We start from the raw sequence: 144,179 nt of genomic DNA on the forward strand, positions 1-144,179 counted from the left end.
TACACTTCACATGCCGCGGGAGATTTCAGAAATCATTTTGGTAGCAATGTACATCCATCCACAGGCCAATGACAAGCAGGCTCTAACCAAACTGTGTGATGAGATCAACAGTGCACCCCCATGCTTTCCCCATCATTTTGGGGGATTTTAACAAAGCCAGCTTGAAAAAGTCTCTAAATAATTATCCACCTTCATGCCATAATAGAGTACCTGGCATGGTTGTGAAAACTTGTGCCAACCACCTGGTGGGAGTGTTCAAAGACATAGTCAATCCCTCATTTCTACAATACAAATACCAATGTCAGAACGTTGGTTATTGACTATAGCTCAGTGTTTAACACCAACATTTCTACAGTCCTGATCAAAAAGCTCCAGAACCTGGGCCTCTGTACCTCCCTCTACACCTGGACCCTCGACTTCCTAACCAGAAGACCACAATCTGTGCGGATTGGAAATAACATCTCCACCTTGCTGACAATCAACACTGGCGCACCACAAGGATATATGCTTAGCCCACTGCTCTACTCTCTACACCCATGACTGTGTGGATAGGTATAGCTCAAATGCCATCTGTAACTTTGCTGATGATACAAACATTGTTGGCTGAATCTTAGATCGCAACGAGAGGACGTACAGGAACGAGATATACCAGCTAGTGGAGCAGTGTCACAGCAACAACCTTGCACTCAACATTAGTAAGACCAAAGAGCTGATTGTGGACTTCAGAAAGGGTAAGACGAGGAAACACACACCAGTCCTCAGAAAGGGATCAGAAGTGGATAGAGTGGGCAATTTCAAGTTCTTGCATGTTAATATCTCTGAGGACCTAACCTAGACCCAACATGTCGATGCAGATGTAAAGAAGACGTGACAGCAGTTATATTCCATTAAGAGTTTAAGAAGATGTGGGATGTCACCTAAAACACTCACAAATTTCTACAGAAATTCGTAAATTTCTGACTGGCTGCATCACCGTCTGGTTTGGGGGGTGGGGGGGGCTACTTCACAGGATCGAAGTAAGCTGCAGAGAGTTGTAAAACTAGTCAGCTCCATCATGGGTACTGGCCTCCGTAGTATCCAAAACATCTTCAAGGAGTAGTGATTCAAAAAGGTGGTGTCCATCATTAAGGACACCCACCACCCAGGAAAAGCCCTCTTCTCATTTTTACTATGAGGAAGGAATTACAGAAGCCTGAAAGCACACATTTATATATATATATACGGTGTGCATGTGTATTTTCCCTCAATCTTGGGTCCTCTATCGGAGACCTGTGAGCTTGAGGGTTGGGTGCGGTATCCTTGCTGTTCCTAGTAGTCCGCTCTTCCATAATGTGATCTCAGATGTTGTTCTCAGGACTTGTTGGAGCCACTCTCTCAGTCCAGGTGTCACAGCTCCAAGTGCTCCTATCAACACCGGGATTACTCTGGCTTTAACCTTCCACATCCTTTCTATCTGCTTTTTCAAGCCCTAGTATTTCTCCAGCTTCTCGTATTCTTTCTTCCTGATGTTACTGTCATTCAGGATTGCCACATCTTTTACTATTGCTTTCTTCTGTTCCTTGTCCAGTATTACTACATCTGGTTGGTTGGCCAGTACCTGCTTATCAGTCTGTATTTGGAAGTCCCACAAGATTAAAGCTCTGCCATTCTCCCAATTGTTTCCATTTGGACTTGGGAGTGTCCAATCCATACTCAGTGCAGATGTTCCTGTACACAATTCTTGCACCGCTGTTGTGCCGTTCAGTGTACGCTGTCCCTGCCTGTAACTTGCACCCTGCTTCTACGTGCTGGATGGTTTCAGTGGACTCCCTGCACAGTCTGCACCTTGGGTCCGTGTCTGGTGTGATAGATTCCTGCTTCTATTGCCCTTGTGCTCAGCGTCTGTTCTTGTGCAGCCATGAGCAGCACCTCTGTGCTGTCCCCAGCCCTGCCATTTCCAGCCATTGGTAGGACTTTCTTATGTCAGTCACCTCTGATATCTGGTGATGGTACATCCGGTACCGTGGCTTGTCCTGCCACGCCCTCTGGTCCTCTGGCTCTGCTTCACCCACTCCCATTTCCATATCCCCTGTCTGCTGTCTGAGATATTCTCCAGCTGGTCGTCCTTAGGGGCCATCCTCCTGACATACTCAAAGATGTTTTGCATTTCTTCCAGGACTGTGGCCTTGACACTTCCAAGTCCCCGCCCTCTTTATTCCAGCAAGTATACAGTCACTCAATATTGGACTTTGATAGAATCTTCCATGTATTGTTAGTAGTTTCCAGGTCTTGTAGCTTCCAGTTCGTTCCTCGGCCATCACACTATTGTGGTTGGGTATCTGATGTCTAGTAGAGTGAATGTATTGATGGTTCTGATCTTGTTCTTCCAATTCAGCTAGCTTTTTAGGACCTGTCTCACTCTTTGGAGGTACTTGGGTGTTGCAGCCTTCCTTGTGTCCTCATGCACCTGCAGGATCCCCAGGTATTTGTTCCTGTCCTGTACATCAGGTAACTTTATTCCTTAGGTCTTGATGAGTTTGCATCTTTTCATTGGAACCTGGCTGCACTTTTCCAGTCCAAATGACATCCCGATGTCTCTACTGCACACCCTTGTCAGGTGGATTAGTGAGTCAATGTCTCTTTCATTTCCGGCATACAGCTTGATGTCATCCACATACAGGAGGTAGCTGATAGTCACTCCACTCTTGAACCTGTACCCATATCCACTCTCTGAGATGATCTGGCTGAGGGGGTCAAGCCTATGTAGAACAGCAGTGGGGACAGTGCATCACCCTGGTATATTCCTCATCTGATGGACGCTCGTGCTATTGGCTTTGAGTTAACGTCTAGCATTGTCCTCCAATGACCCTTTGTGTTCCTGATGAAGGTCCTAAGTATCTTGTTGACCTTGTACAGAGACATGCATTCCAGAATCCATGGGTGGAGCATTGAGTCATATGCTTCATGGTAGTTGATCCAGGTTGTGCTTAGAATTCTTTGCCTGGTCTGGAGTCGCACATGACTGCTTTGTCTACCTGGTGCTTGGAGCCTCTGGTTCCATTACCAATCCCCCTCTGAGCAGGGCTCACAAATTTACATACAAGCCTTCAGCTTGGTAGCTATTATGCCTGATAGGAGCTTCCATGTCATTGACAGGGAGGTTATCGGCCAGCAGTGTATATATATATATATATATATATATATATATATCCAGTATATACTGACTGTAATTCAGTTTATTTTTGTATTATCATGTATCGCATTGTACTGCTGCTGGAAAGTTAACAAGTTCCATGACATATGTTGGTAATATTAAATCTGACTCTGATTCTGATTATGCTTTGGCTCTTGGCAGGGTCACCCATGCCAAAGAGGTCAAAGGGTAGAGGCATGACTTATTGGATGGTCCTCCAGGTTCGGGGGTTCAGCTCAGGGCTAACAACCTTGACTGACTGCAGTGAAAACCGAGAAAAGGCTACTGAGACAATGAAGGAAGGCCTGAACACCACCAGAGAGGGAGGACCTTCACTGCTGCCCTAAACACACAGCTACTTTTAACATGCTATCAAAATGTTAAAGTTTCTCATTGGTTTTAATATGGTGGGGACACATGAAAGAAGCTTTATTGCAATTTATTGAGCAGTGTAGTGTGATTCCCCAGTTTTCAAGGCAAAACTATAGTACAGAGTAGATAACCTATATAGCTCTCTTGGAAAATACAGGAATATAAGGGTGATCTAGGTGCAGGCAGATAAGGACATAAAGCCAGACCGTTGAAGCTTGAATTGCTCATTTTTGCTCATTTGCTCTCAAGAGGTAAAGGGCTTTATTACTGGCATTTAGAAAATGAGATCTATGTGAGAATGGTGAAAATTCAGCCTGATGTGTCATCTCTGAATGGGCTATTTCAATCCCTTCCTGTGATTTTATAGAACATTTGAGACCTCATTGGTAAATGCTGCGTTCTTGATTTCCTTTCAGCAGCACTGCATTATCTGAAAGACGAAGTAATAAAGGAGTCTAATTCAATTTTCAAAATATACAATCCTACCCAAAAGAAACGGAATGAATGAAGCTTCTGCTGAGTCATAAAGCTAAAAAATATCTTGGTTACTACTCGGACTTCTATCTCATACCCGAGTCAGAAGGCTGTGAATTTGAGTTCTAATCTAGAAACCTCAGTGTGTAACATCTTATAGTACATAATGTGGCATCAACAAATGAGTTGTGCTTTGGGTGTGGTGTTTAAACTGAGACCTTGTCTGTTGTTTGTTTTGGATTGAAAAGCTTCTATTGTACTTAATGCTTAAGATGTACCTTCCCCAGTGGAATAGGTAGTATTTATTCCTTAATTATTTTTCCTAGAAAACTCAGATCAACTCTATTTTCCACTCTGACCTTTAATCTCTTCTCACCTACCTATCACCTCTCCCTGGGTCCCCTCCTTCTTCCTTTTCTCCTGTCATCCACTCTCCTCTCCTATCAGATTCTTTCTTCTCCAGTCCTTGCCCTTTCCCATCCACCTGGCTTTATCACCTGCCAGCTAGCCTCTTTCCTCTCCCCCCACCTTTTTATTCAGACATCTTCCCCCTTCCTCCAGAGTCCTGAAGAAGTGACTCGGACTGAAACATCGACTGTTTATTTATTTCCATTGTTAGTGCCTAACCTGCTGAGTTCCTCCAACATTTTGTGTGTGATGATTAACTTATTGTTGTTGACTAGAGCTTATTGCCACAGGAGTTTTCTTCATTAACATGATGAATGCACAAGAACAAACAATGTGTCAATCAGCCTAAAGCCATGGATAAATGAACTGATACAGTCAGTTCTCTTTCCTTCTCACCTTCAGTGGTTCAATGGTTCCATTTAATATAACAATGTATACTCTTACACTTCGCAGACAACCACAAAACAGAAGAAAACTCCAAAGAATGAATGACAGAACATGTCAGAACCCCAAAGCCCCCCTCCCCCCCCACACAAGCAGCAGCAAAGCATCAACCCCCTCTCCCCCCACCTGCCTCAGCAAAAGCATTATCCCCTCACCACTGGCCATGCAAGGGACAGCAAAGCCCCCAAAGAGACCACGACCCAGACTCCATCAAAAAACCACTGTCCATCCCTGACACTTCAACATCTCACAGGCTCTCTCTCTCTCACTAACAAGGGACATTTTTCCAGGTGATAGTAACACAGGAGATGTTCATCTATGTAATTAAAAAACAACATAGTTTATCATGTTCTGAAACTCTTTGTTTTCTGTTAGGTGTTTTTGTTTGAAAGGAAGAACAGCCTGTGGCAGAATGGTTTCAGTGGGCAGTACCTTTTCATCCAAGGGGACTGATCTGATTCCCAGGACAGGTAGTATATCTTCATTGTTCTCTCTGTTCTGTGATTTAGTTCGTTTTCAAAGGAGATTTTTTTTTAGAGACACTTCCTGCTTCTCATAATAAAATGGGGATAAGTCACTTGTTTAATGAAATATTGCCGTGTGAGAGTGCCTTCTTTGCAGTATTATATTGGTATCACATTAATTGAGAGACAGAACTGAATGGATGGATGAAAAGTTCCTTTTTATAAGTCATTTGATCAGTGTGACAGTTACACCCTCAAGAAGCTGTACTGTTTCAACCAGTGTTTACTGCTGTTGCTATGTTTCTTAATCTTACGTACATACTAAAGCAGAAGAAGATATGGTCAGACGTCATTCTTTTATACAGTGTCCACTCAACTTGAAAAACTGTGCACGCATGATTATTTGGCTAACCCTGTATAATGGTAATGAAGGCATCATACTTCACAACATCTGCCTTTGAATCTGGACAACAAATCAGTGTAAAGAAACTGAACAGGCAGCACTTAGACTTTGAAAAGGTTTTGGATACTCCATTGTGCCCACACCATGAGTACTGACATTTGAATTGTTACTTTGATAAAATTGATCATCAATAAATAAATCCTTATCCTTTGTACTGCTGAAGATACAGCTCTTCAAGTTACTCCATTTCAACTCTCTGGGGAGGATGTGGCCACACCCAGGTTGAATGAGCAACAGCTTATATTCTGTCTGGTTACTCTCCAACCTGATGGCATGAATATCCATTTCTGGAACATACAGTAATGCCCTCCCCTTCACCTTCACCATTCCCATTTCTCTCTCACCTTATCTCCTTACCTGTCCATCACCTCCCTCTGGTGCTCCTCCCTCTTCCCTTCCTTCCATGGCCTTCTGTTCTCTCCTACCAGATTCCCCCTTCTCCAGCCCTTTATCTCTTCCACCAATTGACTTCCCAGCTCTTTACTTCACCAATCTCCCTCTCCCGGTTTCACCAATCACCTACTACCCTGTATATCTTCCTCCCCTCCACACACCACCTTACTCTGACTTCTCATCTTTTTTCGCCAGTCCTGATGAAGGTCTCAGCTTGAAAAGTTGACCTTTTGCTCTTATCCATAGATGCTGCCTGGCCTGCTGAGTTCCAGGCTTCTAGGGCCAACATAGCACGTCCATAACTTACCTACCCGAACCCGTGCGTGTTTGGAAAGTGGGAGAAAACCAAAGCACCTGGAAGAAGCCCACTCAGTCACGTGGTGATGTACAAATCCTTTACAGAGTGCGGTGGGAATTGAATCCGGATCCCGTATCTGGCGCAGCAAAGCATTTTGTCAACCGCTATGCTACCTTACCACCCTATGTCGAATACCACAGTCTGCAAACAGCAACACAAACCTCATGTTCATGCCATCAGGTTGGAGGCTAACCAGAACCCAGTGGTTTATGAGTCCCAGCTGACGAAAATGGATCCTCTTCTAAAGGCAGGGAATTCAGTACAAAAAACATTTCAGAATCAGGTTTATTATCACTGGCCTATGTCATGAGATTTGCTGTTTTGTGGCAGCAGTACATTGCAATACATTATGATAAAAACTATAAATTACAATCAGAAATATATATTAAAATTTAAATTAAATTAATAGTGCAAAAAGAGAGCAAACTAAGAAAAAAATAGTGAGGTAGTGTATATGGGTTCATTGTCCATTCAGAAATCTAATGGTGGTGGAGAAGGAACTGTTCCCGGTACATTGAGTGTGCATCTTCAGGCTCCTGTACCTCCTCCTTCAAGGTAGCAATGGGAAGAGGGCATGTCCTGGGTGGTACATTCATCAATCAAAATTTGACATGTCCATAAATATGTTTTACCAAACCTTCTGCTACATAGCACTTCAAGCACAGTCTAGAGTCCTGTGTGGTTTAGAATGTTTGAAAAATGGTAGGCAAGAACGACTTAGTTCAAGAGCAGTCCTGTAGAGGAGATGGCAGTCAGAAGACACCTGGCAATAGAACAAGACAGGAGACAGAGGGTCCCTGACATTGAAGAGAATGATAGACAGAGGCCCCCTGATAACAAAAGAAAATGGGAGACATACACACCTTGTGGAGGACAGGAGACAGGGCCAACTAACTACAGAGAAGAATAGGGAACAGGAGCCACCTGACGTAGAAGAGGAGAGGAGAGAGATGGTATCGAGGAGAGATATGGCCCTCACTATAAATGAGAATGATAGATGGAGGTTCCCTGCCTTTAGAAGAGAATGGGAGACTCTGGCCCCTTTTCTGTAGAGGAGATGAGAGACAAGAGCTTGCTGACTGCAAAAGCTGGGGAACAGTCCCCATCATACAGAGATGAATGGGAAACAGGAGCTACTTGATTTTTGAGAATGAGAGACATAAGCACCAGGTTTGTCAGAGACAGAGGTCCACAAGGTTTACGGTTATTGTATATGCATAGCGATGATATTCCTGAAAGAATGAATCCATTTTCATCAGCTAGGATTCATAAACCACTGGGTGAGCAGACAGGTGAAAACTCTCCCAAAGTTTTCCGCAAGAGGTTTGGGATTCTGTTTGCAACAGGTTTTGGAGCTACAGCTTTTGGGTGGGGGTGGCGAAGGCAAGCAGCAGTGGTCTCCATATGTCACTTCTGCCTCATCGCTGAGGGAGATGATCAGAGAGAGCGAGCAGCTGGGAAGTTGTGGGGAGGCATTCAGTGGAAGAATTGAATGGAAGCAGACAGGGAAAAGGCCTAAGTGAAGGAGTGACAGGTGAATGAGGTGAGTGAAATGACAGGGGGGAAGGGGAATTGAGGGTTGTGGTTGGGAATTCCAGTTTGTAAAAGCTAAGCTTTGGATTGTGCAGAGTGATAATAATAATGAGTATGTGATTAATTCTTGTATAACTTCTTTCTCAAGGTGACTCAAGGATGGGTGTAGGAAGGATAGAATAATTGAGGTTTGGATTTGCCGTCACAGTCATCATCAGCTGACGCAGCCACTGTGATGCCTCACTAAAGCCATTCTCCTCCCCTTCACAATTAAAAGGATGGAGCTATTTTCCTATGTAAGTCTAATGTTGACTTTTATTTTTAGTATTGTGATCAATCAGAGACCAAAATGGTCAGCAACAAAGGAAAGTTAAAGAGAGCTGCTCGATCATTCAGCCTGATGAATTGTTCATTGACAGCTTGGACAGAGGATGGCTCCCTATGTTACTTCCTCCTTGTCTTTCTTCAGGCCTCGGCCCTTATGATTGAGAGATTAGCAGACAACAGCATATTGTGAGATCCACTCTATTGACCTCTGCAGAGTTTCTCCAGATCGCTGCAGGCAATAGAGCTGACGTCTGAGCAAGCCAATTTCTTACTCTTTCAGACTGCCATAACAGCATGGTATTATATTCACACGGCCATATCCACATGTTCTGTCTTCCAGAGACAAGAGCAAAGCTCTCAGTGGGTAACCACTCTTGGCCTTTTAACTTGGCTAATAGCAGACAGCTTTCAAGTGAAAGCACATTGACTTGCTGCCGCGGTACAGGGTGACACTAAATTATCCAGAGAATATGGTCACATGTTAAATTTCACAGAGACAGCATTGGTAATATTTCCTTAGTGTCTTCAGATGCATGTCATAAATAGTCCACATCTCTGAAACATATACGAGGACAAGGATTGTTCCTGCCCAGAGTTCTTAAGTGCTGTGCCAAGTTTGAGATCTTGACCTTTCTGCAACCCTTTTTCCCTAACAAAGGGTGGAATAGTGAATTTAATCATGGATTTCTTTGTTGAGAGACTGTTCATAAGGTATGGGGTGTGGTCCATGTTCCTCAGGGGTCTGTCAAAGAACTCTACAGTCTTATGCTTCAGTGAGTGAATCACGTTGGCTTTAATTACACACTGAGAGTAGGTGAGGTAGATTCAATAGTTTCACAATGTTTTGAAAACTAGTTCTACTGCTATAGCACATTTGTTGGGCAGAAGGGGCAGGTTTGTGGCGAGAGGGATGTCAGAGTGATGATATAAATTTGCCTGACACCTGTCTGCACTAAAGTCAGCTCTGTATGGACTCATTATGATTTGCATGCCAATAGGAATTAAAATTGCATGGAGATTAATTTCTGTAGGCTGGCAAATTTGCAAAGGGTGTTTCGCTGTCTCTCCCAAATCATCCATATCCTTAATAGTGACAAACAAACGTGTGTGGTTGATTTCCACATCAGAGCGTAAAAGCAAACAACTCTGGAAGATGTTATCAACATGGGGGAAATAGGGAATGGACGCTCCATTTGGGTCCTATTCCTGACAAAATGCTTGGAACATGGTCTTGTCACATCCAACAGTTTTAACAGAAATTCACTCACAAGATTCTATGGTTACATTACAGGCCAGGAACTGGCACCAGTTAGATTACATCATCGTCTGAACAAGAGACTTCATGCTAAGTACTGTTAGTAAGATCTTTGAATCGTTCACATTGTTTCCTCCATTAACGCATCCTCAAAGCAATGACAGTAAAAACATTGTTTCAGAAAAGTAATTTTGATCCTGTGAAGCTGTTGCTACTTTCCTGAGATGCATCACTTTACAACAATGGTGTAATTCTGTCAGGCCATGTGGAGAATGGTGATGTGTGTCTGAATGCATTTGCATCAAGGTCCCCCACTAAGACAGCACAACATTAATCACAACTAGGCTCAGAATACTTGCTTATTAACGAAGGAGTGACAAACTTCCCCAAGTAAGTCTGGAACATTTTAAGGATAAGAGTCTGTCTGGAGGAACACAATAGATTGAGCAGCAGCTGAGTGGGGAAAGGAACTATCGACATTTCAGGTTGAAATCCTGTAAGAGGACTGATAATGGAGAGGCAAGGTGGCCAGTATAAAGAGGAGAAGTGGAGTGGTGACACTGGAGTCTGAGGTGATTGGTGGACTGAGAAGGGTGTGAAATGAACATAGAACAGTACGGCAGAGTACAGGTCCTTCAGCCTATGGTGTTGTGCCAACCTTTTAACCTACACAAGATCAATCTAACCACATAACCCTCCATTTATCTTTCATCCATTTATCTATCCAAGAAAAATATTCCTAATGTATCTGCCTCTACCAACACTTCTGGCAGGTGTTCCATTCACCCACAACTTTCTGCCTCGAACATCCTTCCAGTCACCTTAAAGTTAGGCCCTCTTGTATGAGCCATGCCTGCTCTGGGAAAAAGGCCTTGTCTGTCCATTCTATCGATATCTCCTGTCATCTTATACAACAATAACATGTCAGCTCTCATCCTCATTTACTCCAAGGAGAAAATCCCCAGCTCACTCAGTTTCTCATAACATATGATCCAGCAGCTTTCCTGTGAATCTCCCCTGCACCCTCTGTAAAACTTCCACGTGTAGAAAAGGCTATGCCAGGTAGAGGAGAGGAATGGAGAATTCGGAGTTGGTGGCTGGTGGATGATGGATGGAGACAGAAAAGAAAGTGAAAATAAAAAGGGAGGTGGGAGAGCATAGTATGGTTTGGAGATAGTTGTTGGAGAGTTCTTGGAACAGAAAAGGTGAACAGTGTTTCCAAGTATCTGCAGAGTATTTTTGGTGAATATAAGCAGGTATGACTTGTGGCTTTACTGAGAGGGTAAAGTTCAAATTTCAAAATAAAATTTATTATCAGGGTACATATATGTCACCACATACAACCCTGAGATTCTTTTTACTGCGGGCATGCTCCCCAAATCCACACAACAGTAACTCTAAACAGGATCAATAAACAACAAGCTGCCAAATGCAAAATATAAATAAATAGCAATACATAACGAGAGCATGAAGTAACAAGATAAAGAGTCCTTGAAGTGAGATCATTCATTGTGGGAACACCAGAAATAAAATGAGTGTAGTTATCCTCTTTTATTCAAGAGCCTCATGTTTGAGGGGTAGTAACTGTTCTTGAACCTGGTGGTGCGAGTCCTGAGGATCTTGTACCTTCTACCTGATGGCAGCAAGGAGAAAAGAACATGGCCTGGGTGGTGAGGATCTTTGATGTTGGATGCTGCTTTTCTCCAACAAGGTTTCATGTAGATGTGCTTAATGTTTGGGAGGGTTTTCCCCGTGATTTACTGGGTCAAACCCACAACCTTTTATAGGATTTTCCACTCAAAGGCCGGAATGCAGCTGGTCAGCATGTCTTTGTGGCTTTACTGAGAGTGTAGAGTTGGGTATTGACACTGTCTGCATGTAATTAGAATTTGTAAGATTATGAACAGTACAGTTGTTGAAACTCCATGTTAGGTGAGGTTATACCAACACCAGAATAAATGGACAATACACAATTCACAGCCAAGGCTTGATGAGCAGTGACCCTACCATTCCACTTGCCATCCAACTGGATATGTGAAGATGATGTATTATTAATAAGTTGTAGGTGGTTCTTTGAGGATCTAGTAAAAGAATGTCATGAAAATAATGATGATTGCAATAGCTGCATACTCCAAGTGGACAGAAATGTTTCTCGTGGGTACTTCTTCTGGTCAAGTAAATAAGTCAACTTTGAGAATGGCCTTTCCTCCACTTGGCCTTCCAGATTTACTCATGCAAGTTTTCTTTTACTGAGTTTGCCAAATTCATTAGCAGGAAAGGAGTTGCGCTTGTGTCTTGGCTCCATAACACCCAGTTTTGAATGGTTTGGTGGATTATGCAGTGTGAAAGATGGACCACAAGCAAGCATATTTATAATGAAATAAAACACATTTGAAGAGTTATTGGTGAGAAAACATATTTGGATTTGGTGACACCAGATCTCAGTATGCTCTTACAGGAGTTTCATTATAACACAGAGCTCATGGATGCCACCTTGAAGTTAATGATCTTTCACTTGTATTCAATGTCATGCAAGTAATCTGGTTTCCACAAGAATTGGACTGGAATGTTATCATTATGGTTCAACTGCTTAAGGTCACCAGATTAAGTGTCATTAATGCCAGATAATTCATTGCACATCACATTTATTAGCTCAACCATATGACTATGTGCTGGAACCACAATTATCCTTGGCTTCTACTGAAGCTAGCGTGGCAAATGTCATGAATGAAGGTGGAATTTTACTTTTCGATGCCGTTCCAGGACAATCTGAGCTGTGCTGTTCTAAATGGCTGAGAAATAACCAGGAACACTGAATATGTAAATAGAAAAGTATTAGTTTTAAAATGTTATTTTTCATAACTGACATTTCCTGTCCATATTTTATATTTGTCTTCATCCAAACTAAAGGGAAGGAGAGGTGTTAAAATTGGAATACACAGGACTCTGTCGCTGCATCTTTCTTGGTGGCTGGAGAAGATGGCAGCAGCGAACAATGGAACCAAAGGTGAAGTCCTTCAGACAGTTCATGAAATTACTTCTTTTATTTCCTTTACATTTTCTTTCAAATATGATTCAGCTATTGTTGGAGCCTGTGATCTGCAGTTTGATGTGTGTCTTTGGGTTGACTGAGCGTTTTGGCACTTATTTGTATCTTGGTGAGGTTTCGAGTGAAGTGTGTGGCCCAGAGGCCAAGAAGCCTGGAGACAGGGAATGAGCCCATTATTGACTCCATTTCTCGGTGATCTCACTGATTGAAACATCGAAGAATATTGAAATCCATGAGGATGAGAGCAGAAGGTGAGCAGGTGTTCAGCACCATCTGCCTGCAAGTGACTGGTCTCTCTCCCAGTCTCGCTTGCTACTGCCGGACAAAGGTGCTCGCATTTGACCAGTCTATCTCTTACCTTTGCATACTGCTCCTGGAGGAAGGTGTCTGCGTTGACTGGTCTCTCTCTCCCTCTTGCTCGATGTTGCCGGAGTCTTGGGTCTTGGGCTAGGTTTAATCTGCACAGTTTGTGGATTGGATTCTGTACTTCATGTTATGATGTGTCTCTGTTGCTATTTTGTGCGATCTTGATTGGGACAGGCTGGCTCTGCTGCCTGTGGTCAACGAACAACACAGCCCTGGGTTGAACTGAATTGAGTTGAAACTGAACATTTCTGGACTGCTTCCTTGACTTTGTGTTTTGATATTTTATATTTTGTGCTTTTCACTCTTTTTTTGTCCATTTGCGCAATTTGTTCTATTTTTTTGCATGTTGGGGGTTTGATGATTTCTTTGAATGGATTTCATGTTGTTTCTTCGTTTCATGGCTGTCTTTGGGGAGACAAATCTTAAGGTTAGATACTTCAATAATAAATGTACTTTGATACTTTGAATCTTGAATCTTTGAAATAGGGAGAGGTAACTTGCAGCTGAAGGCTTCTTTTTTTGCTAAGCTCGATGAAAGGAAGACAGAAACTCACAGAGTGTTGTCCTCAAAAATCAATCTATTAAATCAAATATGGAAGTGATTTTGTGTTAAAGGGTAACCGTAGTTAAATCAGCAAGTTTCTGCAGCTAGTTTCAGATGTGATACCATAAATATGGGTCTGGAATTGCTCATGGTTTCCATTCCTGTTTGTGGAAAACACACAGGTTTAGACAGGCTCTGCCAGTCAAAAGAGATTGCCATTTCCAGCTGACATTCTTACAAAAAAATTAAAGCAGATATTAAAGAGATGTCAATCAGAAAATCTTTCCAAGATAAAGGACCAAGCTGTGGATAAGATCCTTTGTCGATAAGAAAAAAAATATGAAAGTTCAAAAATACTAATTACAGATCCTGAATTAGGTATTGCATTATAATCTCTAACCACAAGACCAGCACCGTCAAACCTTCCCTTTCATATTGCACAAAACCTAGAAGCTGAGTAATAACATCAGGTCCAGAATTATAGCTGATGTCTAAAGCAAACACGAGAAGCCAACTCTGCCAGTGAAGTGGAGGGGGAAAGTCTCCATCAGCAGTTAGGATTTAGTTTAACAGCATCAGGAGAGTGCACTGACAAACAAGCCCAAGCTGCTTAAAAAAAACAGATTGGAACCTTGAATGATTCATTTGCTCACACCTTAGAAAAGCAATAGAGTAACAGAAACAGCAGTATCTGTATTGCACAACTTGAAAACAGTCTATTGTATAGGTTAACGTAATACTTTCAAAACTGCACAAAGTGGGAGGTGTTTAAGGGGGACAACAATTTGACAAAGGATATTTGCATCACATTTTCTTCAGAAACTGTGAGAGAATATAAAGCACTCCTCATGTTACCCCACCCTGTCTTCTAACAGGCTCGAGCAAGTAAACACTGAGCTCTCAGCAATTGCAGAAGAGAGAGCGTTGAACCTGCTCTGAAATTTCATTTTAACTACAGCCACACGGAAGGTAAGGGACACTGCAGTCTTTGTTCAATATAAAAGCAGACTTTTGTTTTAAAGTTAAGATATATTACATATACTGTAAGTAGACCATAAGGCCATAACATATAGGAGCAGAATTAGGCTATTTGTCTCATCGAGTCTACTCTATTTCACCATGGCTGATCCAATTTTCCTCTCAGCCCCAATCTCCTGCCTTTTGCCTGTATCCCTTCATGCCCAGACCAATTAAGGATGTATCAACCTCTGCCTTAAATATACATCAAGACTTGGCCTCCGGAGCTGCCTGTGGAAAAGAATTCCACAGATTCACCACTCTCTGTCTAAAGAAATTCCTCCTCATCTCCGTTCTAAAAGGAGATTCCTCCTCATCTCCTCTATTCTGAGGCTGTGTCCTCCGGACTTAAACTCTCCCACCACAGGAAACATCCTCTCGACTCTATGAAGGCCTTTCACCATTCGGTCGGTTTCAATGAGGTCACCCCTCATTTTTCTGAATTCCAGTGAATACAAGCCCAGAGTCATCAAACGCTTTTCATATGACAAGCCATTTAAACCTGGAATAATTTTTGTGTACCTCCTTAAAATGCTCAATAATTATCGAGGTGCAAGTATGCTTTATTGCATATGTTGCTGTTTACCGAGTTAAGGAGAAAATGACGAATTGGTGAATACTTTAAAGAATTGCTGTTATTATATCATTATATAATACATAATTTTTATTTGAATGTATATTTCTGCACCAGATAAGCAATATTTTTTAAAAATAAACTTATAAAACAACATTAAGGGAAATGCTTAAACTCTTTTTTGTTTCTTACCTTGGCTTTAGGAAAACAAAAGGGCTTGTCTTGTCTTTGTTGTTAAGATGAGTTTGACATTCCCACTGAAATATAGGGTGGGGAGGAGGTGAGGAAATCTTGAGCGGCATGAGTCATTAACTTAAAACATTGTTCAGTACTTCATTCTGTTGCAAGAGTTGCTTTCTAATTTATGTTGATCAGTGACCAACAAAAAGCTGAAGTTTCCCATATCAGCAATTTAAATTTTATAATTCAAAATAGGCCAATGTGCCTCACAACTTAAGAAGTAGAGTATACATTGAACAGCTGATAATGCACAGAACTTTATAGAATACTTTTTTGCTGAAAAATCGAATTGCTATCCACTGTATTTTTTCTGCTTTCTCATGATATGGGAGGCCTTTCAGCCCATGAGATTTTGCCAGCTCTGTGGGTAATCCCATCAATCTCATTCCCCCATTAGTTTTGCTATAATTTGTTCTCTTACTTACCCATCAACTCCACTGTGTTTCTCTTGACACCTACCAACAATAGGTGCAAGAACCAGCACATTCTTGGGGTGACGAGGACACTGATCATGGGGAAGATGCAAATTCCACAAAGATAGTTTAAGGTCAGGATTGAACTTGATTTGCTGGAACTATGAGATAGCAATTCTATCTCCAGAGCTACTGTGTCACACAAAAGTAATACAATCCAAAATCATTGCAAAGCTCCTTTGTGTCCACTTCTGGGTGAAATCATATCAAGTGTGAAACCGGCTCAGGAACTATCAGAATCCACGCTATTTTGCCCGATGCTTTTCCCACATCAGATGCACACAGTGATGAACTTGGAGCTTCCCGATCCAGAAAGTGACTCAGTCACAAGTAGTACAAAGAGCCCATCCCACTGAGTTCTACTTTAAGCAGACATTCAATTCAGAACGGCATCTCACCAGCTAGATCCTAATCTCACTGGGCACTGCAATCTCATCACCCAATTTACATAAACTTTCTTCACATTTGCTCAGAGTATTACTGAAGGATCAGTGAGTGGGTAGTTTCGTGGTCTCTCCACTCTGGTCTCGTTCCAACCTTCCATCCTGGCTGTTTCTGCATTAATGGAGGACACGTAGCAATGAATGTCCTGAAGAAGGGTCTTGGCCCAAAATGTTGACTGTTTACTCTTTTCCATAAATGTTTCCTGGCCTGCTGAGTTCTTCCAGCATTTTGTGTGTGTGTGTGTTGCTCTGGATTGCCAGCATCTGCAGATTTTCTTGTGTTTGCAGCAATGAATGAATTTTTTTTTTAATTGACCTGCTTTATGTGAGTCAACAATCTGTGGAGGTGGGAGGTTGGGGACTTGGACTGCGTGTAGGAGGCGATGAATATTTGTCTATGTAAGATTTTATTTATGTTGTATCCTTATTGTAGGGAGTAGAATTAAAGACAATCCCAAGGCATTTTACAAATTATACATTAAACACAAGAAGATAACTAGGGAGAGGGGAGGACTACTCAAGATTGAAAGAGGATATCGATACTTGCAACTAGAGGAGGTGAATGAGGTAATGTCACATTGACATTCACCAAGGATAAGAATGTGGAGGGTAGTGGGATCAATGTGAGGTATGTTGATATCAAGAAGGAGGAACGGTTGGGGCTCTTAAAGAACACTAAGTTGTGATAAGACCTCAGGGCCTGATGGGATCTATCCTAGGATACTGAGAAAGGCAAGAGAGGAGATTGCTGGAGCCTTGACAAATAATTTGTGTATCTTCTTTAGTCTCATGCAAGGTCCCAGAGGATTGGGGAATTGTCCACGTTGCTCCTTTTCTAATGAAGAACAGAGGAAGCGAAGCACAAAATTATAGGCCAGTGAGCTTCACAGCAGTGGGAGGGAAATTATTGAAGAAGATTCTCAGGTACAGGATCGATTTGCAAATGAAAAACATGGGCTCATTAGGACTAGTCAGCATGACTTTGAGGGGATGGAAATGATTAATGAAGATTGGGTCGTGATACACAGATTTCGGTAAAGATTTCACCAGGGACACTCATGGTAGTCTCATCCATAAAATTAAGGTATATGGGATCCTGTGGGGAGTTGAACTGGTGTTGCAGGGCCAGTTATACTTCACCCTGAGTGGAACATTTCTGGTTGTACTCTCTTTGCCCTTTATCATGCTCACCTGGACGCCTACCCCTACGCTCTCACAAGTAATTGGGCAAGGAGGTGCTCTAACGAGGCTTGGTAGATTGGACTCAAAACTGGCTTGGCCATAAAAGACAGATGTAGTGGTGGCATGGTTGTTCCTCTGACTGGAGGTCTGTGGCCAGTGGTGTTCTGCAAGGATCAGTGCTGGGACATTTGTTTGTGATCATTTTGACAAAAATGTAGATGGGTTGATTAGTAAATTTGCAGATTACATAAAGCTTGCCAGTGGTGTGGATAGTGAGGAAGGTTGCCATTGGGATAGTGAGGAAGGATCAGTTGGAAATGAGGGTGGAGGAATGGCAGATGCAGTTTAATCCTAAGAACATCACGTACAAGAGGAAAGTATACAGTGAAAGGCAGGACCCTTTTGGAGAATTAGCACAGAAAGGGATCTTGAAGTGCAAGTCCCCAGCTCCATAAAACTAACAACACAACTAAAATGGGGAGTGGGGTAGTGAGAAGGTAAATTAGGTGAACAGCATATTGGTTCACATTTTGAGCATAAAAGCCAGGAAGTCATGCCACTGCTCTGTAAAATTTTGTTGTACTGTGGTCCCATTTGGAGTACTGTGTGCAGTTCTGGTTGCCACATTACAGAAATGATATGGAGGGGATGCAGAAGGCATTCACCATGATGTTGCCTGGATTAGAGAGCTTTAGTTCGATGCAGAAGTTGGATAAATTTGTATTGTTTTCTCTGGAGCATTGAGGGCTAAGGGGTGACCTGATAGAGGTATTATACAAAAGTGAGAGGCATAGATTGGATGGATAAAATACAGAACAGTGCAGCATAGGAACAGATCCTTCACCCACAACGTTGTGCCAAACCAAATTATTAGTAATCAAATGACCAGCTAAACTAATTCTTCTGCCTACACAACATTCAGATCCTTCCATTTCTCTCACATTCACATGCCTATATAAACATCTCTTAAAAAGTCCCTAATTTATTTGCCTGTACCACCATTACAGGCATTCACCAGTCTCTGGGTAAAAAAAAGTGTCCCACACATCTCCTTTGAACTTACCCCTCTCACCTTAAATGCATGCCCTCTGGTATTTGTCATTTCAACTCAAGTCACTTTTTATTGTCATTTCGACCATAACTGCTGGTACAGTACACAGTAAAAATGAGACAATGTTTTTCAGGACAATGGTACTGCATGAAACAGTACAAAAACTACACTGAACTACGTAAAACAACACAAAAACTACACTAGACTACAGACCTACCCAGGACTGCATAAAGTGCACAGAACAGTGCAGGCATTACAATAAATAATAAACAAGACAATAGGCACAGTAGAGGGCAGTAAGTTGGTGTCAGTCCAGACTCTGGGTGTTGAGGAGTCCGATGGCTTGGGGGAAGAAAATGTTACATAGTCTGGTCGTGAGAGCTCGAATGCTTTGGTGCCTTTTCCCAGATGGCAGGAGGGAGAAGAGTTTGTATGAGGGGTGCGTGGGGTCCTTCATAATGCTGTTTGCTTTGTGGATGCAGCGTGTAGTGTAAATGTCCGTAATGGCGGGAAGAGAGACCCCGATGATCTTCTCAGCTGACCTCACTATCTGCTGCAGGGTCTTGCGATCCGAGATGGTGTAATTTCCAAACCAGGCAGTGATGCAGCTGCTCAGGATGCTCTCAATACAACTCCTGTAGAATGTGATGAGGATGGGGGTGGGGGGGGTGGGAGATGGACTTTCCTCAGCCTTCTCAGAAAGTAAAGACACTGCTGGGCTTCCTTTGCTATGGAGCTGGTGTTGATGGACCAGGTGAGATTCTCCGCCAGGTGAACACCAAGAAATTTGGTGCTCTTAACGATCTCTACCGAGGAGCCGTCGATGTTCAGCAGAGAGTGGTTGCTCTGTGCCCTCCTGAAGTCAACGACCATCTCTTTTGTTTTGTTCACATTCAGAGACAGGTTGTTGGCTCTGTACTAGTCCATTAGCCGCTGCACCTCTCTGTATGGTGACTGGTGGTTCTTGCTGATGAGACCCACCAAGGTTGTGTCATCGGCGAACTTGATGATGTGGTTCGAGCTGTGTGTTGCAGCACAGTCGTGTGTCAGCAGAGTGAAAAGCAGTGGACTGAGCACGCAGCCCTGGGGAGCCCCCGTGCTCAGTGTGATACTGTTGGAGATGCTGCTTCCGATCCAGACTGACTGAGGTCTCCCAGTCGGGAAGTCTAGGATCCAGTTGCAGAGGGAGGTGTTCAGGGTCAGTAGGCTCAGCTTTCCAATTAGTGTCTGAGGGATGATTGTGTTGAATGCTGAACTGAAGGCTATGAACAGCATTCAAACGTACGTGTCTTTTTTGTCCAGGTGGGTTAGGGCCAGGTGGAGGGTGATGGCAATGGTGTCATCTGTTGAACAGTTGGGATGGTACGTGAACTGCAGGGGGTCCAGTGAGGGGGGCATTTCAACCCTGGAAAAAAGATTCTGTCTGTCTCTTCTGTTTATGCCGATCATTCATTTTTAGATATCAAGAGCCAAATATCTGCCATCATGGATGGCAGAGCAGACTTGATGGGCTGAACAGCCTCATTCTATTCCTACGTCTTATGTGCTTATGTCAAATACCAGAAGAGATAGCCTTAAGGTGAGAAAGGAAAAGTTTAATGGAAATTCAAGAGACTTTTTTAATATATATACAGGAAGTGGTAGGTGCTTGGAATGCACTGCCAGGGGAAATAGTGGAAGCAGAAAAAAATAGCAACATTTAAGCGGAATGTAGATGATGTGTAGGCAAATGGGATTAGCTCCAATTGGCATAAGACCATAAGACATAGGATCAGAATTAGGTTGTTCAGCCCAATAAGTCTGCTCTGCCATTCCATGAAGGCTGATTTATTATCCCTCTCAGCCCCATTCTCCTGCCTTCTCCTCCTAACCTCTGATACCCTTACTAATCGAGAACCTACCATAACATAGTTATTGTGGACTGAAGGGCCCATTGTTGTACTGTACTGTTCAATGTTCTACATCCCATGATTCTTTTATTCTTGTATTATCTCCTAGCTATTATCTCATTCACCAGCACTAGAATGTCTCTTTCAAAGAACCTTGGGTCTCTCAATACTTTCAATAGACCTTACCCACTCCCCACCCCACTTTTGATTAGCTATGATGTATTTAATTGGCTGTCATATGAAATGTACTGTAATGATCTAACCCCTTCCATTTTAGGTGCACAGAAACTAGGCAACAGCTCAGGCAGGTGTTCTTGAGTTGGCACCCAATCAAACCTCAATCGAGTACATACTTTTGAGTGCAAACCACAACAAAAGTGGTTGTGTGAGTTTGCAACGAATTGCACATCTTTTTTTGGAGGAGCTGACTTCTGACTAGTTCTACGTGCAAGTATATTGTAGTGCACTAAAAGCTGCATTCTGATTTCTGAGTAGCATTGTTTCACGTTTGGGCTATTGAACAAGGTGCAGGACAATCTCTTGTGAGTATTACTGAATATGTAGATTTCCTTGTGTCTACAGCATAAGTAGTTCAACTATTTATACAAACTCGTGATCCTGTGCAAACGTGTTTAGTTGAACCAAGGTAACGAGCTTCTAAAATGTTTCTTCTGTTCTATAATATCCTGAATGCTTCGCAGTCTAACCGATGTAATGAAAATGAGAATCAATTTATCTTCAATGTGGAAGTTTTGCTTCTGCCCCCAGACAAATGACTGGTGATCTCTTTTAATAACTCAGTAGCCTGAAGATTGAACTATTGCATCAGGGTGGCAGCAACAGAGAAGTACAAATACAGATCATTCTTTTGACATTTGAGTAACTTCCTTTGTTAATGGGAACATAAATATTATCCTGTTTGTGGATTGTTAAATCAGGAGCCTCTTTCCCAGGACCCTCAATGCTAGCGCTCACTTGATATTTCGAGTTCTCAGACAGACCCTTGGGACTGGGAATGATTTGCTTCCACTCTGTATCTATAAGATATGAGATGACTGGTGAGGCTAATGTGGGAACTGCAGATCTCTCCATAGATGTGGCAGAACCTGACTCATGGGATGGTACAGCTTGGAAATTTGGGAGATTGTGCACTTCTCATGAAGGATTTCTGAGTTTTACTGTGTTGCCCCAAATTCTCCTCCACTTCGAGTAATCTGAGGCCAAGAACTTCCAGGAGTCAATAGGAATATTGCATTTGTTTTCAGAGGCTTTGAGCATGTCTTTGAATCTCTTCCACTGTCCATGTCTTGAAGGTGTAGAATGTAAGTCACATTCTTGTACATGCCTCACTGACTGAGTCGACAAGTGTGAGAATCTTGGCCTTCAGATGAATATAAATATCATGATATTTGCACTCTGAAAATTGACCATTGATATTTGGGTGACCTTAGTTCTGACGTATAATTGCTGCAGTGCAGGCTGATTTATGATGTAACAGCTTTGTAGGCATTAATATCTGGCCACCATTTTCTGATGTGAAACACTGGCTTACTTTAGAAGGCCATGGACAGTCAACATTTTGGGTTGGGACTCTTCACTTGGACTGACTCCAGACTGTCTACTTCCTTCCATAAATGCTGCCCGACCGAAAACTTCCTCTGGTGCCTTTGTGTGTTGCTCCAGATTTCCACCTCTTGTGTCCCTCCTCGCTGACATTGTTTGCTTGGGTTCAACTTTGAATGAGCATGTGTTGAGAATGCTTCAAGCCCACAGAAATAGATAATGGAAGGCTTTCAAGCTATTGATTCTGGAAAATGTTTAAACTTTCACTAGTGAAAATTAAGTACTAATGATAGTTGTTTCCATAGAACAGGAGTTCCCAATCTTTTTTATGCCATGGACCAATATCATTAAGCAAGGGGTCTGTGGATCCCAGGTTGGGAACCCCTGCCATAGAAACATGCCCTTTGGGTAATTTACTTAATCATCATGTAGGATCCAACTCTTTGTTAATGCTCTCAACCTATATTAACCCCAAGGTCTATCTAACATTTTTGGACCATACAGCCTGCAATAAATTGTGGCCTTGATTCTGTAGCTCAACAACTAGGCAGAGCAGTCCTGTGTCCAGATCTCCAGATGATTAAGCAGCATTTTTTTCAGCTCTGATAAATATTGCAATGGAGCCAGATCTGAAACACAGACGTGAGTGGCAGAGGTTTTTGACTCATCACTGCGAGTGAGTATCATAGCCCGAAGGAACTGAGCTCATTTGCAGAACCTCTCTTTGGCTCTACTGGTGACAGCCAACATCTAGCTCCCAACAATGCACTAATACTAAAAGAAGATTAAAAGCTGCAGATATTGATATAGTTTGAAAACGTTACTAATACTTACTAAAATTTAAAATGGCTTCATTTTAAAGCACATTAAGCTACTGTTAATTAATAAGAAGAACACTATGTAGTGAAATGAAAAGCAAGACTTACTTTCATAATGAAATCCAGTATCTCTTTAAATGAATGATGCCACACTGGCAGGGGAAGCTTATAGTCCAGGCATGATTTGTTTCAGACCCACTGGCTCAGTAAGTTACAGATCTCCTCTTTACTCTGTGGAGAGTTCAGGGCTGGAGTCAGCAGTATGATAAGTGCAGGAAGTGTTACTTTTTGATCATAAAATGAAGAACAGGTTTGGCATTCATTGCCTGGCAATAATAAATGAACCAAATCAAGGACACACCTGAATCTTCTACTTTCAAGTGAATGCAAATATCACCAACTGCCATCTCAGGACTGATCCATGTAGTTCCAGGCTTCAAGTTCTAAATGAAGATTTTAAACCACTCTATTTACAACTGAATCATGAAGACCAGAGCAAATTATGACCTTGACCTCCCTAGTCAGACTATAAATTAAACTACTTCCTTGACAGTTCCATTCCACTTCCTCACCTGAAGTCTTTGCTCACTAAGTCACCATCAGCACTCAAATCCCTGAAAATCAATGAAGTTAAATGCCGAGAGTGAGAAAACTGAATTCTGATCAGGAAACCTCATGAATTTTCTGCTCCAAAACCAAATAAGAGCAATAAAATTCTATAAAAATATACAATAAAACAATGTAGGTGGACCCAGCTTTTACGGGAGACTCTAAATTCAGGTTACACAGTAAAGACATTTTACTTACTTGACAAATCTCCTGAATGCCACAAGGACTTGCTTCTGATTTATTTTCAGTTTATTGCAAAATTTTAAGTTGCATCAGGATATTTTCACAGATACTTTAACCTCCCGTTCATTATTTAATTATTTAAACGTCTGGTTGACGTTCTTCCATTTTGATTTGAAATAGATAGATTACTTCAATTCAGATTAATTTGGATGGGTCTTAATGGGATATCTATTATAATTTAAAGGCAAATTAAAATACTGACATCACAACAAAAGTAGCTACTGAACAATACGGGTCTTTTGAGATGAGAATATGTGTGTGAGAATTGCCCCATCCAACCAGTTCTTCCAGTTCTTAGCATAACAAACCTTCACTTTTTAAAGCTGTACTCTGCAGTAACTTTGTCTCTTAAGTATAGAATATTCATTCAGTTTTGTTCATTTAGTTGCCTTTGACTCTGATTACTTCTCCCAGGCAGATAAACTGACTCATGATCTACTGAGTTTGCATCATAAGATTTTTTGCTTCTCCCACTCCATTAGCTAAAGTTCAAAAATTACTCAGTTATAGAACTAGTCATCATTAGCCAATGAGAAGCAATGATGCCAATTCCAAGTGGTGACATCAACAGCAGATTACAAATGAGCTTCTTGCCTCCAAATGCTGCAAACTCTATTCTTGTACTTAAAAATAGATTTTCTTCTTTCTTAGCATTGAACCCTGAGTTAAAGAATCCACTGCTATGAGCCGCAAGTAACCAAGTAGTTTGGTGCTTTGTTAAATGCATATAGTGTATGCAGTAATGTAAATTGATGCCAAAAATTGAGGAGGCATTCAAATCACCGATAATATTCTCCCAAAAGTAATTAGGCAGCATACAAAATATGATATAAGTCGTAAGTAAAAACCATTTGCAAAGTTCAAAAGATTTGAAACAGTGCCACTGTGTATTCATTCTTAGCACCTAAGTACAAACTTGTCTCAGGTTGAGAATGTAAAATATTTCCCTATAATTCCTTAATATTGAATAATATCTTTAAACACTTCTTTCTTAATTTGCAAATTTACTTAAGTTTTGCAAAATATTATAAATTATGCGTATTCATGACCACTTTGGGAAGTATTTTATTGTTTCTTCTTTATGAAAATATTGGATATTGAATTTTGCAAAACATATTTTCAGAGTGTTTATATTCTTGTATATGACGTACGAAGTCAATGAACAGCTCTCTGTATAGTACCTTAGAATCAATTTGTAATTACATCTGACTGACTGCAATGGAGTGATAGAGGTTGGGGAGAGTGCCTGAGCAAATCTTGTTGATTTGGGATTATGAGAAAAACAGAAATACCAACCAAGTCTGGCGACATCAGAACTCAGATCAGTTAATCAAACATGTTTTAACTTGCAGAGATGAGGAAGGATTAGAGCGAACAAAAGGAGCCTCTGTCATGGGATAAAGACCAAAAGAGATTGAGTGCAGTTTCTATTGTCTCCAATCTCTCACAGACATTCCCTTTAAGTTTTCCTGTCCTCCCCGCTTCTCTGCAAACTAAAACATGTTTGATTACTAACTTTGCTTGGTTCTGGTGCCCCACAGCTGCTGCTGCCAACCAATTCTAACATTCTTTCTTTTTATTTTAGATTTCAAACACCTGTGGTTGTATGCTTTATGATTTGTGGAGTTTGAGAATTGTTAGACTTTTGAATTTTGAGGAAATGACCTGAATCCTGGTGATCATGTTGTTTGGGACACATTCTCTTAATACTCAATTAGGGTCTGATGAGGGCTGATTTTGAACAGAGTTGATGCATTGAGAGAATACATCTTGATTGGTTGATATCTGATATTTCCCTGGTTAGTGTGACACTCCACCTTGAAAAGAGAGAAGCTTTTTTTACGTCTAACAACAAGACCTGTACTGATCCACTTCATCAAATAGATTGCACTTCTTTGAACAGATGTTATTGAGAAATATACCTGACATAATCACTATATATACCTGAAATATAATCACTATGTACTAGCTATTTACTATACTATGTAATCACTCCTATGTACTGAATATTACTATGTATTATTTTACTAGAGACATTTTACTATGTATTGTTTTACTAGATACCTTGTATTCTCTTAGCTACATACTATGGCAGTTAAAGAACATCTGTTTATCCTTAGCAGCACTAATTAGCTGAAATGTACCCCATATATTATACAATAGAATGGCTTATGAAGAGATAACGGTGGCAGACAGGATGGTATGAACAGGAACTGTAATGTGAGGGAGGTTAAGGGAGGCTGACTGAGAAACAACCGTGGCCAGAAATGAGGCCCAAGATGTGAACTGGAAAGAAATACTGGTGGCGCACCGAGAGCTAGGCAAGAGCGATTGATTAGTTAATGTATAGATGATATGCAACTAAAAATTGATTGGGTATGCTGATAAAACCAAAATGTAACTGAGATAAGAAATTACTATAAAGAATGCTGTACACCAGAGCTCGGTGGGCTTTCGGTGACAAGTTCATTGATTGCCTCAGCCCTTGTTTGCAAATAAAGGTTTAAACTTCTCGAGGAATTATCTGCGTCTCCTGGTCACTTCAAGTAACCACGACAATGTCTCCTTGTTTCACTAAACCAAGTCGTTCAGGGTACTGAAACTCGTCAACTACACTAACTCACCAATCTTAATCACTGCACACAATTTGGCACAAAGGTTGAATATTAATAGCTACTATGTGTTGAAACTCTCAAGTACAGTACCAGATTCAGACCACAGAATTTGCCCTCAAAGAAAGATAATCTTTCCCCAAACGGAACTATTATTTTTAAATATAAATACCCATGGATCCTACAAGGGTTCCAAGAATTGTCCTTACACCAAAATTGCCCTAAATCAGAAATGTTGGCTGGGATCTCAAGCATTGCACTGGTAGGTTAATTAGTTAATTAATTACAGATCTAGCTGAACCTCAGAATATCAGACCAGAGAGATTCTGGTGTAGTACATGAAAATGGCTCAACAATTTATGGATATTACATTACTGAGAATGTGGTTAATGCTGTGAAACAGAGTTCCTCTTTTCACATATATTAGGATATTGCAAATGTGTTTTGGGGTTTTTTATACTGCATATTTTCACTGAACTCATAAGCACTTTTTAAAAGGACATATTCATGGTAGATATAACAAAAAGTTCTTCTGTACGCATACGTTAAAGAGGCTGTTCTCCAGAGAAACCAGGTGACCTTGCCTCTTTAATAGCCAAATACAGAAGTTTTAATCTGCTGCTTATCTGTGACTGAGAATTAATGTAATAAATATTTTAAAGTTACCAATAGATGACAGAATAGCATTGCACCTAAGTGTGCACACTGTAGATCAGAAACTGGACTAATCATCCAAATGCAAAGGTTCAAATCCCACCACAGCAATTGAATTTGTAAAATTATGTTTAATTTAAATCAATAAATAAGTATGAGTAGCCTGCAGACAAAACAGTGATAAAGAATAGTTTGTACAGTGAGCAAAGGCACAGACTACTTAGGAGTCTGGTCATCAATTTGATGGGAAAGTCCACATGAATGGACTGGTGATGTGGGCAATGAAATGCTTGCAAAAATAGGCCTGCCAGAGAGCCAGCAAGGTCAAGTCCAGTTCTATAAACAGGGCTTTTGCCAAAGCCTGGCCCCTGTCCTTTCCAGATGGAAGTGTTGGTGTGTCTTATCAGCATAGTAGTGAGAGTCAATCATTTTGCAGCATTAATGGGTTGTTGTGGCATTTCCCTTTGCAAGTACAAGGTCAGAAATCTGTCATGGCATCCAGAAAACTTAGTCTATGGTTATCATTACTGTGAAAAATGGAAACTATTTTAGAAAAGAACTTTCTATATGTCTCAGCAGTCTCTCTTCTGAGAGTTAGACACTTAGGTCTGCTGAAGTACTGGCTGAGGGGTAAAAGTGGAAATGCTAGAAACACTCAAGATGTCAGGCAACATAACTTGAAAGATAGACAAAGGCTAGCATTTGTAACGGTGAGCCTTTGACTCCATGCTGTCCGACCTGCTAAATATTTCCAGCATTTACAATTTTTTTCTGTGCGATGCTCAATATTTTCATTTCCTGGCCCAAGGGAAAGACAATGCTATTTTGAGGCATCAGTGGGATTGTGTAGACATGTAAGAGAGTAAAGTTTGCAGATGATAGGAAAAGAACAAGGGCATGGTACTGGTGGTGTTCCTCTACCAGGAACCAGCCAATGTATTGCAATGGTTCCATGATTCCACATCCTCCATGCATGCTGCATGTCCTGTTGAATTCCTCCAGTGTCTTTATTTTACCATTGTTTACTCTGCTGCTAACCAGCCAACTGAGATGCTGACATTTGGCCAACAGCATCTGTTAGCTCAGAGGGTTTGAAGTAATTCATCAAGACAGCTGTAGCCAATTTCATGACCTGTTGTACAGCTTGAGGGGACTCAAAGAGGTACTGCTTGAGGGTGCAACTCAGAGGAATGGGCATGGAACTAAGGGAACTTAAGTTTCTGCAATGTTTCATGTGGTTTGCTGCAGAAATACAAACTTGAAGGTTGATTTCCTTTGGCTTTTATTTAATGGTGTGATCAAGCAGTTACTGGAAAGGGGAGATTGCACACTGTCTCTAGCACTTTCTCTTATTGTTTCAGATTCTCAGCATCCAGCTTTTAGCTGAAAACCAGTGACTTAGACCAGTGTACTTCTCAAACCTTAACCCTCAACCAAACGTATTCCTATATTTTCTGTGTATATTTCTCACTGCTATTTCTGCAGTTTGAGCATGTGCACCACTTTTGACTTTAATCTTGCATCAATATAAAACAATTATTAGGCTGCACTTGGACTATAGTGTGCTCTATCCCAGGAAGGGTTTAGAAAGAGTACAGAAGAAGTTTTCTGGGATGCTGCCTGGATTAGTGGTTATGACCTTCCAGAAGACATTGAACAAACTTGGTTCATTTTTTCTGGGTGTCAGAGGCTGAGAGAGATCTCATGGAATTTTAAAAAAATTATGAGAGGTATAGATAAGGCAGACAATCAGAATCCTTTTTCCCCCCAGGGTAGAAATTACAAATTGTAAAGGACTTGTGTTTAAGGTAATGGAGGAAGTTCAATGGAGATGTGCAGAACAAGTATTTTACACAGGGAGTGCTAAGTGCCTGGTGGCAGTAGTGAAAGAAGATATGATAGTGGCATTTAAGAGGCTTTGAGATAAATACATGAATATGCAGGGAATGGAGGGATATGGATTTTGTGCAGTTTAAGAGATGTAGTTTAATTTAGCATTGTGTTTGGCACGGACATCATAGGCAGAAGGTCCTCGTCCTGTGGTGTGATGTATTGTGTTCTATGTAAGTGCTTGGAGACATCATAACAACTCACCATGCTATGGCACGCAACAAACTAATTCTAGTGGCAGAAGAGAGCAGGGTCTGTGTGATGGGGACCTCTAATGATGATGGGTGCTTCCCTATGACTGCATTTTATGCAGATGTGCTCAATGGTTGGGAGGGTTTGACCCATGATGTACTGGGCCGAACACACTACCTTTTTTCGGATTTTCCGTTCAAAGGCATTGTTGCTTCCATACCAAGCCGTGATGTTGCCAGTCAATATACTCTCCACTACACATCTATAGAAGTTTGGCAAACTTTTAGATGTCATGCTGAATCTTCGCAGGCTCCTCAGGAAGTAGAGGCGATGCCGTGCTTTATTTTGCAATTACACATACTTGCTGGGTCCAGGACAGTTAAATATACTTCACAATATTTTTATTTGCAGTTACTTGTCATTTTTATAGTAATATTATATTACAAATGCATTTTAGTTCCTCCCACCTGACAAGTACAGTCATTTCTTGAATTTAGACTTACTTTGTTTGCCTGTAATATGATGCCGTTAGATGAAAGACATCAAAACACTGTTTTATTTTTACATAATATTTCACTTAAAGGATGTAAATATCCAATGCCTGCAAAATGGGTTGCACCTACTTATTTTGATTGATTGCAGTTACTGTTCAAGGTGAATTGGATCCCCCTCAAAAAGATTACAAAATTGGCTAAAATCCAGTTTGAAATAGTGATTGGGTGTGAAATTAATACCAGAACAGCACTATTTTTTATTAGTATCATGACTGATATTTAGTTTGAGCAACTCAAAAGATATTTTCCTTTTATATTTTCAGTATGATACAGTTACATGATAATCACTATTATTTTTAAGTTTCTCCTTTAAAATATGTGCTTTGATTTGAAGTTCAACTTGTACAATTGTTTCTGGTATTAATAAATTAGACCAATTACTGAAAATACAGAAGTTACAATCAATGAGTAAAATGTTATATTCATTGGCATTTTATTTTTTTGTTTGATAGAACTTTCACTGTTAATGTCAAAATTCGGAGTGTTGACGAGAATGGGACTGAAATTTGATGTCATCATCTTCATTTTCTGCTTGTACCTGATCAGTCAGACAACAGGTAAATTATGATATCCAGCTTGGGGAGAGTTGACGATTTGTGATGTAATTGAGTTCTTACAGAGATGTGATTTTATTTCTTCCCTGGTGCTATTTTTCCAACTTTTTTGATTAATTTCATTGCATACATTACAGTTCAATTCGACAATGTGCAATTCAAGTTGCTTTGACTGTAACTTGGAACCTGGACAGCAAGGTGGTGCAGTGGATAGTGTTGCTGCCTTAAGAGTCCTCCAATTTACTCACAGTTTACCCTGACCTTTGATACCATCCGTGCAGTCTCTAAACCTCCCCTATGACTACATGTGTGTTTTCCCTTGGAATTCTGGCAGTTATAAGGTAAATTGGCAACTGTAAATTATCCCCAGATAGTTTAGTTAAGATGGTAGGAGAAAGAGCACCTTGCAGAGAAATGGAATTGACGGGATTGACCGAAGGATGCACAGACCAGATTGGCCAAACGGTCTTCTTCGGTGTCATGAGACAATATGAAGATATGTTCTTGAAATTCCTTAATCTACTGTATAGTGTTCATCTGGCTGATTTTGGGTGAGAGCTGCAAGGGAAATTAGCAGAACCTATCAACCTACAATATTCTGGGTTGTGTATATGCATGAAGTGTTCTAGGAAAGGCAGATGAGTTCAAGGCATAGATAAATACCTGGAATTATGATGTTGTAGCCATTAATGACTTTGGTTGCAGGAGAGGCAGGACTGGCAGCTCAATATTCCAGGGTTCCGTTGTTTTAGGTGCGATAGAATGGGAAGGATTAATGGAGGGATTGGCGTTACTAGACAGGGAAAATGTCCTTAATCAGTACATAGAAGTCCCAGTGGGAGAGTGTGCAAAACTTGATCTCCTATCCAAAAGGATCTTGGTGATTATAGGGATGACCTGCAGTAGACTGAAAAGCTTGAGAATGTTGCTATTAAGAAAGAGGATGTGCTGGAACTTTTGGAAAGCATCAAGCTGGATAAGTCACCGGGACCGGACGGGATGTACCCCAGGCTACTGTGGGAAGTGAGGGAGGAGATTACTGAGCCTCTGACGATGATCTTTGCATCATCAATGAGGACAGGAGAGGTTCCAGAGGATTAGAGGGTTGCGGATGTTGATCCCTTATTCAAGAAATGGAGTAGGGATAGCCCAGGAAATTATAGGCCAATGAGTCTTACTTCAGTGGTTGGTAAGTTGATGGAGAAGATCCTGAGAGGCAGGATTTATTAGCATTTGGAGAGGCATAATATGATAAGGAATAGTCAGCATGGCTTTGTCAAAGGCAGGTCGTGCCTTACGTGCCTGATTGAATTTTTTGAGGTTGTGACTAAGCACATTGACGAAGGTAGAGCAGTAGATGTAGTGTATATGGATTTTAGCAAGACATTTGATAAGGTACCCCATGTGGTGAACTACATATACCTGTCTGGACACGTCCCCCCGCTGACTGCTCCTGTGGCTCCTCCCACTGACCGTGGCTCCTCCCACAGACCCCGGTATAAAGGCGATTGAGGCCTGAGCCCTGCCCTCAGTCTCCAGGATGTAGTATGGTGGTCAATTACTGCTTGTTCTTTCTTCCAGTCAATAAAAGCCAATATCTCGTCTCATGTCTCGGAGAGTTATTGATGGTGCATCACCCCATGCAAGGCTTATTGAGAAAGTAAGGGGGCATGGGATCCAAGGGGACATTGTTTTGTGGATCCAGAACTGGCTTGCCCAGAGAAGGCAAAGAGTGGTTGTAGACGGGTCATATTCTGCATGGAGGTTGGTGACCAGTGGAGTGCCTCAGGGATCTGTTCTGTGACCCCTACTCTTCATGATTTTTATAAATGACCTGGATGAGGAAATGGAGGGATGGGTTAGTAAATTTGCTGATGATACAAAGGTTGGGGGTGTTGTGGATAGTGTGGAGGGCTGTTAGAGGTTACAATGGGACACTGATAGGATGCAAAACTGGGCTGAGAAGTGGCAGATGGAGTTCGACCCAGATAAATGTGAGGTGGTTCATTTTGGTAGGTCAAATATGATGGCAGAATATAATATTAATGGTAAGACTCTTGGCAGTGTGGAGGATCAGAGAAATCTTGGGGACAGAGTCCATAGGACACTCAAAGCTGCTGTGCAGGTTGACTCTGTGGTTATGAAAGCATACAGTGCATTGGCCTTCATCAATCGTGTGATTGAGTTTAAGAGCCGAGAGGTAATGTTGCAGCTATATAGGACCCTGGTCAGACCCCACTTGGAGTACTGTGCTCAATTTTGGTTGCCTCACTATAGGAAGGACGTGGAAACCACAGAAAAGGTGCAAAGGAGATTTACAAGGATGTTGCCTGGACTGGGGAGCATGCCTTATGAGGATAGGTTGAGAACTCTGCCTTTTCTTCTTGGAGCAACGGAGGATGAGAGGTGACTTGATAGAGGCGTATAAGATGATGAGAGGCATTAATCGTGTGGATAGTCAGAGGCTTTTTCCCAGGGCTGAAATGGCTGCCACAAGAGGACATAGTTTTAAGGTGCTTGGAAGTAGGTACAGAGGAGATGTCAGGGGTAAGTTTTTTACACAGAGAGTGGTGAGTGTGTGGAATGGGCTGCTGGCGGTGGTGGTGGAGGCGGAAATGGTAGGGTATTTTAAGAGACTCCTGGATGGGCACATGCTGCTTAGAAAAATAGAGGGCTATGGGTAAAGCCTCGGTAGTTCTAAGGTAGGGAGATGTTTGGCACAGCTTTGTGGGCCAAAGGGCCTGTATTGTGCTGTATGTTTTCTATGTTTCTATGTTTTTATTAGGGAATGAGACAGGGTTGGTGACAGAGGTTTGGGTAGGGGAACAGGTTACATCTAGTGATGATAATGCCAATAGTTTTCAAGTAAATATGTTAAAGGATAAGTCTAATCTACGGGTTGAAATTCTAAATTGAAGAAAGGCCAATTTTGATGGTATCAGAAAGGATCTGGCAACTGTTTATTGGGACAGGCTGTTTTCTGGCAAAGGTGTACTTGGTAAGTGGGAGGCCTTCAAAAGTGAAATTTTTAGAATAAAAGGCAGAGATCACAGGTTTAGAGAACCTTGGTTTTCAAGAAATATTAAGCCCCTGGTTAAGATAAGATGGGAGATGCATAGCAGATATAGTAACAAATGAAGTACTTATGGAACATAAAAAAGGAAGAGAAAGAAATCAGGAGAGTTAAAAGAAGATATGAGTTGCTCCAGCAGACAAAGTGAAGCAAGGTCCTAAGGGATTCTACAGATATGTTAAGAGCAAAAGGATTGAAAGGAACAAGATTGGTCCTCTGAAAGACCAGGATAGTAATCAAGGGAGATGGGGGAGATCTTAAATGGAATTTTTTGCATCGGTATTTACTCAGGAAACAGACACAGAGTCTATAGAGTGAGGTAAATCAGCAGTGAAGTCATGGACCCTATACAGATCACAGAGGAGGAGGTGTTTGCTGTCTTGAGGCAAATTGGGGTGGATAAATCCCTGGAGCCTGACAAGGTGTTCTCTCAGACCCTGTGGAAGGCTTGTGCAGAAATTGCAAGGGAACCTAGCAGAGGTATTTAAATCATCCTGAGCAACAGCTGAGGTACCGGATGGTAGGAGGATAGCTAATGTTCAAGGAATCAATGTGTGTTTATTATCAAAGTATGTCTGCAGTATACAAGCCTAAGATGTTTCATCCCACAGACAGCCAAGAAACAAAGAAACACCTTGGAAAGAAAACATCAAATATCCAACGCGCAAAAAAAAACAAATTGCGCAAATGGCAAAAAAAAAACAAGTGAAAAACACACAGAATATAAAACATCAAACCACAGGGTCAATGAAACTGTTCAGGAATGTCCAGTTTAGCTCAGTCCGGTTCAATTTAGCGCTGTGTCGTTGATTGACTGCAGCCCGCAGAGCCAGTCTGCTTCGATCAAAGTCGCGCAAAATAGCAACTAAAAAGGAGTAACCAGGAACCAGAAACATATACAACACGAACTGCAGGATCCAATCCACAAACCGCGTTGATTAAACCTTGCCCAAGACTCTGGCAACGTCGAGCGAGAGGGCGAGGGAGACCGGCGAAAAGCACGCACCTTCCTCCAGCAGCAATGAATGAGAGGGAGAGAGAGACCAGGCAGATGGCGCTGAGCACCGACTCACTTTCCACTCTTGTCCTCGTGGATTCCAATCTTGTTCTATGCTTCAATCAGGAAAATGGAGTCAATTATGGGCTCATGCCCTGTCTCCTGGCTGTTGTTCTGCTATTTAAAAAAGGCTCTGAAAATAAACCAGGATATTATAGGCTGGTGAGCCTGACATCAGCAGTGGGAAAGTTATTGGAAGGTATTCTAAGCTTTGGAAGGAAGTTGCCAGGAAAGTTGATGAAGGCATGTTAGTGGATGTTGTCTATATGGACTTCAGCAAGGCATTTGACAAGGTCCCACATGGGAGGTTGTTTAAATAGGTTCAGTCACTTGGCACTCAAGATGAGGTAGTAAATTGGATTAGACAATGGCTTTGTAGGAGAAGCCAAAGAGTGGTAGTAGATGGTTGCCTCTGTACTGGAGGCCTGTGACTAGTGGTGTGGCCACAGGGATTGGTGCTGGGTCCGTTGTTTGTCACCTATATCAATGATCTGGATGATAATGTGGTTAACTGGATCAGCAAATTTGTGGATGTCCCCAAGATTAGGGGTGCAGTGGACAGCGAGGAAGACTATCAGGACTTTTAGTGACATCTGAACCAGCTGGAATAATGAGCTGAAAAGTGGCAGATGGAATTTAATTCAGACAAGTGTGAGGTGTCACACTTTGGTAGGACCAACCAAGGTAGGTCTTACACAGTGATCATTAGGGCACTGTGGAGTGCCGAAGAACAAAAGGATCTGGGAATACAGGTTCAAATGTTCATGGAAAATAGTGTTACAGGTAGGTAGAGCCATAAATAAAGCTTTTTGGTACATTAGCCTTCATAAATCAGAGTAATGAGTACAGGAGTTGAGATGTTATATTGAAATTGTATGTAACATTGGTGAGGTATATTTTGGAGTATTATGTGCAGTTTTGGTCACCCACCTACAGGAAGATGTAAATAAGGTGGAAAGAGGACAGAAAAAATTTAGAAGGACATTGCCGGGACTGGAGGACCTGAGTTATGAGGAAAGATTGAATAAGTTCGCTCTTTATTCCTTGCAACATAGAAGATTGAGGGTAGATTTGATAGGAGATATATAAAATTATGTAGAGTATAGAAAGGGTAAATGCAAGCAAGCTTTTTCCACTGAGGTTGAGTGGGACTGCAACTAGAGGACATGGGTTAAGGGTGAAAGGTGAGATGTTTAAGGGGATCATGGGGGCAACTTCTTCTATCAGATTGTGGAATGAGCTGCCAGCACAAGTGGTGCATGCATGCTCAATTTCGTTTGAGAGGAACTTGGACAGGTATACAGATGGCAGGGGTATGGAGGGCTATGGTCCCGGTGCAGGTCGATGGGAGAAGACATTTTAAATGGTTTTGCATGGACTAGATAGGCCCAAGGGCCTGTTTCTGTGCAGTACTTTTCTATGACTTTGCATATCCTCCATACGTTTGTTTCTGCATAGCATGGGATTTTACTTTTGATTTTATAGAAATAAAGGCAATGATTTTAGTTCAGGCTCTTTAGCAAATCGGTAGACACTAAAACTGACCTGGGTTTAATTCAAAATCCCTGAACAGTCTTCCTTTGGTTTGAGAATATCTATTCTGACTGTATTAGAGGTTATTATTGACATCAGTTTCTGGTGCTAAAATACAGCTAACTGGAGTAATACACCAACTTTGACCCGTGTCTTCATCTAGTGTGTTATCATCCATCAAACTGTCATGGAGCACTGACTTTGTTACTTACCCTATAGATTAGAAGATTAAAGAACCTCGGAATCTTTTCAACATGTATCTATGCAGACATGTTTATGTATTACAAATAAATCAATGAACAACAGTGCATGAATAGCAATTTTTTTCCTGACGTTACTAACATTCGTATCTTGTTTGACATTCACAGTGGCTTCTCAAAGAAGTGGTAAAGACTCAAAAAAGGTAACGTAATTCACTCAAATTTTCAGGCAGTGAATATGAATGAAGAAGAGCGGGTCTTTCAGCATAATGAATTCCAGTTGCTATTTCCCTGGAACTGCTTGCTTTGATCTTACTTCTAAAGCAACAAGCTCATGGAGTTCTGTTATTATGGACCTCTCAATAAAAATAACTCACTTGATTGTCAACAGTACTGAAACCTTTCAGTCACGTTTCTTTAGCAAGCAGAATTGAGAAAGATTCCTTTTGCAATTCTCTACATTGACATCTGGCTTGAGACAACAACATACATTGCATGAGTACTGCAATTCCAATTAGAGATCCACCATTCCTGGATGAGACCACCGAAACATACATTTGCACGTTACTGCATTTGTCAATGTGGAGCAGACAGTGAGTACGTAAATCTGGTGGGAGCAAAAGATGTCGGGAATGGTGAGCAGTGGAGCTGGTGTTGGGGGGGGGGGCGCAGGTGGCAGAGAAGGAGCACCAGGGCTGGGGTTTGGCACAGGTGCGGACACGCCCAGCCCTGAGACACCAGGCAAGGTCATTTGATTCCAGACAGTTGGTTTATTGATCATTACTGAATGTCTCTCTGGTGCTTCCAACTCCTCCCTTCTCCCTGCCCCTTTCCTACTTTCAGTCCACAACAGACACCCATATCAGAATCAGGTTTATCATCACTCACATATATCATGAAATTTGTTTCTTTTTGCAGCAGCAGTACAGTGTAATACATAAGATTACTTCAGTACTATACAAAGTCTTAAGCTCCTTAGCTACATATACTGTATGTGTCTAAGACTTTTGTACAGTACTGTATATTACCTTCAATGTGACAAGAAACCCTGTGGATCTTCACAGGGATAATATGAATAGAAGTCTGGCAATTGAGCCACCTAGTTTTGTGAGTCGAAAGATTGATAAAGGAAACCAGGTTTAAGAATCACCTTCATGAAGGAAAGTAGTGTTGAGTTTAGAGAGGTTTTGGGAACTACCTCCGGAGACTGGGGCCTTGGTATCTGAAAACTTTGCTGTTTATGGTTGGGTAATTTAGAGCTGAGAATTGGACAAGTGCAGATACCTTGAGGGATATGTGGCAGCAGTGATTATAAGGATAAGAAGAAATAAGACAAAATAAATTATAAAACATTGGTGAGAAATTTAAAATCAATGCATTCTTAAACAAGAGTCTATGTATGTCAAAAATGCAGGGGAGTTGCAACTGAATGGAAATTGGTATGAGTAAGGGTGAAGATGAGTTCCATCTCCCTTCTCTTTACACCTGCTGAAGAGCCTGACAATTTGTTTACAAACTCTCTTGAGACCTTACAATGTTATTATTCTTTATCTATGAACTTGAATGGCGTTCACACCTTTCTCTCTGATTCTGATCTCACCTGCCATTCAATCACAAAAAATGACAGTTCAAGTCACTGGGTAATGAAACCTAAAAGAGGGGCATCAGTTGATATAGCCTTGCCTAGATTCAAAGGCATGTTATACAGGTAAAGCACCCGATTGATGTATTACTGTATGTAATAGATTATGGGTTAATCCAGAAACTTTCTACCTAATATCTTAACAACTTATCTGGTGTTTTGTTCATCTCTTAATTCTTTAGGAGATCTCAAGTTAATTACATTTTCAACAATGTTAAGTTACTACTGCAGCAATTTTAATTCATACTGCAGTTTGAACATTAGGAAATATCCACAGATCATCACAGAATTGGACACTAAACCAAAAATGGATATATTAGTTAACATGAAAAACTAAGACAAATAAGTAAAGCTTAAGGAGGCTTTAAAAACTGTTGAAAGTATAGTGAAATAGAAATTGGTTATGGGATTCAAGATGGTGAAGAAAAGACATGTTGAAGTGAATAGAAGAGTACAGCAAGATTATTTATGTTGAGTGAAGGATTATAGAATATCTGTTTGATAGTTGAGCCAGGATTAACATTTACAAAGATTTCAGCATCAAATGGGTTCAAATAGGATGGAGATGGGTGAAATTATGGAGGTAGAAGTAGGCAACTTTTGTGGTCAGGAATATATGGGGTCAGAAGACCAGCTCAGAAATGTAGGAATGTGTATTATTGTGAAAAGGCTGTTTCAGTTTGAGATGGTGGCTATAATGCAAAGGATGTTGTAGGATGGGTGAGGTGATTGCAATGAGACTGTCTCTCAATGTCACACGGCAAAAATAGGGTAATGGAAGGGTCTGGAATGGGGGAAGGAGAGGGAAAGATGGTGCCTTTGTTTCCCAATGTTCGTTGCCCTAATGAATATTTCAGATTGAATATCTCTCTTTTAATGATTAAATCCTTCAAATGTATAATGTGTAACTAACGTAATAAAAGGCACTACTTCCAGTTAACAGAACAATTCAAGGCTGTGGCAAGCACACTAAGGGTTAATTATTGATGACACCTAGAAACGCTGGTATTTTAACAGTTGCCTGTCAGACTGTGTTGATTATAATATAATGATTGCAGTTTTGTAACAGTGAATAATTGCTTAGTAATTACAGTGCTCATAAAGCCAGGAAATCTGCCTGCAAGCCTAATAAGATAATAATAGCATGCAATTCAAATCACCAATAGATTTGTTAAAATGAGTATGACTTTTAGTATGAGAAAACATAGTTCAATAGGTAACTGATAACCATCACATTCCCTTTAAAGAAGTAATTATTTGCATGCCATGGATTCAGGCTACATTCATAGCAAGGCATTCAGGTTACTCAGTATTGGTCTTTAATAATTGTTATTCTGAAAAATGAATATTTATAGTTTTTTTACATTGAAAAATGCATTAAATGTTCATAAACAAGTCCCCTTGGTGAACAAGGCTAGTAAGTACACTTCCTTACTGAATATAGACAGGGGGAAAATATTCCTACCTAAATGCAGAAAAATTCTTTTGAATGTTTTAAAAAATAGTCTCTGATTTCATTGTGCACAATATTCTGAGAACTTACATATTTCAAGTAGGTACCTGGCTTAATTTCTACTCTGCACTGTTTGCTAAGCTACAGGAGTGGCTAATTACCCTTTTTAATGATTTCACAGTGTTAATAAGTCATGATTATGTTGTGGTCGAATATTTCACTGACACCTCAGCCTTGAAACTGATCTCTACAACTTGCTAAATAAACTGTTGTGAAACATATTAATGTTATATTAACTGAGTTTGCACATTTCTAGGCAAACACTTGCACGATCTTTGCAAATCCTGGTACTGGCCTTCTGACAACCAGTTTGTCTACTTGATATCAACATCAATGCAAAATCTAAAATTTGTTTCTGGCAAGACGTTCAACTACATAGATCTGAATCACAATATTGCTGCCCACTTGCAAAAAAACACATTTTTAAAAACACCAAAGCCACAAGCCAGATGTTTTTTAATGACTCAGCCACACCTCTCCTGCATTAATGTGGAGAGTTCTAGACACCTTCCTGCCACAATGCTTAATGGCATCCCATGTATCACATTGCTATGTGCTTTCAGCGTTTAATTGGCAGGTAGAGAGAGCTGTCTTCTCAAAATAGTGTTAATATGTTAATATCAAAGGACAAGAAGAAAGAGACTCAAGCAGGATGGAACTATCCTAAATTTAAGTGGCAGAAATTACCAGAAGAAAGCTTGTGAAAGAACAAGTGGTTCCAATTTCATCAGATTGGAAGTAAATGCAAAACAAGTACAGGCAGAAGATATCTGACAGAAGAGATGGCACTAAAAACCTCTCCACTTTTCCTCGCAGCTCTGAGCTCAAGGAGTCCTGTAAAGGTCCCATCACAATGCAGACCAGCTCCTTTCCTTCACTGAGGTTTTGGCAAGAAATGGGTGGCATGTTACAGGGAGGGTGGTGCCAGAGCTGGTGGGGGCAAGGGGTGTTCATGGAGGAGCTTGTGTAAGCTTCATAAGACCAGGACACTAAAAGGTAGTTTCTTTTTAATATAAAGCAGAACTTACCAAGAAAGTCAAAGTTCAAAGTAAATTTATTAGCAAAGTAAATATATTCAACCATGTACGATGCTGAGATTCATTTTCTTGCGGGCATTTACAGTAAATACAAGAAACACAATAGAATCAATGAAAGACCACACCCAAGAGACCAGGCAAACAACCAATGTGCAAAAGATAACAAACTGTCTAAACACAAAAAGAAAGAAAAAAGGAACAATAATACTCCACCTAATGGAGTGTAAAATGAATAACCAGAGCAAGAGATTAAGGGAAAAGCTAAGGAAATATAAGGTCCATACACAATGTGATCAATCTAACAAAACATTGTAGAATTTATAGATACGCTCAAAGAAAAGCTTGGTGTATACAAAGCCAGACAAAATAGATACACAAAATTTGCCAGATAAAGAAAACAGAATTATCAGTTCAGAAACACTGAAAAAGGTTTATACAGGACATTGAAACTAAATTTGATGCACCAATATGTTACCAAGCCTAGCACAGAATAACCAACAAAGATAATGAACTTTTGGTCTGATATCTAATCAAGCAGGGCAACATGCAATTAAGAAGCATGTTGGATTAAGGAGGAAAATGAATGCACTCACACAATTGAAGACATGCAATCATCTGAAGTTACAATGGATATGCTAAAAATGGTTGTAAAAAATACCACAACTGGTAAAGTATTGGCAGTGATAATATTCATAATTATTGGTATGAAAAATTTACTTGACTTCATCCATACGTATTAACAGTTGTCTTAAAAATCCTAAAAAGGTGCTCAAAATTTCGATAGAAGATAAAATATACCTGTTACCTAAAGGAGAAATCAGAAATGACCCATCAAACTATTCTCATATTATTTGTTTACAAACTATATGGACAATTGTAACATCATGCATCTCACAACTAATCACCAGTCACTTAAGTAACCAAAATATACTTACAGAAGAGCAGAAAGGATGTGAAAGGATGCACAGAACAACTGATAATAGATTCTGTACTTCTAACTCAGGCCCATTGGAAAAATAAAAACCTTTCACATTGTTATATTGTCTGCCAAAAGTCATTTGATTCTTTCGCATGCTCATTGTTAATAGAAAATATACATAAAGGATACCCAATACTTGTGAAATTCCTACAACATCTGATGAAACATTGATGTACTACATTCACCCTATCTATTAACAACAAAAGAAGAACCGCCACCATTATCATAATAAGCTGAGGCATTTTCCAGGCTGACACTCTAAGCACTAGAAATGTGCTGAATTAAAAGAGGAAATTGAAAGACTATGGAACGTGAACAGGGTACACTGTACATTGTCCTGATAGTAATATCTACAACTGCTTTCATCCCAAAGTCACTACAAAATAGCATTAAACATCTAGGCCTACACAGCAATATTTATCAAAGTACATATATTCAACTATATACAATGTTGAGATTCACTTTCTTGTGCGCATTTACATTAAATACAAGAAACACAATAGAAACAATGAAAGACCATACCCAAGAGAACAGGCAAACAACCAATGTGCAAAAGATAACAAACCATCCACATACAAAAGGAAAGAAAAAAGGAATAATCCCCAGAAAGCCATGGATGGCTCTGAATAACCTCTGGATGATTCAGAACGTTCTTAGCAATTGAGAAATGAGTGTGCTAGGATATGCCGATACCTCTGGTTTTACCAGCTTGAGCTGAGAAAAAATAACAATATAATAATAGTAAATAAATTAGCAATAAATATCAAGAACATGAGATGAAGAGACCTTGAAAGTGAGTCCATAAGTTTGTGGGAACAGTTCAGTGATGGAGTGAGTCAAGTTGTCTCCTCTGGTTCAAGAGCCTGATGGCTGAGGGTAATGACTGTTCCTGAACATGGTGGTGTGAGTTCTGAGATTCCTGTACCTTCTTCTTGATGGAAGCAGCAAGAAGAAAGGATGCCCTGGAAGGTTGGAGTGGGGTGTCCTTGACGATGGATGCTGCTTTCCTGCAACAGTGCTCTGTATAGATGTGCTCAATGGGAGGGCTTTATCCATGATGACGTATCCACTGTATCCACTACTTTTTGTAGTACCGTATCCACTACTTTTTGCAGGCATTTCCGTGGTAAGGTATTTGGAGGTTTGGAGGCTGAATCTCTAAAGGCCTCAGTGCCTTCCTTAAATACCAGCTCTTTTGGGACGCATGCAGTTTTGTCAAATGCTCATTGCACGTGTGAATGCACACATTGCATAATGGATTCCCACTTTAGCAGAAGAGCTAATCTTGACTTCTGCAGTGGAGTGGAGATCAGCAAAAAGTCATACATGCGTCAGGGCAATCTGAACCTCAGTTGTTGAGTAGAAGCAATGCCCTGATTGCACACATTTGGAGGCTGAACTTAAGCCATCACGGGCTCATTCTGTGAAGTCTATGACAATGTGTGACCTTTAGTCAATGACCACAGGAAAAAGGTTCACTACTGACCTGCCCCTAGTACATGACACTGTCTCTAACAGTCCAGGTTCACAGTGAGTTGTTGGAAAACATGCACCATCTCTCACATATCTCATGAGTCAATTCTCGGAAACAACAGATGCAGATGATGAAATTCACTGCTGCCTTCAATGCACCAGCAAAACCTTTTCTCAGTTGATGAAAAGACCATATGAAGATAAAGATCTCATACCTGGCACAAAAGTAAGAGTGTACCAGACACCAGTAATCCCTATCCTGTCTGCTTCTAGGACCTCCTGCAGTCAGTATTCCAAAGAATGGGAAAAGAACCGTTAATGCTGTCTCCATAAAATGCCCAGAATTCACTGGAAGGATAAGAAAATCACTGTTAGTGTCCCCTCCTAGGCTAACACTTCCATTGCTGAGGCTCCAGTTAGTCAATCTGTTCTTTTGAGAAGGCCATAGTGTTTACATGCCCAGGCCCCTGAAGCAGGCCTTTTATTCTCAGCTCAAACCAGGCATATCTGTAGGAAAACACTGAAGTGTTGAAATCCCCCTTGAAGAAATGCAAATATCTCCACCAATTCCTCTGAACCCCTGGCTCATGACCACTCATATTGGAAAAGGAAAATCCAGGAAACTCAAATCCATGCATAGTAAAAGTAATGGAAGAAGGTTACCACTTCACTAACTGCTATACATCTGTCTGCACCTCCTGAAGTCTCTAGGTCCTGAAGTAGCCTCATTAGCCACTGTAGAATCCCCAAAGCTGGAACTAAGTCATCTTCAAATGTAAGGGATTGCCTAAAATGTAGATATCGGCAGAGGCATCCACAAGGTTCCTGAGGCAAGGTTCTTGAGAGTGAAAATGACCCTAATGTTGACACTGAGAGCCATTCCTATCTGAAATTTGACCAGCAGGCTAATTGTATCATGAAGCGCCTCTTTAAGGAAATGAGGAAAGGAATTATAATGTCGGAAACTTGACTCCTACTTCTCATTGCTCCCAAAATGTTGCATCCACCCACCAATGCTGTTCTAAAATTGGTAATAACAGGTTTCATGGTTTCATTTTGAGGCTTTTTGAAACAGTTGTTAGGTTCAATTTAGCACCAGAAAAAAAATCATGGGGATGAATGATTAGAGCTTAGCACATTAGGTTCATGGGGCCTGAAAACAGGCAAACAATTGTATCCAAGAATTGGCACATTTGGGAGTAAATAAACTGAGGGGGAAATATTAATGCATATTCAAAGAGCTAGCTGCTAATTAAAAACAATACATGATGGGATGAACTTCCTCTGGGGAGTCTTGTGAGAAATCTGAAAACAATGAATGTGTAACAATGTAGCAAAATCTAAATGAAATGTTTTAGCTATTATATTCTTGTATAGATTACAGTGAATATAAGACAAACCATATCATAATTATATGTTTTCTTCCTCTTCCAAAGATATTTGAAATTGTGCAATTTAACATATTCTGCCTTCTAAATTCTAGAGATTAGACCAATGTCATGGATGGGAAAAGGATCTAAGGAACAACCTCAGTGCTCCAGGCAATATCACGGATTTTCTTGAAAGCCTTACAGAATCGATCAGCACTCTGAATCCAGGCTGCGTCAAATCATTCAGCCTTAATGTTAGTCTTTCCAATCTGAGGAAACTGTAAGTGTTGCAGGACTTTTTACGATGAAATGTTCTTGAATGCTTAATGATGCACAATTAAGAAAAAACATATTTTAATATGTTATCTTTGTCTTGTTCTTTTCTTCTGTCCTGTAATTTCCTCAAGCCCACGTGCCTTTATATTAACAAATATCGTAGGTTGAGCGGGATGAATATGGTGAAAATTTGGGGTGGTGGGGTTATCTGGTGAAGTGTGTCTGGTTCATGTTTTGCTTCAACCTTTAGAGGTTTGGAACCCAGTTTTTGTTTGGCTGTATTCATGGGTATTCATATTTGGTCGAATGCCAATTAAACTTGAACTTTTACTTGAAATAGTTAGATGATATAACCTGCTGTACAATCAACACACTCCCAAGACCTCTTTTATCCCAACAAGCAAAGATGGCACACATTAGCCAATAAATAAACCATGTTATTCTTGCAGGAAATAGTTTGTATTGGCAAAGGACAACATAGCCAATATAGAAATCAATCCTTGCATGAATTCCCAATTCACTCAACCACTGGAAATCCACAATGGATGGGAATTAAAATATTTATGATCACTGTGTTACCCCTCAAGGAACAGTGGGCCCCAGTTTGAATCCTTCAAATTGTGTGTAAAGACATTCTTAATGCAGCTTCATTGTTCAGAGAACATATATTTTGGAGGGGACATTAATCGCAACATGTAATCTATTACCACTACCCACTCATACCTGGACCAGATAAAGAAAGTCAGGCAAATTGATCCTTCACCTTGAAAGGTGTGTGTCCTCTACAGTGATTAGGCTTTAGATAATCAATGCTGAGGTCCCACTCCTCTCAAAACTGAGGAGCATTTTTAAGAGTTTTTAAATGTCTCTCATTGTAGTAAATGGATAAAACCAATTAATGATTTAAACATAAGCAAAAATATAAAGCATTAAGTAATAAAGAAATCATGAAAAAAGGATTCATGCATCACACACAGCAGTGATTCATAGTGCCAGAGATGTGGGTTCAGTCCTGACCTCAGGTGCTGTCTGTGTGGAGTTTGCATGCTCCCTTATGTATGTGTGTATTTCCTCTGGGTGCTCCAGTTTCTTCCCCACATCCCAAAGACATGCGAGTGGGTACGTTAGTCTGCCACTGAAAGTTGCTCCAAACATGTTGGTGAGTAGTAGAATCTGGGAAGACAAGAGTATGGGGAAAATAAAAATGGGGTTAATTTCAGGATGAGTGCAAATGGGTGGTCAGTGTGGCCATGGTCTGATGCAACTGCTTCTATCTGGTTGACTCTGTGCTCATAAAAAGAGACAAATTAACTACCACTTCTCTGATAATTCTTGAGAATTCTCCTTCAAATAAACAGAGTTTCTGACTCTATGAAATCCCTGGATGGTTTATGTTCAGAGAGATGGATTCCCCAGTTTAATTCTGCAGAGTCCAGGGGTAGAGTGGTGTGACGGGTGCATTGGCATTTAGTGATCAGTTAAGTTTTGTTGTGCAGGAAGTATCATCATCTTCATTTGTATCATCACCAATTATACGTATATACCATATAAGCCTTCCAAAATCATTTATCAAAGTGCTTTTATTTATTTTTACTGTGTTATTATATTGTACACTGATTAACTTTTCATTACAGAATGAAGGTCCTGAATGAAGAATATGATAACCTTATTCCTGGTACCAGGAAGCAGATTTATAAGTGGGTGGAAGCTATTTACACAAAAACTTCAGGACCATATGGAATGAACACGATGGAAGAAACCAATGATAAAGGCCCAAATGATCCAGGCAAAGTTAAAGGTAACAAACAGCAAACATTGTCTGGATCAATAGAAAGCATGAGTAAACACGCTTATATAAAAATCCTGAAATGGTGCCATCTCTCAGCTTTCAGCATTTCCCCTTGGCATCACATTTGAAATGTCACACTTAAAATATCACACTTCAACTGAGAAAGAAGGAAGGAGAAAAAGGCAGTTATTTTCTCTGTCTTTTTTGTTATTCTCAGTGTCTGCACAGGCAGAGTCTATGGAATTAATATATTAAAATTACTCTCAGCAATTATGTGCTCATCTGATAATTCCAGCACATTACCAATTGAAATTTCATCAAAATAGAAAACTGAGTTTCACTTTAAGAACGATACGGTACCAAAGAACTCTGGATGACAGTGAGAATTAGTTTAATTTACATCTTTGTATGGAGAAATATATACTATATCTCCCATGAAATCTTCATAGACTGTCAAATTTATAATAAAACAATAATTATAATCTTTATACTGTATACATTGAAGTCATGGGAAAAGCAATCCTTGCAATTGTTATACCTGCTCCTTGCAGATGATTCTTACTATACTCAGTTTTTCAAGAATTACTTGTTCATTTATGAAAATAACTACTAAATTTGCAATTCTGCCTTTTCATCCAAAAAGAATCTGTGCATAAGACACAATCATAACATCATAATCAAGCCAAAAACATAAGAATGAGGAATAAATATAGGTCATTCAGTCCCTTGAGCCTGCTGATGTCCATATTCCTGCCTTTCCTTCTTCTCTGGCTGAAAGGAAATCTGTTCATCTCAGTATTAAAGATGCTTAGTGGCCACTTTATTAAGTACACCTGCTCATTAAAGAAATATCCATCAGCCAATCATGTGGCAGCAACTCAATGCATAAAAGCATTTAGACATGATCATGAGGTTCAGTTGTTGTTCAGACCAAACATCAGAAATGGGGAAGAAATGTGATCTGTCCATGGAATGATTGTTGGTGCTAGATGGGATGGTTTGAGTATCTCAGATCTACATGCACAACAGTCTCTAGAGCTTACAGAGAATGGTGTGGAAAACCAAAAAAAAACCCAGTGAGTGGCAATTCTGTGGGCAAAAACACCTTGTTAATGAGAGAGGTCACGTGAAAATAGCCAGATGGGTCCAAGCTGACAGGAAGGTGACAGTAACTCAAATAACCACATGTTAAAAGAACATCTCTGAACACACAACATGTCAAACCTTGAAGTGGATGGCCCTCAGCAACAGAAGACCACAAACATGCACACAGTGACCACTTTATTAGTTCTACGAGGTACCTAATAAAATGGCCACTCAGGGTATATCTGAAGATTCAACCCTCATGGTTCTTATGACAAGCAGTTCCAAAAAATTACAATCTTGCATGAGAAGAAACTCTTCCTTATCACAGTCTTAAATGTGCATTATTGTATTCTAAGATCATTGCCTCTGGTTCTGCTCTGTACGGTGAAAGGAAACAGGCTCTTAGAATTTACTGTCTAGCTCCAAAGATAAAAAGCTTGCATATTTCAATAAGATCAAATATCACTCTTTTAAAATCTGATGAGCTGAATACCAACACGTTTAACCTTTCCTGTAAGACCATCCCTCCATGTCTGGGAATCACCCTTGTGGATCTTCTTTGAACCACCTGCAATGAAGTGATGCCTTTCCTTAAATAGGGAGTCCAAAGTTGTTTATAGGATTCCAGATATGGTCTCACTGGTGCCTTGTATAGCTGCAGTAAGACTTCCGTACTGGTACACAACCCCTCTTAAAAGGAAAGCCTTCATTCTGTTAAAAGCACAAGAGTTTCTGCAGATACAGGAAATCTTGAGCGACACACACATAATGCTGGAGGAACTTAACCGGTCAGGCAGCATATATAGAGGGGAGTAAACAATCAATGTTTCTGGCTGAGACTCTTCATAAGGACTGGAAAGGAAGGGAGTGGAATTCACAATAAGACATTGCGTGGAGAGGAATAAATACAAGCTGGCAGATGATAGATGAAACCAGAGGGTAAGAGGGGGAGAGGGGATGAAGTGAGAAACTTGGATTAAATAGGTGGAAGAGATAAAGGGCAGAAGAAGAAGAGATCTGATAGGAGAGGACAGTAGACAGTACAAAGAGAAAGGAAAGGAGGAGGAGCACCAGAGGGAGGTGATGATAAGGTGAGGAAGAAGGAAATGGCGAGGAAACCAGAATGGGGAATGGAAAAAGAGAAAGAGGAAGGGGGAGAAATTAATGGAAGTTAGAGAAATTGGTGCTCATGCCACCAGGCTTGAGGCTACCCAGACAGAATATGAAGCGTTGCTCCTCGAACCCGAGTGTGTCCTTATTGTGGCAGTAGATGTGGGTACACATCTGTTGGAATGGGAATGGAAAGTCAAATTGAAATGAGTGGTGTCCAGGAGAACCTGCCTTTTATGCCAGTTGGAGCGAAGGTGCTCAACCTTCATTTTGTTAGCCTTACCTATTAGTTGCTGCACCAGCATACTTGACTTCCGTGCTTCATACTCAAGCAACTTCCAAATCCTTTCTGCAAATTTTCTCCATTATGTTCTCCTTCCAAAACAAACTACTTCACATTTTCCACTATTATTATCCACTTGTTAATGTTTTATCCGGTCACCTAAATCTTTTCTGTAAATATTTCGAAGTTCAACATGCAACGTAAATTTTAGTATCAGAGTATGTATAAGTCACCACCTACAGCCCTGAGATTCATTTCATTTTTCTGTGGGCATACTCAGCAAGTTTACAGAATAGTAACTATAACAGGATCAACTATAACCAGAGCACAGAAGACAACAAACTGTGCAAATGCAAATATTATTAAATAGCTATAAATAACAAGAACATGAAAGAGTCTTTAAAGTGAGAAAATTGGTTGTGGGAACATCTCAATAGATGGATAGGTGAGTATAGTTATTCCCTTTTGTTCAAAAGCCTGATGGTTGAGGGATAATAAGTGTTCCTGAATTTGGTTGTGCAAGTCCTGAGGCTCTTATACCTTCTACCTGATGACAGCAGCAAGAAAAGAGCATGGCTTGGGTGGTGAGGATCTCTGATGATGAATGCTGCTTTCCTACAACAGCGTTTCATGTAGATGTGCTCAATGGTTGGGAGGGCTTTACCTGTGATGTACTGGGCTGAATCACCACTACCTGTTTGCCATTCAAAGGCATTGGTGTATCCATATCAGGCCGTGATGCAGCCAGTCAATATACTCTCCATGACACAACTGTAGAAGTTTGTCTAAGTTTGTGATGATATGCCAAATCTCTGCAGAGACCTAAGGCACTACTGTGCTATCTTTGCAATTGCATTTACATGCTGGGTCCAGGACATATCCTCTGAAATAGTAACTTCCAGGTATTTAAGGTTTGCATCTGCCTCACACCTTGCTTTCCAGTCTACTTTTGTATCATCTACAACAATACCTTTATTTCCCTCCTTTATCATTAATATATATTTGATATAGTTTATGCAAAGTTCATACCAACAACTTAACCCTGTGACACTTCAATGTAACAATGAAATGACCTCGAAACCATTCCATGTTTCAAAAACAATGTTAACCTGACACTGGAAAACATCGTATGTTACATGTGGGCGCACCTGTTGCTGCATTTGATTGATCCTCCAAACTGTAGTGAAAAGTAGAAATGACCTAGTTCACTTTGTGTGCACAGAAATAACGTTGGGGCTAGCGGAGGAACTCTGTTATTCTTCATAGTTTAAGGACCATAGTGAGCCAGGGCTAAATGATGCAAGGTTGTCTATAATGTACTGAAAGAAGAATCTGTCCATCAGCGAGTCACAGGTTGACAGTAAGTCTTCACAATTCTGTCTGTGGCATAGAACCGTCAACACAGGAATCTTGTCAGTTGGGGTGGGGGACAGGTACAGCAATTTGGAATCCATTGACTAGGTCAGGATCCAGTAATCAGTGCACAAAGGAGACCTGCAGAAAGTGGGAAAGGGAAGATCTAACAGGAAAGCTCTTAGAGGCACCCATTTATAAGATTATGCAGACCTGTTAATCCATGTGCCTTTAATTTACACAGAAGTAGGTGTAATCCAATGCAATTCCAAATACTTTTGTTCTGTACATTAACAGGTGTACATATTAAGGGGACAGGTTAATATGGTAATGGGCAGATATATGCAATCTAGGGACAGATAAACATGGTACATGTGCAGATATATGCCATACTGGAGATATATGCCATAATGGGACAGATCAATATGGTATATGGGCAGATGTACACAGTTCAAGCAGAGATATATACAGAGGATCTGAGCAGAATTTCCTACCTACCCAAACCACACACAGAATAAGTGATGTCAACTTTTAGTGTAAATTCATGAAGCAGTAGAAATCCTTGGATTAATCTTTCAGAGAAGTGCACAAAATATTGTCTGCCAGTACAAATCAGCATGTAATTTCACAAAACAAAACTTAAGGAGGAGCAGAAACTCTCCCTATTTCCTGCCAAATATTTCATGTTCACCTAAGTTATTAAAATAAATTATGGAATCATTTATCTTATCTGATTTCCTTTGGAGCTTCATAAACAATTGAACTGTGATTGTTGCCTGCTTAAATGGCAAATACACCTCCAATGTAATAATTTAGTTCTGAAATGTTTTGAAATTTAAAAAAATATATATGTGTTATGTCTTCTACATTCTCAAGAAGGACGTAGTGTTATTAAAATGTTGATAAGTCAAATTCTAGGATGCCTATTTTAGGGCTGTTGTAGTAATCAGAATCATGACTATTTTAAGGTTGTTGTTGTAGTAATCAGTAATTAGTTTTCTGTTCTTCTTGACAGATCAAGGGAAGGATAAGGATAAGGGGAAGGGTAAAGGCCGTTGGATTACTCTCGATGTTTTGAACATACTTGGTCGTTTCATTGTCCAAGCCCCCACATCGACTTTCAAGAATATTGCACAAGGTGAAGCAAGTGCGGTAAGCATTTGCTTTGACTATTTACAGAATAATTTAACTCAAGTATTAAAATGTTTGGAACTATTCAGAGACGGGATTTCATTTTTTTTTTATTTTGCTTGCTAAATACTTGTAAGTTCCTTCCATCCTCTATGTATATTTTTCATCTGTTTTTGCAATTTTTACATTTTGACATTTCTGCTCCTAAGCTGCAGTGAATCCAAATTTTCTTGTTTTAGAAGGAGCAAACATTTAAATTTTTCCACTGATGCAATTTCTGCCAGTAATGCACATTAGAGGAGGGCAGGGGTGGAGAAAGGAAAAGACGCAATGCACTGGTATTCAAGAATAGGACGGGTTTTAAGAGGAGAGGGCAAGGCCGAGAAAGAGAAGGATGAAGTTTGAAGAATGAAATGAGCAAGGAAGGATAAAAACATCCCCTCCCCTAAAAGAAGACATGAGGAGGAAAAGAAGAATACTTTTAGGGAATTAGTAAGGGAAATAGGTTCTAATAGCACATCTTTGAAGCTCTATGCAGAGGAGAGGATTTGAATGAGTAACGAGTCTCTCTGCAGTGATTGGGTATCAGGCTGATCAGACAGGTTTGAGGAAGCAGAGGATGTGATCTGGATCAACACTGTCCTACCCCACAAATCTGAACTAAAGTCCAACTAAATTGAATGTATTTTTGGAGCCTTGGTGCAACTTACTGGTGAAAAATTGACATGATTGCCAATAGAAGAAGACAAGAGGTTGTATGGGAAGGTATTAGTTGCCAAAATTGGAAGAGTAATGACTGAATAACCTCCAAAGAGGTGCTGGTTTGCGTCAGCTTAGAAATTGTGCTCGAGGATGAGATCAAGGTGTATATGCAAAGGAAAACACACGCAATTCATGGAGAGAAGTTAGGTTACATGGAAAGATGTTTGGATGACCTGAGGAAGTAGGGAAATGTCTGAAATGCTGCTCAGAAGGAATGAAGTGTGCATGAAGTTGTCCTTTTATGCAAGTACCATACCAACAACAGTTGTGTTCCATATATCAGTCAGAAAAAAGTCTCCACTCATTCCCAGCACAAATTACTAGGAAACATTGGTTTTTGTTTTCCTACCATTTACTTTTCAAAATTTTTTTTTGAGCCTACGAATGCTTGAATTGGATAAAACTCAACTTCTATCATATTTTGCATGTACATGAGATATCTGCTCTTGCCACTGCTGAACTATTGAAAACGGTTAAACAAACCTCAAGATCCAGCTTGATTTTCCTCCTGAGGAATAAGTAATTGAAACAAATCTAACCTGGACAATTAATTTCACATCATATCACAACAATAAAATAAACTTCTATGTACTTCTTCAACCATATGTGTTATCAGATTGTCTAAGCATTGAAATATTTGACTCTTTACAGATATGTCAGCTTTTCAACTTTTCATCCGACCTTTTAGACAAGCTCTTTGATCTTACACCAGTACAAGCTCGCATTCTCTTCAAAGGACTCAAAGCATGCAACATTAACATCACTGAAGACACAGTAATTGCCAAGTAAGAATATCGTTCAATTTTCAAAGTATAACTTTAGCAGACAGCAGACTTTTTAACTTTTACCTGCCCGGGGCATTTAACTAGGCATAGACTATGAAAAACTCTTTGTTACAGATGATACCAGCACACACTAAGATTGTGTGATAGATTTATTCCGACCTCACTGCTATATGACCTGATCATGACAGGAAAGGTCCATGTATTTCACTATTTCTTCTCTTACAAATATGCTTGTTGCTTTACATGAAGACACTACCTCAAATAGCAATAAAATATCCATCTGTGTTAGATATTGAAGTCAGGTATCAAATATAGAATATTATCAAAAGAATGTGTATTTAAATGGTAATAGTTATATGCTAAGCCTGAGAATTAATCTCATAACATCTCTTTCATAACAAATCAACATACCATATGCCCTAGCAGTCAGCATAATGGGTTCAGCCATGAGCTGAGACAGAGAATGAAACTGGCTTTTGCCCTAAGTTACACTTCCATGTCCAGATTATGATCCCTTTTGCCACAGAGAAACACAGTTTCAGAACTGTTGAACTTGGATGAACCACAAAACTTCAATGGAAATGCACACGCTGAGAAACTCATGCTCCAATACCTTTGCTATGAGAGTTCACTGCATTTACTTAAGAACATTCCTCAATTATTTGTATTAATACAATAATTAGTTTGGAATGAAATGGGCTTTGGTGCATTTGGAAAACTGCTGTTGATGCTGATTTAATTGCTGCCTTGAGATTTTTTTGTCTAAGTCTAAATCAAATCAGATTGTAACCCCAATATATTTTTATTTCTTCATCTGCAGACTTGGTCAACTAACATGCTTCTACCCTGTCAATCAAGTGAAATTATTGAATCACAGAGCAAAAATGACTTTGCAGAACAAACTGCTCAACTGCACAAGGAAGATAAAGGAGGTGATGCCCTATTTATGATATGTTGAGTGCCTGGTAGTGAATAAGATATCACCTTGAATATAGCTCATAAACTTGAATATAGTTTATGTTTCATTTCAAAACCTAATCAGATTTTATATTTCTGTCAAAGGACACATGATGTATTTCTTGCATGTGTTTCTACAGATCTATCGGAGGATTGTGGAGAATATTGATGTCAATCATTTTACTGCTGGGCAAATAAAAGAACTGGGATCTGCAGTGGTTGGACTGAAAGTCAGTCAAGTGTCCAATATCTCCAAGGATGCCATTGCTGGTGCACTTAGTAACCTGAAGGATATCAAGGGGTGGTCCAAAGGTCAAATCAAGGTCCTTGTCAAAAAGTACAAAGAATCTAAAGATGTGAGTATGTCATTAAATTTACACCTTTACTGTCTATGTAATTCAACCATTACTCTGGAACATAATGAATAGGAGCAGAGACTATTGGCCCCTCAAGCCTCCTCTGGCATTCATTGTGGTTATTGCTGATCCAATCTTGGACAAACTACTATGTTTCCATGTTCTGTGCAACCCACTTGCTCCCTTAGATTTCAAGTACCTCTCAGTAGCCACCTTGAGTATATTAAGTGAGCCCACCTCCATGGTTCTTTGAAGTAAAGAATTCCAAAAGGCCATGACCTTCTGAGAGACGTTCCTCTTCATTTCCAACTGAAATGGGTGGCTCCTAATTTCTGAAATTGTACCCTCTGCATTGCAATACTGTACAAGAGAAACATCCCATCAACACCACCTTGTTAAATCTCTTCAGAATAGAAAATGTTTCCATCAGATCGCATCCCTTTCTTCTATATTCCAGTGAATTTGGACTAAAGTGGTTCAGCCTTTCTTCGTTTGTCAAGCCTTTTATCTCAGAAATCAGCCTCATGGTTTTTTTTCCTGCTGTGCTTCCAATGTAAGTAGATCCTTCCATAAAAATAGTAACAAACCTGTACACAATAATTCAGGAGTGCTATGTAATCAAAATTTCCCGATTTTTGAAATCCATATCACTTGCAATAAACACTAATTAATTAACCTTTAGTGTTTGGAGCAACTTGCATCACACTTATGGTTTTCCATTCCTGTTGGACGGCATCCACAATCCTGCAACCACTTCCTTAAAGTCCTAGAATATCAATGATCAGGTCCACGATACCTAACGGCTTTATTCCCATCTATTGTAGTTCTTTACCTCAAGTGAAACATTGCTTTAAGTTCCTCCCTTCCTTTTGTTCCTTGATTATCATTTGCTGGTTTGTAAAGATTGCCCAATCTTTAGGCCAATAACTAATTCAGATTTCCAGCATCTGCAGAATTTCTTTTGTTTATATTTAACAAGCTAGCTCGGATGAACTTAAAATTTCAAGAAAGCTAAATATGAGCACTTATCGGCTACTCACCAATCCTCCCCTTTTGCCAACATTATTTTTAGACTTCTGATGTCTCTATTTCTGAGTAATAAGCTGGTTGGACCAGCTTGCTGCTTTTGGCGATCCACTGTTGAATTACTCCTGCAGACCTTGCCTACCTCACCAAAACTCCTTCTGTAATCCAAGATGTTGGTGAGATATATTGTGCTCAGTTCTACAATATGAAAGATTAAGCTGGAAAGAATACAGAGGAGATTTATGAGGATTTTGTTAAGACTCAGATGACTGAGAAATAGAAACAGATTGAGAAAGTTGTAACTTTATACCTTGGAGCATAAGAGAATGATGCGTGCAAAAAATCATGAGGGGCAAAGGAAAGGTAAATACAGAGTTTTTTCTCCCCCAGGTTTGTGAAATCAATAACTAGAGGATATAGGCTTAGAGTGTGAGGAGAGAGATTTAATAGGAACCCGAGGGGCAACTTTTCATCCAGAGGATGGTCCAGATATGGAATGAACTGCCAGAGGAACTGTTTGAGGGAGGAGCCTTGACACCATTTATAAGTACTTGTACAGGTACATGAATAGGAATAGATTAGAGATATATGGGCCAATTGAGGGAAAATAGGATTAGTTTAGCTGTAAATCTTTGCATGGGCCAAAGGACCTTCTTCTGTGCTGTATGACTCTGATTCAGTAAACCTAACCCCAAGGACTGGATATGACAAATTTCCTTCATTGGGGTAAGATGAAACTGAAAAGTCTGAAAACTATATTAATCAAAATTTGATATTTTGACTTCTTTTTCATATGTAATTTGAGTAAAAGATCTGTATAAATGCAATAATAGGACTGAGATTCAACTCCAGACTGAACCATGAAACACTCCACAGAGTGACTATATTATTCTGCTTCTAAAATTCATTGGAAATTCAAAAACAAAGCATTTCAGAGGCTGAGCACAATGCATTGTATGACATTGTATGACATTGTATCACAAACCTGGATATGACGTGTATACCGTTATCAATAGGTTTATAACAACATTTGATTTTCTTTCTGGCAGAGTTGCATAATTTAGGAAATTCCTTGGTGAATGCTGATTATGACTGTCATTGTTTTGGACTGAAGGAGTATAGTGTAGAAGATGGAAATGGAAATTGAGCCAGTAAATACTGAGCAGATCAAACTGACTCCTATGTTACAAAATAACCACTCTTCAAATCTACTTCATTGAATCCAGTGAGCTTTTGGCCATCTTGAGGTTGTGAAATACATCCTCTAGATAGAACTTTTCCTTTCCTCAGTAAACTACCACAACAGAAACAACCAGTCATCATACAAATCACACAGCCTGTTACACACATTAAATACTGGAAGAACTCAGCAGGTCAGGCATCATCTATGGAGAGGAATGGACAGTTGACGTTTCGGACTGAGATCCTTCATCAGGACTGTAATTGTACACAGTCTGCAATTGTATTACGTCTTCCTTCAATCATTTTAAACAGTCAAATAAAACCGGCAAGTTTGGAAAAGTCAAAAGAAATTAACGAGAGTGGCAGTGTTAACCTGTTGCATTTCATGTGAGCAAGTGAACAAGTCTACGAAAGAGCTTTCAGATACTCTAAAAGAAATACATCCGAAAAGAAATATGATATCAGATTTTTCACAGGATGCCACATTGCCTTTAATATAATTCCATACAAAATGCAGTGTGTGATAGAAAGAGATGTCTGCAAAACATTGCAAAGATGGAAATCAGTAACTTAAATAGTTTCATTCTGGATTCCTTTTGAATAATTCATACCATTGCTGTTGCAGTGTGTAACATTGTTATTTTTACTGAGCTTGAGCAATGTATCAAAAACAAATGTTTTTGCTTCTGCAGGTCACAGCTAACGAGTTGCAAAAATTTGGTCTTCTGGTGTCTGGTCTTGATGCAAAGACATTTAGCATGTTCAAAGGCCAGGATCTCCTGAATGCTTTCTCTCAAAAGGATGTGGCAAAGTCTCCAAGTGGCATGTTGCCAGTGCAGAAGTCATCGATCATGGAAGCGGCAAGTCATTTTATGGATTTTATAACTGAGGGACTGCTTCTCTTCGAGGTGTTCGATCCACAAAGCTGGAGATTGAACTTGTTAAGATTGATAATCCAAACTGATTAATTTGTAGCAAATGAGTTCATCTAATCAAATTAACTTGAACTTGCCTGTTATAATGAAAACCAATAGGCAATTTGTTTCTTTAAAGAAATATTCTTTTTTACTAGCATTCTACTTTGAAAAGACGAAGATGACTTTTCTGTCAGCCTTCAACCTTTCATTTACCATCTTACAACACTGAAACCTGCACCACAGCAGAAGACAATTTCTTCTGCCAAATATTCATTAGAATTATCCAAAACTAATCTCAGTCTCCATGCTCTGCCCTATACCCCATATTTTTATTGCTTCAAATAATTAAGTGTTTTCTCTTAAAGTCCAAATATTCTTGGCTTATATTGCACCGAGGAGCTAATTCATTCCTCTCCACTCTGGATAAAGATATTTCTCTAACCAATTTCTCCTCAATTTAGTAGCAATATAAGCATGATCCAGCCTCCCTGCAGAAAAGAAATAATCATTCAACTAACAATGTGAAATACTCATCTTAAAATATTTTATTAAGTCACCTTTCCCCCAATAAAAAGTCCCTATTTCTCAGGTTACTTCCTATGATGTCTGTTCCCAAGCTCTAACATTGGCACTTGAAATAAATCCACACTCAAAGCTGTTCACAATGGGTAAGATTATGGTCTGGCTGACCCACAACTGCATGTGCACATCCCCTGCAATTTCCCCAAGGCTACACTTTTTGAGACCCTTGTGGGTCTAATTATCCAGAAGGTTTGGCTGCAGTAGCCACCCCATGTGATAAAGTGACAAGACTTCATGCAGAACCTCCTGGCTGCCTTGATTTCCTCCAGTCAGTTGCTGTCAAAGGCCTTTGAACAGCAGTTAAATGTATCTAAAGATCAGATACCTTCCATTGAAAAATATTTAAACATTTAGAAGTAACAAAACAAGTTAAAATGCTGTTAAATGCCCCAGATTTATTGCAAATATGAAGATCAAGTACATTAAAATAAATAAACCCCTTATCAACACCAATATTTTCAATATAGATTGGTGTCTGCTTTCAAATGAATGGTTTGTGTTACCTGGTGGTTGTGAAGCAAAGAGACCAGACGCACCCAAGTTCTTGACTCAGCACTTGATGGCTGAAATGTGCAGGCACAGAAATCAGAAACAAACTGATTTCCAATTGATTGCAGTTACCAATGGTTTTCTCTGGAACTGATGGCTAATGGTCAATAACATCTGGACCAGTTCTTTGGCAACCTGACCATTGCTGGGTCCAGATACAGTGTCTTAACCCAAAACATCAACCATCCCTTTGACTTCGCAGATGCTGCTTAACATGCTAAGTTGTAGTTTGTCTCTCGTTTCACAGAAACTTAATTTTATCATTTACTTTTGGTACTTAAATATTTGATATTCTCTTTCCTATGGACTTATTCAGAGGCATTTTATATTTTCTGAGAATTATATACTGTATTTGAACTCTTCAGTTTTGCCAGCCTCTTATTTGGCCAGTTCACCAACTCTAGATAGATAGATAGATAGATACTTTATTCATCCCCATGGGGAAATTCAACTTTTTTCCAATGTCCCATACACTTGTTGTAGCAAAACTAATTACATTTTGCAAGTTATTTTGCAGCTCTTCTTATTCTTTAATGAATATTCTACTTCTGCATTATCAGTAACTTTTAAGACTGTACAATATTGCTAACTTCATAATATGTTTACATTCTGAGAACAAAACTGACCCTTGCAGTGACCAGTCAAAAATATTAATTCCAAACTTGTCAGATGAACACACATTTGCGCCAATGTTAAGTTTCCTGTCCTTTAATCAACAATTTTCTCTCAAAGTCACATATCTCTTCAATCACCCGCTTAAATTTTCCCAACAAGTGCTTTGCTATTGTATGTAATTAGTTTTGCTACAACAAGTGTATGGGACATTGGGAAAAAAAGTTGAATTTCCCCATGGGGATGAATAAAGTATCTATCTATCTATCTAATGTTCATCCAAAATTAGGTAAGGTATTGTGGCAATAAAGAACTGCTTCCGTGAACCTGATGAACAAGAGAAACAAGCAATTTATAGCCTCCTGTGCCACCTGGACTCAAGCAGTACGTCTATTCACATTCCTTAATGCACTCATTGCTACTTGAAATATATATACTTTATCTTTTGGGCAACTAGTCCATATATGGTTGACTAGTTTCTCATGGGAATATAAACTGATGGAACATATTTTAATTTTACAGATCTTGGGCTCAGTGAATATTAATTCAGTTCTGCAATCGCTTCCTGAATTACTGGTGTCGAAGATTCCAGTTGAAAAATTGAATAAGGCTCAGGGTATTAATATTGACTTCTTGAGCCAAGATAAACCTTGGAACTTGGGTCAGGTAAGAGAATGCAAAAGATGAGAAAATGCACCAAAGTGAATGGGATATTAACTCGAAATTAATATGCAACCTAGATGAAATGCTGGTTTAAAGACCTACCTAAACTTCCCAAAGGTCCATTTAGAGAATTAGAATGTGTGCCTCCCAGTACACAAGGGCAGGGTAGTCATTTGGGAAAGATGTCCATCTTTTGTACTTCAACTTTCAAATTATATATTTTCAATGCCCTTCAATTATAGTTTGCAATCAATTTACTACTGTGAATAAAAATAAAAGTGTTCCATAGAGACACAGGAGACTGCAGATGGTGTAATCTGGAGCAACATGAAGCTGTTGTAGGAACTCAATGGTCAAACAGCATCTGTGAAGGTAAAAGTATGAATGATATTTCAAGTCAATATCCTGTATCAGAATGGTCATAATGTAGTGTCTTCACCTGAAACGCTGACAATCCCTTTGCCTCCACAGATACAGCCTGACCTGCTGAGCTCTTCCAGCAGTTTGTCTTTGTGTTTCATTAGACAGTTTTACACAATTGCCGTGTTATTCTGGATGATGCCCAGAGGAATACTTTCTTTGATTATGTTAAGGTCGAGGATTTCAGTGATTGTTTTCATTATTGAACTGAAATGATTTTTCTTTGATTCTCCTGAAGTTAGCTTACCTCTTTCTGCTCTGTTTTAGTCTGCTGCTCTAATTAATCAGGTTAAAAGCCAACTCAAGAAACCTGAAGATATAAGGTAAGCCAAAAAATTTGACATTGAGATTTATTATTTTGACAGAAATTGTTCAAAGAATCATTAGTTTTTAAGGCTTGCGACATTTGGTAACTTTTTTTTCATTTTACAGTTGATTAGTCATATTTGCTTTAAGAAAACAACATTCATACAAACTCAAAATATAAAACTGAACAATATATTTCCATTTTAATTAAGACATTTTAAATAGGGTGAATTACCATATTGTTTATTCTCTTCTACTGTATGTGCTTAGCAGAGTGTCTGAAACAATAACGTAATGACTGATCAGGGAATATCAGAGCCTAAAAATATATATTTAATTCAAATTTTCCAAAGTAAACCATGAATAGTCTATGCAACCACAAGACTACTGAGACAAGGCAACTGTTCAAAATTGCCACTGAAATATAGTACCTTAACCATGACAGCATTCCCCCAGTCTTACACATGCTTATTTACATTGATTGTGACTTGAAACATCAGGCAGACAGCTTAACCTCACAATCTTCATTATTGGAGATGAGATAGGTACCAGCTGAATCAAGTTTATAAATGAAAACACTTTCTTGTACTGATTGATAGTTGGTTGGGGTTAGAGGTCAGTTAGCACAGTGTTGCCTCTAATTTAAATATATATTGACGGGTTCCTTTTTAAATGCAGTGGATAAGTTTCTGCGGTGAATAACACTGATAAGCATAATTATAATCCTAAGTTTCAATGTGGCATTAGGTGTATTTAAATGTGATTCCAAGAAATTTGAAATAAGTGTTTGCAAGAACTTCTTGGCAAAAATGAAATACTTAGTATGCCAAATAGATACAATTTCATTGCATAAAATTATGTATTCAGAAACTGTCATGTCCCACTTGAGGCACGTTAGTCAAGTAACTCTCAGTAGGGCTGTTCAAGAACCTGGCACTGGGAAATTCAGAAGTACATAAATGAACAGGCTTTGCAACATCATAGACTTTCCTTTGAATGCTCCTCCATTACTGATCAAAAAGGACATAAATTAAATGCTAGAACGTATGCCAGATCTAGGGGTTAATGGAGGAATGACAAACCTGGGACAGGGATCAGGTCACAGCAACTAACAATTGATGGGTAGCAATGTCAGTCAGCAGTGGTGAGCAGAGGTTAATGATAAAAGTTGGGTGTAGTGTTACTTTGATAATAGCTGAGAGAAGTGAGCTCAGAAGCTAGGTGTTGTAAATGGTGATATAAGAGTTATAACAGTAATAAGTAGTTATTGTTAATTAAGATGAGAGTGTCTGCAGATATGGGGAGATAATTTTGGGCATGTGATATTGCCAATACTGAGATGAGGGCAATGGGGAACAGAGAATCAGGTGAATTGATCAGAACAAGATAAATAAATGTAAAAGTAGTCCAATCAGCTCTCTATCTGTTCTGCAATTCAATAAAGCATCTTTTACCGTTCTTGCACGACCCCCATATCCCCTAATTCTGTTAACATCTAAATTCAATCAATATTTTTCTTGAATTTTCTCAGTAATCAATCCTCCACAGTTTCCTTTGATAGAGAATTCATAAGATTCACCATCTCTGGATGAAGAAATTTCTTCTCATCAGTGTTCTGATGGGCCTGCCTCTTATTCTGAGATTGTCCTAGATATCCCAGCTAGGGGAAATATCATTCATATATCTATCCTATCAAGTACCATGACAACCTGTAATCCAGATTCAACATGGTTAACTGTTGCTGCACTCCCTCAATTACAAGCATGTCATTCCTTGGCTCAGAATTCCATATCTGTACACAATATCCCAGATGCATCCTTAACAGTACCATATTTAACTAGAGCAATATGTCTTTACTCATGTACTCAAATCTTCCTAAAATAAAAGCTAACATTTGCCAACCCAATAGATTGCTATATTGATATGTTACTTCTCAATGATTCATGTACAAGGACACTCGGGCATCTCTGAATTCCAATGGCATCTTATCTTAAATTCTAAGTTTCTATTTTTTTCTACCAATTTAGATTACCTCACATATCCCACCTGAAAGTCCATCTGCCACATTCTTACCTGTTGACTGAGCTTGTCTCTGAAGCTTTTCACAAACCATTTTGCCACTCAGCTGTATACCACCATGACCATACCTGGATGTATTATGTTTGATCTCCTCATCCAAAGCATCAGAAGGGATTTTGAACAGTAGAGGCTGGGGCCCTAGTGACAATCCCTGTTGTACCTCACAAATCACAGCCTCCTCAAACATCTATTCCTAGCCTTGGTGTCCTGTCCATTAACCATTCAATGATCCATCTTGTATTTTAGCCCAAATACCATTACCCTCTAATTTTGTTTAATTATCTCCTGTGAGGCATCTTATCAAAGACCTTCTGAACATCCAAATACAACATAAACTTGTAGTCACTATCTAGACCTCAAATTCCAATGGATACATTCAACATGACCCCCTCCCACATTTTACAAGTCCCTATTGACTCTACCAAAACATCCTGTTACTCTTTTCTAAGAGCTTGTTATCTTTGCCTCAATAATAGGTTCTGGTGCTTGTGTTGTTCTGATCAGGTGCAGTGCAGGGTGGTTGAGAGTTGCAAGCTTGTGGGAAGACTGATGACTCTCAGGGTCTAGGTGGAAGGTGGGTGCCTCAAAGAACATTTGAGAGCTACGTGCCTAACGTGGCTTGAGTTCCCAGTGGCAACCTTGCATCTGTTCTTCCCATTAATTGCATAGAACTACGCCCAACGAACGCCATAAAAGATCTTTCTTTCGTGGTTAGCCTGGGAAGGTGAAGATCACACATGCAGCACTAAAGTCTCATCTCACATGGGTTTCATCTAGGTACTCCGGTTTCCTTGTATATCCCAAGATGCACAAGTTGATCGGTTGATCGGCTGCTGTAAATTGTCCCTGGTGTGTGGCTGAGAGGCAGTGACACTGAGCAACTTCGGCAGCATGAACGAGTTAGGCTGAAGAGCATGCGTTCATGTTGCATGACTGTATGACTAATCTGGGGGAAGCTGATGATAATGAGAGAATTTTAAAATATGAATAAGGTAGGACTCGTGGTTCAAAGGTTCATTTAATACCAGAGAATGTATATAGTATACAGACTGAGATTCATACTCGTCACAGACATCCATAGAACAAGAAAACCCATAGAATGAACAATAGAAACATAGGTAAAAAATGGGAGTTTAATGTTTGGTGCACACTAAGTGAGCTGAAGGGCTTGTTTTTTTTTGCTGTATCATTCCAAGACACCTCCAGGGCTCTTGATGTTTGATGCATCAGACACACAGAGACTTGGTCTTTATGGGACTTGCACAAGGTTCAATTTTCATTTATGCTTTAATTATCATTGGAAATGGATGACATCAAAACCTGGCACGGTGTGATCCAATTTCTAGATATTGAGCTTCCAGTACTCATTATTGTTCTGATTAAATATATTTTTATCTTTCATGTGAAAGTAAACTGAAGGCTGCTGTCAAAGGAATTCCATGCAACACCATTGACAAACTGGAAGCTGACAAAGTGAAGGCCCTAGCAAACAACCCCCATGTTTCCAGTAATCAGGTAATATTATTTCTATAATTTTGAATGAAGCTGCTTTTTGCAGCAGCCAGGTTCACATATTTAGTTTTATTGAATCTCCATCTTGGAACTGGCTTTTCAGCTTGCTGTATGCTAGTCTTTATGATGACTTTACACCATATTTCTGAGGCCATGACACAGACAGACAGACAGACAGAAGGAGGCCATATCATCCATTAATGTTATTCCAGCTACAGAGCAATCCCATTCTCCACTAATTTCCCTTGTGAATTATTCTCTTCACATTCCCATCAACCTCCCCCAGATTCTCCTATTCAGCTGCACACACTTGGTGATTTACAGTGGTCAATTCACCAACTCACTCACACATTGTTGGGATATGGGAAGAGAGATTGTGTGAACTGCACCCAGGCAGCATCAGAGATCAGAACTGAACCCAGCTTCAAGAGGCGGCAGCTACGTCGCTGTGCTTCTTTTTGGAAACTGATCTCCTTCTCAGCCTCTTTGAACCACACTTTAACCCAGTTTTCCCACACAAAGTCAGCTGCTGTATTGATTGTTGAATACTTTGCAGCATGTAAAACATCTCTGAGTCCTCTCCTGCTTTACTTTCACAATGCCACTGTAAGGGCAGCCCAGTGGCACAGCTAGTAGAATTGCTACCTCACAGTTCCAGGGATCAGGGTTCAATCCCAACCTTTGGTGGTTCAAAACACTGAGTTTACACATTTGCCCCTTCATCACGTGGGCTTCATCCAGTATTCTTCCATGTCCCAAAGATGTGATAATAGGTTAATTGGCCACTGTAACCTGAACCTTGGGTGTAGGTTAATTGGAAAAAGGATCAAAAGAGAACACGCAATCATGTGTCAGAGTGAATGTTGCAGAGGTAATAATAGAAGGGTATAGAACCTGGGAGGTGGAGAGAACCCGATGGCCAGAATTGGTTTCTTCAGTGTATTACAAGGATACTAACCTGCTCTCTTCAACAGTCAATCCGACTGAATAATCATCTTAAATTACTATTTTCTCACAGTACTCCTGATCTTTCCTATGGACACTGAGCCATGTTTTGGCATGCTGATGTTTGCTGATCACTTGGACTCAATGGGTAGTTTCTGAGCACAAAAGTCATCGTTTGCAATGCAGGATAGTTCAGGATAAGACATGGAATCTCAGGGATTGTAAAATACTTCCAAAAATTACAGATGAAAATAATTTTGTACATTTTATCCTTCTACGTGAAATTGACTTTTAATACCATATCAATTAGAGCTTTGATGTAACATAGCAGGCATTACCTTTATGTTGATCAAAAATCCTTAGTTTAAGATCCTAAAGCTTGATGTACAATATTTGAAAAGGTTATAATATTTTGAACAAATTTCTGTTGGCAAAGTTTCAAAATTTGTGATGTTACAAATCTTTTCGGCAATAATTATGTTAGCAACACCTCTCTTGCATATTTTGACACCCCTTATGTAATTTACAGATTCGATGTTCTGCTCGCAAGTTCTTTGCAGCCAAGAAGGTCAATTACTTCAGCACCCTCACAGAGGAAGATATTAATGAGTTCCTGGCTTCATACTTGACTTTTGAGCCGTAAGTAATTGTGCATACTTCCCACAACTTCACCTTTCTTGTCAAATAAATAGAGAAGCAATAAGATTCTTGACTTCCCATTTTTGTGGTTTGACTAACCTGACTTAAGGATTCCACCTCTTAATAGAAAACCATAATTTCTTGCATCTTAACTTCTAGTTGAAGGTCTAAAGTACATAGACACTTACAAAACTGATTGGATCACATCTTTTTCCTTTCCATTTCTATTGTTCCATCAAATAAGTCACCTGCTGCTTAGGCTTCTTTTCCATGGTAGTGTAGTAGTTAGAGCAACAGTATTATAGCTCGGGACGTCAGAGTTCGTAGTTCAATCCCAGTGTCCTCCAAAAGGAGTTGCTGTACGTCCTACCCATGGAATGCATGTTTTTTGTTCTTGGTCATTGAAACCTTTCGAATGTTGAAAGGCTAGACAGACTAGATGTGGAAAGGACGTTTTCCATGGTCAGGGAGTCTAGGACAAGAGGACACAGCTGGAGGAATGTCTATTTAAAATAGAGATGTGGAGAAATTTCTTTGGCCAGAGGGTGGTGGATTTGTGGAATTTATTACCACAGGCAGCTGAGGAGGCCAGGTCACTGGGTATATTTAAGGCAGAAATTCATTGGTTCTTGATTGGACAAAGGTCACGGGGAGAAGACTGGGGAGTGGGGCCAAAGAGGGGAAAAAAGGATTGGCCATGATTGAATAGTGAAGCAGACTCGGTGGCCAGATGGTCTAATTCTGCTCCTATGTCTTATGGTTTTTTAAAATAAAAATAAATAAAATATCCTGATCCAACAGAAGACCCTCACAATAAAGTCAAAGAAAATTTGTTAGGTTAATTCCTGAGTTAAAGGAGTTGATGAATGGGGAGACACCGAGCAGAATAATCCTATACTTAATGGAATTTAGATGAAGGAGAGGCATTGTAACAGGTAAGGTTCTGAGAGAGATTGATGGAATGTATGCTGAGAGAAATACCAAACAGAAAATACTTGAAGCAGTCAGCAGATCAGGCAGCATCTGTGAAAAGACAAACAGAGCTTATCATTCAGTTCGAATACCTTTTGTTAAATTGGGGAAAAGAGAAAAACAAATAGCTTGTCCAGGTAAACCCATTGTTTCTGCTTGTTCCTGCCCCACTGAATTTGTATCTGAATAGCCAGCAAAAACAATTAGTTTTACCTTGCAGTAAGGGTTGGACAAATAGAATTTCTCTCATGCAGCGAGGGCAGGGTTGCTGTGGGATACGTTTTGAGGTCAGCAGGTCAGTGCACAGATAGAGAGAAAGGAAATGAACCAACACTATGAAATGAGGGTAGTTAGAGATTGAGAATATAAACAAAACAATATAAACTTTGTGAAATGCAGAGCTATAGGGCATTCCCTTTGGGTCAGATTGGGCTCAAGGAAAATGGTAAAAATATGAAATATCAGAGATAAATGACTGCAGAATATATGACCAGTTCTAATGAAGACAGAGATAGCAAGTTACCATAAGACCATAAGACATAGGAACAGAACTGGGCCAGTTGGCCTATCAAATCTGCTCCACAATTCCATCATGGCTGATTTATTATCCCTCTTAACCTCAATATTCTGCTCTCTCCCCATAAATTTTGACATCCTGACTAATCAAGAACCTATCACCCTTTGCTTTAAAAATATTCAATGACTAGCCAAAGAAATTGCTTCTCGTCTCTGTTCTAAATGAATGTCCCTTTATTTTGAGGTTGTGCCTTCTGTTCCTAGACATTTCACAATATATGAAAAGTCCTCTCTACATCCAGTCCGTCTGGGTCTTTCAATATTCAATAGGCTTCATTGAGACCCCTCCCTCATTCTGCTAAACTCCAGTGAGTACAGGCCCAGAGTCATCAAACACTCCTTATACATTAACTCTTCCATTCCTGGAATCATTCTTGTGAATCTCCTCTGGACCCTCTCCAATGCCAGCACAATTTTTTTTCGACAAGGGGCCCATAACTGCTCACAGTACACCAAGTGCGGTCTAACCAATGCCTTAATAGTCCTCAGCATTACATTCTTGCTCTTATGTTCCAGCCCACTCAAAAGGCCTCCTTATCACTGATTCAACCTGCAAGTTAACCTTTAGGGAAATCTGCACGAGAACTTCCAAGTCCCTTTGCACCTCTGATCTTTGAATTATCTCCCCAATTATAAAACAGTCTATGCCGTTATTCTTTCTACCAAAGTGCATGACCGTACACTTCCCTTTTCCATTTGCTACTTCTTTGCCCATTCTCCTAATCTGTCTGGGTCCTTCTGCAGGCTCCCTGCTTTCTCAATATTAACTGCCCCTCCACCTATCTTCATATCATCCGCAAACTTTGCAACAAAGCCATCATTTCCATTATCCCAATCATTGACTATAATGTGAAAAGAAGCAGTCGCAATACAGACCCCTGCGGAACATCACTATTTATCAGCAGCTAACTAGCAAAGGCCTCCTTTATTCCCCCTCTTTACCCCCTGCCATTTAACCAGTCTTTTATCCATGCTAGTATCTTTCCAGTAATACCATGGGCTCTTATCTTGTTAAGCAGCCTCAGGTGTGGCACCTTGTCAAAAGCCCTCTGAAAATCCAAGTTAACAATATCCAATGACTCACCTTTGTCCATCCTGCTTGTTATTTTCTCAAAAAATTCCAACAGATTTGTCAGGCAAGATTTCCCTTAAAGTAAACTGTGCTGACTTTGGCTTATTTTATTATGATCCTCCAAGTATTCCGAAACCTCATCCTTAACAGTGGACCCCAACATCTTCCCAACCACTGAGGTCAGGCTAACTGGCTGATAAATTTCCTTTCTTCTGCCTCCCTCCCTTCTTAAAGAGTGGAGTGACATTTGCAATTTCCCAGTCCTCTGGAACCATTCCCAAATTATGTTTCTTAAAAAGATCATAACCTATGTCTCCACATTCTCTTCAGCCACCTCTTTGAGAACCCTGCAGTAGGGTCCATCTGGCCCAATTGACTCATCTACCTTCAGACCTTTCAGCTTACCAATCACTTTCTCCTCAGCAAGAGCAACTACGTCCACTTCTGCACCCCGACACTCTCAAATTTCTGGCAGACTGCTTGTGTCTTCTGCAGTGAAGACTAACGCAAAATACTTACTAAGTTCACCCACCATTTCTTTGTCACTTGAAGTGATAGAATTTAGTATTGAATTTGAACAGAGAAAGCAAAAGGTGATGTATTGTCCCTCAAGTTTATGCTGGGTTTTGTTGTAATAGTGCAGGAGGCATTATCCTCTCTGAGGATCATCACTTTGTCATGGTGGAAAGGCTGGTGAGTGTCTGAGATCTCTAGAATAGAGCTGTCTGGAGTTTTGCCATCTGGCACTTAGTTCCTGGTAGGGTCTCCCATGGCAATAAGGTCAAGGGGAAAGTCCCTGACAAAGAGCAATCCAACCAGGACCTCAACGGCGGAGCTGGTGGAGGATGATGACACATCACAACAACAGTGGTGAAGGCGGAGGAAGGCTGCAGCAGTGAAAGGTCCCCAGTCATCTTGCACTCCGTGCCACTGGACCCTGACCCCAATTTGTCAAGGTCCGTGTAGAGGCTACTTGTGCATCAGCCTTCCCCTGTTAAATAAAGTCAGATACAGGTATTTTCTGTTAAGGGAATCCACCCCAACCTCCAGGATTATGCAATGTAGTGATCAGCAGGTGGTGGAGGAGGCAGGATTATGAAGACTGGCCCACAGTACATCAGAATATGTTAGTCTTGGATCAGCCATCTGAAGATCCACTAAGAGACAACCCCTTCGGCAAACATCCTACTCGACTCAAGTGATTGCACTATTAAAAACACAAAATGCTGGCAGAACTCAGCAGGCCAGACAGCATCTATGGGAGGAGATAGTGACGACGTTTCAGGCCGAAACCCTTCATCAGGAGTGAAGTAACATGGGATGGTCGAGGGGGGATAAGAAGTGGGGGGAGGGATGAAGTAGAGAGCTGGGAAGTGATAGGCTGGAGGGAAATGGGCTAGGAGGAAGGTGGAGAATTATGGGAAATAATAGAGAAAGAAAGGTAGGGCTGGGGGGAGAGATTATAGTGAGGGGGGAAAAAGAGAGAGATATTGAACCAGACTAAAATTATAGATAGGGATGGGGTAAGGGGGGGCAGGGGTATCAACAGAGGCTGATTCCAGCATCTGCAGATTCATTCATGTCGCCTTTGAATTCACTACTGCGAAGCCTCTTCCAGTGATGCCTACACTGAAGAAGTTCAGATCTTCTCTCCGATGGGAGTTCAGTGAGAGCCTCTCTCTCTGCTCCCAACCTTCTATTTCTTCGTTATTCTTTTTCAACTCACAGACCTCTGTTGATACCCCTGCCCCCCTACCCCATCCCTATCTATAATTTTAGTCTGGTTCTATATCTCTCTCTTTTTCCCCCCTCACAACAATCTCCCCCCAGCCCTACCTTTCTTTCTCTTTTATTTCCCATAATTCTCCACCTTCCCCCTAGCCCATTTCCCTCCAGCCTATCACTTCCCAGCTCTCTACTTCATCCCTCCCCCCACTTCTTATCCCCCCCCCCCCCCTCGACCATCCCATGCTACTTCACTCCTGATGAAGGGTTTCGGCCCGAAACGTTGTCACTATATCCTCCCACAGATGCTGTCTGGCCTGCTGAGTTCTGCCAGCATTTTGTGTTTTTAATTTATTTCCAGCATCTGCAGATTCACTCGTGTTGCCATTGATTGCACTATTACTTGTGCAGTAGGTTGCAGACAGATAAGTTACATTGAGAACGTGCTGGAGAAACAAAATGGCCAGCAATCTGAGTCCCCGCTGCATCTTGAAAGCAGAGAATGGCCAATCAAAGCGATAGCCAGTTTGCATTTGATTTTATTTTCATTATAGAGGTGATTACATTGTGAGCCCCAAATGTAGTACAATAAATTGGAACAAGTGCAAGTGAATCACCTCTTTGCTTGGGGGCACAGTTTTGGGAAGAAAAGAGTTTAAAGGACAGTTGTTATATCTTCTTTAGTTGCATGAAAAAATGTCGTATGTCAGGGAATGGTTGGTGGCAATGGAAAGTGGAACAAAGAGTTGCAAAGGGAACGGTATAATAAAATAATGAAGGACGAAGTAATCTAATTGAATGTTGTGGAAACTATAGAGTATCAACCTTTGAGTGTGGAGACTAGTGGGGTGGAAGGTGAAGATAAGAGGAATCTTATCTTTGCTCTATCCAGGAGGAGAGGGCATGTGATCAATAGTAAGGGAAATAGATGAGACACAGTCAAGGGTCTGCCATTATTGGTGTAGGGTATCCATGTGTTAGGAAGGCTGGAAACAATTCATTACCCTGAGGTGGAGATGCCATGATGCGGAATAGAGTGCGATGAACCATGTGGAGGTGAAAATAGGGTGGACTTTGACAGCAAAAGTGATGAAAAATTCTGTATGTGCAGGAGTCAACATCGATGCACCAGAAACGGTTGAGAGATACTGAAAAAATATTTAATTGAATGGGGGGGGCATCTGTAACTAGGGGGCAAGTTTTCAGAATTGTCAGTCACCTCTTTCAGAAAAAGATGAAAAGGAATCTCTTCAACAGAGAATCTTGAATATTTGGAATTTTCTACCCTGGAGGACTGTAGAGGCAAAATCATTGAGTTTATTCAAAAGGGTGATTGATAGATATTTAAAATACAAGGGAGTCATAGCTTATGGTAAAATGGTGGAAGTGTAATGCGAAGGTTAAGATTAGGTCAGCTATGATCTTGTTCAATGGAAATGTTTAGAGTCTCAATGGTCTATTCCCATTCCTCTTTCTTACATATTTATGATGTCCTATCTTGATGAGAGAAAAGCATCATCTGCTATTCTCAAATTGAATAGGATGTACTACGTTTGGAAGAGCCTGAGGTGAATCAATTGATATTCATTGTCTCCATTTGAAAGGGGTTATGAGCGGTGATTCCACAGACTGGTTAGTCTGGTTCATCACTATAATGTTTAAAGCCTTGATATTTTTTCAAACCTATGCAGATTAATTTTGTCTTTAAACATAACATAGCTGACTCCAAAATGTATCCTGGGATCAAAAGTTCTGAGATATATTGATGAGATAACTCAATATGTGACAAGCAACCAACAGCAAGTGTCCACCATGACACTGGAGAATCAGAGGCTGAAAGGTGACCTGATATTTAACATTACAAGAAGCATACATAAGATAGAAAGCCAGAGTTTTTGGCTTTCAAATATGTCAAATATTTGAGGTTAAAGCTTTTAAGGACAGAAGAATGTTTAAAGGAGACTCATGAGGTCTTTTTTTTCCCCACACTGAGCATGGCAGGTGCCTAGAACATGCTGCCATGGGAGTGGTGAAAGCAGATAAAATATGTTTAAGAGGCATTTGGACAGGCACATGGACAGGCACATGAACAGTCAGGGAATTGGGGGACAAGTGCAGGCAGAAGTAATTAGATTGGATTGGCATAATGGTTGCACGGACATCAGTGTTCTAACAGCAAATACATGGAATTACCTGCCTGCTTATGATAATTAGACTGTGCCTTGAACAGAAAATAACTACAGCAAAATGTTAGGTGAGGTTTCAAACGAATTGTTGGCATTCATTTCCAGAAATAAAGATGTTTATTTATCCTGAACCATGAATTGTTGGCTGCCAACGCCTTTGGTTCCTACAAGATGTAGCCTATAAAGTAATTGATGGCAGAGGAGGGGAAGTGAGGAAGTGAAGGCTCACTTTATGCCATGTCAGTTGTTTGCACGCCAGCTACAATAATTATCAGCAGGGTCCAAGCTACACGAATGTTGCTGAATGCCCCTCACAGACTTTGCTTCATGGCCTGCACCACTGAGAGGACAGGAGGGAAGCAAGGAAAATTACCAGAGTCATTTTTTGTCAGATTTATTTTTGTTCTTTGTCAGACCTATGTATGCTCACAGTAAAATCCCACCTGTTGTTTCTCAACTGAACCCTAAAAGAGCACACTGCATTTACCACTTCATATTCTCAACTTCTCAACTGTGGCCTTTTCACATATGACTGACAAGTACTTGTATCAATAAATATTTACATTTGATACTGTCCATCAGCCAGGAGACAGGATCAAATTTTATTTCATCAGATTTGATGTCAAGTTTTGCAGTGGAAGACAAGAATTCTTTGCTTCGGCACCTGATTGACCACAAACACTACACATAATATGTACATTGCTGAATATTTATACCCAATCAGGTGCAGGTTTAACATTTTACAAAAGGCATGAGGCCATAATGAAGATCAGGTTGCCTCACAGCCTGTGAGCTTTAATTTGGTTGCAATGTAACTGATTAACAAAGTGCAAGATTAATTTACAAAAAATATAAAAATTAAAACAAGCTACTCTCTTCCCAGATTGTATTATCAAGTGTTGAATGCCAGTCCTGAGAGCCTCTGTGCATCTGAACATCAACATCTGCTTTTTTGGCTGCTATTCAAACCAATACAATTCACTGCACATCAATCAAAGAGATCAAAATCAGATAACAATATTACAGCAACATTCTTTTTCGTTCTATAAAATACATCATACAGATTTATTAATAGTAATACATAATAATGATTGACCACTATTTTTAAGCATGATATACAGCTAGCTCTATTGAAAACTCTCCTGTCAAAGATGTGGAACATCCTACGCATGATACAATTCCACAGAATAGTGATGTGGTTTTTGATAAGTTTCTTTTTATTTTTTGATTTATGCCTCAAAGGAGGTTTGCCTTAGGACCTCTGAAATGAATCAGTGTTTGCTTTGAGAATTAGAATACACCAGCCTAATGTAGTATTACTGAAGCATGATATGGTGCATTGTTCAATTAATGTTAGACTACATCAGATCCATCACTTCTTTTTCCAATGGCATTTAAGGTGATTTAGTTTTAACCTTGAATTTACACCTGTGCTAGGATGCACAGCAGTCATTAAAATTGTTTCCATAGCAACTAAGAATGACAACAATCTGGAATCAGTTAATAAAAGAATGAAATAACACATTGTACTCTCTCATCACCATTGGAGGTAGAAAATAGCACGGAATTTCAATGATTTTCGTACAAGAAAGCAGGTAGCAAGCTACTGCAGGCTAACATCCAGTAGGCAGAGTACATGTGTGTTATTTCCAATTTATATTTTAGAATCAACAGATTTCAATTCATAAAAGGTTTCACTATATAGATGTCTTGAAATTTAGCCTCTGGAAAATTGATCATGTTCACCTATGTGGAATAATAAATATATCGGCCAATTATAAAAGAGGAAAATAACATTGTACAGTTTTAAATTTAAGTCGTTATCATAGTGAAACAGGGGTTCCCACCCTTTTTTTATGCCTTGTATCCCAGGTTGGAAACCCATGTCATTTAAAGTATAAAGAAGTTGCCAGGGATTTAAATGTTGTTCAGTCCCTCCCCTTTTATTCTAACAGATGATGAAAATATGTAAATTAATGTGTAAATGTGAGCTCACATGATGTGGAGGTGAAATTGCTCTAGGACAGTGGTGCAAAGCAAACAATAATAAATCTGCATATGCTTGTCATAAGAAAAGCCAAAAGTAGATTAACATAGCAAGAAGGAGTTCCAGAAAAGAAAGACATGACATATAAAGTCTCTTCACTATTATTCCACAACGTAATCTGAAGGCCAAAGAATGTATAAAAGGGAGATCATAAAGCTAAGGTAAAAGTCTGAAAATTTCTTAGCATAATGCTGAGAAAAAAAGAGCAATGCAGTTGAAAATTGGCTTAATGCACAGTAGAATTATAGTTATCAGATTTCTGGGTGTCTTAGCTCCTGTCAGAAAATTATATATATTCTGGTAGAATTTTTCTTTGCCCTGCAACTCCTAATTGCCATAAAACATCCCCAAGTGACATTAACAGTCGAGTAAAATTTCATTTCCAGTGAGATTTTTGCCTTGCTAATCTGACAAGCAGATTTCATTAGTGTGCTTTTTAAAGGGCTAACACTTGAATTGTTTTCTTCTTCCCTATTGGCATTGTGACCTCAGATTCTGCCTCACAAAAACTTGATTACTTTGCTGGGAAGTCAAGGTCACAGTCACACCCGGATCCCGCATCTTGTGACCATTCCAGATCGTTGCTGCTGATCACTAATTTACAATTTACTGCTGATCAGTGCATTAGAAAAATCCCTCCCTCCTCCAGACATCATATGCTAGGAGAAGATACTTCATCCACTCTTTCTTCACCACTCAGGAGCAGTATTTGTAGATTGGATTCCCATCCTTACAGAGACTTCCTTGGCAATAAGATTCTTCTTTTAATTCCATATTTATTGGGATTTAAATTCACCAGCTGCAACAATGTCTTTCAAACATGTCTCTAAATAAATGTTCCATTAAACTAATCATTATGCTCAATTTCCTTGTTTTCATGAGCTGCAAAGGTGGTTCAGAGGCAGGGCCTCAGTTTGAGCTGCTTGAGACCTATTTGTTTACTATGACTGCCAGGTGTTGAGTAAATTGGGAAGTGCACACCCGCAAAAGTTAAGGCCATGAGTAGACCCGAGCACATTCGACCCAATAGGAACACAGGAAGAGAATATTTAGATCATCTAGTCTCCCCAGCCTATTTTGCCACTTCCGTCTGTCTGTACCTTTCTTAAATAATCAAAAGACAGGTACAAACTTTTCAATCTAAAAGGATGCATCAAAGCCAAAGGAATTTTGAATTTTTGAACTTCAGCTAAACCACAACCTTGTTGTTTTTCTACCACCACAGACACCCAATTTCTCTCCCTTTCTTCACCTTTCCCACCCTAACTTCTTTCCCCATATGGTTCCATCTATCATTTCGGAACCTCTGAACGTCATACTGCCAACCATTCTATTTTCCTCTCAAACCTGATGCAGATTTTCAACCCGAAACATTGATCTATAGCTTTTATCTCTACAGATGCTGCTCGACCCACTGATTTCTTCCAGCATTCTATTTTCTGTTCATAAAACTTTGGGATGATAATGCAATGTTCTCATTTGTCCTAAAACTCTGGGTTGGAAATAATCTGGCCCTTGGGATTTGGCAGCTCTGGATATCATTACTTTTCATTGCTATCAATTTATTTATTTTAATTTGAGTCAGTTCTCAATTAAAATGTGTTTTCATGCAATAACAGGGTTGGAGTTTTTTTTTCCTTAGTGTTAAAGTAACAAGGTCAGCGCGTGGCCAATACCTCTGACACCCACTCACCCATTCTACCCCTGAGCTCCCCATTGAGCTCATTTGGGGATCCAGAACATGGCTAAGCTGAGGAGCCAGACTCAGTTTGGGATACAAGCGGTACCTCCTTTCACTTGAATATGGTCAGTGACCTTCATTGTAAAGGTAAATGTGGGTGACACAGTAGTGTATCACATCATGTGTTTGTCCCACAGATCCAACAACATCTAGTGCATGACATCTGGAGTTTGCAATAGTTATTGAATTAGCTGATCCAAAGTAATCAAAAGAATATTTCTCCTTCCAAAAATGTTATTGCCTTCTATCTTAACATGTTTTCATGCAGAATTGCTGCTCAGTTTTTGTAATAAACACTAGAATTGGTTGTCAACACAAAATAAACAGTAACTTCTTTCCCCAGGATGGGAATGTTTAATATAGAAAACATAATAATAGAATTGAGGACATTCTAAAGTCATTTTTAATATACACTCAGTGGCCATTTTATTAGGTACACCTACTCATTAATGCAAATATCTAATCAGCCAATTATGTGGCAGCAACTCAATGCATAAAAACATTCAGACATGGTCAAGAGGCTTAAGAAGTTGTTCAGACCAAATATCAGAATGGGGAAGAAATGTAATCTAAGTGATTTTGACTATCGAGATGGGGTGGTTTGAGTATCTCAGAAACTGTTGATCTCCTGGGATTTTCATGCACAACAGTCTCTAGAGTTTACAGAGAATGATGCACAAAACAAGCAAAAAAAGTGCAGTGAGTGGCTGTTTTGTGAGCGAAAATGCCTTGTTAATGAGAGAGGTCAGAGGAGAAGCCAGACTGGTCTGAGCTGACAGGAAGGCAACAGTAACTGAAATACATTCAATAGTGGTGTACTCATCAAAACTTGAAGTGGATGGGCTAGATTCGCTGAAGAACATACCGGCTTCTACTCTTGTACATAATAAAATGGCCACTGAATGAATAATCCATTTCCTTCAAGCATTAATTTTCCTTTTGCATCTATAACAAGAAAATACTTATTGCAGCCTAACTAACATGCTTAAACTCAAATAGTTAAAATGAAGCAATATCTGTTTTCTCTGAATATTTTTGGATCTTTTTAAAAATGTGTTTAAAGATTTCTTTGAACAGTGTATGTTTAAAATATAGCCATTTTCACAATATTCGGCTGTGTCTGATAGTGCCTCTGTGAATGTATGATGCTGAGATGCATCCTAGGATGCACTAGGACACAATATCAGTAATGTAATCTGAGATCATCAGGTGTTTTTAGTCTTTCAACATCTGACAATCACACCTAGGCGACCCAGCCAGGGTTGATCAGGCCCCGGCTTGGGTCCCAGCAACATTCGTCTACGGCTCACTCCTCTTCAGCTCTTTATAAAGGCTGTGATCCCCACTTCAACAATGGTCTGTTTGAATTCAGTCTCTTGTAAATCTACTTCAGTTTGAAGCCAGAAAGCTCTATATGGAGATTCAGTCCTCTTGATCTTCTTCTTCATCTTAAAATGGGCCACTTGTTAAAGCTAATTTGATTCTACTTCAGTTTTGTGGGTTCTGAGGCAGCTAAGACCATGTCGCTTCTGGAGATTGTACTCTTTATAGTCATCTGACATTATCCTTCCTTCCTTGATGTTTATTATTTTGTAAAACACCTTTTCTTCTACTTTAAGAGTGATATGTAAGTACATAAATTATGTTTTTCAGGAATATTTTGGATCTGAAGAAAATTCCACAGTCTCTGTGCTCCAGTATCGTTGAGCTGATAAGCCAGGCTAACTTGTCAATGCTGCCCACAAATTCGGAAAGAAGTATAAGTCTTTTCAAGTACGCCAAGGATTGTCTGGTAAGTGTCAGGGAAGTTATGGAACTCAAATATCAGCACCACGAAAGATGATGAAGGAACAAGATACTAAAAGCTTTTTTAAGTATATAAAGGGTAAAAGAGAATTGAGAGTAGATATAGGACCAATAGAAAATGACGCTGGAGATACTGTAATGAGAGATGCAGAGATGGCAGAGGAACTGAATGCGTATTTTGTATCAGTCTTCACAGTGGAAGACATCTGCAGTATAGCAGACATTCATGAGTGTCAAGGAAGTGAAGTATGTGCAGTGAAAATTACAACTGAGAAGGTGCTCAGGAAGCTTAATGGTCTGAGGGTGGATAAATCTCCTGGACCTGATGGAAATTCTGAAGTAAGTAGCTGGAGAGATTGCAGAGGCATTAACAATGATCTTTCAAGAACCAATAGAGTCTGGCATTGTACTGAATGACTGGACAACTGCAAATGTTACTCCAATATTTAAGAAGGGTGGGAGGCAGCAGAAAGGAAATTATAGACCTGTTAGCCTGACATCAGTGGTTGGCAAGTTGCTGGAATTAATTGTTAGGGATGAGATTACGGAGTACCTGGAGACACACAACAAGATAGGCCAATGCCAGCATGGTTTCCTGAAAGGAAAATCCTGCCTGACAAACTTACTGCAATTTATTGAGGAAATTACAAGCAGGGTAGACAAAAGAAATGTAGTAGACGTGGTGTACTTGGATTTTCAGAAGGCCTTTGACAAGGTGCCACACATGAGGTTGCTTAGCAAGATAAAAGCCCATGAAATTACAGGGGAGTTACTAGCATGGGTGGAGCATTGGCTGATCAGCAGAAAACAGGGAGCCGGAATAAAGGGATCCTATTTTGGCTGGCTGCCAGTTACCAGTGGAGTTCCACAGATGTTGGTGTTGGGACTGCTGCTTTTTACAATGTATGTCAATGATTTGGACTATTGGATTAATAGATTTGTGGCTAAATTTGTCGATGATACAAAGATAGGTGGAGGAGCGGGTAGTGTTGAGGAAACAGAAAACCTGCAGAGACTTAAATAGTTTAGGGGACTGGGCAAAGAAGTGGCAAATGAAATACAATGTTGGACAGTGGTATGGTCATGCACTTTGGTGGAAGAACTAAAGGGACAGATTAGATGGGGAGAGAATTCAAAATGCAAAGATGCAAAGGGACTTGGGAGTCCTTGCGCAGGATACCCTAAAGGAAACCAGCTTGAGTTGGTTGTGAAGAAGGCAAATGCAATGTTGGCATTCATTTCTAGAGGTATAGAATATAAGAGCAGGGATGTGATGTTGAGGCTCTATAAGACACTCGTGAAACCACACTTGGAGTATTGTGTGCAGTTTTGGCCTCCTTATTTTAGAAAGGATATACTGACATTGGAGAAGGTTCAGAGAAGATCAATGAGAATGATTCAAGGAATGAAAGGTTTACCATATGAGGAATGTCTGGCCGCTCTTCAACTCTATTCCCTGGAGTTCAGGAGAATGAAGGGGGATCTCATAGAAACATTCCAAATGTTAAAAGGCCTGAACAGATTAGATATGGCAAAGTTATTTGCCATGGTAGGGGAGTCTAGAACAAGAGGGCACAAATTCAGGATTGAAGGATGTCCATTTAGAACAGAGATGCAGAGAAATTACTTTAGTCAGAGGGTGATAAATCTGTGGAATTTGTTGCCACAAGCGGCTGTAGAAGCCAAGTCACTGGGTGCATTTAAGGCAGAGATAGATAGATTCCTGATTAGCCAGGGCATCAAAGGGTATGGGGAGAAGGCAGGGGAGTGGGAATGACTGGAAGAATTGGATCGGCCCATGAATGGCCTACTTCTGCTCCTATTTCTTATGGTCTAACTCAACGATCATGGGTGCATCTATGGAGGGAAATGGGTAGTTGACTGTTTGGGCCAAGATACTTCATCTGGACTGGGATTTCTCCAGATTTAAGGGGTAGCCATAGGCACCCACAGGGACACCAGCTATGCCTACATTTTTGTTGGCCATGTAGAACAGTCTTCCATGGTGATGCTCCCCAACTCTTCCTACGTTACATTGATGCGTTGCTGCTTCTTCATGCACTCATACTAAGTTCATCAATTTCATCACCATTGCCTCCAACTTCCACCCTGCCCTTAAATTCATTTTGTCCATTTCTGACACCTCCTTCCCCTTTCTCGATCTCTCTGTTTCCATCTCTGGAGCCAAGCTCCCTACATTTGATAACCTACCGATTCCCACAGATATCTTAACTAAACCTCTTCCCACCCTATCTCCTGTAAAAATGCTATTCCCTTTCTCAGTTCCTTCGCCTCCACTGCATCTGTTCCCAGGATGATACCTTCCTTTCAAGGGCATTAGGGGTGCCTTCCTTCTTCAAAGAATGGGCTTTTCCTTCCTCCACCATTGATGCTATCCTCACCCCATCTTCCCACTGCCCTTAGCATACCTCCTCATAAGCCTCCACATTCAACACATCATTTTCCACAATTTCTGCCATCTTCAATGGGATCCTACCTCCACCACCCCCCACTCTCTGCTTTCCACAGGGATTGCTTCCTCCTTAATAACCTTGCCCATTCTTCTGCCCCACTAATCTCACTTCCTGACACATAACCCTGTAACTGACTGAAATGCTTCACGTGCCCATTTATCTCCCCCTTTATCTTCATTCGGAGCCCCTAACAGTCCTTCCAGGTGAGGCAACACTTCACCTACGAATCTGTTGGAACTGTCTACTGTATCCGGTGCCCCAGTGTGGCCTCCTCTACTTTGCTGTAACCCAAAGTAAATTGGGGGCCATTTCATCCAGCACCTCTGCTCTATCTGCCCAGCTATTTTAATTCCTATCCCCATATCCATTCTGAATTGTCAGGCTATGGTCTTCTCTTTTGGCACAATGAGGCCTCCCTCAGGTTGGAGGAGTAACACCTCATATTCCGTCCGGATTGCCTCCAACCTGATGACATGATTTCTTCTTTCAGTAAGAATTTCCCTCCTTCCCTCTTCTTCTATTCTTCTAAAGTGTCATCTGTTCATTCATTTCCACAGATGCTGCTGTATCTGCTGAGTTCCTCCAGCATCTTGTGTGTTGCTCTGGATTTCTCATTTGCTTGGGATTTTTAGTGGTGTGTGTGTATGTATATTTATTTATGGAAATATATATTTAAAACACATCCATCACTTTCAGTTTTTTTTTCTAATTTAGTCATTGTTAAGGTAACAGTGGTTGAAGAAGAGCACTCATTTGCTTCTTTTTTGTGTATCCTTGGACTTCCAAATAGAACATTCAAGTCAATTCACAAACTTTAACCTTCCTCTATAATTTTCAAACTTGTTTTTAGGATTTTGTAAATCTCAAGTACACTCTATAGTTCATTCTATGAAGAAGACATGCACCTTACATCCTTCTTGGCCCAGTATCAAATACCCTTCCCCTCTCAGTTCAATCCCAAATTAAATGACTTCAGTTCCACCTCCAACCTTACTTCATGCAACGATAGTCAGAATAAATTCCTTTGCTAAACTCTGCAATACATATATAACCTATGCTAACATCACTTGCAGCTAAAGTATCTGTGCATTTGTGGAAGATTTTCTCACCAAAAGATTGATTTTTAAATTATAGAGTGGGGATTAGCAAAAGGCAGATTCCAACAGTGTCTCTTGTTTGTAAATAAGAAATTGGCAGACAATGAGGTGAAGCATAAAATATCCCATATGTGAGAAAATCAGTTTCAGCTGTTCCACCTTGGATTGAAAGTAGCCCTATCAAATACATCCTTGCACTATCAACATGTCATCTGCTCTAATCCCTCTGCTCCACTGGTTCTCACGATTAGAGTGTCACTACTTTTAGAAAGGGTGATAAGTAGATTTCAAAAGTATAAACCATGCTCTGAAGATATTCTTCAACCCATGTTAAACTTATAAGAGCACTAATGGCCTGGAAAGTTAGAGTGGGTTTGAAGAGGTGGTACTTCATGAATTAGTTAAGATAAGAACTGGATGAACATATTGGACTACTAGCAACTGCTTTAAATTGATTGATTGACCTCTGGATAAAAGTGTTGCTGCTAAACAAATACAGATAAGGATCTAGTAATGCTATTTGAAAAGTCAATTTGTGAAGATTTAGTCAGAATTGCATTGTAGATTTTATCAGTCCAGTAGAAGGACCTTAGACCTTATCTATAGGTGTTACTGATTTGCTGCATCTTCTCAGGGATTGTTGTTAAGAGCTGAAATGGTCTACATCTGCTTGAAGATCACAAATTGGACTGTATTTAAAACTTTTCATTAGCTGTGTCTTTTAATGCTGATTTTTCAAGATCACTGCATATTAGTGCAATATTTGAAATGTAGCCCAAAGTTTCTATTCAGAAATGCCAAAGACAGATGGATCATTTGCTAAATAATATGTGCCAAACTGAACAAGTTAAACAGTATCCATCTGGAGATGTTTCAGTTTTGAAATGTGGAATTGCTGATTTCTGGACTGTATTAATTATAGTAAATATTCCATTAAAAAGGCTGTCAGTCTTTGCATTTCATTATCACTTACTTTGGCATGACCTGACTTGGAGTGATAATGTTGGTAAATAACGTACAGTGAGAGTGAGATCGGTGGACGATGGGTTGAGTATTCTGACTGGGGTTATATAATTCTGGAAAGACAAGAGAGAGAAAATCCAGAAGGTGAGAAATGTATATCTGTTTCTGAGATGCTCTCATTTTATTTCTAATGTTTGAGGTGGAATGAACATCAATGAATGTCATAGAAGGACGCCTTGGCCAGTTAGTAGTTTAATTGTTCACTGTAAATTGTCCTGTAATTAAGCTAGGATTGCTGGGCGATCCAACTCGTTATGTTGGAAGGGCCTAATCCACACGCTATTTCTAAATAAATAATATAAATATCTTTCCTCGTGGCTTTCATTCTTTGGCCCATATAAGCATAACTTATCATCTGAGACAAAAGATCAAATACATGACAGTTGTGAGTTTACATATGGTCACTTGATTTCTCATTTTTATGGTTCTCTGTAGGTTTGGAACAGCTCTTCCCACCTTGGCTTGGTTTGGTCATTCCTTGGCATGAAGGAATGTAAATCAGTAACAATCTGCTCCTATCTCCTGGCCATATTTGGTTTTGCTCAGAGCAACATACTTAAATGGTTTTGATGTGAATTGTTCAGGATGCAAATAGGGAACAGAAGGTGACAGTCAAAGAAAACAGTAAACACAAAATAATTTCATCACATGATTTTCTTTCTTGGCATCTCAACAAATGATTTAAATTTAAAAGGAAATTAAAGACGGAACAGTTTCAAAGAGAGAAGAGCAGAGAATTAATATTTCATGATAGGTACATAAAATATGAAATTGAGTGAGAATTCCAGGTTGAGGAGTTATTATCTTAAATTTGTCCTCTTACTGGAATACTAATTAATGCATCATTGATAAGTCATGCATTTACTTTCTGGGTTTGGTATACAGGTGGGCTCAAAATTCAGCAGAATTGCTGATTAAAAGGGACCTAAAGTCTGGAAAATGAATTACTCGTGTGATAGCTCCTTGTGTTTCTCTTGTGTGATTTTAAAGCTTTATTAATAAGTTCTGTGTGTTGTTTGTCCGTCGTTTCCGACCATATTTGTCTGTACAGCTCATGGAGCTACACGGAGAAAAACCTGTGCAGGAGGAGTTTTATAGTGAAAAAGCCGTTGCACTGGGGCAGTTCCACTCTCTCGGCCTCAATGGTATGAAAAATCATCATGGCTGGAGATTTCCTTGGCTGCAGTGGATAGCCATGGGCCTTTTGTGCCTTAGCATGCTCTTCGCTCTCCATGGAGCATTGTAGCACCACCTTCTTGGCCGTTAGATCTCGTAGTTGATCTCATCTGCCCAGTCCGTCGGAACTGGCTTTGCATGTGGGGGTATACATATTCCTAACTCACTGGGGTTGGAGGTTCCCGGCTACCCTCATGTGGTTTAGCCCACCTGTTGAAGCGGTGTACCAGGGTGTGGCTACTGTTACTTGGAGCCACAGGTGAGAGCTGGGTGGCAGATGGGGACCAAAGGTTGACAAGCTGCCCCCGGGCGGAGCATGACAAGCTTGCCACCAGGGATATTAGCCCTCCCTGGACACCCCATACACCCCATAATATTCAGCAAGTATGAAGCCTTATACAAAAATAATAGTCATGTGAACTATAAGAATGATGCACATTTAATGCCAAGCCACCAGACACGCTGGTGTCCCAGGACAAAAAAGTATTGATTTAATCAATGTGGAAAATAGAACTGATATCTGACTGGAGAAAATGCAAAGAATTTTTAGATAAGAACAGTATCATGCTTGATTGCAATATCCTCTATTGTCAAACAGCTTGATAATGCACATGAAATTATCCACCTGAGATGCTGGATCATTCTATTTCATGCTATTTAAAATAACCCGACAAATCTCTTTACAAACTGATGGAGTGAATCTTGTTGGTTGGATTTGATGGCTTGCATCAGAATCAGAATCAGAATTAGTTTAATATCACTAACATAGGTTGTGAAATTTGTTAACTGCAGCAGCAGCAGTACAATGCAATACATGATAAATATAGAAGAAAAAACTGAATTACAGTGAATATATATGTACATTAAATAGTTAAAATAAGTGGTACAACAACAGAAATTTAAAAAGTAGTGAGGTAGTGTTCTTGGGTTCAATGTCCATTCAGAAATCAGATGGCAGAGGAGCAGAAGCTGTTCCTGAATCACTGAGTGTATGCCTTCAGGCTTTCATACCTCCTTCCTGATGGTAACAATGAGAAGAGGGCATGTCCTGGGTTGTGGAGGTCCTTAATGATGGATGCCGAACTTCCTTGGGCACCGCTCCATGAAGATGTCTTGGATACTACGGAGGCTAGTACCCATGATGGAGCCAATTTTACCACTCTCTGCAGTTTACTTTGATCCTGTGCAGTAGCTCCCAACATACCAAACACCCACCCCCCAATACCAGACAGTGATGCAGCCAGTCAGAATGCTCTCCACGGTACATCTGTAGAAGTTTTCGAATGTTTTGGGTGATAAACCAAATCTCCTCAAACTCCTAATGAAATGCAGCCACTGTCTTAGCTTCTTCAACACATTGCACACTTAGACAGAGATATAATGTAAAGATTTTTACTCCTTATGTATGTGAAGGATTTAAGGAATGAAGTCAATTCATTTCAATTCAATTTATAGCTGCATCGATATGTTGGGACCAGGTTAGATCCGTAAAGCTATTGACACCCAGGAATTTGAAATAGCTCATTCTCTCCACTTCCAATCCCTCCATGAGGATTGGTTTGTGTTTTCTTGTCTTATCCTTTCTAAAGTCCACAATCAGCTCTTTGGTTTTACTAATATTGAATGAAAGGTTATTGCTGCAACACCACTCAACTAGCTGGTATATCTTGCTCCTGTACACCCAGCACTCAGCATTCAGAAAGTTAAACTTCCATAAGTTGAAGCAGAATGTGAGATTTAGTGTCATGAGGTGCCGCATTAATCGCTGAAACAACACATGGTTCAGTAAAATAGATCTGACTCCTTATAGATTTCAGTTCATGGTCTGTAGATTAGGAGGCAAAGGGGAAGGAAAGATTGATTGGAAGAGGACACCAGCAGAAATGACAGCAGAGCAGCAATGGTTGGAGATTCTGGAAGCAATTCGGAAGGCGCAGGATAGATACATCCCAAAAAAGAAGTATTCTAAAGGCAGGATGACACAACCATGGCTGACAAGGGAAGTCAATGCTAACATAAAAGCAAAAGAGAGGGCATATAATAGAGCAAAAATTAGTCGGAAGTTAGAGGATTGGGAAAATTTTAAAAACCATCAGAAGGCAACTAAAAACCCATAAGGTGGAAAAAGATGAAATATGAAGGTAAGCTAGCCAAAAATACCAAAGAGGATACCAAAAGTTTTTTCAGATATTTCACAAGTAAAGGAGAGGCAAGAGTAGATATTGAACACTGAAAAATGTTGCCGGAGAGGTAGTAATGGGGGCCAAGGATAGGACAAACAAATTGAATAAGTATTTTGCATTAATCTTCACTGTGGAAGACACTAGCAGTATGCCGGATGTTCAAGGGTGTCAGGGGGCAGAAGTGAGTGGAGTTGCTGTTACTAAGGAGGAGGTGCTGGGGAAACTGAAAGGTCAGAAGGTAGATAGGTCACCTGGACCAGATGGACTACACCCCTGAGTTCGGAATGAGGTAGCTAAAAGATTGTGAAGGCAGTAGTAATGATCTTTCAATAATCAATAGGTTCTTGAATGGTCTAGGAGGACTGGTAAATTGCAAATGTCACTCCACTTTTCAAGAAGGGAGGAAGGCAGAAGAAAGCAAATTATAAGCCAGTTAGCCTGACCTCAGTAGTTGGGAAGATGTTTGAATTGGTTGTTAAGTTAGAATTCTTTGAGAAGTAGAGGGACAAAGGAGAATCAGTAGATGTTGTGTACTTGGATTTTCAGCAGATCTTCGACAAGGTGCCACACATGAGACTGCTTAACAAGATAAGAGCCCATGGTACTATAGGAAAAACACTAGCATAGATAGAGCTTTGGCCGTTGGCAGGAGGCAAAGAGTGGGAATAAAGTGAGCCTTTTCTGGTTGACTGCCAGTGACTAGTGGTAATCCACAGGGGTTTGTATTGGGACTGATTCTTTTTACGTTGTACGTCAATGATTTAGAGGATGGAATTGATGGCTTTGTGGCCAAGTTTGCAGACGATATGAAAATAGGTGGAGGTGTTGAGGAAGCTGAGAAGGACTTGGATAGATTAGGAGAATGGGCAAGGAAGTTGCAAACAAAATACAGTGTCGGGAACTGTATGGTCATGCACTTTGGTAGAAGGAATAAAAACATAGACTATTTTCAAACTGGAGAGAAAGTTAAAAAATCCAAGGTGCAGAGTGACTTGGGAGTCCTCTTGCAGGATTCCGTAAAGGTTAATTTGCAGTCTGAGTTGGTGGTGAGGAAGACAAATGCACTGTCAGTATTCATTTCGAGAGGATGAGAATATAAAAGTAAGGATGTAATGCTGAAGCATTATAAGGCACTGGTGAGGCCTCAAGGTGTATTGTGAACAGTTTGGGCTCCTTATTCATGAAGGGATGTTCTGATATTGGAGGAGGTTCAGAGGAGATTCACGAGAATGATCCTGGGAATGAAGGAGTTGTCACATGAGAAGCGATTGATGGCTCTGGGCCTGTACTTGCTGGAAATTCGAAGAATGTAGGAGGAGCTTATTGAAACCTATTAAATGTTGAATGATCACGATACATTAGATGTGGAGAGAATGTTTTGTATGGTGGGGAAGTCTAAGAACAGAGGGCACAGCCACAGAATAGAGTGATGTCCATTTAGAATGAAGATGAGGAGGAATTTCTTTAACCAGAGGGGGGTGAATCTGAGGAATTCATTGCCAAAGGTGGCTGTAGAGGCCAGGTTATCAGGTGTATTTAAGGCAGAGGTTGATAGGTTCTTGATTGGTCAGAGCCTGAAAGGTTATGGGTGGAAGGCAGGAGAATGGGGCTGAGAGGGAAATGGATTGGCCATGATGAAATGGTGGAGTAGACTCGATGGGCCAAATGGCCTAATTCTGCTCCTGTGTCTTATGGTCTTATGGTCTAAGTTTTCTTTTAATTATTTTGCTTGCTTCAATTAAATATTTTAAGTACTGCTAAGTGCCTATTAATGTCTGATTAATGCCTACTAATTTCAAAGACCTTTGACTATTTATTACAGTTTTATTTGTTCTTAACAGTTATGTTTGTCAGAGACATTTAAAAATTAGTAAAATGCCTCATAGCTTTAATGGAGCAAAGCTGTTGTTTTCACTTATGCCAAAGAATGTTGGGCATAGGATGTTGTCTCCCACCGCCTGGTCACTGTCTATGACTTGCTACCTTAAGGCTAAAGTCAGTGAAATCAGTCCTTTGCATCCAGTCTGGGCAGGTGTGGTCCAGCAATTCATATGTAGGCAAATGATGTACAGCATTACTAATATCTCAGTACAATATGCAGGGATTTACTAGAGATTATTTTAGCATCATCATCACAAAAATCTGTTTCAGTAATTTGTACTATTTCTTGAAATTGAACAATTTGCTTTTGTGAAACCGCGGAGCCACCTTTTGTTGCTGAGTGAACAAAGTGCTGAATTTGATTCATCTGTTGTGAAAATCTTGGGAAATCCATGGATCAGTCTGGATAGCAGAAGAGAAAAAAAACATAAAATGGCCAGAAGCTCTGGCACTTTCACAACAGGCAGAGATGGTCCAAATGGCCATCTAGTGCATGGTATTATTCCATTATAAAGTAGTAATCAAAGAGAAAATAAAACTCTTTTCTCCTGCTAACAACATTATATCTGAAGATTGTGTAATGTAATAACACAAAGGATATTAACATACATTGTAATAGAAAATTGACTTGGTTGGGAGCACAAATTTCCAATGGAATCTAACAGGAGGTAAAATGTAAATTATATTCTTGAATTGTTGTCCTCCATTATGTCACCATCAAACCTTACAATCTATTCTCTACTGCTTTAGCATATAAAGTCACCATTAATGAGTAGAAAATCACCAGTCAGCAGAGATAAATATTAAAAATCACAGCTATTCACTTCTGTGATCAGTTCATTAACAAATTAGTTTCCCACAAAACTCCAGAAACAAAAACCCGGTTGCTTTAACAAGCTACTGAATTTCACACTGCTGAGAATAATTTATTCCCTTCAAAAAATCTTCACAAATTCAGGATGGGGTGTTTGGAAATCTTCAGTGAGCAATCTGCTGCTTCTAATCTTTTATTTAACAGTTTAGGATTGGGGCAGGACAAATGTTTTAATTTGTGACAGCAATCCTTCACATTAGAATAAATATAAGCTGAAAGTCAAGTTTTAGAGTGAACTTGAACAAATAACTCTTTGGCTTACGTGGTTCATTTTTGACTTTACAATAAATATTGCATCACCTTTGTTCTCACACCTTAATTAACTCTGTGGGCATTGTTAATGGTTCCATTGCTCTGCATCTGATTTAAATTAAAAATGATGCATAACCAACAAATTATGAGCATGTGTTTTACATGTCACATTGCAAAAACTATTAATGAATCATGCTGATTTTTGAAAAACAAAACAGATAACCAATGATGTCCATGGTACGCAAGACCCCTGCTAATTTAGAAGGAAAATAATTAACTAAATATCACAAACACAGCTGCAAGGATTCTTGGACTTGTTGCATTTATGCTAAATCTGAAATGGAAAGAGGTTCTTACTGAAGTAATAGGATACAGAGACAACTGAGCAGTGGTGCAGATTGTGGAACTGCTGCCTCACAGCTGTGGCGATCTGAGTTCAGTCCTGACCTTTGGCACGCCATGAATGCATTCTGCATGTGGGTTTCCGCTAAGTGCACCGATTTCCTCAAACATCTCAAATGCACGTGCATTGGCCAGTATAAATTTGTTCCCATCTGTAGGTATCTGTAGGGAACTGATGGAAATGCAAGAGGAATAAAAATGGATTGATGTTGGATTAGTGCAAATGGGTGTTTAGTACTTGAGGTGGGTTTGATAGATGGAAGGAGGCAGAAACCTCAATCTATTTTTTATGCAGTTTGATTCCATATATTACACTGGACAACAAATTTTCTCAAAAGTGTTGCTTCCTCAGATGTATTTTTTCGTTTATGATAGACCATTGAAGTTGAACTCAAATATAATGTTGGACTGCTTGTATCACACAGGAATTTGGAGAAACAAGAAAGCAACTTTTATTGAATATAATGCATTTAATTGCATATCAGTGCTGACACTTTGCATAGTTCAACTAACCTAAATATGTTTTGTTGATGATTTTCATTTGTACTCAGTGTCTGAGGCTGTTCACTTAAGTGTCCAACAATAATCAGCCAGCATTGATGGATTCCAGTTGCCCTGATACCATTTTTCTATGACCGCAATGACCTGGTGAAACTTTTCACCAAGCTCGCCACTGATAGTGCCAAGATTTGCAGGGAAGAAGTCTAAATGGAAATGCAGAAAATGAATCTTTAGTGACATGTTGCACTTGATGGTTTTGAAGCACATTGTCAACTAGCTTCTCATAGTTTGGTGCTCTATAGTTACCAAGAAAATTTTCAACAACATCCTTGAACCTTCCATGTGATTTTCTCCAGTTCCAGTAGAAGTTCTTTGAATTGCCTGTCATTGATTTGTGGACCAACAAAAATGCCTTCCTTAATCTTGGCATCAGTTATTCTGAATTGAATTATGAATTGAAATAACAAATATAGGCCATTTTAAAAAATGGGGTGTGATAGGGAAATTTTATGATTATTTTCATGATCAGCAGACCAAATCCCATAAGATACACCCAAATGTATTCAGAAAGCAAAACTTTTGTTGTACAGTGTCATAGAACATAGCACAGTATAGCAGTACACCAGTCCTTCAGCCTATGGTGTCTGTGCCAAGCACCATGACACATTAAATTAATCCCTTCTGTTTTGCACATGACCCATATCCTTTCATTCCCTGCATCATCTACCTATATAAAACCTTCTTCAATGCCATTACTGTTTCTCTTCCCATTACCGACCTCGGCAATACATTCTGGACAGCTCCCACTCTCTGTGTAAAAATGAAAACTTACCCCACACATCCCCTTTCAAATTTCCCCCCTCACCGTAAATATATGCCCTCCAGTAGTCAACATTTCTGCCCTGGGAAAAAGATCCTGGCTGTCCATATTATCTATGCCCCTCATAATTTTATGAACTTTATTAGGCATTTGCTTTGATAAATGTCATCTTATCTGATTCTTTTGTAGTTAGATCACTAAATACGATATAATCTTCCTATTGCTCTTAGTTCATAATAAGACTTTATTTCTCATAATAAACAATGACCATTCAATAGGGGAAAACACAAGGGACCTTTTTCAGAATAGATTTGATATGGAAAGGCCATTTGTAACTCATTCCTGCCACAAATTGCCCCTGTGATGTATTGCTCTCAATTCTATTTTTACCAGCATTCCATGTGGGATTTAAGTAACCTTTGTGTTATTCCCAGTTGAGAGCTGGATAATGTACTAAATCCCCATCAGTTCAGTTCCTCGCAAATCGTGGAAACAATCACAGCATGACAAATCCCTCAGGATAGTCAAAACTTGTTCAAAAGGATGAAAAATATTGATTTCAAAGTTAGAAATGAAAATCGATTTTCTGATTTGGCTTTATCTGCTGCAGAGTCAAAACTAGGGCTGAAAATGAATGGCTTGGCAGTTTTAATTGGACTTGCTGTGTCAATGGTTCTCAAGCCGTGCGGTCCAGTTCCTGGTGTGCTATCACACATCATTCAGTTCCTGATCTATGCCACCTGTCTCTCCTGAACCTGATCCATATTCTCCAGGTGCCAGTATCATAGCCTCACTTGCTTTATTTCTAACTCTCAATGTTCATTTGCAAAAATGCTGAAAGTAAGAAACGAAAATGCCACAATTGTGAACCCAAAGTTTATAAAGGATTTGAAAGGAATTTTTCCACAGTGCTTCAAAGGCCTGCTCACTGCTCATAACCACAATGGCAGCACAGTGGGGCAGCCAGTAGAGGTGCTGTCTCATACTGTTAGAGATCTGAATTCAATCTCCAATCTTCGTGCCGTCCATGTGGAACTTGTACATTCTCCCTGTTACCATTTGAGGTTCACCCAGGTCGTCCTATTTCTTCACACGTTCCAAAGTCGTGTGGATTGGTGAACTAATCAGTCACTGTAAATTCTGCCTAGTGACTGGATGAGTGACAGAATTTGGGAAAATTGATGTGAATCTTGAGAGAATGAAATAATGAGTTAGATGCAGGATCATTGTAATTGGATGTCAATGGTCTTGATAGTCTGAGGAAGCACTTTCATTCTGTATGATTCTATGACATTGTGAACAGTTGCTCAGGCTCATATAAAATTAATGTGGGAGTAAGCCAAATCATTTTTTAGAACCCCCTCCCATTAGTTTAGACGCGATTAAATTCAACAGGTAACTTGCCGAGTAACTCCAAACAGTGCAGTTTCTCAAAAGAATCAAAATTGACACACTTCTCTAAAAGAGGTGAGTGAGCATTGTGTTAGGTGTTTGGAGATTCTTTAATAGTCTATCTCATGGGAGTTTGGAAACTAGATTAAAAATCTAGTGAGCATGATAGGTACAAAAAATAGAAGCTATGATAGAAGCCTGGCAGAGTGGCACAGCTGATGGAACTAATATCTCAAGCATTGCAAGTTCAATCCTGACTCCTGGCACAGCTTGTGTGGAGCTGCCACATCTACCTTCAGTCCCTATGGGTTTCCTCTGTGTCCTCCAGTTCCCTCCCACATTTCAAAGATATACAGGTTGATTGGTTAATTACCGTAACCATTGTAATGTGCAGGTAAGTGGTAAAATCTGTGGTGAATTGGATTGGAATGTGGGGAGTATATCATAAGATTATAGTAGGATTAGAGTAAATGGTTAGCACAGGTTTGTTGGGCAGATGGACTTTTTTCCGTTCCTTGTCACTCTATGATCAAATACTTCTAAGCAGTGTTTTGTGTTCCTTGAATTTTGGAGCAGTTCCCAGTACATTAAATAAGATTTAATTTAATCAATATTGGAATAAAAATATGATCAAATTCAAAGTATAAAATTTAAAATTTATCATCAAAGGATTATTCAACTCTCCGTAATGTGAGATTTTGGTTTACATACTCCTTGTGGTGTTTATCTCCAGAACATAGGAATGAAAGTGGAGCTTCAAGGAGTGCATTAGGATGCCCCCTGGCATGAGAAGATTTGGTAAATAAGTTAAAAAATGGCTTTTCCAGTAGCTAATGGTCAGAAATGCAAGGTTACAAGGCTGCAAGACTTTGTATTAGAAACAAAAGCAACTTTTAAAACAGAGAGTTATGAGCTGCACTTGAAGCAGAGGCTCAGTCAATATTAATGTTAGACAGATGGACGGAAAAAATGGTTGAACAATGTGGCGATTAGACAGGAAATGTAATTAGATGCATTTACTCATATGACTTGTACTCACTGCCAGTATCTAGTTAGGCCAGACTGCCAGTTTCATAATGTAACCTCTCTGCTTCCTTGATACAAAAGATTAAAGCCAAAGAATATTTAAGATTAACTTTATTTGTTATATGTACAAAGGCAAAATTTGTGATGTTTGAATTTTATGTAACAAAAAAACTTGATTGATGATTTGCTATGTGACTTATTTGCTGGTTTTATTTTCTTCTTTGTCAACAGAAATTTACTGCTTCTTCATTGACTGAGGAGCAAGGCACCAACTTGGGATCTCTGGTCTGTGAATTCAATAATCAAGACTTTAAAGACTTGAACAACACGGTCTTCCTTGCAATAATTCCTCAACTGCGCCAATGTGGACGATTCAGTGAAGAGAAGAAAAATGCTCTCAGAGAAAAGATCTTGAAAGCCTTTCCGTAAGCAGAGTTAGCTTTTAGTTAGATAAGATGTTGTCAGTGTTTGGCAAGCTACTTGTTTATGGCAACTTTGAATGTGATATCAACATAAAGTATTTTCTTTAATCTAGATCTATCTCAAGCTGGACAGTGGATGAATTGATTCTGTTAGGTGACTTGCTGACAGTTCTCAAGCATGATGATTTTAAAAAGATTCCCGATGATGTAAGTAGACTCTAGAAATGGTCTCACCGGAGCTATGATTCCTCTGATACATGTATTATAGATATAGCCACAGGGTTGAATAGCAAAAATCTGGCTTTTCTTAGGTGTAACATTTCATTTGGTAGAAGTTATGAAAACTACTGAAAAAGCTTCAAGAAGTCAGAAAAGTGAAGTTGGGCACCATGGTAACGTAGTAGTTAGCACGACGCAATTACACCTTGGGACGTTTCCGAGTGCAGAGTTCAATTCTGGCTCATTCTGTAAGGAGTCCCTATGGAATGTAAGGGTTTTCCCTGGGTGCTCTCATTTCCTCCCACAGTCCTAAGTCATACTGGGTAGGTTAATTAGTCATTGTAAATTGTACCGTGACTAAATTGGGGTTGTAGGGTTGCTGGGGCGGCATGGCCCGCTGTATTGCTAAATAAATAAATATATAAAAGCAAACTACAATATGATTACAATGTGAATAATGTTGAATCTTCAACCCACTGTCCTCCCATTGGGTATGGCTTCCAGTTGGGAATGTGGAATTGGTGAGTTTACCCACATTGGCATGTCATGACCAGTCATGAGGAAAAGATATTTAATTGGTTCTCATGCCTGTGAGCAGAAAACAACAATTTGTACTTTTCTAATGACTTTAGTTTTGAAAGAGATGCCAAGGTACTTCATTCAAACAAAACGTTGCAAAATAAGCTATGAAGCCACAGAAAAATAGAATATGAAAAAGCAACAGTGTGGTCTGGGAGGTGCAACACATATACAGTACGTGGAAAGGACATCATGGTCTCACATCTAGTAAACCTTTCATTGAAAAAAAGGATGGAAGTAATGTTTAGCTTTGTAACTGCTTCACAGTTGCCTTGTGGTTGGACACAAGACATAGCATCATCAAGCTTCCCCATTGACCTTTAACATGGGGTCATTGTTGCTGCATTTTCTGCCTCCACTTAAAATTGTTTTTTTTTTAAGTGTTTCTTGTTTACAAAAATGAGTGCAGCACTTTCAATATGATCAAATAATTTTAATGTAACCTCATTTGATTTTCCTTTCTGTCCAATAATTCAGCTACCATGCTAACCAGCAGTAGTATATCAGGTCTGCAGCTCCAGTGACCCAAGCGTTGACTGGGTGGGTCTTGCACATTCCCCATGTGATCACATGGATTTCTTCAGGACATCCTAGTTTCCTCCATCATCTGAAAAACAAGTGGGTTGGTAGGTAAATTGGCCACTGTAAAATGACCAGTGTGTAGGTGAATGGAAGAATCTGAGGGAGTTGATAGAAATGTAGGAAGTATAAAACAGCATGTGCATAGAATAAGTGTAAGGGGTTGCTGTGGCCTCATTAGGTCAATAAGTCAATCTCCATGTTCTGTCACTCTTTAATCCTTTGACTCTGATCTCCATGATTACTGTGTCTCCCAGGCTTTATCTACAGTAAATCTCCATTTCCTGATGATGTCCAATTATTTTATCTGCATGTACATGTAATATTTTCATGTGTCATCAAATACCTATACTTTATTGTTAAAATGCATTTTAATTGTAATACTTGACATCTTCTTTAGGATGACATAAAAATAGCCCTTGAGCAGATCCTCTCCTCTCACAAGCCTGCCAAGAACGTTCCTTCTGATCAATTTTCTTCACTTTATCGGAAGATCTTCGATATCCTCAATAAGCCAAAGTCCAACATGAAAAAGCGATCAATAAGTAAGTTACAATAACAAACAACCAAATAAATAAGTTGTGCAAAAGAGGAATAGTGAGGTGGTATTCATGGGTTCACTGCCTATTCAGAAATCTGATGAGTGAAGGGAAGAAACTGCTTCTAAAACATTGAGTGTGGGTCACCAGGCTTCTGTACCTTCTCCCTGATGGAAGTAATGAGAAGAGGACATGTCCCAGATGGTGATGGTCCTTAATGATAAATGCCTCCATTTGAAGGTGCCTTCAATAGTGAGGAGGCTTGTGCTGGTGGTGGAGCTGATTGAGTCCACAACCCTCTGCATCCTCTGCAAACTCATTAGTGAGTTTTGAGCATCCCATGTTGGAGTCAGAAGTATTGTAACACTTGTACAATCCTCGCTGATTTGATTTGAAACAAACGACGCATTTCACTGTATGTTTCGGTGTACATGTGACAAATGAAGCTAATCTTTCTTTTCTAATGTCAGCTCACAAAGCTCACAACAGGTGTTGAAGAGCTGCATAACAACCAGAAAAACCCAGATGAATTTCTAGAGTGATGTATTTTGACTGGAAATCATGTCCAACATGGGAAATAGCAATTTTCAGACATGTACAACTGAGAAAAGCCTGACATGTCCGAATATTTTGGCCTCCTTATGTTAAAATACTATGACGCACTTCAAACTGCTTCAAGTCTAATTTAGGAAAGCAGTCAGGTATATTCTTCTCACAATTTTTCTTCACATATGTTGACTTCTAAGCTGAATGGCAGAAGAAGACTCCTGAAATCAAAATAATTTCTAAACAACTGTGAGTTTTTTAGATTCAAGTGTTGAAGAATAATGCAGGATGGAAACAGGCCCATCATGTTGACGAAGGTGCTTTCCTGAGCTGGTCCTATTTGCCTAACTCCTATCCATGTACCTGTAATTTAGTTGTCTTTACCACTTGCAGCTTGTTCGTTATACCGACTGGACCCAAACTTCTGATGAACTGCCCCAGTGCAACGGCTTTTCCTCTTTAAAAACTCTCCTGTGGTTTTCTGTCATCCTTGAAATGACGGACAACCACCATAGGTCATTATTGGGACAACACATTACAATTATATAGGATGTTGGTGACATTACACAGAAATGTTGTATACTGTTCTCATTGCCAAGCCAAGGAAGGATGTAATTAAAAGAGAGTGAGAGTGCAGAAGAAATTCACTAGCATTTTTCCAGTAATGAAGAGCTTCAGTTGTAAGGAGAGGTGGATAGGATGGGACTATTTTTCCTGAGGCAAGGTGGGGTGAGGGATTACCATTCAGAAGCTTATAAAATCATTTGGGGCATTGATAATATGGATGAATACTATCTTTTCTCCCAGGGCATAGATTTTTGATGGGAAGGGAAAGGAGCTGACTTTGCATGCTCGGACAGGCTTGTCCCTATCTCACCGGGACATAAGGCCCACCTGTTGAAGCGGTGTACCAGGGTGTGGCCACTGTCTCATGCAAACAGCTACCTGGAGCCACAGGTGAGAGCTCCATACATGCTATCTGCATTCTTCTCCTCCTGTGTCACCATTTTCATGGAACTACAGTGCCTATAAAAAGTATTCACCCCTTCCCCCCTCTCCCCCGGAAGTTTTTGTGTTTTATTGTTTTACAACATTGAATCACAGTGGATTTAATTTGGCTTTTTTGACACTGATCAACAGAAAAATTGTGTCAAAATTAAAACAGATCTCTATAAAGTGATCTAAATTAATTCCAAATATAAAACACAAAATAATTGATTGTATAAGTATTCACCCCCTTTGTGCAGTCAAGGTGTTCAATTGATTGTAGAAAAAATACGACTGCTGGTGAGTCAGTATCCTGGCAAAAACTACACCATGAAGACAAAAGAACACTCCAAGCAACTCTGTGAAAAGGTTATTGAAAAGTCCATGTCAGAGGATGGATAGAAGAAAATTTCCAAGTCACTGAATATCCCTTGGAGTACAGTTAAGTCAATCATCAAGAAATGGAAAGAATATGGCACAGCTGTAAATCTGCCTAGAGCAGGCCATCCTCAAAAACTGAGTGACCGTACAAGAAGGGGACTAGTGAGGGAGACCAGCAAGAGACCCATGACAACTCTGGAGGAGTTAAAAGCTTCAGTGACTGAGATGGAACAGACTACACATACAACTGTTGCCTGGGTGCTTCACCAGTTGCAGCTTTATGGGAGAGTGGCAAAGTCACTATTGAAAAAAAATTCGCATGAAATCTTGGCTAGAGTTTGCCAGAAGGCATGTGGGAAACTCTGAGGTCAACTGGAAGAAGGTTCTATGTGCTAATGAAACCAAAATTCAGGCTTTTGGCCATGAGACTAAATGTTATGTTTGGTGTAAGCCAAACACCACACATCATCAAAAACACCCCATCCCTACAGTGAAGCATGGTGGTGGCTGCATCATGCTGTGGGGATGCTTCACTGCAGCAGGCCCTGGAAGGCTGGTGAAGTTAGAGGGTAAAATGAATGCAGCAAAACACAGGGAAATCCTGGAGAAAAACCTGATGCAGTCTACAAGATAACTGCAACTTGGGAGAAGATTTGTTTTCCTGTAAGACAATGAGCCCAAGCATAAAGCCAAAGCTACACAGGAATGGATTAAAAACAACAAAGTTAATGTCCTGGAGTGGCCAAGTCGAGTCCAGACCTCAATCCAATTGAGAATTTGTGGCTGGGCTTGAAACGGACTGTTCAATCAGGGTCCCCGTGCAATCTGACAGAAGTTGAGCAGTTTTGAAAAGAAGATGGGGAAAAATTGCAGTATCCAGATGTGCAAAGCTGATAGAGACCTATCCACACAAACTCAAGGCCATAAATGGTGCCAAAGGTGCATCTACTAAATACTGACATGAAGGGGGTGAATACTTATCCAATCAATTATTTTGTGATTTTATATTTGTAATTAATTTAGATTACCTCGTAGAGATCTGGGTTTTTTTCTGTTGATCAGTATCAAAGAAAGCCAAATTAAATCCACTGTGATTCAATGTTGTAAAATAATAAAACATGAAAACTTCCACGGGGGGGGGGGGGGGATGAATAGTTTTTATAGACACTGTCTACATATGTAGCCCTCAATCTCTGTGTTCTACAACACTCCCCAAGGCCGTCATTGACTGTGTAAATCCTGTTCTGGCTTAACTTCTTGAAATGCACCACTTTGCATTTGGCTGGGTTAAATTCCATAATTCCTTTGTTCATTTTCCTACTTGATCTAGATCTAGACAGCAACTTTCATTGTTCACCACACCACCAATTTTGGTGTCACCTGCAAAATAACTGACCTTTAAATCGCAAAAGGTTGGTTTGCAGTTGCATCAGGCTATCAAGAAGGCAAATGGATTGTTGGCCTTCATTTCTAGAGGGATTGAATTTAAGAACAGGGAGGTTATGCTGCAGCTGTACAGGGTACTGGTGAGGCCGCACCTGGAGTACTGTGTGCAGTTCTGGTCTCGTTACTTGAGGAAGGATATACTGGCTTTGGAGGCAGTGCAGAGGAGGTTCACCAGGTTGATTCCAGAGATGAGGGATTGAACTATGAAGAGCGATTAAGTCACCTGGGACTATACTTGCTTGAATTCAGAAGGATGAGAGGAGATCTTACAGAAACATATAAAATTCTGAAAGGGATAGATAAGATAGAGGCAGGGAAGTTGTTTCCACTGGTAGGTGAGGCTAGAACTAGGGGACATAGCCTGAAGATTCAGAAGTGTAAATTTAGGGTGGAAATGAGGAGGAACTGCTTTTCCCAAAGAGTGGTGAATCTGTGGAATTCTCTGCCCAATGAAGCAGTGAAGGTTTCCTCAGTAAATACACATTTAAGACAAGTTTGGATAGATTTTTGCGTAATCGTGGAATTAAGGGTTATGGGGAAAAGGCAGGAAGGTGGAGATAAGACCATACCAGATCAGCCATGATCTTATTGAATGGCAGAGCAGGCTCAACAGGCCAGATGGCCTACACCTGCTCCTATTTCTTATGTTCTTATATGCCACCTTCATTCTCATTGAAATATTTGATATATAAGCCAAAAACAATGGATCCAGCACTGATCCCTGCAACAAAACCCTGGTTATAGTCCTCCAATCTGAAAAAAAATCTTCAATTACCACCCTCTGAATCCTTACATCAAGCCAATTTTGAATCCAGTTGGCTAGCTCATACTGAATCCCATATGATCTCACACTCATTCTACCATTCAGGACCTTGTCAAAATTTCTGACAGTGCTCCAGCAATTTCCTTCCATAATGTCCGAGGACGCACTTGGTCAGGTCAGAGGGATCCATCTATCTTTGTGCTCCTCAATACCAGCAATATTTCTTCTTTCATAATATTGATATGTTTCAGGACGTCACTATTTTCTCTCCTGAATTCCCTTGTTCATGAGTTTCTCACAGCAAATTCAGATGAGAAGTATGCATTTCAGATCTACCCATCTCCCATGGCTCCACAAATAAAAGGCCGCACTGATCCTTTAAGGATCCTGTTCTCTCTTTTACTGTTAATATACTTGTAGAATCTCTTAGGATTCTCCTTTCACTTGTCTGCCAATGATATCTCATGTTCTCTTCCTGCACTCCTGCTTTCCTTCTCAAGTGGGTGCAACGACTGAAAGAGTTTCAAGAAACCTGATAGTGGGTTTCTTGTTGTTCTCCATCCATTGCCAAAGATGATTAAATTTAAAAAATCCATTCTGCACAATAAAGAATAACCATTACTCCCTCACAAAAATATAAGAACTTGCTTTGTAGTGATTTCTAATAAGAGTGAGGCAGAGTTCCTGTGTCAATGCGGCTACATTGTCCTGCGTTACATTTCAAGAGCTGATATTTTTCATCTGATATTTCCTGAGGAAAAAAGAAACTCTAAAGATTGTGACTGTTGTCTTTCTCATACTTTATTTACGTGACTTCCAGAGTGTGAAGAGATGCTCACCTTTGACAAAATTGAAGCTCTCGGCGAAGCAAATAGAATGTGGACTGCGGCGCAACTGCGTTGCATTGTGGTGGGAGACTTCATAGATTCTCTGGACACACTGACTGCGGTCACAGGCTTAAGCATTAATCAGCTGGAAGCTTTAAAGGAAAAGGCCTTGGAGGTGAGTAGCTGCAATATCCACAGGTGATAGTGTCCTAGTTGTATTCTCCACAATCATTGGGAAGATGCAGTCATGATGAAGTTAAAAGAATTAGGAACAATTTGAAGAAATTCTTATCTAGTAGTGTGCCTCAGAGGGTATTGGACTCTTAGCATGAGTGCTGTCAAGTGAATTTTCTTCTGGGACATTGATAGCATAAAAAGAAATGACAGTGGACTGGGGAGCATCTGTAGGCCCGCTTTTGATTTAGTTACCAGTACCATTGCTCAAGAAGCACGCTCAGCTTCACTGACCGTGTAAATGAAGTGAATTTCTTTGCTGGTGATTCCTGGGACACAGTGTTCATACCCTTTTCACATGGTGCCCTGCTGCATGTGATGACTTCAATTACTACATGTCTTCATTGTTTAACTTAGACCTGAAGGACTTCATCTACCCCTGAGTTAATAACGTGGACATTGTCCCGTAATCTTCCCTAATTCAGTATATCTGCAACCTCCGCTGGCAGGATCCATGCACACTTCCAACTGCACCATTCACATGGCCTGTCATGCATCTCAGCCACCATGATTTCCCGTTCATTTCTAGGTCACATTATGGAAATATTAGTCCTCACAAGATGTGTCATTACAGGAAGGATGTTGAGGTTTTGGACAGGATGCATAAGTAGTTGCCAGAATGCTGCCTGGACTTGAGGGTATGTGCTACAAGAAGAAGATGGACAAGCTTGGGTTGTTTTCTCTTTTGCAGCACAGACTGGGTGAAGACCTGGTAGAAGTTTATAAGATTATGAGAGGCATAGATAGTGTAGACAGCTAATATCCTTTTCCCTGACTTTAAGTATCTAATTTCAGATGGTAAGTGAGAAAGGGGTAAGTTCAAAGGAGTTATGTGAGGCAGGTTTGTGGGCTGAAGGGCCTGTTTTTGTGCTGCTCTGTTCTATGTTCCATGTTTCCACCCACAGTGCCAAATTTCACTCAATAAACTGTACAGCTTTGATTGAGGAACCTATTATCAGGAAGTCTGCACACACACGCAGACCCCGTGCATCTTTTCTCATTAACATGTTCAAGCACGGCTTAAGGTCGTCTTTGAACAACAGTTCCTTCACATAAAGTTAATCAAACGCATTAGTTTCGAAGCCCAGAAAGGCTTCAGTGCAAGAGAACTGATTGAAAATACTTGATGCTATGCAGATTCCAAGCCCTGTCTGCATAAATGCACCTCCTCAATCAACTGACTTGTTTATGTGACAAACACAACAGTTACCTTGTATCTGGCCAAGACAGGTGCCATCAGTCAGGTTTTACACATTCTATTCTTCTTCAGTTAAAATCTACCTATTTTACCAAATACTCCTATAAGAAAATTTGTCAGTTCTCTGTCTTTCAGATGGCTTTCTGATGAGGGTTACTGAGATATTAAAGCAGTTCAGAGTGGCAACAGGAGATAGAGATGAATAATGAAATAAAGATGCAGTTTGGAGCAGAAAACATCAATGAAGCAATTGAAAAAATAACTGGCAGCCCAGGGCAATAACATGTAGCTAATTGAGTATGTGATTTAGATTGGCTATTAAGTTTCTAAGTCTTATTATGATGATATAAGCCGGCTGCTGCAATGAAACAACCCAGTTTGAATGGCAATGCGGGTAGTTTTATGAAAATCACAGAGAGTGGTATCAGCTGACAAGAACCTCCCCTTTTTTACTGAAGAGGTTGTTAAGGAATGAGACCAATTTAACGCTGTGTAGCTAATCATACTCTTAGAAAAAAAAAAGCAGTGAATAATCTAATAATTCTTTTGATGGAATAGATGATAGAGGGTTAATTAAAGCTTAAGGCAAGATATATGAATTTAATTCAAATACTAATGAGTGGATTGAGGGGAAACATTTCACCATTTATTTTATATTTAGGCAGGTGGTCTCTGGAGAGAAAATCATGAACAGAAACATAACGAAAGGAGAAGGCCATTCACTCCTTTAACCTGTCACACCATTGTAAATAGTTCACATGTATCTTGGATTTCTATTCCTTTGCACCCATATCCAACAAAAATAATCCAGTGGGATCTCAGTGTTGAAGGTATTACTTAGCAAGTGTTCACAGTGTTTAATTTGGGAAGGAATTACACATTTAAAGATTCCTTTTGATGAGAAGGTCCTTTCTTGTTTCTCATTTGAATGGGCTTGTGTTAATTCTTCTGAATTTCTCTGAATTCTTCTGAAATTCCTCAACTAGAGGAAGTATTTTCTTTGTACCTTGTCTCCTGAATAAATGTGAATTTTAAATAGTTCAAATCAATCACCCATCAAATTACCAAACTAAGGGGAACACGACTGAAATTTATAACTGTTTTCATAACTTAGCAAGCTTAGTTTTGATAAAATCAGTGCTGAACTCCTAAGGTCAATATATCCTTCTAAAGGCACAAGAATCAGAACTGGAAACAGCCATATAAATGCAGTTTTGTAAGTACTCTGCAAAACTCTGCATTGTATTAAAGAATATTAATATCAGTTAGTGTAGAGTAGTGGTTATGTTATTGGAGAACCCTGAATTAATATAAGGAGCGAGTTCAAATCCCACTATGAACACCAGGTAATTTAAATTCAGCTAATTAAATAAATCTGGAATAGAAAGATAGTATTAGCAGTGGTGATTATGGATGTACTGACTGCCATAAATACCCATTTGATTCAGTGATGACCTTTACAGAAGGAAATCTGCCATCTTACCCAGTGGAGCAATTACAACTTGTGGTCTTATGGACTACATTAGGTAATAGAAATATGCACTTTTAACAAAAGTATAATGTATTATACGGTGTAATTGAGATGAATGTTGTGAAATTTATCTTTGGCAATGGAAGAATATAAAGGAATTAATGAATTGATAACCTGGGCATGCTGAGAAGATCATAAGAAACAGAAGCAGATGTAAGCCATTCACCATGATAATGGATAATCTTTTTCCTCATTGTTAATTTCCTGCACATACCTAATATCAGTTGATTGCCTTAAAAATCAAAAATGGACCCCTGATTTGAATATACCCAGCAGCTGAGAATCCATAGTTCTCTTGGACAGAGAATTCCAATTTTTCCGGACGTTCCAGGGGAAGAAATTCTTCATCTTGGGTCATGAATAGCAACACCTTGTTTTGAATTTCTTCTTCTGCACAAGAAATCTGAATGCATGATTAAAACTCCCTGCACATATCTGACAAGCTCTGAGAATTTGTATGTTCCAATCAGATCATCACCCATTCTTCGAAAACTAAACTTGAGAGTATACAAATAAAATCTGCAATTGTTGGAACCACAGAGCAGACCTGAGGTCTGGCAACATTTGTAGAAAGAGGAACAGTGATAATGCTTCAGGTTTCAGACTCTTCATCAGAATTGGGGAAGAGAGAAAACAAAATGATTGGCATCTCCCTAGAGCAAGGGATTTAAATGGGGTGGAGTTTGTTAGGTGTGTTCAGGAAGGTTTCTTGACACAGTATGTAGATAAGCCTACAAGAAGAGAAGCTGTACTTGATTTGGTATTGGGAAATGAACCTTGTCAGGTGTCAGATCTCTCAGTGGGAGAGCATTTTGGAGATAGTGATCACAATTCTATCTCTTTTACCACAGCATTGGAGAGAGATAGGAACAGACAAGTTAGAAAAGTGTTTAATTGGATTAAGGGGAATTATGAGGCTATCAAGCAGGAAATTGGAGGCTTAAATTGGAAACAGATGTTCTCAGGGAAAAGTATGGAAGAAATGTGGCAAATATTTAGGGGATATTTATGTAGAGTTCTGCATAGGTACTTTCCAATGAGACAGGGAAGTTATGGTAGGGTAGAGGAACTGTGGTGTACAAAGGCTGTAATAAATCTAGTCAAGAAGAAAAGAAAAGCTTACAAAAGGTTCAGAGAGCTAGGTAATGTTAGAGATCTAGAAGATTATAAGGCTACTAGGAAGGAGCTTAAGAAGGAAATTAGGAAAGCCAGAAGGGGACATGAGAAGGCCTTGGTGGGCAGAATTAAGGAAATCCCCAAGGCATTCTACAAGTATGTGAAGAGCAAGAGGATAAGACGTGAAAGAATAGGACCTATCAAGTGTGACAGTGGGAAAGTGTGTATGGAACCGAAGGAAATAGCAGAGGTACTTAATACTTTACTTCAGTATTCACAATGGAAAAGGATCTTGGTAATTGTAGTGATGACTTGCAGCAGACTGAAAAGCTTGAGCATGTGGATATTAAGAAAGAGGATGTGCTGGAGCTTTTGGAAAGCATCAAGTTGGATAAGTCACCGGAACTGGATGAGATGTACCCCAGACTACTGTGCGAGGAGAGAGAGGAGATTGCTAAACCTCTAGTGATGATCTTTGCATCATCAATGGGGACGGGAGAGGTTCCGGAGGATTGGAGGGTTGCGGATGTTGTTCCTTTATTCAAGAAAGGGAGTAGAGATAGCTCAGGAAACTATAGACCAGTGAGTCTTACCACAGTGGTTGGTATGTTGATGGAGAAGATCCTGAGAGGCATGATTTATGAACATTTGGAGAGGTATAATGAGATTAGGAGTAGTCAGCATGGCTTTGTGAGGGGCAGGTCGTGCCTAACGAGCCTGATTGAATTTTTTGAGGATGTGACTAAACACATTGATGAAGAAAGAGCAGTAGATGTAGTGTATATGGATTTCAGCAAGGCATTTGATAAGGTACCCCATGCAAGGCTTACTGAGAAAGTAAGTAGGCATGGGATCTAAGGGGACATTGCTTTGTGGATCCAGAACTGACTTGCCCACAGAAAGCAAAAAGTGGTAGTAGATGGGTCATATTCTGCATGGAGATCGGTCGCCAGTGGAGTGACTCAGGGATCTATTCTGGGACCCTTACTCTTTGTGATTTTTATAAATGACCTGGATGAGGAAGTGGAGGGACGGGTTAGTAAGTTTTCTGATGACACAAAGGTTGGAGGTGTTGTGGATAGTGTGGAGGGCTGTCGGAGGTTACAGTGGGACATTGATAGGATGCAAAACTGGGCTGAGAATTGGCAGATGGAGTTCAACCCAGATAAGTGTGAATTGTGAAGGATGTGGAAGCCATAGAAAGGGTGCAGAGGAGATTCACAAGGATGTTGCCTGGATTTGGGAGCATGCCTTATGAGAATAGATTGAGTGAACTCGGCCTTTTCTCCTTGGAGCGACAGAGGATGAGAGGTGACCTGATAGAGGTGTATAAGATGTTGAGAGGCATTGAATGTGTGGATAGTCAGAGGCTTTTTCCCAGGGCTGAAATGGTTGCCACAAGAGGACACAGGTTTAAGGTGCTGTGGAGTAGGTACAGAGGAGATGTCAGGGGTAAGTTTTTTTTACTCAGAGAGTGGTGAGTGTGTGGAATGGGCTGCCCGCAACGGTGGTGGAGGCAGATACGATAGGGTCTTTTAAGAGGCTTTTAGATAGGTACATGGAGCTTAGTAAAATAGAGGGCTATAGGTAAGCCTAGTAATTTCTAAGGTAGGGACATGTTCAGCACAACTTTGTGGGCTGAAGGGCCTGTATTGTGCCCTAGGTTTTCTATGTTTCAATGTTTTCTAGAAGCAAAGAGGGTTTGGGTTGAGACGGGCAGAACAAAGGCAATACCTCTGAATGGCTGAAATTAATGATGTACTTACAATCAGATTATGGTTCTCTGGTGTGTGTTGCCAAAAGCAAAACTGTTGTACAAAATTATATTGCTAGAAAGACACACCTTACTGATTGACAAAATCTGAGCCAAAATCACAGATGGATGAGAGGCAGAAATGCCCAGTTCAAAGAACGACAGGAAGTAGGAACTATTGCCAGAGTTGTAGAATTCAACGTTGAATCTGAAAGGCTGCAATGTATCCAGATAGAAATTGAGGTCTTGTTCCTAAATTTTGCATTGACCCTCCTTATAACAGTGCAAGAAACCTCAGGCAGTTAAGACAGAGTGGGAGTGGAAATTAGTGCCACTTTATTCAGTCAAATGTGAACAAGGTTATGATTAACAACACTCCATTTCACCTGATGGATATATACACCCCTTTTACTTTTCTCAGTGCCTCTTCAACTGGAAGAGGCACGGAGAGATGCAAGGACATATCCTGTGTGAAGGACTTTAGTGTCCATCACCGGGATTGGCTTGGTCGTTCCACCACTAACCAATTGGCTGATCTCTGACACAAGGGATAAAATGAACTGGCAATTACCTCACTAATCTACCTGAAGCAGGTACATCTGTCCATGATAGCATTGGCTCCTTGGTGATTATATCCAGGCTTTAAGCTGAGGATAGCTTCTATCTCTAACTTTCAGTTCCTTTAAGTTGATCCTAAAATCCTACCACTCAGTTGTCAGCTTTCTTAATTTTTTTTGGCCTCTACATCAAATTGTATCTGATTATACAATGTAATGTGCCTTGGGATGCTTTAATGCATTGCTTCTCTCCCTAACAGCATTATGGCTGTACCCACTCTTCAAGAATTCATGAAGGCAGTTCACCAGCCTCTCCTGAAGAGTAACTACAGATGGGTAACTAAATGCCTCTCAGCCTGTGAAGCCCCCCTTCAATGTATATATTAAATAAAACATTATATAAACGTATGTTGTTAACTTGTAAACATTATTGTCGCTTCAGGTTTATGGCATGAATATCAACAATGAAGTGCTTGCTTCTTTGGAGAAGATCACACTTGGCTTTGCTGATGGTGAAGTCGAGAAGTATTTTACTGAACCTGACATTGATACCCTTGGTGCGATCTCAGGACACAGCGAGTGGGCCAGTAATGATGTGAGTGTAGGCTTCATATTTCAATATTCATCACTCATACAGCCTTTCTCAGTCATTTCATTTAGACCAGTGGTTCCCGACCTGGGACCCACGGACCCCTCAGTTCATGGCATTAAAAAAAGGTTGGGATCCACTGATTTAGATGTGTTCTTTTAGGCAAAGGTCACATTTGGAAATAGCCACAAGCTGTAACCTGAATTTAAATGGGTTATAATAAAAAATATGTAAGAGCATAGAATTTAAGTAGAACATGTAGGGCTTTATATTGGCTTCTCATAGATAATCTGATTTTCATCATTACTCAACCAAAGACAGTGCTATTGAAATTGGGGGAAATGTGTGTCGTGGCTGCATCTGGGGTAACCTGGTACACTAGATCACCCACCTATAACAGACCATGTCCGTTACTATTCTATTCACTCTGTGGATTCATTAAAGATTTTAGTGGAATCCACAATGGATTTTATTCCGAACATATACCCACACTGTTCAGAAGCATTTTTGCAGGGAGATAACTGAGAAGGATTGGCTTAAGAGGAGAATTTTAAAGATCAAAAGTATGCTTAAAAATGATTCTCTGCTGCCCATGCAGAGGAAAGGAGCAGTGGTCCACTGTTAGTGAAATAAAGGCCTTGAATGTAACAGATAAGGCCCCTTCACCCTGCTTTCCACCTGCAACCTAAATCTCATTTTACTTTGTACTGATGAAAGGTCATCAGATGAAACATGAACTTTGTTTAATCTCTCTCTGCAGATGCTGCTTGATCTGTATTTCCAGCATTTTCTGAGTTATTTTGTTCAAGGCACTTCTAAATACTGATTATGTGTTTTTTTTTAACAATTTTAAAGATGGATTTTCAAAGATAACCATGAAAAAATATCCTCTGATGGATTTGTAGTTGTGTAGTTAAATTCTTGCATGAATGGAGTGATGACACAGAGTTTTCTTATTTCTCTTATAGTATTCCTCACGAGCCAAAACTATCTTGAAGAACTTTATGAAACGTCGTGCATTCAGTAATCTGACTAGTACAGATCTGGTTGGACTGGGTTACTTCCTTTGTGCTTCTAGTTCAGATGAGATCAAGGACATTCACGTCGCTGCCTACAGGTAAAAGCAATTCAACAATCACCATCTTCAAAAGCATTATTCACCAGACTAACTTCTGTCATTTTTCTTCATTCTTCATTCACCTGCAATCAGGGCCCCAAACAGTCCTTCTAGGTGAGGCCACACTTCAGCTGTGAATTTGTCGGGGTCATCTACTGTATCCAGTGTTCCCAATACATCCTTTTAACATTGATGAGATCTGATGTAGATTGTGGAACCGTTTTGTTGAGCACTTTCAATCCATTCGCAAAAAAAAGGACTTCCTGGTGGCCAACCATTTTAATTCAAATCCCCATTCCCATTCAAATATGTCAGCCCATGGCCTCCTCTTCTTCCATGATGAGGCCACTCTCAGGTTGGAGGAGCAATACCTTATATTACATCTGGGTGGTCTCCAACCTGATGGCATGAACATCGATTTCTCCAACTTACGGTAATTTTTTTCCGCCTGCCCTTCATTCTTCAATTTCCCACTCTGGCCCCCCCCCCCCCATTACCTCTTCTCCTCACCTGCCTATCACCCTTCACCCTGGTGCTGCTCCTCCCCTTTCTCCCATGGTCCATGCTCCTCTCCTATCAGATTCCTTTTTCTCTAGCCCTTTATCTTTCCCACCTATCACCTCACAGCTTCTAACTTCATCCCCCCTCCCCCATCCACTCAGCTTCACCTATCACCTTCTAGCTATCTTCCTTCTCTTCCCCCCCCCACCCCCCGCCTTTTTATTCTGGTGTCTTCCTACTTCCTTTCCGGTCCTGAAGAAGGGTCTCGACCCAAAACGTCGACTGTTTATTCATTTCCATGGATGCCACCTGACTTGCTGAGTTCCTCCAGCATTTAGTGTGATGATGAAACCTCATAAATGCTGTACAGTCTTTAGCAGAAACTGAACCATCTAATCTGCAAGCTAAGTAAGAACATAAACAGGAAGATAGCCATTCAGCCCATTGAGATTTCTCTGTCACGTAAAGAGATCTACTTTGAACCACAAATTATTTGATTTCAGTGAACTCCAAAAATATATAATGTAGGTTTTGAAGATATTCAACAACTGAGTATGCAGCACTTTCTATGAATGACAATACCAAAGGTTCACATTGCTACGAATAAAGACCATCCTGCTACTCTCTATCAAAGGATTAGAGGAGAAGTGTTGGTGGGAATTCAGAACCCAATTGGTGAAAAAATAGGTCTAATGAAAAATTAAACACCCGAAGTCCATGAGGAAAAATATTTTAATTACCTTTTCTGTTTGTTTTGTTATGTTTCTCTTTCTCAATCAAACCTACCTGTCCCAATATCTGCCCACCAATCTGCATTCTTTCTTTTGAAATGATTCCATAAATGGAGTACACACAGTGTGCTGGAGAAACTCTAAGTCAGGCAGCATCTATGGATGGGAAAAAAGAGTTGACCCTCCAGATTGAGACTCTTCACTAGGACATCCATAGATGCTGCCTGACTGGCTAAGCTCCTCCAGCACGCACATATTGCTCTAGATTTCCAGCATCTGCAGTGCCTCTTGTATCCAGAAATGAAAACTGTTTTCCAGTAAATATTTTCACTTAGCTCTTATCGCACCATTCAACAACTACAGCATACAGTAGGAGTAGAGACAAACCAAGACATCTTCAAACCCAAAGTTCACATGTTACAGTATTCAACACCCTGAATATTCACTCTCTCTATTCATGCTTGATAGTGTATACTAATGAACAAATGCACTGCAACAACATGGCCATGCATTTTCAGTATCGCTTCCCCAACCATCTAGATGAATAAACTATGTTTTCACTAATGGAGCTCAACAGCATCCTGACTTGGAGCTGTTTTCTCATAACTGCTAGAAACTCCCTTGTTACAACACTGTGGGAGTATTTCACTGCAATTATTGTGGCGGTTCAATAAGACACTTCATTGCCACCTTCTCAAGGGTAGTTAGGGGATGAATGATAATGTTGGATATGCCTACAATTTCCAAATCCCATAAGAGAAGTAAAAAAAACCTCAAAGCTCCTTGAACATAAACTACGATGAAAATCGTAGCTGACTTCACCTTTTTACCTCTGGTACATGCCGTTCAATCTCACACCACCAGTTATCTTGGAATTGAATCATGAACAAGACCTGCTCCCTTCTTCTCTCTGCAGTACGTCTATTCTCTAGATGAGGGGTTCCCGACCTTTTTTATGCCATGGACCAGTACTATAAAGCAAGAGGTTCGTGGATCTCAGGTTGGGATCCCCTGCTCTAGACCAACTGCATTGATAAATAAATGGAGAAGAACTAAGGAAGTAGGTTTTGAAGTAGGTGGAATTCATTAACCTCATTTGTTCAGCTGAACACCAATGAACTTGTGCATTACAATGATTACATGCTTTCATTGTTTGTTTTCCTTGTACTACATAGATCTGCTGCCAGAGATATTGGGAGTATAATGTGTCCTAAGACAGAAACTCTCACTGCTTTGAAAGAAAGAGCGGTCCAGGCATTTTCCAATGTAGGAAGTTGGACTGGAGCAGAGTTACAGGAGATAGGAGTCGTAGCAGGTAATATATATGTAAAAATTGTATGGTTAATAATATAGAAATAGGGTGTTTGGCCCAACAGTTCCCTTTCCATTAGCTACACACCAGACAAGCAGATATTTCCCTTCATACTTACTAACCCAATCCTAATAGCCATTTTTCCATCTTCCACCTTTCCAGTTCAATCTTGGATGGTGACAATTTATGTCACTTCCACTAACCATGGAAATGAATTCTCCAATCTCATACCTCATGTTCACCAGAGCAGTGCTTTTGGTCCGGGTGTAATTGAAAAGAACTGGCAAGAGCAATTAAGATTCCAGCATGCCAATAAAATTTTAGCTGGGGAATTAGTTGCTGGATGGCTTAGCTACCTCACAAAACCAGACACCAGTTATTCTGTGTGTTGTAGAATGTGGGTAAGGTGAGAAATGAGTTATCTGATCATAAAAAATCATGTACCTGTACCTTTCTATTCATAGCTGGATTAAATGCAGTAGAAGTACAAAAACTGATGACACCTGCAGTTTCGTTCCTGACACCTGAAGCTGTCTCCAAATTCCCTCCTAACGTTTTCTCGGCAAGTACCTTCCCCCTATTCTTTCTATGGGAAAACAAGATTATGAAAAGAAGTCAAAACAATAGAGAAGCATGTGTAATGTACTTAAGATCTATGTTTATTTAATGGGACTGACCATTGATGTACACCATCTGGCCAATCATTCAGCGCTGGGGAGAACTGACCATTTCACAACCTTGACCTAATTGAAATCCTAGAGTTGAGCTGTAAATCATCAAATGGATACCTTTGGAAACTCAAAAGGTTGTAGCCTCAAGTTAGGTTACAAGATCCACCTGCAAGTGGACTTGTAGAAGGAAGGGTCACGATGTGCAGGGCTGGGGCATTCAACATTTGTTTTCTCTTGGTTTGGTTTCTTGGTTCCATTGGCCATAGAAATGCTGATATCCTTCGTTTACCCATGGCAACGCATTGTCATCTAAAAGGGCAGTCAAAGCTCCATTTAATGGGACTTAGAATGGAATAGTTGAAACCAATAAAACAAAACTGGATTAATGGGTTGCTAATTTGCCAACACTTATATTTGCTAAAGTGAAAATGCAAGCTTTAAATTTATAAATAGATGCATCGTCAGTGACACTATCCTGCAATTATTATTATTTTTAAAATTTATTTATTGAGATACATTGGAGAATAGGCCTTTCCAGCCCTTCAAGCCGTCCAGCAACCCTTGATTTAACCCTAACCTAATCACAGGACAATTTATAATGACGAATTAACCTACCAGCTGGTATGCCTTTGAACTGTGGGAGGAAACCCACGCTGTCATGGGGAGAACGCACAACTCCTTACAGACAGTGGCAGGAATCGAACCTGGATCGCTGGTACCGTAAAGCATTGTGCTCACCACTTATGCTATTGTGCCGCCTGCCTCTAGACCCGTTTTTGTGCAATATAATATGAGAACCCTTATTACTGCTGTAGCAAGAAAGAAATATAACGTCTGCAGAGCAACAATTCATGACTGGAACTCAGTCCATTTTTTGTATGTTGAACCCCAGTATGCAAGATACACTACAGGAAATCACCTCACTGGGACATTTATTTGGTTTATCATTATGACCATGGTATACTGTATACTCTTTTCTATGAACAGCAACTAACAGACTGTATAAAGTTCAAGCTCCATTTTATTGTCATGAACACACAAATCCAGGGTATAAATGCTACGAAAATCAGCTTTTAGCAGCATCAGTACAGTACGTTACAAAGGTGACAAGCATAACTTATATAAACTTGGATCAATGTAAATTATTCATACCTTACACAACAAAACGTGCAGGCCAAGAACCACGTAGTGGTTGTGCTGATCGTATTACAGTTTGTGGCATCAGTGCTCGGAGTTCAAATTCCTGCACGGTCTGTGAAGAGTTTGTACATTCTCCCTGTGACTACATGAGTTTCCACCAGGTGCTCCAGTTTCCTCCCACAGTCCAAAGACTGTTAGTAGGTTAATTGGTCATTGTAAATTGTCCTGTGATTAGGCTAGGGTTAAACAAGTGGGTTGCTGGGAGGCATAGCTTGTTAGGCTGGAAGGGCCAGTTCTGTGCTGTATCTCCAAATAAGAATGTTAAAAGTGCTTCCCTTTTGTTTCAGTAATTCTTTGCTGGTACTTTTTTATTTAAAAAAATGAGGACATATATAGTAAGTACAAAGTTTTCTTGACCAACTCAGTTTGGAATACAATTACTGCTCTGATTTTACTGATGAAAATGTCTCTTGCTCCATCAATTCAGTCTATGACTGTTGAACAGCTGAGAAATTTGGGACCAGAAAATTATGGTGCTGTAACTGAAGCACAGAAGAAAGCACTGTCACTGGAGCAGATCAATGCTTTGAAAGAAAATATTGGAATTGCACGCAGCACAAGTGGTGCAGGTGAGCCCTTGATTTATCATTGTCTCAAGGTTCTTAAAGAGTCTTTGCATGTCCAAGGAATTGGTTCACAAACACACATCGTGAAAACTCCTGTCTCTCCCTAGTTAGGCTCCTCTGAATTGCACAATAGTGGAAATTTGGAATGAACATTGCTTCTAAAATGATATGGAAAAAATAGCAAGCATTTCTACCTGTTATATATCATTGTATCAAAACTGTGCCTGACTATTAGTCCATTCATTCTACCCTTTCCAACTATGCTTTTCAGTATAGATGTATGCTTTTGTACTTCGTGACAGTCTCATTCACATAATGCAAAATACTGGGATCCTGCAGTAAAATGGCTATTAAAGAGGTTGCCTTCAAGTATCAAAACTTTAGTTACCTGAGAATGTAAATGGGCGGGATAGTTTTGAGTTTACAGATGTCACAAGGTAACATCTGACAGTTGTATGCATTTGTCAGTGACGCTGATCTAGTCTAACCAGTCTTTAACCACTGAGAGATAAACCTTCATACATATGAATGAGTGAAAAATTCAAATTATGAATTTTAATTGCTTTTAAATAAGGAATATTTTTTAAAGCTGTGCATGATCTTAAAGGCTGTTGGTGAGGCAATAAATATCCCAAGAATTTCATTTGAGTATGTTATTTGCCCTGGTCAGGACACGTTAATATACATTCCACAAACTTCAGCCATCAATCTCCAGTAGGCAGACATTTGCATGGAAGGGATGGTGCAGGTTAACATTGACTTGTACACAATAGCATATTGTGTACAATATTGGGCATCAACATTGACTTGTACACAATAGCATATTGTGTACAATATTGGGCATCAACTTAACATTTAGCAATCGAGCATCCTCTACCAACCACTGCCTGAAGTACATCATCTTCCAACAATAGATGAAGGCAGATGTTGGCAAAGAGATTCACAATCAACTTCTGTGACCACTACAGCCCCGAGCCAACTGAGGGAAAAAATCTCACGCATGCACAAAGTTCATGGTCTGCCAGGCAGCAGTAATCGTTGCAGCAATGCACAAAAATCTGGGAAAACTCAGCAGGTCAAGTAGCATCTATGGAGAGAAATGGATGATTGATCTTTTATGTTGAGACCCCTCATCTGGACTGGTGTATGAAGGGTCTTGACTCGCAATTTTAACTCTGTTTCCCTCGACAGATGCTGCCTGAGTTCCTTGACCTTTCTGTGTGTTGCTCCATATTTCAGCATCTGCAGTTTCTTGCGTCAGCAATAATTACTGCCCTGCTCTGAGACCTCAAAGCACTGGGGAGATTCCACTTGCAGTGTAATTGAACCAATTGTAATTGTCTTCGCCCAAGCCAGTAGCCCCAGCATTGAGGCTTCATAGGTCAGGCCAAGACCCTCATGTCCAATACAAGATTTCCAAAACACACACTCTATTCTAAACTCTGTCACAGATTACCGGGTGAGAAGCGGAAATGGTTCAAGGATTCTCTCAAAGTTTCCTTGGAAAAAAAAAGTGCCATATCAACCAACTTACAGGAATCGCTTGTCCTGTAAGAAAATCTAAAAACTCTACTTGAAGTGACATTGGAAACCTCCAATCAATATGTCAGCAGCATATAAATGTCCAGTGTAAATATTACAAGAAACCCTAATCACTCGCACTCTTTGCACATCCTTTCCTGTTGCTTGGCTTTCTGGTCCCTCTCCCTAAGCCATTCATTGACAAGTGCCAGCCTGTGACTGGTGATGAATAAATGACAGTGTTAATACTTCCCTAATTCCTCTGTCAGCAGTGGGCAGACTCCCAGAAACTGCTTCTGATGTGCCCGTTGACAGCCAGCCTTTGGGACTAGTGTTTCACCTGCATCAACGTCCAACCATCCTTCCAAACTCCCATCCACCTGCATATTGAACATTAGCATGACTCTCTGTTCCGATTCAGCAAAAGCTAACCAACAGATACAATGTGTGATGCTAGGCTCTACTTACTGAAGGACATAGATATTTGGGTTGTGCCTGTGGCCGATCCAAAAGGTCCTTGTCAACTAAGAGAACTGAGGACCACTTTAGGGATTAAGTTACACAAAGGAAAATTTTCAAAGATTTAGAGTAGGTCAAAAAAACAGAATAACATTTAAGTTACCTGTGGAAATCCAACAAATTCACAGATCTGTCCTTTATTCTGTGCAGAATATAGCTTGTAGCCAAGCCCTCAGGAAAGCAGTGACAGGCTTTGTTTTGTCCTGTTTCTTCCTGAAAATGTATACATGCACAGAGATAGGATATCAGTCACTGAAATGCCACCTCTGCCCGTGCATATTATGTGATCTGACTGTAATTGAAAGGAAGAGAATATGCAAGGACAGCTTGTGTTTACCTCCCCCGTTACTGGGACATCGAGAAAGGAACAAACATGCCCATTGAAACTGAGCTCAGCTTATGTGTAGAAAAAAGGTACAGATCTCACTGACTTTCTATTTTTATGCTATAAAATCATAGCTACGTAACGTTGATATTCCATAACAAAAATTGTTTTAGTTTTGTAAATTGTGCATTATTATTTTAATTGATACTTACTGCCCATTATGCCACTGGCATTTATGGCAGCAATGAAGGTCCTCCATCTCTGCCCATATAGAAGGATTCTTCATTGCTGTTTCCGTAACAATTTTGTTTTTTGACCAATCAGGGTTGTTCGCTCTGACCTGAACTCCTGAACCTGGAAGACCTGTGGACCACTCTTAGTCTGTCCTCTATCCTTTGATCCGTTTGTCATGGGTGACCCCTATCAAGAGCCAAAGCACAAAGGCACAAAGCCCTGACTCTAGCCCTATATATATAAAACAATATGCATCTTTCTCTCTATTCATTGGGCCATGATCAATAAATGTTCTAACAATGCATCAATGCCACACGTTTTCTCCTGAAACAGGACACCCACACAAGTTATGAAAAGGCAACTACACAGGGCCCAACCCTTTAGTTTACGGTGGCTGTAAGACTATGGTTCTGCCCTCAGAGTCTTTGTATAGTTACACCATTTCCCCAGCATATGTTTCTGCACCTTGGTATTAAATAATCAAATGCCAAGGAAAGCCACCCTGCCTGTCCTTACTGTTCTTTTTACAGCAAAGGTTAATAAATAATTGCAGAATATAAATCATTGCGGAATATAAATAATGGCCTCGGAGTTTGTTCCCAGTTGGCAATGCTAAACACACTGTAAGACTGTATCCAAAATGCACCTCTACAGAATTGAAAGGGACTGAATTCTGGAACAGCGCATTACATGTTATTTCTGGCAGACAGCATGTTCATTGCCACTGACTAGAGCTAAATTTCCATGCAAGACTGTGTTTATAATTAGAATTGTTCATACATTCTCTTCTGCCAAAATATCTTGATAGTTATGTGGCTTTGCATTTCCATTGTTTGCTGGCTGTGTCAGTCTAGTTAGAAACTACTTTTGCTGTGTAAATCTCATTAGCTGTCTCCACATCCAGCAACAAATGCACTACTGACAAGTGTTAATACCAGAAATTCTCCAAATAACAAATACAAATTAGACTTTCAAAAAGCAATGCACAACCATGAGATTAATCTGTCCTTCATAATGATTTTACTCATATATCTCTTGTATACTTGTATATTTAAAAATAGACCAAGGAGAGGTCGTCTCTATTTACCTGTAAATAGACAAGACCTCTCCTTGTCTATTTTTCCATTAATACCCCAGTTAGCTGAATGGAAACAGATTGTGATGGTATCAGGCAGGGTAATAAAGTCAGTCACCTTATTTGCAACAAAATGGAAATTGATTAGTCTGGTTTATTTCTCTAATATTAAGTATTAAAATGTTATTACATGGACAAGGCTAGGCTTTTCCTTCAGACTGACTGCTCTGCGTTTCGTGTTTTTTTTGTTTCTGATCAGGTTCGATTTACTGGAATCCTGTGATCATGTTGACCCTTCTGGTTCTCAGCTTGACAGCGGTACTCCATTAAAATGTGAATTAAAGAACTGGAAAAATCTCAATCGCTGAGCAACGAGAAAGTAAAACTACAAATACAGTTAACCATTGAAATTCTAGGTTAAATTTATAAGCCACTGTAAATTTCTTACCGTTGGTATTGCAGAGATAATTGGATCGTCTTAAAAAAATGTTATGGCTAAAGAAAAGGAATTTCTCCCAAGATCTGTGAAGCACAAAACTATTGAATAATACAGCCTGTTAGCAACACAGATTTAATTTTAAATGTCTCGACTCAAATCTTACTGGAAGGGAGCCTGGCTAAATAAGAAGAGAATTGAAAGAAAATGGGGCATTCTGGTTAAGGAAATTTATACATGATATGCAGGGATTTTTTTTTAACCTGCAAGTACATCATAACTAGTTAATGTTAAAATAAAAACATGATTGGAATGAAATAAGCTAAGGTACATATGATTGCAGAGATTGCATTACATAAACAGAAAATCGCCCTTTGAGTGCCCATTAATCCAAGTGAGGTCCTGAATTAATTTCTATTGCTTGAATGGTTTGAAGAAGAACTTTTTAAAGCCTAGTGTTTTTTTTTTAACCAAACTATGGCTGGATTCTTTTTTTTCCTCACTATTTGACTTTCTGAAAAGGGAGTACAGTAGTATTGTGCTAGAGTGGAGATAAAGATTTAAGTTTAGTCAGAATGCTGAGAGATTATGATCAGCTGAGCATTTCTGCTGTGAATTTCGTAGCATTCCAAAACTATCAGATTATTTTTGATGGGGTCAGTCTGTGGTGTGTTGATGAAATATTTCCTCTGTTGGCTGGAAGAAAATATATCTGACCTTTATAGAAGTTTGGGTGATATAGTGAAGGTAAAGGGTTGAGTGTGTTACTTAACATTTCTTTATAGCCTGACAGGAAAAAATTGAGATGATTAGGTTTACTTCACTTCACCTGATTACTTAAGTTATGCAGTCGAAGCATGGCCATGTCACCAATGTAACACCTATTTCACTTTAGTCTGGTGTAGTCTCAACAAGACAGAAAATATCAACCATTCTGTGCAATCCAGTCAGTCCAGCGCTCATGAGTCATAAGTGTGTGCAATGTGTACGATCAGATATTTTGGTACACATTAGAACATTCGAAGTAACTGAAATAGCTGGTAAAAATTTGCTAAAATACTGGATTGGTATATAAACCCATTTAGTACCTATCCACTCAACTGGAAAATTTAAACACCATTATGCCGACCAGAGGGGACACATTGGGCAGAATATTACATGAACTGCTGATCTGTTATCCCCTGTCTTGTGCTTCCAGCCATGACAAATTTTGCTCCATAACTTCTCCCAAAAAATGTATTTGCAAGGGTTTTTAAAAACATGCTAATTATAATGTATAACCAGACAGTTGATAAGATCACTTTGCACCAGGATAACTTTCTTTAAGAGGTTAAGTTAAGGTGACAATTTACAAATAGTAATTTCTAGGACAAAGTTCATGTGTATATTTATCTTCACTAGGATTACATTTACTACAGAATATTTCTCAAGCCTGAATAGACAACAAAGTTTTTTTCACCGTTACTTTATAAATTGTCTAAAATAAGCATTTATTTAGTTTGATCTTTCTGCACAAATATGATCACAGGTCTGGTGTCTGCAGAATATTAGATTTGTATGTTTAAGTCGTCAATCTCAGAAAGTAATCATTTACTTTAACCTTTGAAGAGGAGATTCTTCTGGCCTTTGTGTCTGCATAATCCTTTTAGAGAAAATTAATTAAAAAAAATAAGAACATATTGAATCGTATTTTTCCAAATCATACTTTATCTGACATCAGGAAAGCACAGAGATCCATCAAGAATTGCTGCTGAAGACTGTAGGCTATCTTTGTCAGTAACAGTGAACAGAAAGAATTGCAACTTAATGCCTGAATATTCAAATTAAGCATTTGTCTTGAATAAACTGTTCTTATTAGAGTACTTGTTTATCAAAAAAGAGAATAGTCATAATAATTTATGCTGAGAAGTGTTGTGATATATTTACAAGGGAAACAATATAAAATATGAATAGAAAGGTGTCAGATCAAACAAACATGAAGTGCAAATTACTTCAGTGTATCCATATTATTCCATATACTTAAACAGAAGTTCTCGAGGGTAACTGTACCAATTACTGTTATAATATTTTTGAAAAATAATGGGAATAGGAAAATTGCACATGATGATTGTACAGCAGATCTTACTGCATAAAAGCTTTTTTCAACTATTAATTGCAGGCCAGGCACATTGCTTATTTTTTGTTTTATTCAATTGTGATCAAAAAAAATGTTTTTATCTAAAAAATGAAGATTCAGATAGGAGGAATATAATTATCCCCTGTTGTAATTATTTCTGGTGTAACTGTTATTCAATTTGCTTGCTAAGTCAATAATGAAATGGCTGTTGATTAATTTGTTCCTTTTGACCTTGTTGTTTTGCTGTTTGTTCATTATTCGCAGGTTTTCTAATTGTCATCCAATTGATTTTCTTTTGAATGCATTCTCGGAGATTGGAGTTGTGTTCTAATAAACTTATAGGCATAATAAAGCCAAGAAAATGCAGTAGTGAGGCCAAATAATTGAGTTAAAGTTCTGCTGGGACTTTCATTTCTAACTTACTTAAAGCTTTTGGAAGGAATTTGGTGACTTTAAAACAATTGCCCTTTTATTCAGTTTAGCTTTCACTTAAATTATTGGGACAGTTTGAGTGTCAAGATCAACAAAAATAAATCATGATTATGAATTAGGATGTCTGACAGAAGAGTGCTCTTTACCTGAACTTTGACATGATTTCCACAGAGGTCACCTTCAATTCTACTTAAAGTTCAAAGTAAATTTTATTAACAAAGTACATATGTCACCATATACAAACAACCCTGAGATTTGTTGACCTGTGGGTATATTCAACCTATCTACAGAAGGTTGAATCTAATTATAACAAAATCAGTGGAAGACCACACAACTGGGGAATTCATCCTGAGTGCAGAAGACAATAAACTGCAATCGCAAATATAAATAAATAGTAATAAATAAATGAGAATATGAGCTAAAGAGTCCAGGAAAGTGAGCCCATTGGTTGGGAGAACATTTCAATGATGGGGCAAGTCAAGTTGAATGAAGTTATCCCCTTTGGTTCAGAAGCCTGATTGGTGAGGGGTAGTAACTGTTCTTGAACCTGACGCTGCGAGTCCTAAGGCTCCTTTACCTTCTACCTGATGGCAGCAGCGAGAACAGAGCATGTCCCGGGTGGTGAGGATCCCTGTTCATGGATGCTGCTTTCCTCTGATAGTGTTTCATGTAGGTATGCTCCATGGTTGGGAAGGCTTTACTCATGACGTATTGGGCCAAATCCACTACTTTTTGTAGGACTTTCTGTTTGAGTTAAAGAAAAACAAATACGAAAAACTTAAAGGTGAGAGTGACCCATTACATTATGACAAAGAGATAAGGATAAATTGTAGCAGCTAGGACTACAAGAAGTAGATATAGATCTCTGACTTCTAAAATGAGTAGCACTGATAAAAATCAGGTGACTCTTATTTTGCACATGAAGCAGCTGTGTATGATTTCTCTGCACCAGGTACAGTGAAGCATGCTTAAAATTAAAGCTCATTATCAAAAATAAGTACATTCCTTGTAAATTAAACAAAAAACCATAAATGCTGAAAATTTAAAATTGGTCAAAACACTCAGTAGGTAAGGTATGGAAATAGAAACAGGCTGAGAACTCCAGAAATAGGAAAGAGAGAGAATAAGGTGTGACTCAAACTTAAGCACCCTTTTTACTTTCTACAAAGAGTGAGGTTGTGAAGACAGTTTCCTGTGGAGTTTTAAGTGCCAGATTTAAAAAGTGAGTAGGGCTCGTCAGGATATTCTGCGGATAGGATAATAGGCACTTGGTAAGTGTGATGGATATTCACTATCAGGGCCAGGGTTTGGGGGTGGGGGGGGTTCCTTTTACGAGCTCAGCTTTCTAACATAGCAGCTGACCCTTCGATTCACAGAGTAATTGAAAACTACAGCAGAGAAACAGGCCCTTTGGCCCATCTAGTCAGTACCAAAACATCTAAAATGCCACATTCCATCGACCTGCACCTGGACGACCATAGCCCTCCAAACCTCCCTCCCATCCATGTACCTATCTAAGCTTATCTTAAACATTGAAAACAAGCTCACATACATCACTGGAGCTGGCAGCTCATTCCACACTGTCACCACCCTCTGAGTGAAGCAGCTTCACCTCTTGCTCCCCTTAAAAATTTCACCTCTCACCCTTAACCCGTGATGTAGTCCCACCCAACCTCAGTAGAAAAAGTCTGCTTGCATTTACCCTATCTAAGACGGTAGCGCGATACTAATACACAGCAGCCTCTCCGGACTCTGGATTGGGGATTGCCAAACGTTATGTGGATTTTCTGGTGTAGTCTGTTTTGTCATGTGCTTTTGTGATATCATTCTGGGGGAACGTTATCTCATTTTTTAACTGCATTGCATTTGTGGTTTCTAAATGACAATAATCTGAATCTGAATCTATACCTCATAATTTTGCATATCTCTATCAAATCTCCCTTCAATCTTCTACATTCTGGGGAATAAAGTTCTAATCTGTTCACCCTTTCCTCATAACTCAGGTCCTCCAGACTTAACAACATCATTGTAAATTTTCTCTGTACTCTTTCAATTTTATTTACATCTATCCTGTAGGTAGGTGACCAAAACTGCACACAATACTCCAAATTAGGCCTCACCAAAGTCCTATACAACTTCAAAATAACACACCAACTCCTAAACTCAATACTTTGATCGATGATCTTCACGATGCTATCTACCTGTGACACCATTTTCGATTAATTATGGACCTGTATTTCCAGATCCCTTTGTTCTACCACACTCCTCAGTGCCTTACCATTCACTGTGTAAGACTTACCCTGGTTAGTCTCCCCAAAGCACAACACCTCACACTTGTCTGCATTAAATTCCATCTGCCATTTTTCAGCCCATTTTTCCAGCTGGTCCAGTACCCACTGCAAGCTTTGATAGACTTTCTCAGTGTCTACTACACCCCTGATCTTAGAGTCAGCCGCCAATTTACTGATCCATTTAGCCACATTATCATCCAGACCTTTGATATAGATGACAAACAACAACGGACCCAGTACCAATCCCTGGGGCAATCCACTAGTCACAGGCCTCCAGTCAAAGAGGCAACCATCTGCTACCACTCTCTGTCTTCTCCCACAAAGCCAATGTCTAATCCAATTCATTACCTCATTTTGAATGCCAAGCGACTGAACCTTCTTTACCATCCTCTCATGCAGAACATTTTCAAATTCCTTGCTGAAGTCCATGTAGACAACATCCACTGCCTTGCCTTCATCCACTTCAGTGCTTCAATTGTTCAGTTTATTAACAGAGTATGTATACAGTATACAGCCTGAAATACTTGTCTTTGCAGACATACACAAAAAACAGCTTTGTGGGCCGAAGGGCCTGTATTGTGCTGTAAGTTTTCTATGTTTCGAACCCCAAAAGAATGAACCCCAAATGTCCCTCTACCCTTTCCCCCGCGCAAGCTGCAGCAACATCAATTTCCCTGGTACCTTCCTAGAAAAACTCAATGAGATTGGTTAAAGATGACCTACCACACACAAAGAGATGATGACAGTCCCTGTATATCCAAATACTCATATATTGTTGAGATACTCATAGACTTTTGATCAAAGAGCTTTTTTTGAGGAAGTTAAACTTCCAACAAATGTAACGCACACAAAATGCTGAAGGAACTCAGCAGGTCTGGCAGCTCTATGGAAATAAGTAAACAATCAACGTTATAGGCCGAGACTTTTCATTAGGACTGGAAAGGAAGTGGGGAGATGAAACCAGGTGGGTGGGGGTGGGGGGGATGAAGAAAGAAGCTGGGAGGAAATAAGTGGGAAAGGTAAAGGGCTGGAGAAGAAGGAATCTGATAGGAGAGGAAAGTGGATTATGGGGGAGAGGGAAGGAGGAGAGGCACTGGGGGAAGCTGATAAGCAGGTGAGGAGTACTGCTCCTCTGAAGTTTGCATTCTGGGTGTGTCCTCCTCAGTAAAAGTCTCATCTACGAGGTGTTCAGCCTCTCAAATGGTCCTAAGTGCATCCAACTCCAGCTCCATTTCCAGTTCCTTGACCTTATCAGTCAGGAACTGAAGTTGGGTGCACTTCCTGCAGATATCGTCATCAGGGAGATGGTAAGGTACCCTGCAATCCCACGTCTTACAGGAGGAGCATTCCAGTGCCTTAACTACCACTCTTCCTATGCTTGTTATATCTTTTGCTCAAACTTCTTACCCTTATGTTCTACAATCAACTAAATGCCTTCAAAAGACTCAGTACCTTTAGCCTATGCCTGCACTCGCCCAAACCTATTGAGCCAAGGCCTGACCACTCTAAAACTGACCTACTCACACAATAGCCAATTTGCTTACACCTCCTTTCTTTTTATTTGCTCAAATAAGACTCACTCCCAATGAGACTTGCAGCTTTCAAAATGGCTCCCACCCTGCAAGATGTTGCTTTCTCACTTGCTACTTCAATGACTTAATTCTGCTCCTAAGTCTTAGGGTCTTACATCCTTAAAAAAAAATAAAGCAAATGATTTTGCTGCACAACACTTCCTGCACCCTTAAGTACCCCCCCCCCCCCAACAATAAAGACCAATGTAAGTCCATGGAAATTAATGACTATTTCCATAACTCAGGAGATGCCACTCAGTAGTGGCTGACATCTATGATGAAATTCACCATTGCTTGTAGTACATCAGTACAGCCTTTGGCTATTTGAGAGAAAGGCTGTTTGAAGATGAGTACCTCCAACTCAGCGTGAAGCCTATGGTCTACCAGTCAGTTACCCCTTTCATTCCGTACACATCAGAGGCATGGAGTCTTAGCAAGCACCAGAAAGCATTTGGTAGAGTGTCATTAAGTCATATTTACAATATTCTCTGAATCTACTAATCAAACATCAGTGTCCTGAAATAGACATTCACCTGCAAACCCTGTCACAATAAGGAAGTACCAAGAGGGCAGTTAAAAATATTCTTAAATTCATAAAAAAGAAATTTGAAAATCCTTAATGACTCATGGTATTTCTTGGCTTTTAACCATTCAAAGTAATGTGTTAATTCTGGATACTTGTCAGAGTTGAAAACCTGAGTGCAACAAATTAGGAGAAAAATTGGATAAAGGGACTAACAGAATTGAAGTGAATTTGAATTGACTTTATTTTTTACATCCTTCACATACATGAGGAGTAAAAATCTTTACGTTACAGCTCCATCTAAATGTGCATCTCAGAGGCAACTTTCAATGGTCCTCTTGAAAGAAAAGTAGCAAAAGATTTGAGCTTAAGAATGGTATTCCTGTGTCAAGTTCAAGTTTAATCTCAATTATCATTCAACCATACATGAATATAGCCAAACAAAAGTGGTCCTCAGGGACCAAGGTAGTGCAAAACACATTACCAACAGCACACTGTACATAGACATGGCACAAATAACACACGTGGTTATGATTTCGGCAAAGCATACAGTCACAAAGTAAAAAATAATGTAGCCCAGGTCCCTGAGTGTCATGACTGTAGATTGCCCTGTCCTTGTTCTTCTACCGAGCAAACAATGGAGTGCAGAACTGATGGGTTTTGGAGGCCTGAAATTTACCACCAAAGATAGGGCAGAGAAAGTAAAGGGTTCAGTGGGAGGATAGGATGGTTCAGGGGATGCAAAGAATCTAAAGCATAAAGGATGTACACAGGGCTTGAAAAGCTTGGGGAAGTGAATGGGACAATTCAAGTCCCGAAACTTTTGTAAAGGAACAATCAGGTCTTCATTCTTATCATTGTGGGTTTGAGAATTGGATGAGCTGTGACTTAGGCTGAATACAAACAAGCACATGGACTGTCCAATGTGAGCGAGATTCTGTAAGACTGATGGTGATAGGACAGGTTAATGAACAGTCCGACAGTGGCATTCTAATTCTTGATCCGCTGAATTCTTCAGCCTTCCAAGCAGCTGTGTTCTTCAGCAATAATAACATATGGGTGTCAAGTTTCATCATCCATCAGCTACATATTTCACAAAGCTTCATAGTCCTTTATAAGAAAGGGTCAGAACAATGACAGGTTTCATCCTGTATTAGTTATTGATGTAGCACCTGCTAAGAATCCTTAAATTAGTTGCTGACATCACAGTTGGTACCCCGGTTACAAAACAACACAGCCTTTGGACCAAAATACGTTTCTGTTCATTAATTGGCTTCATTAGCTCTCCCCTTGTCCCTCTTCTCCTGAAGGTACTTGTACTCTGCTGGTATAGTTCTGCAGGGAGTGGTTACCTTCCATAAATTTGCCCTGGCCATTATTCTTGTGCATGACTTGACAGTAACTGTCAGTAAATTATTCAACTGTGGAGAGGCATCGACACTGAGACAGGATTTGTCATCAGTCAATATCTACACATGCAGTGTTGCTGTGATGAAGAATGGAATATCAATGCTGGAAAAACATAAATGAGCTTCTAGGTTACGTCAGTAGCTATTGCACTCACACCGCACTTTTCCTGTTCAATTGAAGGTTTATGTGATGGAACTGTTACCTGCACACACATATCTCTAAATGATTAATATTTTAAACTCCAATGTCATCTGTGATAATCAGAGTGAAACTTAATGCTTGACCCAAGTTTTGAATTTCAAGAGCAGAATTTACATGGATGATCAGAAAAGAATTCAATCATGCAAAAACTGATAACATCTAACAGACGAGTTCATAGTTGATAAACTTCTCGTGGATAATTTTAAGATGTAATTCTCTTTGACTAGAAGATCCAAGTCAAGTTGACAACTCAGCCACTGCGGAAACATACAAAAAGACATTTCAATTGTCACCAGTTTCCTTTTAATTTCTCTGGATAAAGAAGGAAAAGGACTTGGCTGCGAGTATAAGCCGTACATCATAGTGTCTAGCAGTTTAAAACTTACTCAACATGAAGTAATTTAAAATATCACCTCCAGCTTCAGAAACTTTCTTTGAGTTTTAATGCCTGTACAAATAGGTCTGTCAGTGCATCTTTCCAAATGTAACACACACGAGTACTTCACCTCTGGTTACTGCTATAGGCTGTTCAAAACTTGGTGATTGCTTTTGATACTTGGGGTAATCACGGAGCATGGCCTGTAGGCACTTAGTGTAATTAGGGATATCATCTCTGGTTACTGCTATTGCACATTCAAAACTTGGTGATTATTTTTGATACTTAGGGTGATCATGGAGCATGACCTTCGGTCACTTAGTATAATTAGCGATAGATCATTGTCTTTTACTGCAGCCTGAGAAACACTACTGGCACATTCCAAGGACGTAATCCATGTGCTCTACCCTCACCTCATATCCTTTGCACAATCTCTACACACTAATATCACTAATCCTGTTGCGAACAAAACCCATTAACCTTTAAACTGATGATAATACCATAACAACATGTTGCAGCTAAAATTGCATAATTTCAGGTCAGCCTTTTTGTCTAGGCCTGTAAGTGCTTTTTATCTTGCAGTTCCCATAATTAGATACTGAATGCAGGAAGACGCCAGAGTGTGAGGGAAATGGATCAACAATTGCCTGAAGAAAATGGACTCATTAACGAAACACAATTATGAGAGATGTCCTTCTTGGTTCCACAATGAAAAGTCAAAGAGCTACTAAAAGCTCCCTGTGTGGTTTCCTGCATATAATTTTCATCCTGAATCAAACAGCTTAATTTATTCAAGCTGTAACTCTTGGCAGTATGGAAGTTCAGAGGGATCCTGGGGTCCAAGTCCGTAAGCCACTCAAAGCTGCTGCACAGGTTGACTGTGGTTAAGAAGCCATTCGGAGCATTGGCACTCATCAATCGTAGGATTGAGTTGAAGAGCCGAGAGGTAATGTTGCAGCTATATAGGACTCTGGTCAGACCCCACTTGGAGTACTGTGCTCAGTTCTGGTCACCTCACCATAGAAAGGGTGCAGAGGAGATTTACAAGAATGTTGCCTGGATTTGGGAGCATGCGTTATAAGAATAGGTTGAGTGAACTCAGCCTTTTCTCCTTGGAGCGACGGAGGATGAGAGGTGACCTGATAGAGGTGTATAAGATGATGAGAGGCATTGATTGTGTGGATAGTCAGAGGCTTTTTCTCAGGGCTGAAATGGCTAACACGAGAGGGCACAGTTTTAAGGTGCTTGGAAGTAGGTATAGAGGAGATGTCAGGGTTAAGTATTTTTACGCAGAGGGTGAGTGCATGGAATAGGCTGCTGGTGAAGGGGGTGGAGGCGATATACTAAGGTCTTTTAAGAGACTCCTGGATAGGTATATGGAGCTTAGAAAAATAGAGGGCTATGGGTAACTCAAGGTAATTTCTAGAGTAAGTACATAATCGGCATAGCACTGTGGGCTGAAAGGCCTGTATTGTGCTGTAGGTTTTCTCTGTTTCTATGATTCTATTTCTTTTAGTAGAAAGAATTATTTTTGTGAATGGTTGAAAGAGGAAGACGAAGACACACCTGTTTGGTTCTAACTCATAAACTTGGCTGGAAGCAATACAACAGATACCCATAAGGTTGTCTTTCTCTCCCTTTCTTCACTGTATGTGTGAAGTTAGCTGGTTGATGTAAAACATTTCAGATGACTGATATAGATAGCCTGGCAGTAAACACCAATGAAAATAAGGGCTATAATGTGCAAAATGGCTGCTCCTCACAGTAAGATATCAGAATAAGACATTCTGAAAAATAAGTACTTGGTGAAGTTTAGCAGAATGGAAGGGATGGAAAACTCACCATGAGAAATATAAAATCCTGCAGAAGTTAAGTTGTGCTATTCCTTATGATTAAATCCAGAACAAGTCCATGGCACTGTAAGTAGAATAGATTTGATTAATCTAATGTAATGCCTGGTTAAGATTTTTACTGCTAATGTTGTAGGGTATTTCATTTAATAGCTTTCTGTAAAGGCAGTGTTGCCTGCTGATAGCATGTTTGGGCTTCGTTGAAAGATAGGGGCTATGCTGTTCAAATTAGGAATGTTGTGTTAGCCAGTCAGGATGGTGGAACTGAGAGAAGGTTCTCGAGAAAGATGGGTGGAGAGAGATTTGTGATGGACACTGGTGAGGTCCTTGGTCTCTTTGGCGGGAGCTGAGGAGAGGACAGGAGGGAAGATGGATGAGGATGCTGTGAGAAGGAGCAAGCCTGTTCCACAAGGTGCTTTGTGCAGATGAATGGCTCCAAGGAGGAAGGGCCAATACTCTTGAGAGAGGGCCCGTTTGGTTGGGATGGATTTCGAGCAAAGTTCAGGATGTCGTGTGTGCTTTCACGCACACTGTTAGTCTAGCACGGAAGTATAAAGACAACCTCAAGATGAGCTCCAATGATGTGCATATTTAGACAGGTTTAACTGTAATGGGCCCTTTTATTTTTTCCCCATTTATTTTTCCTACTAACTGTTTGGTAAAGCTGAAATTGTAAATGTATGTTCTTTATAATTTTAGTGGTGTATGATTTGTTATTTCTTGCCAACTGACAATTATGTATGGGCAGTGTTTACACAGCATTCAATCAAATCGAGGTTCTTTTAATTGGAATATCACAATGTTCCTGTTTGACTGAACCCCAAATCATACCTACCCTAGGACCTATTGTTTATAAAAGGTGGCCTTCTTCCTGTTGAGTCCTGTAGCTGTTAGCGGGGCTGGGAATGACCAAGTTTCTATATGAGTCTGGTGAGAGTGTTGCATTGTGGGGGCTATCATCTGGCGACTCGCTGAATGCTGTGTAATTGCTGTTAAGAATTGATTAAACCATTTGTGTTTAAGCCTGTGTTTAAACTAGTGTTGGGGAAAGTGAAAGGTACTTTATTATGGACACCATGGGGATTAAGGTTTGGTGTGATTCAAAGAGATTATCCACAAATAAAGCTTGTGTTTTGAGCGGGGTGGATGTCAATGAACTTTTAGGCAGAGTACTAAATTCTGTAAAAGTTTTGGAGGAAGTTATGCTGATTGAACAGTATTTTGACCAATCAACTGGTAAGGATGTCGTATTAGTCCAGACTAGTAGTGATGTGACTGAAGTCACGCTGCCTGATAGGTTGGGAGACCGTGGGGAGGCGGGGCCATGGGCAGTCTATATTTTTAGAGAAGGGGGGCATGTAGCTGAGGGTGAAGACTTTAAAGACAAGATGTTCTCATTTCTGCAAAGTGAAGGAAAAGAGTTGACTGATGTGAAAGATTTAACAGGTTGTTCAGCTGTTGATTTAAATTCTGAGCTAGTTTTTTGACCATTATGTCACTGGTTGATAAATGCCAAAGTGTATCTGCAGAGAGCCAAAGTTATTGTAGGCTGGGTGTGTTCTCTGGGGTCAAGCCCACACCTGACGGGGAAGAATATGAGGAGACATATTGGGCTGAGCAGACATCTCAGTTGCTGACGTGGCAGTGCTCAGATGATATGAAAAAACAAAGACGGGTAGAGAGCTTAAAGGGTCTGGCAGCTGATATAGTGAGGTTCCTCGAGGCAGAAAATCCATTAGCCACGTTAGATAATTACCTGCAAGCTCTGGAAGATGCATTTGGCACTGCTGAAAGTGCAGCTGATCTGATGTTGAAGTTTAGGCACATATTCTAGGAGGAAGTAGAGAAGCTGTCAGCCTACATTTTCAGGTTGGAGAAACAAAGGGGGCATTCAGCTGTCGGAGATAAATTGCTTGAGGGTGGAGCAAGTTGTGAGGGGGGTGCTGTCACATGACGTGATTGCTCTACGTATTCGAATGACCCGCCCTCCTCCATCTTTTACTGACTTATTCAGAGAAGTTAGAGAGAAGAAAAACATGATTGAGAAGCGGGATATTTGCATAAGCTGAGTAGTGTCTTCAGTCGTAGCCTCTGTTTCTAAAGTGGTCCCTGATGCCACTGAGATAGATTTTTTGAGGAATGAGGTGGAAAACTTTCAAACTGAGCTGATTCGATGGATGTCTGCTAATGTTTCAGCTAAATGTGATACGTCCTTTGGGAAACTCAACCTATCTGTAGGACTTACAATGCAGTGGACTGCTGCTGAAAGGGGTCTCTTAACTGGAACGACGACTGGTATTTTCTGTACAACTGTGGAGAAGGTGAACATTTCAAGGGAGACTGTGAGGGACATGAAAATATTCAATAAGTAAGTCAGCATTTAATCAAACAGACTAAAAGAGGCAAAACAACAGAGAGACCCAGTAATGGAATGGGCTGGGGTTTTGGAGAGAATATGTTCCAATCAGTATATCAAGGGAAATACTTAAGTGCAAAACTCTATTCCTGAAGATTTAGTAGGACCAAGCTCTGATGTATCCAAATGGATTGAAGGTGTTTCTGCTAGAGCCACAGATTCTCAAGTTACTTTGCTTTATAGACCCTTTTACAAATAGTATTTGATGCATTTACCATTGACGCCACTCAGTGCCCCAGAGATTCAGGGGCTTAGTACTGAATGGTACCCATACAATGGTTACTTGTCATTGAAACTGGAATTTTTGGAAGCAGATGTTGGAGTAACTGAAACTATTGACATGCCTGTGTTGGTCTGCCTTGATCCAGTTGAAAAGGGTGGAGTTTCCATTCTTGTGGGAGCAAATACTTCTATTGTGAGAAGGCTCATGGGAGCTCGCAAGGAGAGAAATGGAGAGCACTTTCTGAAAACCTTGTCCGTTCATCCTGCGTTCAGACCTGCTTTTGAGAAGGTGAAAATTCCTCCTGAGAAGGATGATGAGAAGAATCGAGGAACTGAGTGGTACACCCAGTCTAAACCTGTCATGTTACGTCCTGGAGGAGTAGCTGAAGTGACAGGAACCCCCAAATTTACCAAAATGCCCAATGCCTTGGCCATCCAAGTGGATGCTCTTGATGATCAGGAAGAAGAGACATGCTTACCTGCGGGAGCGCTGGTGAGACCAGAACTGCGGAAAACTTCGGCAGTCTACGCAAACAAGATGATGGTGATTATCAGAAACGCCTCAGGGAGAGAGGTTACCCTCAGACATGGGGTACTGACTGCCCTGATTTTTCCTGTGATGTTAGTGTCTAGCTTTCCTGGGGAAATGGAAGAGGAAGAGTCTCCTGGATCAATGAGGTCGACATCGAAGTCATGCAACTTTGGTGACTTACCCATTCCCGAGGAATGGAAAAGAAGATTAACTGAGAAGATGTTGGAACATGAAGATGCTTTTTCTACTGACAAGTCTGATGTTGGCTGCTCAGGGTAGTTGCTATACTATTCCAGTGAATGAGTCACCTCTGTCCGAGAGAGATCTCACTGGTTAGCACCAGCAGAGATTGAAGATATTCGGCAGCACCTGGTTAACTGAATGAAGCTAAGTTCAGTCATGGAGCGGGGACCTGAGATGCCAGAAGATATGAATGATAGACAGGAGGAGGCACCTCTAGTAGATAGGTAGAGACACACAAAATCTTTGAAGCTGGAGAAGCTGAAGATGAGATAAGGAGGTCTCAGAGAGTTAGGAAACCTCTAGCTAGGCTGGCAGAGGATGCAGCTGGGAAACAGAGTGTTATGTCCATTCCCATGGTGAGATATGCTACTTCCATTTACAAATGGATTGCGGGTCCTGAAATCACACAATTCATTTGAATACTGTGTTATTAATCATGGTTTAATAAGTTCCAAAGTCATGAGGACATGACTTTGGTTAAGATTTTTACTGCTAATGCTGTTGGGTACTTCATTTAGTAGCTTCCTGTGGAAACAGTGAGTCCTGCTGATAGCATAAGGTGCTACGAGGTTCAACTTAGGAATGTTGCGTCAGCCAATCTGGCTGGTGGAATTGGGAGAAAGTTCTAGAGAAAGCTGGGTGGAGAGAGATTTGTGATGAACGCTGGTGGGGTTTGCTGCCTTTTTTGGCGGGAGCTGCGGAGAGGACAGGAGGGAAGGAGCATTCCTGTTGCACAAGGTGCTTCATGCAGATGAATGACTCCAAGGAGGAAGGGCCAATGTCTCCGAGAGAGGGCCCATTTGTTTGAGATGGATTTTGAGTGGTTTGGAATGTGGTGTGTGCTTTCACGCAGACCGTGGGTCCAATATGTGAGTAAAAAGACAACTTCAAGATAAGCTCCAACGAGATCTATATTTGGACTGGTTTAACTGTAATGGGTCCGTTTATTTTTTTTCTCTTTCCTTTTTCCTACCAACTGTTCAATGAAGCTGAAATTGTAAATATATTTCTTTATAATTTTATGTGGTGTATTTCTTGCCAACTGATAATAGTGCATCGGCAGTATTTACACAGCATTCGCTTAAATCGAGGTTTCTTTAATCAGAACATCACAACATTCCTGTTTGGTTGAACCTCAAATCATACCAACCCGAGACACATATTGTTTATGTACACTCATGACCGTGTTGCCACCCACAGTTCCAATCTGCTAATTAAATTTGCAGATGACACTACACTGATTGGCCTAATCTCAAATAATAACGAGGCAGGCTACAGAGAAAAAGTCGTCACCCTGACACAGTGGTGTCAAGGAAACAACCTCTCCTCAATGTTGCAAAAACAAAGGAGCTGGTTGTGGACTACAGGAGGAACGGAAACGGGCTAACCCCTATTGACATCAATGGATCCGGGGTTGAGAGGGTGAACAGATTTAAGTTCCTTGGTATGCACATCAAAGAGGACCTCACGTGATCTGTACATACTAGTTGTATGGTGATTAAAAACACAACAGTGCCTTTCACCTCAGACAGTTGAAGAAGTTTGGCATGAGTCCCCAAATCCTAAAGACTTTCTACAGGGGCACAACTGAGAGCATCCTGACTGGCTGTATCCTGACCTGTTATGGAAACTATACTTCCCTCAATCACAGGACTCTGCAGAGAGTGGTGCAGACAGCCCAGCACATCTGTAGATGTGAACTTCCCGCTATTCAGGACATTTACTGCAATAGGTGCGTAAAAAGGGCCTGAAGGATCACCTCAACCACAAACTGAAAGTTTGATACAGTGTAGGTCCTATTCCAAAAATGGAGTACCTGGAGTACCTTAATTTATTTTCTCTTTCCAGTATCTTCTTTAGGGACCATTATGGAAAAGAAGATGATTCATCTAATCTAAATTGCAATTGCAATAATAACACTTTTCCTTTAAATTAAACAATACACTGATCTATATTATAGAGGCATATAGTTAATATGTACTAAGTAATTCAAATCCTGGGGTAAACTGCAGACAGAAATCAAAAGATAAATTGTGAGAACCGACAATGTTTGGAAAGAGATTGTTTAATCACTACGTTTCTAACACAGGTAGGTCACAACCTCAGTGACCCTGCTTTGCTTTTGACCTTGGGTGCTTCAGCGTGAAGTTTAAACTTTTACCCTGTGATCTGAGAATTTTCTCTTGGGTGCTCCGATCTCCTTCCACATAACTGCATGTTGGTAGCTTAATTGGATATTATAAATTGACCCTGGTATAGTGGGTGACAAAAAAAATCAGTGGGGAGAGCTGATGGGGTTGTGAGAGGAGAAGAAATGCAATTAGTGTAGATGAGTCTTGATAGTCAACATACTGTAGGTGCAATGGGCCAAAGCATCTGTTCTGCACTCTATGAATGTTGTCCCATGACTCTGTCTATTTGATGATAGACAATAGACAATAGACAATAGGTGCAGAAGTAGACCATTCGGCCCTTCAAGCCTGCACCACCATTTTGAGATCATGGCTGATCATCTACTATCAATACCCGGTTCCTGCCTTGTCGCCATATCCCTTGATTCCCCTATCCATAAGATACCTATCTAGCTCCTTCTTGAAAGCATCCAGAGAATTGGCCTCCACTACCTTCCGAGGCAGTGCATTCCAGACCCCCACAACTCTCTGGGAGAAGAAGTCTTTCCTTAACTCTGTCCTAAATGACCTACCCCTTATTCTCAAACCATGCCCTCTGGTACTGGACTCTCCCAGCATCTGGAACATATTTCCTGCCTCTATCTTGTCCAATCCCTTAATAATCTTATATGTTGCAATCAGATCCCCTCTCAATCTCCTTAATTCCAGCGTGTACAAGCCCAGTCTCTCTAACCTCTCTGCATAAGACAGTCCAGACAACCCAGGAATTAACCTTGTGAATCTACGCTGCACTTCCTCTACAGCCAGGATGTCCTTCCTTAACCCTGGAGACCAAAACTGTACACAATACTCCAGGTGTGGTCTCACCAGGGCTCTGTACAAATGCAAGAGGATTTCCTTGCTCTTGTACTCAATTCCCTTTGTAATAAAGGCCAACATTCCATTAGCCCTCTTCACTGCCTGCTGCACTTGCTCATTCACCTTCAGTGACTGATGAACAAGGATTCCTAGATCTCTTTGTATTTCTCCCTTACCTAACTCTACACCATTCAGATAATAATCTGCCTTCCTGTTCTTACTCCCAAAGTGGACAACCTCACACTTATTCACATTAAACGTCATCTGCCAAGTATCTGCCCACTCACCCAGCCTATACAAGTCACCCTGAATTCTCCTAACATCCTCATTACATGTCACACAGCCACCCAGCTTAGTATCATCAGCAAATTTGCTGATGTTATTCTCAATGCCTTCATCTAAATCATTGACGTAAATTGTAAACAGCTGTGGTCCCAATACCGAGCCCTGTGGCACCCCGCTAGTCACCACCTGCCATTCCGAGAAACACCCTTTACTTTCTATCTGTCAACCAGTTTTCTATCCATGTCAATGTCTTCCCCCCAATGCCCTGAGCTTTGATTTTACCCACCAATCTCCTATGTGGGACCTTATCAAATGCCTTCTGAAAATCGAGGTACACTACATCCACTGGATCTCCCCCGTCTAACTTCCTGGTTACATCCTCGAAAAACTCCAACAGATTAGTCAAGCATGATTTACCCTTGGTAAATCCATGCTGGCTCGACCCAATCTTATCACTACTATCTAGATATGCCGCTATTTCATCCTTAATAATGGACTCTAGCATCTTCCCCACCACTGATGTCAGGCTGACAGGTTGATAGTTCTCTGTTTTCTCCCTCCCTCCTTTCTTAAAAAGTGGGATAACATTAGCCATTCTCCAATCCTCAGGAACTGATCCTGAATCTAAGGAACATTGGAAAATGATTACCAATGCATCTGCAATTTCCAGGGACACCTCCTTTAGTACCCTAGGATGCAGACCATCTGGACCTGGGGATTTGTCAGCTTTCAGTCCCATCAGTCTTCTCATCACTGTTTCCAATGTCAATCTGTTTCATTTCCTCTGTTACCCTATGTCCTTGGCCCATCCATACATCTGGGAGATTGCTTGTGTCTTCCTTAGTGAAAACAGATCTAAAGTACTCATTAAATTCTTCTGCCATTTCTCTGTTTCCCATAACAATTTCACCCAATTCATTCTTCAAGGGCCCAACATTGTTCTTAACTATCTTCTTTCTCTTCACATACCTAAAAAAGCTTTTGCTATCTTCCTTTATATTCCTGGCTAGCTTGCGTTCGTACCTCATTTTTTCTCCCCATATTGCCTTTTTAGTTAAGTTCTGTTGTTCCTTAAAAACTTCCCAATTATCTGTCCTCCCACTCACCTTAGCTCTGTCATACTTCCTTTTTTTTAATGCTATGCAATCTCTGACTTCCTTTGTCAACCACTGTGGTCCCTTTCCCCCCTTTGAATCCATCCTTCTCTGGGGGATGAACTGATTTTGCACCTTGTGCATTATTCCCAAGAATACCTGCCATTGCCGTTCCACTGTCTTTTCTGCTAGGCTATCCGTCCAGTCAACTTTGGCCAGCTCCTCCCTCATGGCTCCATAGTTTCCCCTGTTCAACTGCAACACTGACACCTCCGAGCTGCCCTTATCCTTCTCAAATTGCAGATAAAAACTTATCATATTATGATCACTACCTCCTAATGGCTCCTTTACTGCAAGATCGCTTATCAAATCCTGTTCATTACATAACACTAAATCCAGAATAGTCTTGTCCCTGGTTGGCTCTCGTACAAGCTTTTCCAAGAATGCATCCCGCAGGCACTCTATAAACTCCCTATCCTGTGGTCCAGTACCAACCTGATTCTCCCAGTTCACCTGCATGTTGAAATCCCCCATAACTACTGCGACATTACCTTTGCCACATGCCAATGTTAACTCCCTATTCAACTTGCACCCAATATCCATGCTACTGTTTGGTGGCCTGTAGACAACACCCATTTGGGTCCTTTTGCCCTTACTGTTCCTCAGTTCTATCCACACAGACTCTACTTCTCCTGACCCTATGTCCCCCCTTGCAAAGGACTGAATCTCATTCCTCACCAACAGGGCCACCCCCCCCCCCCCCCCCGCCCACATTTCTGTCCCTACAATAGCACGTATACCCTTGTACATTCATTTCCCAGGTCTGATCTCCCTGCAGCCATGTCTCCGTTATCCCAACAACATCATAGTTACCCATTCGCACCTGGGCTTCAAGCTCATCCGCCTTATTTCTGACACTTAGTGCATTCAGATATAGCATTATTAGCCCATTTCTCCTCTCTCTGTTTGAATCGCTGCCTATTGTGCTTAACCCAGCTCCCCGAACTCCCATCAGGCTATATGCCCCTAGAATTTTGTTGTCCTTCCTAAATTTACTTATTCTTTCAACACATTTAACTCCATGTTCCGTCAGACCATCCCTCTGTACATGTGTCCTCCTTATCACTTGTTCCGCCTCACCTTTCTCTACTACACACTTAATATTCCGGAACCGTGTAGTCCCCACCTGTCCTTTATTCTTCCTCTCACTATCCTCTCTCACATTCTGGATCCCCGCCCCCTGCAAATTTAGTTTAAACCCCCCCAAGAAGCACTAGCAAACTTCCCTGCAAGAATGTTAGTACCGCTCCAGTTCAGGTGTAAACCGTCCCTTCGGAACAGATCCCACCTTCCCTGGAACAAAGCCCAATTATCTACAAACCTGAAGCCCTCCCTCCTGCACCATCCTCTCAGCCACGTATTAATCTTTATAATCTTTCTGTTCCTTTCCTCACTGGCACGTGGCACAGGTAGCAATCCTGAGATGTTACCCTGGAGGTCCTGCTCCTCAGCTTCGCACCTAACTCCCTGAACTCCCTACGCAGGACTCCCTCACTCATCCTACCACGTCATTGGTCCCTACATGGACCACAACATCTGGATTCTTGCCCTCCCTCTCGAGAATAACCTGCACCCGATCTGAGATGTCTCGGACCCCGGCACCAGGGAAGCAACATACCATCCGAGACTCCCGATCTTCCCCACAAAATCTCCTATCTGCCCCCCTGACTATAGAATCCCCTATCAATACCGCTCTCTTCTCTTCCCTCCTCCCCTTCCTAGTCGAGGGTCCAACCTCAGTGCCAGAGACAGGACCACTGCAGCTTGTTCCTGGTAGGTCATCCCCACCAACAGTGTCCAAAACGGTATACTTATTTTTGATGGGAACGGCCACAGGGGTGCTCTTCTCTCTCTGTCTGCTCCCCCTGTCTCTCTTGACTGTCACCCATTTGCCTACCTCCTGTCTTTTCGGTGTGACTACCTCCCGATAACTCTTATCTATCTCTGCCTCTGCCTCCCGAATGATCCGTAGTTCATCCAGCTCCTGCTCCAATTCCCTAACTCGGTCTGATAGGAGCTGCAGCTGGATGCACATATTGCAGGTGTGGTCATCAGGGACAACTGTGTTGACCCTGACCTCCCACATACTGCATACGGAACACACCACTGCTCTAACTGTCTCCCCCATTACCTGATCCTAGATTAGTCAGAATAAATGAAAAACAGGCTTCTTGTCGAAGTCCTCTTGCGCCGAAGCCCGCTGAGCCAAAGCCCAGCACTCTGCTCCTGCGCACTCCGCTGCCCGCACCGACGCTGCCCGCTCCTGAAAGTGGGTCGCTTTTTAAAGTCCGCGCTCGCCGCTGACATCACCCACGCTTGCGCAGCTTTACCTTCCTCCTCAGGTACTCTCCAGGTAGGTCTGAGGGTCTCGGCCTACCTACAACGGCTGATCCTCCGATCCTCCGATCTCCAGTCGTCTGTTGATCACGAGCACTCCTTACTTCTGCTCTGCTGCCCGCACCGAAAATGGGGTAGAGTGACAAATGAAGCAAAAATTTGAGCTTATTCATTGGGCCAACAAAATAAAGTTTTAAATCCAGGAAGATGAGAGTTGTTCGATTCAAAGTATGGAACATAAAAATAAAATGGAGACCTGAAATAAAAACAGAAAATTCTGGATATTATCAATGTTTGAGGCTCAAAGTTCATAATAAATTTGTGAGCAAAGTACATATGTATATGTCACCATATACAATCCTGAAGTTTGTTTTCTTGCAGGTTTTCACAGTAAATACAAAGAAACACAACAGAATCAATGAAAGACCTCATCCAACAAGAAGGACAAACAACCAATGTGCAAAAGACAAGAACCAGCAAATACAAAAGAAAATAATAATAATAATAAAAAATAAATAAATAGATAGACAGATAGATAGATAGATAGATAAATAAGCAATAAATATCAAGAACATGAGATGAAGAGTCCTTGAAAGTGAGTCCAGAGGTCGTGGGAATAGTTCAAGGATGGGGCAAATGAAGTTGAGTAAAGTTATCCCCGCTGGTTCAAGAGCCTGGTGGTTAAAGGGTAATAACTGTTCCTGAACCTGGTGGTATTGTTCTTGAGGCTCCTGTACCTCTTTCCTGATGGCAGCAGTGAGAAGAGAGCAGTATCAGGAATCTGTGGGAGAGAATTTTCATTTGTTATGATGAAGCTCTTTGACTGATATGTTCTGTTTTTTTGTCTCTTCACAGAAGCTGCCTGACCAGACTGGTATTTCCAAAGTCTTCTGCACCTTTTATAAAAACCTAATGACCACTTACAAGCTAATATAATGGAAACTAGTTCTAAAAATGCCTTTAACTCATTAGTAAATACAATTTTTTTTTGCAATTCTGGCTATACCAGAGTCTTCCTTGCAGTGCTAACTATGTGGTTGTGAAGAATTCAGAACAAAATGAATGCTCTGAGCAAGAATATCAGCTTTTAAATTGATCATTGGGACAATCTGTAGATGCTGGAAATTCAAGCAACACACACAAAATGCTAGAGGAACTCAGAAGGCCAGTCGGATTCTATAAATAAGAGTAAGCAGTTGATGTTTTGGGCCAAGACCCTTTGTCAGGACCCTGAACATGGTGGTATGGGCCCTGAGGCTCCTGTACCTCCTTCCTGATGACTCCAGTGAAAAGAAATGAAGGGTCTCAGTCCAAAATGTCAACCATTTACTCTTCTCCATAGATGCTGCTTGGCCTACTGAGTTCCTTTAGCATTTTGTGTGTGTGTTGCCTGGGTTAGATACTCACCTGAAATGCTTGCTCTAATGAGTTTTCCTGGGACCATATTGGTTTCCACCTGCGGTTCTACTTTTCTTTGATATCTTAAAGATATTTCTCACATTCACATAGATAAGAGGACATTTGGCCCATTCTTTCTATGCTGGGAAACAGCACATTGCTAGGCCTGTAAAGCAGCTTCACTCCCATGGTGCCACCCATGGTAGGTTAATTAGCCAATGTAAGCTATCCCGTAGTGGAGGACGTGGCAAAAAATTCAAAAGACATTTACTGGACCTGTCAGAATGAACTGCAAAAATACAGCAACATGACTGAGGGGATTACTCTGCTGGGGAGGGGGCTCCAGGGACCTTGGGCCAAATTGTCTCCTCCTCGTGATAATATGCAAATGAGTAAATACTCTATAATCAGAGAATATAGTCGGAAAGTCAACATTTTGAAAGGTTGTCCATGTTGATTAAGGTGAATGTGTTTACTTTGGGGAAAACTGAGCTGTCAGGAAATGTAGAGGAAGCTCGTCCCAAAAGCTGAGTGGTGGAGTTGATTCAGCAGTGAACAATAACTTTAATAGTAGACTGCAAAATAACAAGACACCATGGACCACAAAACAAGAGAGAACAGAAACTAAACCCAATAGGAAATGAGGTAAATTTTAGGCAGGGAGAGAGAGGTCTAGGATCAACTGGTTTGGGCCAGCTGGTTTGATGAGTGGACAAGGACTGAGGATGCGAACTGGGGTTAAATAGGCTGCCGGTGATGAGAGTGGAATGAGTGGCAGGAGACTCCTATTAGCTGGGTGGAGATTTGGAGGTACCTCCATGTTCAGGCCTGTCATGATAACCCGCCCCCCCCCCCCCACCCCACACATGGCTGGCTCCCAATGGGCCTGGACAATTTCCACCATCGGAGGTGCAGGTTCAGGTGTGTTGAATGGTCCATAAATAATGGGCTTGAGGCAGGACATGTAGAAGGTAAGAATGATCCTGAGGTATGGTGGCAGCTGGAGACGATAAACGATTGGTTTTATGTGACATGTGATCTTGAAAGGACCAATGAACCAGGGCGAAAACTTATAGAAATTGATGTGCGCAAGTGCAGATATCGGGTGGACAGCCAAACACTGTCCCCAGGCTGGAGTAGTATAGCTGAGCATGGTTGGTGTTTAGAATGCTACTCCACGGCCTCCTTGAGGAATTCCAGCCTGGCGGACAAAACCTCCACTGTTGGCTACTCTGCTGGGAACAATGGTGGATGGTAGCCATGAGGCACTGCAAAGGGTGACCTACCCACCACAGGGGATGTGTGTAGCTTGTGGAACAGCTTAATACAGAGCAGATACTTCTATCTTGTGGAAGGGTTGGAGGCAGCTAAGCATCACAGAAATGTCTCCTTTTGCTGATTGGCTCTTTCTGATTGACCAATGGTCTGCAGATGACAACCAGAGGCCACGTCTTGCTGAGTTGTGGAGAGGGAAGCAGAAGGCTTTCCAGAGGCGGGAGACAAATTGTGGGCTCCGGACAGTCACAATGCCCTGTGAAAAACTGGGGAGGCGAGCTACATGTTGGGGAACCAGGTCCACCACCTCAGTGGCTAATAGAAGCATGGGGAGTGCAATGAAATGGGTCCCCCATAGAAAACCGGTCCACCGCTGTCATGACCAGCATGGCTCCATTGTAAGGGACCCTGATAATATCCATTCCAATACAGGACCATGGGTGTCGAGTGACCGGCAGAAACCGCAGGAGCCCAGAGGCTTGCTAGTTGGAGGAATTGGACTGGGCACACCGAGGACAAGCAGTGACAAACTAGTGTACATCTGCAAACATGGTGGGCCAGCAGAACAGGCGTCACAGGAAGCTCAAAGTCTGTTGTGCGCTTGGATGGCCAGTGAGGGGCTAGGGGTGGGCCCACTGGAGGGCATCAGAGCGCACGGCCACTGACACGTATACACGGTAGTCAGAGGAGTTGGGTGGAGCAGACTCGTGCTATAGGACCTGCTAGCTCTGGTTCTCAAGGACCCAAATGACTGGGGCAAGGATCTGAAGGAATGGAATGATGGGCTGAGGGCCGGTCTCTGTTTCAGCTGGGTTGAACACGCATCTGTGTAGCGTATCCTGGAGGATGTCATTGATGAAAGCTTGGAAAACAGCTGGATTGTTGGAAAGTCCAAAAGGCATTTCCCTCCCCTCCCTCCGTGCCCTGTCCCATCTTCCATTCCTCTCTGTCCCTCCATTCCTCTCCCCTTCCTCTATTCCTTTCTCCTCGCTTCATTCCCCATCCTTGCTCCATTCTCCTCCCTCCCTCCATTACCCTCTCTCCCTTCATTACTCTCCCCTCCCTCCATTCCACTCTGCTCCTTCCATATTTTCAGAATGGCGGGTGGATGTTATGAACACCATCTTCCATTTATCCCCCAGCAGATTTGGATCAAATTATATGCACTCTGTAGACCTAGTTTGGTGAAGATCTAGGCCCTATGGACTGTTTTCTATCTATAGTGCTATCTATCAAGGGCAGAAGGAGGTGATTTTGTTGAGTCCACGGTTGACGATGCAGGGACAAAGATTCTCACCTTTCTTTTTGACAAAGAAGAATCCTGTATTGGCTAGGGACTAGGGTGGTTAAATGAAGCCATGCTGTAGCACTTCGGCAAAAAAGTTGTTCATGGCTTGGGTCTTAGGAGGGGAGAGGGAGGACAGACATCCTCGGAGAAGGGTGGTGCCCAGGAGGAGGCCAATCATGCAGTCAAGTGGTCTGAGAGGCGGAAGGGTGCTGGCTCCTCTTTTACTGAGTACAATTGGTAAGCTTTGTATTCCTGTGTGGGAGTTTGGTGAGGTTGAGGGTTTTCTTTGTCTCCACAGATTTACGGGGTGAAGTCAACTGAGGTTGCAGAGGCACCTGGCCCGGCAGTTCAGTCCCCAATTCAGCAGTGAACCAGACGACCAGGACTGTGAGCGCAGAGCCATGGGTAACCCAAGGTGAGCGGAGTGTTGGGTGAGTCAATCAGGAGAAATTAGATGGACTCACAGCACTGCCTGATGCTCATGTGCACAGGCCGTGTGCACATTCTGACTGTCCCAGACCCCAGGGGATGTCCGTCGATGGCTGTGATGGTGAAGGGGGTAAGAGGCGGGTTCAGTAGGGAGTCCAAGCTGCGCGTGCAGAGTCCAATCCAGGAAGATGTCTGCTCTGCCAGAATCCACCAGAGCACGTATAGAGCTGACGAAGTGAGGAGGAGGACAGAGTGAGACAGCCAGCGGTGCTGGAACGAGGGGCGGGGAAGAGGAGGGTCCCTTGTCTCTACCTAAGGGCACCGTTTTCCCAGACGCCATGGGCATTTGATGCGTAGGTGGCCGACTGCTGCACAATAGTACATGAGGTGTTTCCCCAGCAGCATGGGATCTTGAGGCATTGGTGATGGGGTTTCTCTAGCCTGAAAGGGTACTGGAAACAGAACGGAGGGTCTGACTGATGACCTGGAGGGGCATTCCATAAGATGCATGTCGATACGGAGAGTCAGAGTGATGAGGCTTGAGGTCGGTGGAAGGGGGGAGCGGGAAAGAAAAAAATGTCTGGGGCTGGTGAGGTCTTTGATTATGTTGGTTGCTTTACCGAAGGTAGCGAGAAGTCTAGACAGAGCCCATGGTTAGACTGGAGAAGCTGGGGTTGTTCTTGGAAACGAGAAGGTTGAGAGGGGATCTGATGGAGGCTGTTAAATTCTGAACCGGTCCAGACAGAATAGACAGTGTGAAGTTGTTTGAATTAGTGAAGGGGCCAAGAATTGGGGCAAATAATAAAGATACCAGGCAAAAATAAACAAATAAAACCTGAAAAATTATATTTTTATGCAATGAATGGTTAGGATCCAGACACGCTGCTGAAGATAGAGTTGGAGGGATATTCAACTGTGACATTGAAAGGAGCTGCATAAGTACTTGAAAGGAAATAATTTGCAGGGCTATGGGGAGAAAGAAAAGAAGGGGGTGCAGCCAGATTATTTCTCTTATATGCATTTGATGGACAGGAGAATATGAGTTCAATCTGATGCAAGAAAACCACTTAATATAAGGATGGTGACAGAACAAGCAACAGAGCCCCATTTAATTAAGTAAATGGAACTGATACATGGCTCCTATGAGATGATTCTAGTGGTTTTCTTATATTATCAGCTTTATGTGTGTAAGTTGTTATTCTTACCAATGATCTAAATGCCAATCTGCCATTTGCAGAGACTCAGCAGGCTTAAAGCCACAGGTAATGCACCAATATTGCATAAAGGTTAGTGAGACTAATATTGCATAAAGGAAGGTAAGTTTCCCGACAAACTGTACGTTAAACTGAAGTCAACAGCATATTTCTTCTCGCCGGTAACAGAATGCTAGTCCCAATTAGCAACTTCTAAGATTTGCTGCCAAATATTTTGAGGAAGATGCTAGACTGCAGAGTGAATTTCAGTTCTTGGAGGCAAGGAGGAGGCAAGAGCAGGAGAGTATATGTAATTCTTAGAAAAGAATCTAATTATAATGTTGTGGCTGAGGAAACATGCGATGAGGTTTTAGAAAAAAGGAAATGTTAACTGCTTTCATTGAATTGCAGAAATTGTTTCAAATGGAAATAATGAGTCTTAATGGAAGGGTTGACTTTTGCAGAAATTGATTGAAATAAATCTTAGTTTAGGTTAACATTTTGTTGCTAATCCACCATCATATGGTTGCATAATGGTTAGCAATACGCTATTACAGCTCAGGGCAGTGG

The 144,179-nt window shown here is 40.4% G+C and overlaps 1 protein-coding gene across 2 annotated transcripts; it reads left to right on the forward strand.

The window, feature by feature from the left end:
* Window positions 1-14,426: 14,426 nt before the first annotated feature.
* On the forward strand, window positions 14,427-119,743 carry LOC140716822 (otoancorin-like). 2 transcript variants are annotated; one of them, XM_073029753.1, is made up of 25 exons: window positions 14,427-14,591; window positions 30,079-30,183; window positions 36,212-36,246; window positions 44,171-44,337; window positions 45,968-46,131; window positions 50,970-51,106; window positions 52,499-52,632; window positions 53,453-53,564; window positions 53,730-53,945; window positions 56,846-57,013; window positions 59,336-59,479; window positions 60,164-60,219; window positions 63,691-63,796; window positions 65,268-65,377; window positions 77,350-77,488; window positions 92,835-93,028; window positions 93,139-93,232; window positions 94,803-94,947; window positions 99,885-100,066; window positions 106,723-106,875; window positions 107,838-107,986; window positions 110,394-110,533; window positions 110,995-111,092; window positions 112,829-112,970; window positions 116,901-119,743. In XM_073029753.1, exons 2-25 carry the CDS (start codon window positions 30,093-30,095, stop codon window positions 116,969-116,971), a joined length of 3,147 nt encoding a protein of 1,048 aa, XP_072885854.1. In that variant the 5' UTR covers window positions 14,427-14,591; window positions 30,079-30,092; the 3' UTR covers window positions 116,972-119,743. The 2 variants fall into 2 exon arrangements, with proteins under 2 accessions (XP_072885854.1, XP_072885856.1); XM_073029755.1 differs by lacking the exon at window positions 36,212-36,246.
* The last annotated feature ends 24,436 nt before the right edge of the window (window positions 119,744-144,179 follow it).

Source organism: Hemitrygon akajei, chromosome 26, assembly GCF_048418815.1.
Source record: "Hemitrygon akajei chromosome 26, sHemAka1.3, whole genome shotgun sequence".
Taxonomy (NCBI): Eukaryota; Metazoa; Chordata; class Chondrichthyes; order Myliobatiformes; family Dasyatidae; genus Hemitrygon; species Hemitrygon akajei.

Excerpts from the sequence above, each read along its gene's own strand:
- LOC140716822 (XM_073029753.1), top strand. The coding sequence starts at position 30,093 with ATGTCAAAATTCGGAGTGTTGACGAGAATGGGACTGAAATTTGATGTC. Across the intron at positions 30,184-36,211 it reads CCTGATCAGTCAGACAACAG|TGGCTTCTCAAAGAAGTGGT; the intron begins GTAAATTATGAT and ends TGACATTCACAG. Across the intron at positions 110,534-110,994 it reads GGAGATAGGAGTCGTAGCAG|CTGGATTAAATGCAGTAGAA; the intron begins GTAATATATATG and ends TTCTATTCATAG.